At 41.9% G+C, this 144,179-nt stretch overlaps 1 protein-coding gene across 3 annotated transcripts; it reads left to right on the forward strand.

Moving 5' to 3' along the window:
- Positions 1-23,294: 23,294 nt before the first annotated feature.
- On the forward strand, positions 23,295-113,106 carry LOC141753091 (polypeptide N-acetylgalactosaminyltransferase 10-like). 3 transcript variants are annotated; one of them, XM_074611436.1, is made up of 13 exons: positions 23,295-23,637; positions 51,132-51,234; positions 52,186-52,324; positions 59,006-59,172; positions 81,606-81,791; positions 82,745-82,928; positions 92,070-92,187; positions 96,879-96,986; positions 102,504-102,725; positions 104,028-104,144; positions 106,212-106,361; positions 107,907-110,462; positions 110,735-113,106. In XM_074611436.1, the coding sequence occupies exons 1-12, from the start codon at positions 23,473-23,475 to the stop codon at positions 108,069-108,071; spliced, it is 1,824 nt and encodes a 607-aa protein (XP_074467537.1). In that variant the 5' UTR covers positions 23,295-23,472; the 3' UTR covers positions 108,072-110,462; positions 110,735-113,106. The 3 variants fall into 3 exon arrangements, with proteins under 3 accessions (XP_074467537.1, XP_074467536.1, XP_074467538.1); XM_074611435.1 differs by having other exon boundaries at positions 107,907-110,452; positions 110,722-113,106; XM_074611437.1 differs by having other exon boundaries at positions 107,907-110,452.
- The last annotated feature ends 31,073 nt before the right edge of the window (positions 113,107-144,179 follow it).

The raw sequence follows: 144,179 nt of genomic DNA on the forward strand, positions 1-144,179 counted from the left end.
TTACTGCTGGGCTCGCTGTTGATGTGCATTTTACTGTTTTTACTTTTCCTCTTGTGGACTTGTGTTTCTTAGATTAGTGTTGTTCTTCCTACTGTATGACGTTCTTTACTGGTCGTACTTTGTTTCTTCCCGGCATGAAGCACAATGTAAATAATTTCAAAACGAGTTGTGAATCCATTTTTACAATACTTTTGGTCCAACTCTTGTTTATATACAATCTCATATATTTGTTTCCTGATTTATAATCACTCATCATTGAATTTGTTGTCCAATACTGTTTTCACATTTTGCAAATCTTCCGACTTCAAAAGCCCCATTTCACCAAATAAAGTCTGTAAAATGGTGTTCAATTATGTTGTCTGAAAGTGCTCCTCACAGAGCCATGAAAACAATTCTGCTGGCAAAATTTATCTTTTTATTTCCATTTTGCTAAAATAAAATGAAAAAAGATTGGAATCATTTATATTTTGAGATGTTTAGTGCAAATCAAATCAAATCAGAGTTTTCCAAAACACCATGTGGAACTCAAATGTCCTCTCAAATGTGTGATTAAAAACGACCAAGGACATGTCTCTGTGTTCTCAGCTAGTCTTCTGAGCAGTGAAAACATTTTACAGCTTTTTATAAATCTTGTCAATGAGGACAAGATACCACATTTTAAATAAGTAGCAGTAAATATCTATCTATTTGGCACTTTGTCCTGGTTACAAACATTTGTTGTCCAGAGCTGTCGTCACTTCACGATATGAAATAAACCTCTAAGAAGGGCTTTTTAAAGATTCAAGACATCTAAACAACAATTTAAACCCTACCTTTTAATCTCTGTTTGTGGTTTCTCTCTGCAATGCAGCGATTATTAATGTATGATTTCTTTTCCGCGGCTCCCCCTTTTGCTCAATCCCAACCCCGGCATTAATATGCTAAGTGTTGATATGTTTGTGCTCTCTCGCTGACTTGGTCTCGAAAATCGCGCGGCATGAGAAAGAATTATTAATCAGACAGCAGTTTCTCTGACTGCTTCCTACTGTTATACATTAACTGTTGCATCACAAGCTGTTTGTGCAGCTTATTAGAGGAGGATGCCGTCTCCTCGGTGTATTGCTCCTACAAAACATCTTGCAGGAGGAGGAGACGGGAAGAAAAACACGCCATATATACCCCAAAATGAATAACCTTTACTCCTCTTTTGAGTATTTTGCAAACTACACAGAAGTTAGATTTATTTCGCCCATGAATAAGTAATGACAATAATAACCCCAAGTCCATTTTTAGGTTGGTGTTTATTTTACTCGAGTGAAATAAGTGTAGTTTGAATCGAAAAGAAGGAGCTTCTATCCAAGAATGAGCATTTTGCATCAATATAAAAACAAAGTAGATCTTTCACATAGATACAACACAGTGCAAAAAGCAAAACAAAAGTAGACAGGCATATAACATATGAACAATTTAAATAGAAGGAATATTAAAAATTGGAACAATATATACAGTATTGACAATAAACAGGCCATTAACACAATTGCACAGGTGGAAATAGGATATTGCACAGTGAGAATGAAATTGCACCTTAAAGTATTGCACAGTATGATTGAAGTTGCACCTGAGTAGTATTGACAGTCGGTGTACAGTATAGTGCAGTTATTGTCAGTGTTTGGTGTGTAAGTGGTCTACTGGGAGCAGCGCTGGTTGTGGAGTCTGACAGCTGCAGGAAGGAAGGACCTGCGATAGCGCTCACACACTTCACACACTTCACACACTTTGGGTGGAGCAGGCTGTCGCTGAAGCAGCTCTCCAGTGCTGAGATGGTGTCCTGCATGGGGTGGGAGTCATTCCCCATCATGGATGACAGCTTAGCCATCATCCTCTTCTCTCCCACCAGCTCCACTGTGTCCAGTTTGCATCCCAGGACAGAGCTCCTGATCACTCTATCTTGTCTCTTCCTGTCCGCAGCCGAGATGCTGCTGCCCCAGCAGACCACTCCGTAAAAAATGTCTGATGCCACCACAGTGTCATAAAAAGGTCTTCAGGAGTACCGCCTGCACTCTCCTGAGCAGAGTGCATTTGAATTGACAGTCCAAAAGTGGAAAGTGAAAGTGAAAAGGTAACACACGAGACACGGACAGCGGTCTCCTGGATAAAAGCCTTGTGTTTGTTGGACCCATCCACCCCCCCTACCACCCTCCAGGTGTGTGTCTTTTCACTCTTTAACCTACTTTCTTGGAGCATTTATTATAGTCCCGGATGGGTTTACATTGTAGTTAACGGAACGCCCAGTGCGTTTGGTGCCAAAGGGTGCCTTGGTGGTGCCGAACGCTGACAGCCATGACAAAGCCTCAGTATTTGACACCCTGGGAATGAGAACGGGCTGGTGTTAGAGGAGCATTTTAAGAAAAGAGAAACTTCCTTTTCATTTCTTAGTTTCATTTAATTTTGTCTCATCACACATAAATGACTGTTGTAGACGAGCACTTTTCCTTCAGATTATTATCATCAACCAGCTTCGATTACGTGGATCACGTTCAGATCTGTCCAGCCATGAGGATGAAAATGAAAAATATCTCATCGTCATCATCATCTGCGATCGCTCGAAGTCGAGTCGCTGTGGGTCCTTATTGTGGGTCTTCAAAGAGGCCAATTGTGGAACCACAAACTTCCCTGCAGTGTGGGCATTGATGTGAGGTGCTGAAAGGGGAATGTGGGAGAGCCCTTTTTGGTGGGGACTCTCTCCTTTCCGTGCTGCCGCTTGACTCTGGCAGCCTGTTGGAGATCGTCTTCGTGGAGTGTGACTGTTTCTCCATGCGGTTCTGTTTTGATCATGATGGTTTTAACTTGCCCGAGGCTTATCTGAATCCTAAATTCACCAGTTAGTGATGGGAGACGAAGCCAGTTGTTGAAGATCTGAGGCTTTCGGCCACAACCTCTGTAAATTATCATTTAAAAATGATGAGCTAAATCTTAAATAAAGTCCTTGTAAGGACATGTTGATTATTGATATCCAGTCAGTGTCAGTTTTTTTTTTTTTCTGCCTCAGCAGCTTTGTGGCGTCTGACAAAGCCCGGGTTTAAAATCTTGAGTCAAGCATTGCTTCCATCGACATAAAACTCATCGATTCCACGTCGGACGGCCTCGCTGGTGTTGATCTGCTCAACTCACCCCCGGGTGGGTCGCCAAGTTTCAAAGTTTGTATAGCTTTCTCCTTCATGGAGGATGGCTGCTGCGGTCAACTCAGATTCAGGTCCTGTTTCATACTGATAAATCAATGCTCATAGGAAGTTCTGGCAGCATAATCCACTTTTCCAGGTTGTCTACACGGACATATTGGATATAGATCTATATGGATCTATGTTCTAAACATGTCCGAGCACCCTTCACCACAAACACACACACAGTGCTCTTCCACTGCCACCTTGTATTGTGGTCCTTCCCCCCTCGGTACGACCAGCGGGATGATGAATGCTGTTGTCATTTCTCCACAGTGCTGCAGTTCTGGCAGGAGGGGAATCAATGTGAAGCCCCCCAGAGACCCGTCCTGCTCTTTATGTCCCTGCTACAGCACACACACACACACACACACACACAATGACCACAGCACGAGAATCCCAACGACACCTCATTCATCATTCAGTCTCTCTCTCTCTCTCTCTCTGTAAAGACTTTGAAAGAGGCAATGTACTTTTTTCACCTTGATTTACGTGGAGGGAGTGAGTCAGGGACATGTCGTGTCTTCTGTCCTGTGAGTTTGAAATAGCCGTGTAGCATTGCCTGTTCTGTGGAAGAAAGAAAGTCTTGTTTTTCAGAAACTAGGAAGATCATTTTTTGCCTGCTGAACTGAATTCCCCTCTGACGCCACATTACATGATATCTGCATAGGTTGAAATACTATCATACTATACAGTTACTATCTTTTCTTAATGGTATAGCGCCTCCCCAACTTTGCGGAGGACAGATTATTAAAGGGGACCTTGCTGTCCCAGTGAAGCTGTTTGGGCAGGCAGCTTCCCAGAGCTAAATGCTCACTAGTATAGGACACAGCAACTTAAGTTATTGTTTTTCTTTATTTTTTTTAATCAAATCTTCAAAACTTAAAACAACCGTCATTAGTCCAAGTCTCTGCATGTTTGTCTTGTCATTTGCTTTGCTTGTCTTGATGGTAGCAGTACTCACTAGCCACGACCACACCATCAAAAACTTGCATTTAACGATTTATTACAGAAAAGCGTGATTAATATGCGAGGCTTGAACTGCTTGTAACTCGTCCGCGCTTTGCCGAAAGCGCCGTGGGGAAGTTTCGATATGGAATCCGCCGTATGAAGAACCCCCTCAGGACCCTACGTAAGAGGAGAGGAAGCGAGAGAGAGAGAGAGAGGGGAAGAAAGAGAAGAGCTGGTGGGAGGGAGGGGCGCTGAATACGAGAGATTTATGGAAATGCGGGAAGTGGCACAGTTGAGGCGTTGACCTGCTCCTAGAAAATCTGCTAGTTAGCTTCAATTGACCTTCTCATTTAGTTAAGTCTCTGCAAGTGTATTTCCCAAAATGTCAAACTATTCCTTTAAAGTCCCTACAAAACCATACATACATAGTTATTCTGCTTATTTAGACGTCTCTTCCAGTTAAAGGTGGACAGAGCTGTGACCTATTACATGAGGTCTCTCCATGAACTAATAAGAACATTAAAGGTGTTAGTCATCCTGTCTAAACAGGTGCAACAAGACAAACAGGAGGGGGCAGAAGATGTCAGTGGATCACTGTCTGTACACGCCCACACTCTCCTGAGCAGCGGTTTAATCAGGGATTATGAGTGGAAACATCTGTTTGGGTGGACTGTGGGTGCATAAGGGCTTTCAACATCTGCAGACCCCAGCCAGAGTTACCGAAAGAAGATTATTCAAGTGTGCTATTAGTATATATATATATACAAAAGTATACATACGTATACTTGGCTCATACTGACAAGTATACAGAAAAGTCTAAATATACTTGGATTACACTGACAAGTATACAGAAAAGTCTAAGTATACTTGGATTACACTGACAAGTATACAGAAAAGTCTAAGTCTACTTGGTTTATAGGCCTACTTGTACTTAATCTTTTGATTGAGATATACTTAAGAAAAGTATAATCAGGTATTCTTGCCTTACAGACCTACAGAAAGGTATACTTGGCTTGTAGTTGTGCTTACTTCTTGATAGCTTAGCCTATTAAAGTGTGGCCTGGAAGTCACAAGTATGTGACTAAATGTGTGATTTAACTTCTTTTTTCATTCAAAAGTTTTCTGTCTTTCAGCGAAGGATCTCTTCTTTCCTTCTCTGGCTTCCGTTCAGACTTCCTGCCGTTTAATAAAAGAACAAAACCCCTGACGGGGCGCAGACTGCTGACTCCTGTGATGAATAAAAGAAAAACAACTTTCCTCGGCACACAGTACCCCGAGCTTATTGTGGCTGACAGAAACCAGCGTGACATCAGGGAACACTACAGGTGATTTCTCTTTTATCTTAACAGTTATATACTACAATATATAAAACCTGTAGTTTACTTCTCACCTCTGCTCTCATTAAAAGATGATTCTCCTCTGATGATGTTTTTATTTTTTGCACATCGAGATCGAGGTGTGGTCTGGACTTTGTTTATATGACATCTGGCCACGTAGCCTGTTCGGGCTTCGTAGTGAGGCCTAGTGGGCAGTCTATTCTGTCTCTGACGGAGTTTGTATCGTCCCTCACTGACCGAAGACTAAGATAACAAGACTCCGGAGTCAGATGAGTCACCTGGCGGCCGGCCCGCACACTCACACGCACACATATTCCCAGAAACTGGAGAAAACAGCAGAACTACTCAGCACACTCCAGCTGGAGACTCCTCTTTAAAGTTGTGTCAGATGTTGGCAGTTCCAACTGCACTGGGACATTTTTGCTAGAAAATCTTGAACTATAATTCCCAGAAATCCTGCAGTGTCTCATCAGTAAACTGCACACAGCATGCTCGGGTTTACGAACCCGGCTGCTCTGCGCTACTCTATACCGAAGAGATGAGGAAGGGAAAAGATCTGACGTCGTCAATGCAGCTTTCTCTTAGCAGGGCGCTCACTATGATTTTGAGACGGGTTAGATTCTGCTGCTTTCAAATGTAACACGCATGTTTTGTCGAGGGGATGTCAGCATGGTATTTAAGTTATTAAATAGCCTGCTATATTGTAATCAGAGGCCAGTTTTACCTGATTGAATAATTTGTTTATTGTGACTGAAATAAATCAACAGAAAATTCCAAAACAATTTTGATAATCAACTTTTATCTGGGAAAGAAAGGTAAATATTCTCTGGTTCCAGCTTCTCAAGTGTGAGGATTCTCTCAGTTTTATATATTTTTTATATTATCTTTTGGGTTTTGGACTGCGGGTCGGACAAAAGAAGCTTTTTAAAGACCACCTTGGGCTCTGGAAAGTTCTGACTGGCTTTTTTTCCCAGCATTTTCTGACATTTTATAGACTAATTGACTAATTAAAAAAAAGTAATAGTGAAGAGATTAATTAATGTAATCATTAGTTGCAGCCTCCACTCATTGTGCTTCCAGACAAAAAATGTCTCATTGCGCTCTGTGAACCTTTTTCTAATGCCTCCAAGACTAAAAAAGCTCAGCTAGCGGCTCCATGTTGCTGCAGAGTTAATTACATTACACCCTGAAATAGAAAAGTTATTTAAAAAAGGTAATATTAATACAGTTTTGAACACAATAGTGATGGCTTGGAATATCTTAGGGCCACCCCTTCCTTAGAGTTTTGACAATGTGGACCCATAAAAGAGTCAGTCAGCTAATGCTAGACAGCTTCCTTTCTACAGAGTGAACACGGCACTGCACACAAAGCATTGCACAGCTTGTGTGGCTGCTAAACCTGTGCAAATAACACAAATAGATAGATACATGATAATATAAAAAGATAATAGATAAATGTCTCGGTGCTCCTGCGTGCTATTTACACGCATTTAAAATGGGTAATATGCAGACGTCTGGACCACAGTTGGCCTCTTTCTATGCCAGGGGTCAGCAACCTTCACTATCAAAAGAGCCTTTTTAAGGCAAAAAAAATCTGTCTGGAGCCGCAAAACATTTGAGCATTATGATGAAGGTAACACAGTTTATACTCTAAGTATATAGTATATAAGTCTAATGCAGTGAGGGCCAAAATGCAAAGGTACTACGGAGTATTAGGGTCACATTGAGGGGAAAAAAATCTGAGTTATCCAGAATAAAGTCGTAATATTACGAGAATAAAGTCATAACTTTACGAGAAAAAAAAGTCGTAATATTACGAGAATAAAGTCATAACTTTAAGAGAAAAAAAGGAAATAACACGCAAAATTACTCCTTTATAATATTACTTTATTCTCATAATACTACGACTTTTTTTCTCTTAAATTTTTTAATTTATTCCCATAATATTATGACTTTTTTTTCTCGTAAACTTATGATTTTATTTTCATAATACTACGTCTTTTATCTCGTAAACCTATGACTTTATTCTCGAAATCTCAGATAATTTTTTTTTCCTCAATGTGGTGTTAATACTCCGTCGTACCGTCGTACCATACACCTACAACAATGATAAATAAAAATGAAAATGTAACCAAAAAACAGTTATTCATTTCCTTTTTTAAAAATCCACAAGGAGCCACTGGAGAGGGGCTGAAGAGTGGCCTCATATTTGCAAAAACAGTCCAATTCACAGAGACCAGTGCTAAGAGCCGCGTGCAGTTACAGTGAAATTATTTGCATCTTCAGAAAGTTGTTGGTAACTGAAGCACATTTATATGGTTTCTCTCTGTCACGTTTAAATTCCTTGCCTGACGTTTTGAAGAATGCCTCTCTCTGCACCCCGTCGGCCAGGATCTGTAGCTCGCTGTCTGAAATTTACATTCGTTCTGCCTACTGTGTTCTTGGTGCAAAGGCAACATTTAAAACTTGCTGTGTTCTTGGCACAAACATTTATAAGTTGTCACATGGAACATTGCAATCAGATTAAAAAAAAAGGAGCAAATTGCACTCAGCTGCAAAACGTTATGGGCGTGTTTGCACTGTAACATCATTAGCGGAATATCTTTTGTGAATTGGACCTTGAGACGAGGCCGATAGCGGTTGCAAGTGATGTGCAATTCATGGTGCTATCAGCGGCCCCACTCCATTCTTTGTGAATTAGCAGGAGCTTGCCAATGGCACTCAGCAGGTATTACAATAACATGCATGAAAAGGAACATCTTTGCTGCTGCACAAGGTGTGAAAAAGGCATGTACTCACCACCAGCAGCATGCAGCTGGCAGCATATGTTGGATTATCAGACTGGGTGCAATTACTCTTTAACAATGTTTCTCTGGAGACCATGAATGTCCACAGCAAAGTTCATGGAGAGCCATCCATTAGTTTACGGTAATTTGCCGTCAACTAAAGTGACGTGTCTGGGGGAATTCTGACCTGTTGTTGTGGGCGCTAGAGAAAAGGTCAGGGGTTCACCTAAATGACTCAACCGCTGGTGACTATTATCCATTCCATGTCATACTGACTCGTAGTTGTCTTGATATCTTGTGGAATAAAGTTTTGGACTGAAGGAGCAACATTGCCACCATCAGCACAAAGTTCTTATCAGGCTGTATGGACGTTATATTTCACTTGCAAATTAGATCTTCTAACAGCGGAGGAGATAAATTAGTCTTTGGTTATCTTACTGTCGAGCTTGAAAGGGAAAAAAAAGCGAAATCCCTTTTGCACTTCAGAGTTTATATATCCTCTAGGACACGTCCAGGCTCCGGAATCGTCTTGAATATAATGCGGTCCCTTAATATACCCACGGTCCTTCTCTCCCGCTCTCGGAGCTGGTGTGACAAGTTGAGCATTATATGACATCCCACGGGACTCAGGGAAATGGGCCACGCCGCGAAAGCAATATCGCACCAGCTATGAACACATCACTGATAGCTGCGGACTATCAGAGCTCGTAGGATGCCGAGGGAAATGATTATGGGATCAACATTTAGAGGAAGTGTGTTTTAGCGGCGTCAGTGAGGGAGACGATTAAAGTAATATAAAAACCTACAACAAGGAAAGTGACAAGGGAAGGAAATTAGAAAGCTGTGGGCAGCAAACATTCCCAGAGAACTTATTTAAAGACGACAAACGTGTCTGGAATGACGGAAGGGAACGGGCCTGTGACACAGAGGCAACATATTAAACTATTATTTTAAAGGAAATGAGATGGAACATCAGCTTGACAGATTATGCTAATCCCATTCAGAGTCATGCACTTTATAACACAAGCGACATTTATATTACAGATGTTTGCATTGTGATCTGTTGATCTCATGGGGCATGCATTTATTTGTATTCAAACACCACGTATCAAAATAAAAAAATTGTCATTATATTTACATAAATCACCAATCTTTTATTATTTATTCTTTTATTATTATTTTGAGAAACAAAGGCTCTTCACATACTGTAAGTCTAATGCTGCTATTTAATGGAAAAGCCAAGCTTTCATTCTAAAGACCTCGGGGCTGTTTCAACAAATTTGCAACATTAAAGCAACAATTTAATTATTACATAATTTCCTGCCGCATTAGTTTTGACACGCAGTAATCAAAACAAATTGCACATGTGTGACCCGTTCATGATCATGCGAGTACTCATCCGGTAGTACTCACAAACATTTGTTATATTAAAGAATACTAATGCATTAATCTGAAGGGATTTTTGAGTTTATGTGTGATGAATGAATAACCTCAAATAAAATATTGAACTAAAAATAAACTTAATGAAAAATGTATGTAGCCCTCAATTATGCTAATAATAAAATCTAACCTCCTCGTGAACAGACGTCATTCATCAAGTCAAGACGAGCGGTTTACGATACGTTTGTAAGAGAGTTTGGTGAATCTGACTTGGAACAATCAGATGAGCAAACTACAAAGAAAAGAAGTGAGAGGTTTCGGATAAGAACACAACAATGTTCTTGCATATGTCTCAATGTGTCAATCTATGTGAAAAACTTGTATGTATCCTTAACCAAACTTAATTAGCTTAGCTGCTAGGCTAAATCACTGGTCAACCCGGTCTCACAGGAAGGCGTATAAATACCACGACATTACACGAACATTCAACATGTCATGAGTACGCATTTTAGCCTTTCCGTGTGTCATTTGTAAGCCACGCAAACGTCCCCGGTTAGGTTCAGGCAAGAAAACCACTTAGTTAGGTTAAGGAAAAACGTCATGGTTGGGCATAAGATAAGTACGTAAACTGAGTAAAATACGTATGGAAACAACACAACACATCTACAGAAAACACGTCACAAACGTCACTAACGTAACTTACAAAACAAAGTACTGGTCAACAACGGTCTACAACACGGGTCTCCGGGTTAAAAATCCAGTGTTTGTTGTCCCCATCCACCCATCATAAGTGGTCTTTCTCATTTTTATACGTCACTAACTCTTAGCGTACCATTTGTATGCGGATGCGTTTATATTGCACTCAGTACAGGATACAAGGCGTACAAATGACACACGGAAATCAAGAAAGGCGTACTTATCGCACGCTAAACGCCTCGCGCATTATCGTGGCATTCATACGCCTTTTCATGCGAACGGGCTGCTCTGGTAGGTTCCTCTCTGATCTGACTGTCACTCATCACCTTTTAACCATTATTAAATAATAATTTTTCTAATTGCTCTCTCACTCTCTTGAGCTGTCAGACAGGAGCGAGATAAAAATACATCACCTGTGAATTCTGCAGTTTGATCTTTAGTGAAAGAGAGAGAGAGCAGCGCTAATTGGCTCTCGGAGGTCGCGACCCTGGCAGGATTGTATCGATCAACATGACAACTTCGCTGACGGGAAGATAAGGGTCCGCCACTCCGGCATCTCAGCCCCACCTGTCCACTTTCTGGCAGCAAGCACTGCGTCCTTGACATGTTTGTTTCTGCCATCTGACTGTACTCAAAGAAAACACATACACAATATACACCTGCACTAATAATCAACCATATACACATGGATCAACGTTGGGTAATTAGCTTTTTTCTGGAAGAAGAACACAAAGAATGAAGCGAGAAAAACAGCTCAAATACTCGAATACATGTTGTGTCTTTGGTTTCACGCTGGAGGGTGCGGCCTTGACATAAGTGACGAAGTTGATGAGGGCTGTTAGTTGGCCAAAACGCCGAACTCGGGGCTTCAAAACGGCAGTCCACAAACCAATGGGTGACGTCACGATGACTGCGTCCTCTTCTTATATACTCCCCATAAACCCCAATGTTAAAATGCCCATCTTTACAGCAGAAATAAACACGTTTACAGCCTGGTACAAAAACGGTTTTGGTCTCTATGGCTACTTACTCCGTTCATGACATACAACTCACCCATTTAAATGATATCAATGCTTACATTTATGCATAATGAGTGTGTTGCTGCTTTGAGTGACAGTTGGGTGTCGTACCAGGTCACCAGCTGCTAGCTGTCTCCTCTGCTGCGTCGCCCAGCTCCACCGACGACCCGCCTCTTTGCCCACTATGAGCTCCACAACGGCTCTTCAGAAACCTGCATATGACATCACGGAGGATGTGTCCATATTTTATACAGTCTATGGTCTAAATGCGCGGGCCTGCAGCTCGAGTTGTAGTGATTCAACAGGAAGCAATCATGCTTTCACCGCCGGCTCCACAGGGTTTTATCACTCAAGGAGAAACATTGGCTCTATATTGATTTATATATAAAATACAAAACAGCAAAGCATCGATATTAAGTCTGGAAACTGCCCGAGCGCCGCCGAGCATTCACAGCTCGAAATGCGGTGCATTAAAAATCACCAGGGAGCCAAAGTGCACCGAGGACGCCGGCTGTTAAATCAAACAGATCAGCCACTGACAGGAAACAGCAAATGACTGTGTTTGCATTTCATTTAAGATCAATTTGTATTCCAGTATTTGTTTTTAAGTGCTGGCTCATCCTATTTACATACAGTCACTGATATAATAATATTTCTCAGTCTGTCTCAAGGACAATAATGTTTTCTGTTTTGAAGCATTACTCTGGTTTCTCTTTGCATTAGGAGGGCAGCTCAGGAGGCGGAAAACCAATACTGTTGATAATGTGTGCTCATAATGATGAACAGTGTAGCAAAACATGTTTTCTTCCTCTCCATTTAATCCATTTAGATTCTGCTTTTTTCACGGAAACTGTTTATTTAAATCTCTGCTAATCAAACATGTTTTATATCAATGAACCAAACGACTGTGTAACGTGTGAGAGGGGTAACTCACGTCTAGTAATGAACCGACAGAATTATCATCCTTATCCTCTTTTAGCTCATTTGTTTTACGGCACAATTCTGTCTGATATAATGACAATAAAACATCCAGGTTATCATTAATCGCTCCATCACAAGAGAGTTCTTTTCAGGTATTTAAGTGAGACATAACATATTAGATCAAAATGATACAACTGATAATGCTAGAAGTCAACGGTAGAGCATTTTACAAATTATATTTAACACATTTTATTTATCGTTGATCAATTGTTTGTTTTTTAAGATCAGGAACACAATAAATGGAGAAAATTCAAATGTCCAAGTTCATAGAGAGAAAACACAAGATTAAATAAATAAATGAATACAAAGTAAGGTAAACAAATGTACGTAGCCCTGCAACTTGTTCTCATAAAGTGTTCATCCAATCCATCCCGCCATCAATTTTCCACTTGTTATCCAGGTCTGGGTGGCGATGGCGGTGGCAGCAGGCTTAGTGGAGTCCCTCAGATGTCCTTCTCAACAGCCACGTCAGCCAGCTCCTCCTGGAGGATCCTGAGCTGTGTATACTGTGAGTATGCGGTTGCATAATTCAAAACACATTAAGTATACAGTTAAAGGTAGGGTCGACTATGTTGGAAAGCTAGCATAATGTGAAAGTAGCAGCGCCTCAGGAGCTCCGTCTCGGGACTCCTTCCAAGGTAACGCCCCCCCCACACACACATGTACGAGCACCGCCGCATCGTAACTACTTCACAGACACAGAGCGGAGAGAGGACCTCAACTCAACAACGCTACCTCATGACAAGTAACCGCAGTGCTACTGCAGAGCTGAGTTTTCTCTTCCATTCTCCAGGAAATGTGTGGCGGCGACGCGCTTTGAGTTCAAGCTGGTGCACGCCATGGGTAGAGTACGAGCAGGGAGGCATCTGATTGGTTCTTTCCAAGCAGACCGCGAGGCAGTGATTGGTAGACGTTTTTACAGGATTACAGCAGCTAAAGATGACGGCTCTTTTCCGGTCCTTTTTCAGAGTTCATAAGTAATGGATCGCTGTCGGGGTGTAAAGACCATTTCAACCAATATAACAAATAGTGGATACTGGAGAACATCTCAACCCTGCCTTTAATGTTTTGCTGAAAAACATTTGTTTAAAGGTGCTCAATGTGAATTCCAGGGCATATCTATTGCCTCCACATGGCTTTCAACATGACGACGCAGCTAATGGTGCTAAAAGCGCTAAAGGTGAAAACAACGGCAACAGTGCTGACAGAGCTCACAGTGTTAACCTGGCAGGGATCGGAGAGTGGACACTATACTTCGGCAACAACGCTGTCGGGTGGGACGGCGTTCTCAGCTGTAACCACCATATGAGCACGGTGCAGAGCGGCAGCCGTGAGCTGGCCAGTGGGGCACGTGCAATTGGCCCAATGGGGAGAGTGACTTCACTCTCTGCTCAGGTAGACATTACTCTATATCTTTACATAGACAGTAGTTGTTTGATGCTACATCAGTGCTCTGGATATCATATAGAGAAGCTTTAAAATTAAAATTTTTAACAGCACACAACATCTTGGCAGGTGAAACCAGGTTGTCAGGTTTCTGTAAACACACAATCTGATAACCCTCACACCTTCATTTCTAACTGCCCTGTTTAAAAGAACACCTTTTTTAACAAAAGATATACATACAGAGGAGAAGTACATTTAGTTCAGTGATAGCCGACATGTTTAACCAACAACTCTTAAACCGTGTCTGTACTTTGACATGCAGACTTTGATATCAATCTTCCCATCCGATTCTGGGAAAGGTGAACCAGTCCCAAAATGTCGTGCAGTTTTTTAAATGTCAGAATTTAGGTTTGAGTAAACTGCTGCCTCTTGTCAATAAATCAATTCAACATAATATGATGAAAAATTGGATGGATTTATTTCTGTCGCTGCGTCGATAAATTCACCGTAATCACTGCAGAGTTCTCCAGCTCATAAACCCCTGACACAGATTACACTGAATCAAGCCAGCAAAATAACAGGTAGCCCAGATGTCACCAGTAAATCTGAACTGCCACCTTCACTGGCGACTGCTGTGTTACATTGTGACTACGACGGCTCGGGACAGTGTACACGCTAAACCGGCCATATGGAGCAGATGTTCCAATCTAATCAGGCACTTCTACTGTGGTCTTTTTATTGCATCAATATCTAGCAGATTATATGGGCTTAATGGACAGGTGGCCACATAGCAGCACATGTGGGAGGTTTAAAATGCCCTGACTGAAGTTCCTGAACGGAGAACTATCTTTGAACATGCAGTCAAAGTCTGCTATGACTTCATATTTTCACTATTCTTCAACTGACGCCTCTTTAGAGGACGCTCCAACATCTGTGACTTTGACCTTTGAAAGCAAGAAATGACTAAATGACCCATGATCCTATGTACGATATTCATATTTGCTTAGTGTTTATCTTAAAGGTTTTATTTCACTCGCTCTTCACTCCACTCTCACGTGCATGCGCTCACACCTCACACTGCAGAAGAGTTAGTTTAGATCTGAGAATATCTAGTGAATGTACAGTGGACATTTGTGCAGAAATAACTGCTGCAGCTCCTCCAGACCAACAGAGGTTTCCTGTGTCTTATGAAGTGATGGGGAAACAGCGAGAAACGTTATCGTCTCCGACCACAGCTCCGGTGTCTCCCCTGTTCCCTCCGACCGCGGTCGGGAGGCTGAGGCAGGAAAAGCCAACACTAGGATCAGCATTGATTCATGGAGAGACCTTCGTCTGGTCAGCTAACATTACTGCCAAGCAGCTGTGGTTTTAGCTGACGTGTGTCGCCTCACTGTTTTGAGCGATGCTCCTTCATGTCTATGTAGAGCGAGCACAAGCGCGAGCAACAGGACGCTGACTTTCGTTGACTTAACGGCCACAGGTGTCACTGTTAACAAGCAATTTCTGATTCCTACAAACCGTCCCTTTAATTTTAGAAAGGATAACGATATAGTTTTGTTGTACAATTCAATATGTCCAGGGCTCATTATTTTTGTTTGCATCCCTTCACATTGTGAGCAGTCCATGCCACCTGAGGCTGAGCTGCAGGGAACGCTGCTCTTTTGCAGTAGGAATACAACATAGTATACACAACAGATGAATGTTGCTTTAAGCCAAACAGGTATTTTTCACCTTGATTCTTTTCTATTACATAAAATAATTTGTCCGACGATAGAACCACCAGACATACAGCAAGTGAACTAAGAGCAACCATCTCCAAGACAACAGAAGAGCCCCAAAGCAGATAATTAGTCAACGAAGAAAACAACCAAAACCCAAACAGCTCGAAGCCTGCATGCATGGCAGCACTGAGCTGCATGGAGACAACTATAAATCAACTTTGTATGAATACTCACTGCTCATACAGAATGTGCAGGACCCTGGTATTTTGAGCTTCATAGATTTTGGATGTTTTGTTTCAGGAGGAAATGAATGTCATTATTTAAGTAACCCTGCTCCTTAAACCAGCCGAGAGATCTCCAACTGTTGAATTCGTCATCTCATTAAATTCTAATGGACTCCTTCCCCTAATCTTGGTTTCATAAACAAGCCCGTTGTAGCTCTTGGCTGACATTAATACTCGCATTTGACGTGCAGACATGTGTACTGGGTCATTGAGGGCAAAGATTAGCCACATTACCAGAGAGGACGTGAACTCGGGATGTGTTGGAATTGCTCTGTGTACTAATCCTGCTCTCTCTATTCCTGCTCAGGACTCACAAAGAAAGAGAACAGCTCATTCCTCTCTCGTTCTCCTCGTCTCTAGCAGCCTGAGTTGTGACAATTCAATCTGTTCGCCGTCTTCTCGCATGAATTATGGATGAACCCTTGCAACCTCTGAATGTGGTGGGGATTTACGTTGATCGAGCATGCCTTCGCTTTATAACTCCTCCTGCTCGTGTCGCAGGCTCAGCGTGGATTTGAAAGAGGTCGGGGGAAAAAAGTCGAGGTAATTTGCAGAGCATCAAAGCAAAGCATCCTGTTAGCATGCCTTTATTCCCTTGTTGGCACACTAATGATTGACTGTTGTGTGCTGAAACCCATTAGCTGTGTTCATTCTGGCATCGAGTCGCTGCTGATAACAATTAGTAAGCGTCAGTCCACTTCAGCAGCCGATGTTCTGACAGAGCAGCCCGGGGTCAGGTAAATAAAAGCCTTTCATTTGTGGAAAGATGTTTTTATTTATAATCTAGCTGAGTGCAAGTGCAAAACATTTTGATAACAGGGTTATGATGCCACTGAAGAATGTGAAAACAAAAAGAATTGTGAGGTTGTATCTTTTTAACCCCTGCTGTTTCCCATTACCAGACAATCATTTACCTGTTTTTATTTTATTTTTAACCACCGACGGAAATGTTGATCTGTTGGGTGGTCGGTATCTCAACAACTATTGGATGGATTGAGATTCAATTTTGTACAGACATTCGTGAGGATGAAACCTACAGACTTTGGTGTGCCCTGACTTTTCCTGTCAAAGCCGAGGTCAGGTCAAATCCTGTAAAATAACTATAGATCTACTGGATGGATTGGCACAAAATTTGGTACAGACATTCATGGTTCCCAGATGATGTATTCCAATGACTTTGGTGATTCGCTGACTTTTCCTCTGGGCTCACGAGGATGGATTCTCGGTTCACATTTGTGGGTTCAAAGGAACAGTGTGTAACAATTTGGGTAGCAGAAATGGAATATAATATTCAAAACTCTGTTTTCATTAGTGTATAACCACCTGAAACTAAGAATTGTTGTGTATTTGTCTTCATATCTACATAGGGAGCGGGTCCTCTTCACGGAGTCCGCCATGTTGCTCTGCCATGTTTCTGCAGTAGCCAAGAATGGACTAAACAAACACTGACTCTAGAGAGAGTTTTTCGCGTTTTTACGTTACCTGAAGGCCACCGTACTTCTCCAACACGCTTGTGAAACTGCGGTAACGTGAGACGCGGTGTGCACTCGGCAGCTCACGTTACCTCAGTCTTGGAAAGGGAGGAGTGAGCGGAGGGGTACTCAGTTGGTTGCAATCTGCAACCACACCATTAGATGCCACCAAATCCTTCACACTGTCCCTTTAAGTAGAATATCTTGATCGGATTATCGGATGAATTGCCATGAAATTTCGCGGCGATATTCACATCGCTTTGGGTGAAGCGTGGTAACTTTTCATCCAGCGCCATTATCAAAATTAGATTTTGTCCTATCATTGTTCAGACCAAATAACAGCCAACGACTAACTTGTGTAAAGGCAGCAGCTACTGTTCATCACAGTAGCCACAAATCACATTGTGGAAGGGCACAGAGAAAAATGAGATGGGCCTACCTCCGAGACTGTTAAGTTCCGTTACATGTTTTGTAAAAGCTAGGCAACTATTACCATACATAAATACTTAAATATAATACTTAAATTACTGGTGTTTAATTTAGTACAATTGCAGGTAAACAGCCTAAAAAAGAAAAAGAAAATCACACCTCATTGAGGCTAGGTGGCAACATGACCTGGCACTCCCCACTAACTGCACACAGACACAGACACAGACAGACGGCTGACACAACATCCACTCCATTAATAGTTTATTCGGCACACCCATGTGCCGAATAAAACTATAATAAGCAACACAGTAGGGACAGAGATTCCAACAGCACACCTCTAATGATTACACCTCAGAGGCTGGAATGAATTCCTCTATTGTCCAAAGATCCAGTCAGTCCTGTTTCAAGGAAAGTGTGGAAAGAGTTCAGCCTGTGTGTCATCGCCGATGGTCTGTTTTATCTGATCGCCAGTCGAGAAGAGTGATGTCACTGAGCAGTTTGTCATGGAGGATGACCCGGGCCTGTAGGACACCATTCATCTTGAGAAATGTGTCACTGGATTTTGACTCTATGTACTTCAAGTGATGGAAACTCCACTGCCGGTGAAAAGTGGGAGCTGACAGGTTATTTAAGCTTCACATTTTTTTTTAAGTCGATCTTAAAACAACACATGCCCATACAGAATATGTATTACAACAGTTTTGTTTCTGTTGCTGGGATTGTTCCTCCTGTCCATTCCCTTTGGCCGCAAAGGGATCCCTTCCTAATGCACTTCCAGTGTACGAGATTGCGGCTAAAATATGCAGTCCTTGTTCTGTGCAAAAATACATTATACATTCCAGCTGAAGCTTATATAAGGCTTCAGCAGTATGGCAAGTCAAGAGGGTACCTTCCAAAGTAGCAATATCCTTTTTCCTGAAACATGTTGTTTCTTTGCTGAGCTGCAGTGGAGGGGAGCAGGTATCTCTGGCTACGTTCACATACATTGCAAGGTTCCGTATTGCATGGCGAGCTTAATTGTGAGGTGTGGTACCATCAGCAATGTCCTGACTGACGACGTCGTCGTTGTGGCATGTTGACAGTGACGCAAAAGACACTCTGAAATCCGAACAGCCAGAGCTTCCTCCACCTCCCAATGTGGTTCAAATTTGATTTGCAAAAATCACATGTCATGTAGTTTTTTTGCTGTCCAGACTTTCTAGAATCAGTCTGGATATGCCAAAAAACGAATTTGGGCTGGCAGTCTGAACAAGGCCTTTGAGAATAACGGCTGAAATTGAACTTCTATTCCTCACAGCATCGTAGTGCGCTTTGTTTCGCTGTTCCATAAACTTGAGGCTCACTAAAACCAGCAAGCTAGATAGACTCAGAGTAAAGGTTGCATTAGTTGTATGTGTTTCTGATTCTGTGCTCAGATTTCTCTGCCAGCATGGTCTCTGGTTGAGTGATTTTCCCAAAAGAAAAAATGCTCTCAGAACAGGTTTTCACGTTTTCATTTCTGCTTCTGCTTCTTTTGTGTCAGACACACTCCTCTGTCTCGACTCGCATTGATTTTTGCCAAGCACTTTTTAAATCCATAACACTGCGGGTTGCGTGCAGAGATATACAAGCAGCGGTGGTGTGGTGCTGGCTGGCAGGCAGCAGGTAGAATACTGACGCAACAAACACTGAAGAAAAGAAAGATCACAATAAAAAAATGAATTTGATTTTCCTAGTTTTCTCATTCTGTACTGGTTTTCCTAAATAAACCAACATTAAAACTCTCGTCTGTTTCCAGGTTGTCCACAGAAAGTGCAAATATTAAGAGGATTGCGGTAAAGCATATTCAAAAAGGTCACTGGTCACCTCTTTCCTGCTTCATTACCAGTGAATGTTTCTTCCTGTTTTACTTTCCTTTCGCTTCGACGGAATAACCACACCGTTGTCTTTCCGCAAGAGCCCCCGGCTTTCCGTCAGCTGTCGGGCTCATCTCCTCCACACTGATCCGATCCAGGACTGGACCTGACCAGACATGGATTGACGATGCTCATGGTAGTAACCTGGAAGTTTCTGAATGCGTTTGTGTAATTGAAGTCACGGCTTTGCTATTTGAAAAACTTTCTAATCCTGATTTTGATAGAAAAACTGATCATTATTCAGCCGTTGAATTCAAAATATTTCCCCACCTACAAGAAATATGTATGGAAATGCATGCTTACAGCCAATTCACAACAGACATACGGTATAGGCTTAGTTCTGTGTTTTCAAAATAGATGTGGTGGCTGCTTGGATTCCCATCAGAGACACAATTAAGCTCCATTTCCTCCACCGCTGGCTCTGGATCAGCTGCTTGGAAGGGGGCAGCCGGAGAAACCTGATGGAACAGATGGTTGTTGTTTTGGACCTCACTGGATCAGTAAATACCTTCCTCAGTGTGCTGTACAACAGCTTTCTTTTGATGACATTTCCAACACGTCTCGATTGCACTGAGATTTTTATTTTGGATGCGTTGGAGGGAAATGTTTCAGTATAGTGCTCTGTCATTACGGAATATCGGCTCATGTCCACTGAAATGTCATGTGTGTTTAAGCAAGTAAACCAGGTTAATGTTTAAAGGTCACCTATTATGCAAAATGCACTTTTCCATGTCTTTTAAACATCAATATCTGTCCCCAGTGTGTCTACAGGCCACCATAGTATCATAAAAGACCATCCTCTCTCTTTTTCTCCTCCTCCGTTTGTCCGGAAATGGGTGCAGAAAAAAAATTCGCTTTTTTCCTTCTCTTCTGACGTCATTAGAGAAATGCAAGCCATGTAAGGGTTTCCTGGTCGAACCAGAGAGAACCTTCAGTAGCTGACCCCGCCCCACAGCGCGTCACTGTCTCTCCTCCTCAACCGAACTTGAGCAAAGTAGCTCCTACAGTTAGTCTGCAAGAACCAGCAGAACAGGCTTCATGTACTCCCATCATCTAAATATAACATGTTCTTTCACAAAGCCTTTATGTAATTACACTGTTTAAACAGATGATATTTATATATTATATATATTTGATGTCATGCATGTAGCAGAGTACTACAGTTAGTAAATAGTGACTTGTAAGCAACACAACACATTTCTGTTTCACAGTCAAACTTTATTTGAGTAGACAGATGACAATATTAATTATTCACAGCATTTGTAATCATCTCACCTGTTAGTTAGTTATGTTAACATGGTACAGGAGAAAGTCTTTCAGCTCTGGTAAACTATGGTAAGCTAAGCTCCGGTGGTCTGTAGTCATGGTAACACAGAGATAGCTACTACTGTAAATAATATACCATTACTCTGATCTTCCATACATTTATCTTTTAGCAGAAATAATGAACTGACTACTGTTTCACATCTTCTATTTTCCACCCTGATGGTCGCTGTGTTTACACACTGTGTCATAGCGGTAGCATGTAGCTAACCCGTTAGCATGTAGCTACATGCTAACGGGTTAGCTACATGCTACCGGGTTAGCTTTGTATCTCCATGTAAACAGAGCCATCTGCTCTCAGCTGTCTGCTCTCAGCTGTCTGCTCTCCTCTGGGATGATTCTGTCGGTCATTTCTCACAGATGGATCTGTAAAGACAGACGTAAAACAGAGTGTATGTTTACGGTTTACAGAGTTGATGCATGAGGTAAACACTGAGCTAACTAACAGAGCTATAAACAGCATTATTTACCTGAGAGAAACCGTCAGGAAAACCTGGAATCTGGACCGCAGATGTTCATCATGTGTCGCCGATTTCTGATCAGATTCCTCCGGTAACGTGCGCTGGGTGAAGTTTCTGGTTTATAAACTTTAAAGTGGTTTATAAGCTCTATTCTAGCTGCTATCTCTCCCTGCTCTCAGGCCGCGAGGGGGGCGGGGAGGGTGACGCTGTGTTGAGGACGTTTGATTGACAGAAAACGCTGACCAATCAGAGCAGAGTGGGAGGAGACAGAGGCTACAGACACAGAAATCAGCACTTTTGGAAATGGGCTGAAACAGAGGTTATAGAGACATGCTGGAATGCATGATCTGATTGTTTTTTTGAAAAAAAAACTTCAGAGACATGGTTTGGAGGTGTCTGAGACCTATAATAACTAAATGGAGTATAATATGTGACCTTTAAGGTTCTGAGTTTTTTTCAGTTTATTGAAACATTCAGGTGGTGTAGAGTGGTTTTCTCTGCAGCAGGTTTTGTACAGCACAAAAGCTTTACATGCTTCACAAATCAACCAGGTGTGGTGACAAATGTTTAACAGATTTTGTGCAGTGCAGCTGTATATGGAGCGTTTTTACGGGGACGTGACTAAATGCAGAAGTCACCACGGTGACTCCCCGCTGAGTGGCAAACACAACACAGTCAGCATCTGCCTTTGTGCATTTCACTAACGCTGCTGAAATGTTAAAGAGCCGTCGTCTGCACAAACAGATTGAGAAAGAACTCAGGCAGAAGATTTTTAAAGACAGCAGAAGGTTAAAGAGAAGACACGCACCATGAAGCAACACTTTTCAAGCAGGTGAGTTAACTGATCAAGAACAATATGCTTTTCTGAATGAAATATAGATTTTACAAATCTGTTCACAGACCACATAGGAGCAGTATACACAGTATTGACAATAAACAGACTATTAACAAAATTGCACAAGTGGAAAATGATATTGCACAGTGAGAATGAAATGAAATTCCACCTGACAATATTGCACAGTATGAATTACACCTGAGTTATAATAATGATGTGACTCCCCACTCTTCCCACATCCAAGAAAGGCTCAGAATATCAAACTTCACAGACAACAGTTTATTAAAAGTTTCAAAGCTGAGCCATTCCCGAAACAACAAGCAAAAGTTGACTAATCGAATCCCTAAACTTCCCGAACAAAAAAACAAAAGTTAAATAAAATGTCATGTTCAATGTCCATTATTTATAGTGTTTATGTAGCTGAATATATATTTACAAACTGACAGAACCACAAAGTTCCTAACTTCAAATCTCCATACTACACAAACTACATAAGTTTGGCCATTCAGTGTTGGTGAGGACGGGGTGTATGACATGAGGAAGTGACATTAATGCACATGTACTCATTGAATACAGTGCTATTACATGTTTGTAAAAAAAATGGGATGTGCCCTATCTATCCTAAATGGAAATTAAGATTGTCAAACTTGTGAACATATTTGGTTTACACTGACAGGAAAAGTCCATCCAATAAGATCTGACAGCTGGAGTTGAAGGTTTTTAACCTTATGTGTTTATGATAATCTCAGTTCCCTGAAGGAAGTGCCAATATATATTCATAAGACAATGTCTACAAGTGATTTAATGTTATGCTATATCACGCTTAACTGCAATGGTTTGCCATTTTTCCAGGGCGGATGTACTAGGTATACAGGTGGTCTTATTTCCGAGGTGCATTTGAAGGCAGCACAACTAGTCAGCTGGTCATAGAACTTTTTTTATGATGATTCACTTGTTTTCCATTTTATTGTGCAATCGACTGGCTGTGATTACACATAGGAAACTCAATACATATAAAGAGACATATTCCTTTAAAAAAAGAAAAAAAAAGAATAAATAAATCTTCAGTTCCCCCCCCCCTCATCCTCCTCTTCTTCCTCCTCCTCTCTGTCTGGAGTGCAGCAGTGATTCGCTCCACCTAGCGGCGGAGCTCGCAGCAGCCGAGGTGGAGCGTCACAGCGCCGGCGTCCCTCCGTCCTACGGTCCGTCCTCCAGTCAGTCAGTCAGAGTGAAAGTTGTCTCCTCTGGGTAAAGCAGGGGGTTCGTTCAGGGAGTTTCACCGCCTGCTGCTGCTGCTGCTTCACTTCACAGGGCTTGAGATGAGGCGGAAGGAGAAGAGGCTGCTGCAGTTCGCCGGGCTGCTCATAGCGGCTCTCCTCTTCCTCCCTAACGTCGGGCTGTGGTCTCTGTACCGGGACCGAGTCTTCGACAACTCGCCCGACGCTGTGGACGCTGGACCTCCGGGCGGCATCCCTCTCGTACAGGTAGGAGAGCTCGGCCGTGGTGGGTGGCTCAGTGGGGCTCAGTGGGGCTCAGTGGGGCTGTAATAACGGAGGAGATATCTGTCAACAATGTTGCTCTCTGCAGAGGAAGCAGAGACTAAAACGCTGCGTACTTCCTTTCTGCTTCTGTTCTGTGTGCTTCCACCAACATTTACATTCCCATACTGTGTGTGTGTGTGTGTGTGTGTGTGTGTGTGTGTGATGTGATTTACAAAATGGACCTTCTTCTTGTTTAGCTGTGTGCAGCAGGTCAGTAGTTACACACAGTGGTGAATGGACAGAGAGAGAGAGCCACGTAGCTACCAGGAGCTGCTGGGCGTCACAGTAAAGTTACAATGTAACACACAACATTCCATCGACTTCAGGAAGTTGTTACAATGTAACACACAACACTCCAAATAACACAACATGGACTTCAGGAAGTTGTTACAATGTTGCAGCCTTGAAGGGGTGCTGCGTTCACAGGTTGACAGGAGTCAGCAGCACTCTGACAAAAGTGCTATAAAAGAGGTTGAGGTCGAGAAAAAAAGTCGTAATATTACGAGAATAAAGTCATAACTTTACGAGAAAAAAAGTTGTAATATTACAAGAATAAAATTATAACTTTACGAGAAAAAAGTCGTAATATTACGAGAATAAAGTCATAACTTTACGAGAAAAAAATTTGAATATTACGAGAATAAAGTCATAACTTTACGAGAAAAAAAGTCATAATATTACGAGAATAAAGTCATAACTTTACGAGAAAAAAGTCATAATATTACCTGAATAAAGTCATAACTTTACAAGAAAAAAGTCGTAATATTACGAGAATGAAGTCATAACTTTACGAGAAAAAAAGTCGTAATATTACGAGAATAAAGTCATAATTTTTTGAGAAAAAAAGTCGTAATATTACGAGAATAAAGTCATAACTTTACGAGAAAAAAGTCATAATATAACGAGAATAAAGTCATAACTTTACAAGAAAAAAAGTCGTAATATTAAAAGAATAAAGTCATAACTGCACAGGTTGACAGGAGTCAGTAGCACACTGAGAAAGGTGCTACAAAAGGTCATGGTCATTGGCTCAGATTGAATAGCAGGGTGTTTTTTTGTCAGAGCTACATTGTATCTCCTTTTTTGAGTTTACAACATATCAGCTAACAGGAAACCGCCCACCTGTGTGCTATCTCCACTGTTTACAACTAGCCCACATGGAAGTCAATTTGTTTTGAAGACATTATCAACAATCCTTAAAAGACTACAGAACAAAAACTGCTGCACCACAAACAGTATAATACAACATAAAATAGTGTCACAAGTTGTAACTTTAATTCCTTCAACTAAACTGAATTGGCAGCCAAAGCATTGTATTTTTTTGCTCATCTTGTAGGATACATCTGATACTACAAGTTTTAGTTTCAGGTTCATTTATCTATATCAGGGACCCCCCTTACAGGAGAGAAAACTTTCCCAAAGACCCCGTCATGATCGTAACACCGATGAAGCATAATGCTTACTACCATTTGTACTAGGGATGTTCATAATTAACCATCTAACCGTTAACCGGCATTTTAACCGATTAACGCTATCGGTTAAAATGGTTAAAAGAAATGTTAATAATTAATTTAAAAGCTGAGCGGCTCGGAGGAGCGGCGTTTGATTGGAGTTCGCGAGTGATTGACAGCTGCTCAGAGACGGCAAGGCTCCAGCTCGGCTCTGATTGGTTGTTTTCCTCCGGTTGGTGAACTCTTGTAGATGTCATTAGGAGCACCGGAGGACACAGAGGCACATGATTTTTTTCAGATTACCTTTCTCATGCACTACTGTCACGATATAGTGACATAAAAATAACTTATTTTTTTATCATATTTGCTCCATTTCCATCCTCTGCAGCTTTAATACCACTTTGCTTTGTGCTGATATTTCGGGTGCTTTGTAATCAGATGGCGCTTTAACTTGGCCGGCTTCATGGCTTTGTTCGCCAGCACCTGAAGACACGGGACGCCTTTTGGACTCCCGTTGCTGTTCTCAATATAAATGTCATCAGATTTTCTTAATTTAGCTAGTTTGGGCTTAGCGTCACTCAGATAGTTCTCCATGCTCCCCAGCTAGCTGGCTGGCTAAAAAGTCGAGCTAAGCAGCAGCAGGAACATTTTGTTACGCCCTGAGTGAAGTGCCTGATTCAGGACAGATTGATGTGATGTGTCACAATCCTATCAGACTTTCGACTGGCCCATAGCTAACGTGGGAGGGAATAATCAACACAATATTTTGTTTTATTGGCGGAAATGGTCCCCATCTGTAGATATGTACTTTTTAATGATATAGCACAATTTTATAACTTATAGCAAATTATTTTTCGGACCGCTGACGGAATGCCAAGGACCCCTTTGAGAATCACTGATTTACATAATGTTATTTTCTCTTATTTTATATATTCATATCTAATAATGTAGGCTCAATTCATATTTTTCCTTGTGTCATACACAACAAGAAAGGAGATATGCAATTTCCTGTTGCCATCTTTCTTTGGTTGAAGTGGTTAAGTTGCACTTTGTAAAAGAGGTTTAAAATCAATTTGTCTGAACAGGAGACCAGCAGGATTTCTGTATCAGCAGGATAGAGGAGTCTTAAAGGATTTAGGAATAACTTCATATGATCGGGGTAGTTTTCAAGGTGTCATTATTTTTTTAGGGAAACAGGAGCTGTGGCTTGAATTGAATCATCAATGTGAAAGTCTTAAAAGTAAAAGATGAATAAATGGGAGAGGCACAAGCTGGAGCCGGGTGGGTGGTTTTGTTGGTCCACATAAAATTCGAAAAACCCTCACCAGAACAGACCCTATTTGGCAGACAATAGTAGCTCCTCTAATTCAAATGAGGCAAATCTGCTGAATGGAAGGCTTTCACTGATGGCATGTGTGTGTGTTAGTGTGGAGGGTGGGGGTGTTTGTCCAAATCCAGCAAACCTGCGTGACTGGAAGGACCAAGTGAAGGCAGAGTTCAGTGTTGTCTTAAAATGCCTGTTACGTGCATCTCTTCAAGCAGAATAATGTATCACATAGAGCTCTGTAAACAGTAATTGTCATTATCAATTCATCGTTTAGTCTGTAAATGTTGACAAATCCCCGCCAAAAGTCCACAGTGATGTTTTACCAAGTCTCTTGTTGTTATCAGCAGCTGAAGCCAATTTGCAGGCTGAATTGTTGGAACGATAAAACCAGCTTATTCGGCACAGATCGTCCCCGAGGATTACTTTTTTTCTCAGCTCAAGTTTGGATTTGATATCTTAAGTGACAAGAGATGTTATGAATGAGGATTAAAGGACATCTACAAGGCCGGGGAAAAGCCTGTTACATATTAGCTGCGTGATAACAGCTGTCAACCTCCAGAGCGGTTTGATAAGAGACAAACGGGCGGATGTTTTTGAAAGAAATGGGGCCAACTTTCTTTAATAATGGAGGAGCCTTTAAAAGGGAACATACAATACAGGAACATTTAAAACTGGTTTAACAGGTGTGTCTCAATTCTGGACAATGGCAACAGGAATGCACCGGTACCGATACCGGATTGGGTATCAGGCCACTCAAACAGCTGGATCGGATCGGTGACAATGGGGCAGATCTATTGAATTACATTCTATGTTGCAATATTTGGGTGCCGAGTCGATATGAATTGTGATTTTTAAGTATTGCGATTCAGTCATCATCAGGCATTATTTATTACACTTTTTCCAGCAACCCAAAAATCAAAGAATAAAGACATTTCCCTCACAAATTAGTGGTCTTTTTAGAGACATGTCATGTTTTATACCTCTGGTTATTACAGTATAATCCAGTCAATCTTATTTCCAGTTCCTTTTTTAACATTTTGAAAACCAGATGTAGCCACATGTGTATACTTCCGCTCCGTTCTCTTTATACATCCATTTGAATGTTCGAATGTATTTAACATAAATGTCAGTATCTGGGTGCTCTACAGTTGTAGCGTCGGCCCATATGACCACGGAGATGAGAGTGACGGCTGGCTCGACCGCACGTTACCGCGATACGATAACGTTTCCTGTACATGACAGAGTTAGCGTGCATCTTTAGCCGTGATGTCTAGCTCTTCTTTTCCTGTAAATGTGTGAAATACAAAGTGTTTCCATTCTTTACTGGATATGTAGTGATTACCACTTTGGATTTTAAATGTGAGGGTGCAGGTCGTATCCACGGAGACCCTCCGACGTTGTCTGCTTTGTCGTTTCGGTTCGCTGCGGCCGGCTGCTGTTTGTTTTGGTTGAAGGATACGGAACGGATATGACGTTACTCTTACTACAACAATAAAAGCTGTAACTTCCTTCCGCTATCGGGACTGAACAAGTCGGATCGGCGCATCCCTAATTGGCAATAACTACTCACCTGTCCAACACCCATTATTATTTCTGTGTAATAATTGGCCTTCGCTGTGTGATATACGGCTTCTGCACTTTCCCCCTGAAGATTAACATTATATTTCTTCTGACAGTCTTTATTTCATGCAAGGAGGCCATGGGGAACCTTGCACATTAGAGCTTTCTAACATCATATGCGCCTGCTTTCTGACAACCGCTGTCTGCTCCTTGTGTATTTTCATGACTCGTCACTACAGCTTTAGTTTCCACAACTCTCTGATTGAACAAAAGGCCCTCCTCCGATGTAGACATGCAGTTAGAATCCTGACCAAAGCACAACATCAGAGTGTCTCACTCTGAGGGGGTTGACCTGTGCTAACAAGTGTATCTAATACAGTGATGTGGTAGTAGCAGAGTAAGCTGTAATCATGTGCCCGTGCATACGGTGCCTGAACGAGTATTTCATACTGCTCCAGCAAACACGCGCCGCCTCTTGAGCTTCCCCACCGTGACAGTGACAGAAAGGTAATTTGCACATTTGCCGTCTCCTATTATTAAGGACGCCTGTTGAAGCAGAGGTGGCTCGGCTTCCTCTTGTCTGCTCCAGCGGCTCAGGTTAAGTGGAGGTTAGAGAAGATGAGAGCAGCGGGGAGAATTAAAAAAGAGGCCACATAGTTCGACCAGCTGCCTGCTGACTGGACACAGTGACTGCATTGGCTGAGATCAATGCATGTCCTGCTGACTAAAGACTGGCAGACTGCAAAATGCATTCATGCTAACTTCCTAAAGCATACATTTTCCTCATTCAGTGTTATTTAAACAGGCGGGGGTGTCTGAAATATTTTTTTAAATGCTCCACCGTGATGGGTGTGCCTAGTGTTGTGATTTGGCAGAAGTCAGCAGGCTATGTTGCTGTCCAAATTTTGCAGATAGATATTGAACTACTACAGTAGTTGGCTTACATTTTACTTCCTCTGGTTGTCTTAGACTATGTCACACTGAGATGTGACTTTCTTTTACTGTAACTTTGGGAACCACTGCTCTACAACCAAACAGGGCAGGATTTAATGAAATTCAGTTAAAACCTGATTTTTGATACGGCCGAAAAAACTTGCACACGGACAGTCTAGAGCCGACAGTGCAGGACACACCGCACAAACTAGGCCGACAGACGCTCACTGACGGCCCTGAACTGTCCGACCGCCGGCTTGGTGTGTCAGGGCCTTAACTCACTTCTTCCTAAAGCCTTCCAGTCAAGGTAACCAATTCTGTCTTTTGCTTTGAAGCAGCTGCGGACGCAACTTGCATAAAGTATTGATTGATCAATCGACTGAGAAAATGAATCAATAATTAATCTTTTGATGTAAGGCATCTCAGATGTGAGGATGTGCTGCTGTTCTCTCTGACAGGCACTTACAGATTGCAAATGTATTCATGTTACGGTCACATGAAACAGACATAACTTTGTGCTTTAATAACATGATAGGTGTCTGTCATTATTTTTGACAGACAGATGTGTCAACTATATGACAAATAATCAGTAGGTTAATTGCTAAGGAGCCGCAGGGTAAGATACATAGTAGAGCCCAACCCAGACTGAGCTGTTCAAGGTGAGTTGGGCCCAAAATTGGCTTAAATTCAGATACATACAATGTATTGTATTTCTGCATATATATGGGTCAGCTTCCGTTTTTGGGGCAACTTGTCGGTGGATTTTCCTCTCGCTAACTGGATGCAATCAGCTCTGATAAAAGTCCAGAAGATAAAGTGTGCTCTTGAAAGGAAAGTTGGCTGAGATTCACGGCCCCTGTCACTGAGAAATGAGAATCCTACAGGCGTCCGTACACTGGAGGCTACATTTATGAGCCACACACTGTAGGCCCGGATTACTGTTCATTCATCACGGCAGGACCTTGTGCTTTTCCCCTCTGACACATGTACTGTACACTCCCTGACTCACACGCACACTTCCATATACTGCTTTTAGAGCCGGTAGAAGGTCGGCCAGCGACTAGTCTGGTCTTATTAATGAGCAGAGCTCAAAGTAAACAAGGACATCTATGTAGAACATGTGAGGACAAGGTGAAATCCCCGCTGAAAAATATTGGAAGAACATCTTTTTAATTTCTCATTTCTGCCTCAGAAGTCACAGACTGTTGAACCGCAGCTTTCCTAACAAATTATCACTCTGGAACAAACTGGTTTTCTGAATAAATACCCCCAGTGCTGCGGTCTGATTTTGAATTCCCAGGCTGTCCGCTTGTGATGTATTCCTACCCCACAGTCACGATGCAAATCAGATATTTGTTTGACCCCTCTGTCCTCTCGGGCTCCCACGGGCCTGAAAAAAAACATTGGAAGTCTGACATTTGTCCTTTTGAGGAAAAATAAGCAGACCCTTGATGCTTTATTCATTGATTTTTTATCTATTCAAACCCTTTTTGAGGAGCACATGTTGGCTAAAAGTAGGCTGCTGAGACATAAGAAAATCTAGTATTTTTATAGCAACATATTGGAAGGAAAAGCCTGTAACTCTTCCTCTTGATATAATGTGTTTATTATGCAGCCACTTGATAAATAATGTACCGTAACTCAGTGAATTAATAGTTTCTCCTGAAACAGTTTACTCTGCCATTAAATCTTTGGAAGAAAGAGTTGAAATGTTTCTCATCACAAACACTAAATCCCAGGAAGTGGGCCAAACCAGACCTCTAAAGTCATCTAAATGTCCCAGATTCTGACGCCCCGGCAGTGTCGACCTGTTCGACCTCCAGCTGCCTGTCTGTTTCCTCTCTGTTGCTATTCTGATGAACATTAAAGATGAATAAGAGTTTAGCCTGTGGTTCCGTGGAAAAAAAATCTCTCCTCTCTGCTCTATTGACATCATGTGGGAGAGAGGGGAACGATGTTTCATGCCAATAGCAGGCAGTGATTTGAGAACGCTCGGGAACCTCCAGGCTGCACCTACAGGAAGCGCGAGTCCAAAGTGCACAGAGACAAAATTGAGTGGATTTAGGCTGCCTTTCGCTAAAAAATCGCTCTTGCGGATTGCACCACACGAGGATTTGAAGAAAAACTGAGCTTCCTAAAGGCACATTTTTGGAATCGGGAATAGTTTATGTATGTCTGCAGTGAATTTTCCACAAGTGAGTGAGTGGGGGGGGGCTCAGTCTGCAATTAAGAAAACGGCATCAACTCAATGAATCCTGTGTGGTTAAGAGTAATTAGAGAGGCTTTGAGAGCAGGATTAAGACAATTTAACATGGTTTATGATAACAGTTGTGAGAGTTCATTAGAGTTTGTTATGCAGCACACAGTGCTGTTGCGTTTTGGTAAAAAATAGTCTCATCACTGCAAGGATGATGTCTCAATATATGTGAGTCAGAGTGTTAGAGAAGATATGAGGCCAGACAGGGCATGGTGAATATCATGCTCATGTTCAGGTTCATACTTGAATTTGGGGTTTCTACTAGAACATGTTTACATGCTTTACTGTTCACAAAACACCTTATTTGTCTCCTACTGTCTGTCTGGATATACCTGTATTCACCCTCTGTCTGAAACACTCCGTTTTAAGCTGTGGGCGATATATTCTAATGAGCCTGCATGTGACATATAAGTGGAGCCAAATCTGAATGGCTTGTTGAATCACATGTTTTCTGATCTAAAGCAGTTGTGGGTTGCTAGTAGAGGTACGCCAATTTTACAAACTATTGTTATCGGTGGAATTGGCTCTGATAGCGGCCGATGGCTGCACAGACGGCAACAGTCACGCAGGGACTTACGTCACCGTTTTGCATGGAGGATCCATTCACAAAGTCAAGGTAGAGGGGCAGAAAAAACAAGTTATCTCGAATATATAACACAACACTATCAGCTCTTAAGTCTGCGATACAAGACAGGCAGGAAAATAAATCATTCCCTGTTACTTTAACTTGCTTACTGTACCAATTAATCCAGCCACGTAACCGTCCATTCATGAAATGAAAGTGCACACTTTAGGGATCCTCCTAACTCCAGGAATATGCACCAACATTAATGGTTTGCAAGAGTGGTATTTAACAATGTAGGAGACACGCAACAGAAGTAAATCTGGCCAGTCATACCGTAAAGCACAGAACAGCGCATCGCCCATTGCAAATAAATAGAAACTTTTACAATGATGTAATCCACCAAATCACACTTCAGGATATTCTCTTATGAATTATTAGATTTGGAGTGACAAAAAAATGGAGTATGCAAAAGTAGCCGAGGCTGCTGCAGAAGTAAAGAAGATATTGGCCGATTAATCGGCTATCGGATCCAAACTATCGTTATTATATCGGCTTTTAAAAATCCACTATCAGTCGACCTCTAGCTGGTAGGCACTACCTGTATGTGCACTATAACTGAAAACATGAGTTATTAAATGATATGTCCCCTTCATGGTTTTGACACTACAAGCTTGCTTTCTTGACACCCCCAATAATCCAGTAATCAGACTTAAAGGCCCCATATTGTAAAAAGTGTGATTTTCATGTCTGTTATATTATAAAACAGGTTTAAGTGCTATATAAATACTGTTAAACTATCAAAACGCTCAATATACGGAGAAATACACACAGTCCGTATTCAGAAAATTGCGCGTTTGAAACAAGCCCCTAGGATTTCTGTCCATTTGTGATGTCACAAATATACAATATTTAGACCATTACACGGTTTTAAACATAAACATTCTAAATGTGTCCCAGTTCATTTCCTGTTGCAGTGTATGTAAATAACATCAGCTGACAGGAAGTAAACATGGACCCAAACTGTTGCATAGCAACGCAATTCCGTTGCAATTCCATTGAAATGTACTAAAACGGAGCGTTTCAGACAGAGGGTGAATACAGGTATATTCAAGCAGACATTATGAGGAAAATAAAGTGTTTTTTTTAACATTACAGCATGTAAACATGTTCTAGTAGAAACACAAAATACAAGTATGAACCTGAAAATAAGAACGATATGGGACCTTTAAACATTTATTCTGTGATCGTGACACAACAAGCTGTCAAAATATTTGCTTGTAATCCTGAAGTCATGTTTTTTTTTTTTACAGGATAATTCTGGTTTATTACAGCTTGTATGTTGTTGCTTGGTTTGGCTGTAGTAGTTTGTTTTGTTTTGGTAATGATAACAATGTAGACCCCCAAGTTAGCCAAACTTATTTGGAAGAAAAATGAAGGCAGTATTTTGATAATGATTAGAATTATAAGTAGCTCTATATATTACATTAGAACATTTTCTCTTAGAAATATGATCAGGCAGGAAGAAATGAATGTAATGCTAAATATTATGGCATGTTTCTAATATAGTAATATGTTACGGTGTCTACACACCTACTCAAACACATAGTAATGTGATGCTTATGAGTCCATCCCATTCCAATGAATAACAGGGTTTATTGCTTAACTATATAATGATATAAATGCTCTGGTATGTACGAGTAGTGCAAAATGAGATGAGATCATTTGGAGAGAGACGGCTCCGGGGTTTTGTGATCAGGGGACAAGCTGCTACGTCAGTACCTGATGCAGTCTCACTGAGCCGTGGGCTAGCTCTGCTGCTAGACTGGGAAATGAGATTTTATCTTTAACGTGTTAAGCCTCTGGAAACGAGGGACACTGAGGGATGAAAGTCATTTGCAAAGACAAGTGGAGTTACTCGCTGCAGACTTAAGTCGTTGCACTTTATCACTCCGAGCCGAGAGAGAGAAAAGGGAGGAGGGGAGGAAGGGATGAAACACCTCAGGAGAAAAAAAAGGCAGAGTGAGCGGGTAAAAAGAGGTGTTTGTTCACAGGCTGACTTTGTTGGAGAGCGTTTCCTCCCCAGGTTCCTCACACAAGGCGGACGTTGACTCGCTGCTGGCTGCGGCACAGACTGAGCGCGTGCAGGAGCTGCTCTGTATGCCTGTCAGGGATCTGCTGCCCCAGATCAACGCGAGGAGCCAAATGAGGGACAGGTGCAGCAGACAGCCTGTGGATACGGAGCGAGGAGTCAGGCTTTTAATTACAGCCACGTGGGTTATGGAGACGCTTCTTTTTTTATGCTCGGATGATTAAACTAATCCCAGGATGCCAATTTAAGGCCAGCTCTGTGCTTCACAGGGATGAGCCTCATAGAGAATAAGATGCATCCCTGAGTAGGCCTGTTTTCAGCATATATATCTGCTTCACAGTCACACTAAGCTCGGGTCACATACGAACATTTCTGCGCTCCAGATTAAATCTGTGTTTGCATAAAATCTGAAACATGCAGTCTTTGCACTAGCTTTATAAAGTCCTGCAAACGCAGAACTAAAAGTTAAGATATCTCGACCTTTGCTGCGAAGATTTTGACCATTCTTTTAAAAAAATCTGTCTTTTTGGAGTCCCCCAACGTAATTATTCAAAATCACTGAGCTAGAGTGAAGATACTGGCATCATATGAGACTGAAAAAAACGAAGGAATCCATTGGTACCAACCATGTCACACTAAATGCGAAGAAGGCTAAATAACGCTCCAAAGTTAGGTTCAATTTTGGTGAGGAAAACCTGACATGGCAATTTTTTTAAAGGCTGACCTCAAGATATGTGAATGAAAATGGGTTCTATGGGTACCTACGAGTCTCCCCTTTACAGACATGCCCACTTTATGATAATCACATGCAGTTTGGGGCAAAAACCATGTCGTAATGTATTGTAATATATTGAATCGTTACCCCTGTATCATGATACGTATCATAGCACCAGATTATTGCTGATACACAGCCCTAGTATGGCACGATTCATGTCTGTCATACCAGCTAGATCATCACTGAAAATGTCCTGGAAGAGCCCTGGAAAATGATCTCTAGAACAAAGTAGGTACAGGGTAAATGAGTTGAATTGAGCTCCAATGTTTCACGCAGATTCCTCCTCTGTATCTTGTGCTCACTAAACAACTCCTCACGTTGTAGATTTGAACACTGACCCTTGTACTCCTTATTATCGGCCGCTGGTTATCTTGATGAAGTAGGTATTAAAGGTCACCTATACTGTTAACTGCTTTTATTGTACTATAAAATGTTCCTGATGAAGTGTTATTATTGAGAACATGTCATCGACTGTTGGCTGTTGTGTTCAGTTATGTTATTGTTGGCTCGGAGAATGTGTTTCCTTGTTCCTCGCTGTGTGTACTTGACCACAGTACCTGATCTATTGATGGATTTATCTTTCTGGAGGGAGAAGCACCAGTGTAGTTTTTCTAGAGAGATAATTCTGTTTTTCTGCTTCCAGCGGTATGCTTTGATGCGTGAAGTGTGTGTCTTTCTGTAGCTCGTACTCTTGGAGTCCGCGGCATTTAAAGGCAGTCTGCTGTGAGCTTTGTGCATATGAGATAAAAGCTCTGTGTGTGTGTGTGTGTATGTGTGTGTGTGTATGTATGTGTGTATGTGTGTGTGTGTGTGTGTGTGTGTGTGTGTGCAGAAGACAAAGCAGTATCTTTTCCACATCGCCTGCCTGGCTGCACGGCAGCAGCGATCCGGTGATAAGGCAAACCGCAGTCATGATAGTGAAATCAGCAAAGCTTCATGGGTGAAAGGAGGAACAGTTTGGAGTGTCCATAGCAGATGAAGCATTCAAACGGAGGCAGGTTGCTGCTAGTCTCACTCAGCTGTGTCTATTAACAACCTCTAAACACTGTGGTGTGTTCACATGCTCTACGGTAACGTGGTTATTCTCTGCTTCGAATCAGAAATGTCAGCGTAAACAAGAGATCCTTTATCAGATGCAAGGATTACAGTACATTCTGGATAACCGTTACACGACTAGTTTGAACCATTTTGTAATTTATTAAATCCTTTTTTATTAAATCTGCATTAAAAGGTGCATGAAAGTCTTCCTATCATTCTACAATGCTGCAAATGACAACTTTTACTGGGAAAGTGGCTGCATTTCCGTGACACTACACGCAGCATCGTAGCTGCTAAGTTAACGCTCCCAGACGGGTGAACTGGTGACTCAGTTGTCAGTTGTGCTCATACACTGCAGCTGGTGCAAGGCACAAATCATCGGTTAAGAGTTAATAATCGGTTAACGAGGGTCAGTTATCGGTTAAGAATTTTTTTCAAAATGAGCATCCCTATTTCAGACCATGCCAAAGTAATAACTAATGCTTTTATAGTGTTTATCCTTGCACATGCGACCACAGTTGATCGTAGAACATACAGAATTAAAGCATGTGGTCAAAGTGTTTTGAGCCCCGCTACAATGTCCCAACCACGTTAATCAATGAAGGAAAGTAGTTGATGATACACCGTTAGGCCCAACACAGGAGCACTAAGTCGGTTAGACCACTTAATGCATTTAGTAAAGGATGAATTTTAGGTTTAACAGCGCTAGATTGGTAGCAATAAAACAATTAATGAAGCAGTATCATCAACATTGGAGGAAAAAAAAGAGAAACCGCTCAAGCTGCAGCAGGTGCTTCAGTGTTGATTACCCACAACAACCGTCATTCCTTCTTCTTTGTGTATGCATATGATTCTAAAGGTGGTGATGGAGGGTTCAAGCTCTCTGTCCAGCAGTACCTCAGCAGCTGTTACTGCCGTAGTGTAAGCTTCCTTTAACTTCCCTCACCCACATTCCCACAGTTGGGATTTTCAAACTACCAAGTTTCCAGAATTAAACCTTTTTTTTTTCCCTTCTCGCCATTAGGCTACTGCCGCCTCGCTTCCCTGTGAAGTGTGACAACTTGGTTTCATTTTGACCGATCATGGCGCTATAGATGTTTCCTATAGTTCAGAGAGCTTCTGAGGAAGGGTTTGAACCGAGGCAGTCGGTCTCGTTTTCTACTCTTAAAGCACTTTTTGGCAATCAGACTGCAAACACGCCATTACTTCCGAACAGCTGTTTGAAGATTGACGTGCTGTCGCCGGAAGAAATTGCTGAATTTTTTGCTCCGCTAGACCGTGGCCTTCCTTACTGAGCTCCTCGCGGCAACAGCAGGTGATGTCACTGTTAGCATTTATAGGGCTTTGATCATTTCATACACACGCATGTCCTCATCTTGGATCATAATCAGGGGAAATTTTTCTCCCCACCGTCCTGTAAAATGTTTTTATTGGCATTGATTAGGGATGTAAAACCATGCGTGAAAAGGCAAGCTGTGTGGGTGAGGAGAAGGTAAATGAAACAAGCTATAAATGCTCAGAGAAGGACGTGGTAGCTGACGCAACGTAGGAACCGTCTAGTTTAATGTCAACATCGCCGTCACTCAGCTGCTGGTTTGCTGACACATTGGATGGTCTTTTTTTACAATTTCTTTTCTTTTCTATAGTCCTATAACCTTTTGTGTTACCGAAATGATTCAACATCTAGTGTTGTATGAGCAACTTTTACAATTTGCAACTTTTGTTCCATATTTATTTCCTCTTCAGTTGAATTAAACTCAAACTGAACTGGTAGATGCCTGCTGCTGCCAGCTCCAGATATTCAACCTCAGATGCTATCAATGCTACGATGCATAGTACTTCAGCTGTTCTCTGTGATGTTGTCAGATTAAATTGTTTCAAATGAGTGAACTCATACAGAGCAATGTGGACTCAGACACACCTTATATAAACAGAGCCATTTATTGGCTTCTGTGTTCTACTGTATTCTGTCGGCACAACTGTATTTTATTAAAACATATCTTATCCATAGACTACATATCTACAGACTATCAGACTAGGCACGAGAAGTGCATTATTATCATACTGACATTCATGTAATATTACGTGACAACGTCTGCTGTATTAGCCGTGTGTTTACTACGTGTTTATTTGCATATAACCCGGCTGGATAAACCTGTCTTTTTCTAGCTCTGCAGCATGGCATATTAGTATTTTATCTTTAATGTTTGTATTTTTCTTTTTTTATTGGATGTGTTTGTAGTGCCCCTCAGTAGGCTATTATATTAATTGTATGCTGTGTTGTCCTTTTCTTGTCATTATGATGACACTGACATTTTAATTGCCATAAATATTTACTTTTGAAAGATAAACTAAGGGTTTCGAGCACGTTACAGGCTTTCTGCAGATAATCCATTGTGTGCTGCTGTTTGTACAAATTGTTCTGAGAAATGCACTTAACTGTTCTGTAAATATTGTTCGAGAAATGAACCAGAGCGACTCAGAACAACTGTAATACTGATGTGAAGTACAGATGGTGGGCAAAATAACAAGCTACTTGCAGTAAATTCTTAAGTGACACTCGTTTGAGTCTGATTCAACTCAATGTCCGTTTCTGAATCAAATATATCATCACCTTTAAAACATTTACTTTTCCCAAATTACAATCATTCACAGTGTTTGTGTATGATACTGTGGTGACGGTAGAGACTTTATAGGCATCTTGTGGAAATGTGATTTGCAGTAGTTGCTTTCAACGACCGATGTGTGACCGACATGTAAATTAAGCTCCTGATGAACACGTCATGCCGAGAGAAAAATAACTCCCATCCTTATAGCTGCTGTAAAAATTCTACCATGCTGCCACTGAAGAGACTCAATATGTCGCCAATGTCAACAAGTTTGTAATTGTACTAGCAAGCAGTTCAAACTTCTAAAATAGTCAGCGAAAAAAAATAAATGAAAAGATTAGATTTCAATAGAGTGAAAGGAGCCCATTCATTTCAAGTCTTTTTCCCTTCGGGGAAGAGGGTCAAAGAGGGTCATTGAGTGTTTTCAGACCTTTGCACTGAATGTGGGTGTGGTGAATGTTTGAGAAGGCGAAGAAGAGCTCTCAGTGAATGTTGAGGTTGTGCACACAGTTTTATCATTTGCTTCTTTTTTTGAGCTGCTGTTTGACACTATTACTGAGAAGCTGAGCACACTGTCTCTCTGCTTGGTGTCATGCCCTTCTTGGGAAATCCAAATGTTTTGGAGTTGATGATGATGATGATGTACAACCTTTGGAAAATGTTAATTGTTCTTGCAGGCTCTGGAGTACAGCGACTGCCCTGTAGTTGTAATAATCTCCGTGTTTCTTAAAGTGCCAGTTCTCCCAGATCACCAGAAAAACCCAAACATTTTCTTTTAATTTACTGCTAATGGTCGAGCCATGCAGATAGTGTCAGATTTATGTGCACAAGCCTTATCAGTCTCTGGAACGTCTGTACCACCCCAATATAATGGAGGTCAATGGGATTTGTGCAGCTCAAAAAACATAAAAGAATTACATTAAAAAGAGGAGCATGACTTTCCAAAAACTATGAGCTGGTGTTAAGTTTTCATAGAGATTAGAGCTACTTTATATAGAAGAGAGTTGTTCCAATAAAAACCACAGCGATGTCTTTGGGTTATCCAGCATAAACAGTAGGGATGCACCAATACCACTTTTTTTCAGACCGAGTACAAGTACAAGTACTTACATTTGGGTACTTGCCGATACCGAGTACCGATACGAGTACTTCTCTGTGCCAAAAGACCCTCGTTAACAGCCAGCTGGAGGGTGTGAGCGACACACGGCAGGCTGGGGAGTCCCGCATACGAGCCGGTGCGCCGCGACCGGCTCGAGGTCGGCTTGGAAAGGCTCGGGGCGAAGGTGCTTCCCGTGGCCAACGCGTCACCGGGGCAGACTGTCCTTAGTGTGTCCTAACCGCGTCGCGTCCCCAGGGCGGGGCTCGACCCACGTAAAAGGCGCCAGGGGTCTGCAGAGATGTCTGCAACCCACCCGACCCGTCTTGAAACACGGACCAAGGAATCTAACGCATATCTGAGAATACATACAAATGCAGATTGCTAGGAATGAGAGGCCCAGGGTGTTAAATACTGAGGCTTTGTCACGGCTGTCGGCATTCGGTACCGCCGCACACGGCACCCTTTAGCGCTGGTGTGAAACACACCATTAACTGTTATGTAAACCCATCCGCGGCAACAGTAAATGCTCCGAGAAAGTGCGCCAGGATTGTGGTGACGTAGTTTAAAGAGCGAAAAAGAGATAAAAGTCTGTTATAGATTCAATGATAAGGGATTCATTTGAAATGTTTAACCTTGTCAGTAGACTAAACACGTCATTACTATTTAGTTTTTTTAAATGTAATCTTTCAATCTTTTTAGCGGCAAAAACAAACCACCACCAGCAAATCAGGGTATTAGCAGAAATGTAACAGACTGAAAGCAAAACCTGGACAAATGAAAACAATGTGCATAGTTTGATACCACTAGAGGAAAGTGTGAGCACATGAATGGACCTTTTAAGGGATGCAACTCCTTTTGATATATAAATCTTGAATCTGATGAGTCATTTCTGCTCCCATTGTCGGGTCTCTTTGCCGCTCAGGTGAACTCGTGCTTGTCATTAGTCTCTGTAGCCGGCGTTGATGTGAGGCAGCGGGCTGAAACGAGTTGGTAGATTTACAGCGTGTTATTCTATTATGAAGCAGCCACTGAATGGGGGTCTTTCTGACGCTTCTCAAAGCTTCGCCTCTCCCCGCTTTGTTTCGCATAATGCTCTCACATTGGACTGTCGTCAGTTGAACCCCGAGCTATCATCCCGTGGCCTGATTGTCTCCTTCGCTGAAATGTTGATAATTGCCTTCCAGTGGAGCTGTAAAAGCTCTCCCTGCTGAGCTCATTGATTCACTCCTCCTAACCAGTGGTGGGAAGGAGCAGCGGGCCCTCTGGCCTCTCTGGCTCGCCACGGCACAGTAAAGCCTGGCGCAGCAGGACGAGTCCGCCGTGGGGAGATGTATGGAGGGATGCTAGTAGGATTAGGGCCACTGAGATAACTGATTTTTTGCTGATCATTATGTAAGCCACATCTGTCCTCCGTCCCCTCGGTGGCACCCGGCCTCCCACGCTGAGCGCAGCCAAACCCAGCAGCAGCAACGCGATGAGATGAGGCTCTGAGTTCTGCTTCCACAGAGGAAGCCGGGGGGGAAGCGGAGAGGAGGGGTGAACGCACTCCTGGCTGCTTGTCGCAGAAACACAGAGCAGATGAGGGGAAATATCTGGGAAAATGGAGTTCATATAACGACAGAATGGGTGGCCAAGCGCTTTTCAATTCCCGTACAAAAGCCTACAGACACAGTAAACCAAGACAATGATTTTCTGCATTGTGTAGCTTGTAAATTGTCATAAATTAGTAAAAAAAAATCAGTTGCATGTCTACCCATCCGGGAAGACGGATCCCTCTTTGTGGCTCCAGTTTTGAGGTTTCCCCCTTCTTTCCTTTTACTTGACTTGACATTGATATTGAAAATACACACGAACAGGTGGATGGAAACCATTATCTCTCAATGGGGACATGTTCCCCTCGCTTCTCTTGACCTCTCTATAAGGGCGGCGATACAAGAACGGCATCCCTGGAGGAATTACTCATCGTGCTCAAGGATGCTACAGGAGGTCACATTGCTTCTTTAATCCTTGACCCGACACTGACCTGAAGGACAGTTCCCCATGTTCTGCATTAGATACAAGGACGATAGAGGAGGTTTTGGCGTCCAGCTTGGACGAGATGGAGGCTGCTTTTTTGAGCTGGCAGCACCACAACTCGGCACTTAGTGTGCCACCGTACAGTATTTCCCTTTTTCCCTCTCCCTCAGACACGATAAGAAGGAGCTTATTTGAACAGCACTTTGCTCAGATGGGTTTGGACGGAAGCCAGTGGAAGCTGTGATCACGGCAGCGGTAGCACAGCTGTAAATTACCACTGAAGCCCCTTACACATCCATCACACAGTGTCTCCTGTTAAATTTCAATTTTTAACTTACATGGCATGATGTACTGCTGTACATGTGCATAATGTTGACTGAGATGTCTACTGTATATCTCTTGTATGGCATGTAGGGTGTAGGGTATTATTGATTAACTGCTTCAAAATGCGTGGTGAGGAGTTAGACCAATATAAATGTTGTGCTGCTAAACAAACACTAAAGTAAATCTTGGAAAACATCTAATACTTTTCTTTTGCAGCAGACTGGTGTAGGTACGGCAAGGGCTCGTTGTTTGCATCGATGGCAGTTGAGATAAACACCGACTCGGATGTTTTTCTGCAGAATAAACATCCTGCGAGGGGCGAAACTGTTCACACACAACATGAAAGTCTCCAAATTGCCAGCAATTTTGTGTCTGTGTCAAGCATCTAAGAATTAAGCACAGTTCTGCGCCTGCAGAAGGCAGAGAAGCAGCCATCTGTCGTGGCCTTTGTCCAGTCCTCTGCTGGTATCTCTGGTCGCAGCAGAGCTGCGGATAATGACTCCTGTCGGGAGATGAGACGCTGCGTGGCAGCCCCGCTGGGCTCCTCTTCCAGGGAGGTCTCGGTGCCTCCATCTCCGCCTGGAGATCCTCAACTTCTGCAGGAGGAGCAGACGACTTTTATTTCTTTTTGACTAACATTCTAATGCTAATTTAGTTTTCCTCTGTGCTTCCACTAGTTCTCCCCCCTCTGAATGATCACACTTTCAGGATGGTATTCACCTGAAAACAATTCATTTCCTATGCCTGCTTTTAGTTGGACTTCTTTGCCGTAGAGATGGGAAAGTATCAGGGGAAAGTCCACATTTTGGGGAATGATGACCGCTGCGTAGCATTTTCGAATTTACAATAACTTATAGAACCAAAGATGACCATTTGCCAGCAAACCACTTTGCATGAGATGCTATGATTCATCTTAGGTTCACAGTTGGATCAACAGCTTGTTGGATGTGTAACTGGCGTGGTGGTGGAGGTGTAGGCTGGTGGTGGGTACCGTGGAACAGTCAGTGTATGCTACAGTATTTTTAGAAAGCGAGGATTGGTAGCTTATGTTTCTGTGTGATGATGAGCCAGGACGATGGAGGGTGAGGAGGAGCAGAGGGTGAGGTGGAATAGGACAGACAGGTAATTGTGTCTCCGGGGGTCGAGGTGGATCGGCCTGTGATCTGACAGAGCAGGAAAGAAAGAAAGAGAACAGCTTTCCCTTTATCACTCCGAGCTTCTGTCGACTCTCAGCAGGAGGAGAGGAAACAGAAAAGGCAAGTGTTGACCGAAGGTGGTCTGATTCGTCCTCCTCGGAGAATGAATTGGCAGCTCTGTTCTTATCAGACACCCTGCACTGCTGGTAATACCAGCCCTTCCACTACGCCAAAGGCTCTTAATGGAAAATATGAACAGGAGGAATGAGTACAACAAGCAAAGAAACTGTTTCAATGGGTGTGTGTAGTTCTAAGACAAATATGAACCTATTTTAAGTTCTCACCATAAAACGTTTAAAGATTTTGAAGATTGGTAATCCATTTCCAAAATTTCGAGGCCATACTTGTCTCCTTGCCTTTTCCTTTTTCCCGCCTGTATAGCATGGATGATATGGAAATGGGCTGTTGTGAACTATTGGCCTTTTAGCCAGTGCTCCATCTATAACCTAAAATCAAATTCAGCAGAATTTGTCTGCAACCTGAGAGGATGTTCTGCTTCTCATAGGCCCAAATTTAGGACGTTAAAACGTCTTCTGCGAATCAGCAGCCCGCCGGAGTTCTAGGGTTGGTGGAACAAGCAGGCGTTCACAAAAGACTGATTAGAAAATAAAGAAATATATATGTTTTGTGGTTGCACAGCAGAACAATGTATATAAAATAGCCACAGGAGGAAAACCAGCATCATCACCTGTGTGATGCAGGTGTCCACTTCACACCCTCAGGGCTTCATTCAAGCCTAAATACTGAGAGAGTGTCAGGCAGCAGGCAAGAAAATGAAATTGTAAAGTAAAAAAAAGAAAAGAAAAATCTCTTGTATTACTGTGCAGAGCTCTTACTTTTCTCCTTCCTTTCACCAGCAACTTTAAGGTGATCATTCATGGGTGACAGCAATATTACCTGGGCACTGTACCTCTAAAAAATGAAATGCCATTCTGACAACATTCAGGCAGCCAGCTAGTATTTGCACATGCTTTTTTTGCCTCAGGTAGCATTGCGACCTCAGTACAGTGGGCCTGAATGCAACTAAAGCAAAGCCATGGACGGTGTTTTGTTCATCTTTTTTGGCCAGAAGACATCTATTAGTAAGGATTTTAGAAAACCAATCTCAACTTTAATGAGTAGGCTTTCATGAATCAAGACATCAGCAGCTCGACAGACAGGCTCTGCGGCCGATGATGGATAATGAAAGAATTTCAAACAGAGGAGATGGAGTGGACAGAAACCGTAAAGTAGACTACATATTCTATAGCTCCGACTCAAAGAAAGCAATTGGAGGAAGCAACTTCGTCCACGTCTCTCTGGCATGTTGGAGCTGTATTACCGCGCAATGTCCCTCCAACAGCTGCTGAGAGCCTAAAACCCACAGCAGCAGCACCAATCCCACCCTATCCGACCGAACAGCAAACATAATCTGCTGTTGGGCAGATTAACAGAAGACCACAGCAGCATGGAAATGAGGTTAGGCAGCCAGCGTTTCAGAGAGGCTCTTCATAATCTGCAAATCCCTCCATCGAGGTCAGCAGGGGAAAAACTGACGGACCAATGACTGACTGCGATTTCAGTGCCCCCCACAATGTCCTCATTCAAGTCTTGTCCACATTTCAAGACAGAATATGCCGGAACGACTCCGCAATGCTGCCCCATTAGGTCCTCCACGCAGTTACTGAGAAACGTTGCCCAAATTTGACTAAACCATAATCCCCTTTTGTTGCATTCAAACAGTTCAAATTCACTCTTAAAGGTGTTGCCGTTTAGATCGTCATTGGTCACTGCTACATTGAATTATGTCATACCATGGCCAAAGAAAATCCTTGTTTGTGACACACACTGCTGCGTTCACAGCTATAAACGCCACTGCTAACTTCATACCCAATTGACTGCACACTCGCTAACGTTAAACACACATTGCATGAAATCAAACCGGTTTAAGCTCGTACTCCGGACCGGACCAGCAAAACCAGAAATCGACCCAATTCTACAGGAGGGACGGATTTGTTTGTTTGTTTCGAAGAGAAAAAGTCACAATTACAAATCCGTCTGCTGCTTCAGCATCACGGACAGCGCCATGGATTAATCGATACGCAGCACAGTGAGAGACGCTTCTTAAACTGCGGCCGGGAGGCGTGTTCATGTGTTTCAGGCGGGAATTCGTTCTTTGTAACGTCGGTCAACATGTCACAGGAGTCGCAGGACTCTGTCCACTGATTGGCTGCAATTCGCCGCTAAAAGTTAACTTTGGTATGCCGCAGAATCAAAAGTAAAAGCTTTCCATTGACATTTTTGTGGTAGCTCGCTACAATCCGCACTTCGCTGCTGTTCTAGGTTGTTTTCGGTGCACCGTTATCCCCGTAGTTAAACAATGTCACGGCTCTGCTCTCTATGAAAGCCAGCTTTTCAATCTGTCTTCAAGTTTTGCTGTTTGGAACAACTATAAACACATTTTATTTCCGACGTGGTCGAACAACCCGTCGTACAAAGTAGTTCTTAGCGAGTATATAAGAGTGGAAACTTGCAGTGAAGCTGTGCTCTGATTCGGGGAGGAAATTATAGTTCACCTTAACAGGAGACTGCTCCTGAATTTGGACACTGCTCATATCTCATTTTAGGTGGATTAAGCAACGTACACATGTCTGTCTTCATGTCTTATGCAAATACACTCACACATTTGTTAACTGACGCTCTCAGTGTGTCTTTTGTGAATCCGTGTGCAAACACTGAGTGACATGTGGCCTTTTGTCATCGGTTAAACAGACCACTAAAAGGCTACATTAAATTTAATGAGGCTTTACGCTGCCAGGTGATACGAGTTACATCCCTGTCCTCTCAGCGCTCCTTACATCTTTCCCTTCTATACTTTTAGCAGCTTATTTGTTATGCAAAGATACATTTCTGTTTTGCTGTGTCACTTATAAGACGTTTTTGGGGCCTGCCAGTTAATGAGAGCATGTTGGATGGAGAAGGCAAAAGCCCGTGTGTGGTTCGTGGTGTCGTTCCTCCGATGTCCTATCAGTGTGTTTGTGCTGTGTCTTGAATATTAATAGAGCGGAAAAGTGCCCAGAGTGAAATGAGTTTGTGGCTGCATGGAGCCTCAGCTTTCTGATGATGGTGATTAGCCGAGTAGAGGAAGGCAATACTCTGCTGCTGTGTGGTACAGCAGAGAAAACAGACGACTGTGTTTGGTGCTGCCTTATTTTCAGCTCCGTGTCGATGCCTTATCTGCGCTGGCACGTGTGAGTTGGCTATGAGTTTGCATTCTTATGAGCTGGCTGAGAAAGATGTGGGTGAATAATGCTTGCATTACATTTACTACATCGCACTCATTTAACACATTTAAAGCTACCCTGTGGAGGTTTTATTGTAAACAAATGATTGGCTTTAACACCGCAGTGTGGGCCGCTAAAGGGAATGAGAACGTGTTGGACTTACAGCAAGAGAAAGAGACAGGAAGAAATGTTATTTCACCTACCCCAGGTGGGTCCTGCATACATTATTAACCCTTTAATTTTGTATGTCGTAAAATGGCATTACTGTTCTTTTCCTGCTTTTAAAGGCTGCATTACAGTGACTGATATCATTTTCTGAACTTTACCAACATATCTTTACCAACTTAGTCATTATATCCACATTATTGGTGATTATCTTGTGTAAATATTTTGTAAAAGCATCAATGGTCAACCCTACAATATCGTTGCAATATCGATATCAAGGTATTTGGTCAAACATATTGTCATATTTGATTTTCTCCATATCGCCCAGCCCTACCTTTATGTCCCACGATTAATCGACTACTCGATTACTTTTTGGGAGTAGTTGATGACCACTAAAATGCAGCAGTCGTGAATGCCCCTACTCTAAACTATTACACTTATTTAATAAAGAAACATCTGGCAAATCCATCCCATTGTTGTTTATCACAATGTGTAATGTGATACTCATCAGGATCTAGATGCATCGTATTTCCTACTATGATGGAGCAGTGCTGACGGATGTTTGCACTCCCTAGGAATCCCCCGTCTCTTTCCGATCACCTTCTTTTTCACCTTGAAACTTCAGATTTGCTCAGCTCTCAGCTGCTCTAAATATATTCTGCTGTCTCCCTTGTGTCCATATTGATGTGGATATTTTACTGAGCAACAAAAGAAATTCGAAGACTGAAGTTTCTAGATAGTTGTAGCTCTCATTGGTACTTTTTTTGCCTCCTCACATGCATTTTCTGGGCTCTAATGTGCTGTCTGCCCTGCAGGCTGCATAATATAGGAGACCTTCTGGTTATTGCATGTTCTCTATTAGCCATGCTTGGGGTATGACATTGGATGGCAATGTCTGTCGGCCGTTAGGTCGGTCCGTCACTTGTGTACAGACTCAGTGATATAATGAAATGTCTATTGGAGGGATTGCTGTTTGCAGATTCATGTCCTCCACCCGGATGAACTGTAATCCCCTGACTTTTAATCTAATGCCATCATGAGGCCAGAATTGACTGAATACTTGCAGAACTAATGACATTCCCATCAGCCTCAGCTTGTGCTTTGTGTTTAGTACTAATTAGCAAATGTCAGCATGCTAAATCGCTAAACAAAGATGGCGAACGTGGAAAACATTATACCTGCTTAACATCAGCATGTTAGCATTGTCATGAACAGCATGTGAGCAGTGCCGGCATTAGCATTAAGCCCAAGGCATCATTGTGCCAAATAAAGCCTCAAAGAGCTGCCAGCATGGCTGCATACGGTCTGCGGGTTGGTCCGTCCTTCACTTTGGTCCTGAGTGAATAGACAATTATTGGATGGATGGCTAGTTGGCACTGATTATTTGGTGTTTTGACCAAATACCTGCAAAATTAATGACAGTCCCATCACTAAACAGTGCCACTCGCTGGTTGGTTAGAGTTTATTTTGAGCTCTTAGAAACAGTCTTTCAGCCAGACTACATCCACAATTTGTGCAAGTTAAGTCAAGTGGCTGTTAAGGGAGAGCGTGTTGTCATTTTACTCGTCTTACCCCACTTTTAATACACCAAAGCGATCGCATCCCCCATCTGTTCGTCAAGATTATTCTGTCTTTTTCACACTCATCCCTCTTTGACTGTCACTCTCAATTACTTTCTTTAGGTTCTGCACCAGCCCCCGTTCTGCTTCCACAAAACTAAACATGTGCACACATTAGCTGGAAAAGTTTTCCTCTCTCCTTGTCTTGTTTTCAAGGTCTTGTTGAGCAGCAAGAAAAAGCCCCAGAGGAATATCATGGCGACGTGCGCTGGAATTGTAATCAGGAGGAAATGGGGCGGCACAATCTCGCTTCTTTTTAGTATAAATTTGCACAGATGGACTCTTGCTGCTTGTCAGGTCCTTGTATGACACACTGAGGGCATCTGCCTGTGACAGAAAGAGGAGAAGAAGAGTTGGTGGGGGGAGAGAGAGGTGAGGAGAAGGGAGGAAAGAAGAGAGGAATGAGGAGAGCTGAATTAATTTTTATATTCGACTCCTACACGGCAGCTCTGTGTCTAAGCAGAGGCCAGCCATGGAGATGGAATAATAGGTTAATACATTCAGGCTGAAAACACAGTGTTCAAGGTCCTGTGTCAGGTTTCATCCAGACAGTCAGATACTGGGTGGAGGAATGGTGTAGAGTTGCATATAAAAGCTTTAATTCAAAGAGAATGAGTCCCCACAATGTTCCTCTGTGTACAGATATTTCACCCCACAACATGATGCTACCTACTGAACCTAAACCTAAACACAAGCCAAAATGTCCTCACTGTAGACCTGCTTTGAATATTATCAGTCGATTGAATGGGCATTATCAGTGGCCATTTACCTCATAGATATGGGTCAAATGGGGCCTGCTACACCTATTGGTAGATTCAGAAGGCAGTTATCATCTATTCACATGGTCGATCAACGATACGATTACAAGAAAACAACGCCAACCTCTAGTGGCCATATGACGGGAGCTGAGGAAGTCAGGTGACGTAGTGCAAAAAGCGCGAAAGTCCACATATGGAGGTCGGGAGGCTGTTGTTCGTGTCCCCCGTGAAACCCATGAAACTCGTGAAAATCAACGTTGACTTATTTTTACATATTGTATATGTATGTATATAATAAACGTACTTATTTTAACCCAAGCCGTGATCTATTCCTAAACCTAACCAAGTAGATTTGTTGCCTAAACCTAAAGTCATAAGTTTCACTTTATCTTTCACGAAGTGGTGGGTGCAGTTTGGCTCGTCTGAAGCATAGGAATGGTAGTGATAAGTAAGGGATAATGTACAGCGAGCCGGTCATTGTTGTGAAATAAACCCTGACAGGGCGATGCCGCACCGACGTGGACCTCAACGATGGACTTCACAACAATGACCCGCTAGCTGTATCCTGTTTATTACACAGCTACTTACTGAAGAAATCAATCATTTGACGCAAAAATGGTCCTCCAGAGTCCGAGATCAGAACTGCGCCCATAGCAACGGTCTGTTATACATAGCAACGGTCTGTTATACATAGCAACAGTCTGTTATACATAGCAACGGTCTGTTATACATAGCAGCGTTCTGCTATAAAGAAATAACTGACTAGAACGCTGTGATTGACCAATCGGAGTCAAGTATTCAACAAAACCACGTAATAACCACTGATAACGCCCAATCAATCGGCTGATAACATTCAAAATGGGTACACTGTCAGGGTCTAAAACTTGGTTGAAGTACAAGATAATCACAAACATACATTGAGTCCTCAAACCAAATATCTGTGTGTATATTCTGTGCAGTTTGTTATTCAGTGTCACATTCCTCTAAGCCAGCAGTCTGATTAATAATTCACAATATTTCATGCAGCCAGCGATGCCATTTGTATTTAAGTGTTTCACTAATTGCCTCCTCCCATCAAGCTAATTATTTCTCCATTGTGCTGTGATCCTGTAATTCACGATGCCGAGTCACTGAAAGTCACCCAGTGTGTAGAATGACTAAGTGGAAGAAGAAACAGCCCCCTGCCTCTGTATGCTGAGCTGCAGTGCATCCGTCTGCATGCATGTGTGTGTGGTTGTGTATATAAGGCCTCCGTGGAGTCGTGCGTCAGAGCATTGATATTCTCCTCACAGGATCGTCAAGCATGAAATAGAAGAGCACACTTTCTGTGGATAAACTCTCAGCACAACGCTGCTGGATAGTGAGAGTCTGATGCTCTGGAGAAATCTCTTTCGCTGACACTGATACTGACAGAGTACCGGCAAAAGAACCTTATTGTGGGTGTGTTGTATAACTGTGAAACAGTTCTTAAAGGTGCACACCGGTGTGGCTTTGCAATTCACCGCTGACCATTTCTCAGTGCAAGTTGAGCATGTATTTGATTGAGGTGGCCAAACCTTTTTTGCAGTTGTGGGCTGGTGTGGAAATCAGACACATCTGGTACTTGAGATTCAGCTGCAAACACAGCGTTGCATTCGGAAGCTAATTTCTAACTAAGTGAATTTCTAAAATAGATGCTTTTAGATTTAATTATGAAAATGAACTCGCAGAGACTTGAAAGCTTGCCGCCGATAATAAATCACAAACTCCACTCAATCATATTTTATCAGTTCATTTATTGCACCGTGTCCTTCTTTGTTGTGCTTTTATAGACACTTGTGACATTTAAGAGTTTTGAGATGTGGCCAAAGTTAGGTGATCCTTTCCATAATGTCTAGGTCTGCTGCTTATCAAAAAAATTCTCACGAAACAGCTCATGAATCAAGTTTTTTTTTCGCAGTCGACTTTTCACATCTCAGATGCCCGAGGGTCCATAAAAGCACCAGCAGATCCGCTTTTCAAAAACGACCCCTGATTGCATCGTTATACCTTACGAACCATAATGATTATCTTATACTGCAAAATACGATAAATCCAACATGTTGGTGAATGTGATGGATTGTCTGCTGGATCTCGAAGTTTCAAGTATCTGCAAGTTTACTTTCATAGTGCACTCAAATGATCCAAAACTAAACTGCTCCGTGGAAATCAGTCTAAAAATCTGTGGTGCTTTTGGACATTAATGAGCAGAAATGTAGTTTACTGTATATATGCAATTTGTTGTCGAGTGGCTGCAACAAACCTGTGGTATGGTCCTTTAAACCAGCAGTCAATGCAGGCTAAATTGCAGGAGTGTGTCTGTGTGTACGACAGCATTCATGACCGTCTTTCTATGTGTTTTTATGTGTCTACAGGTGGTTAACCGGGTGGGGAAGGACGCGCAGTTGGGACGTGATGGCGTGCAGAGGAAAGACTGGCACAACTATGAAGCAATCAAAAGAGATGCCTCTCGATCCGGTAGGTCCAAACCTCCTCATAGATATTCTGTCAACCATAGATGAGAACTGCATAACATTCATCACGTACACAAGCTTCACAGTTATGCTAAAATCCCACATACCGAAGAAAGATTCTCACATTTTTATAGACTGGTATCCAGATTTAACTGCTCTTCTCACACACACACACCATACCTATTCCTTCTCTGAGTCTTATTGCTCTGCAGCAGCGGTGTAAACCTCTGCTTTATATGCAGTTCTGCTGTCATAAATACAGTTTATATCTTCTACAATCATCACCAACTCAGCTTTATTTTCTGTTCAGGGAAATCAGCCTCTATACAAACAGTGTGAATTAGTGTAAATGGGTTTATCCCTGAAATGAGCCGTTAAAGGCTAAAAGTTATGTCCCACACTTGTTACTTTTAGGAGGGAAAGTGGATCATTTCTGCTTAATGAAACACGCATGTCTGTGAATAATAATAATATTGTTTTTGTTCTCTGGGTATACACAGCATCGGCCCCTGATTGTCCTTTTAATAAATCTGCACAGGATGCAGTAACAATATGAAACTTTCTTAAGCAGTTGAGCCATTAGAGTTCATATTTATTGCATCATGTTTCATCAGTGGGTTTTTCTAAAGCTTTGATTTGTACAGATCAGGGTTTTAAACATTCAGTTTTCTTTAGTTATTTTTAATTTCACAGACATGCCACGTTTTGCTCTTATTTTCTTTGTTTTTTAGTGATGAAATTGACCAAATATTTCATTTATATTGGCATTAAAAGGTCTTTAAAAAAAGTCTTTCACCTTTTTGCCTCTAAGCAATTAAAGTTGGATAATGTTTCGAAGGGTGTGTAGACTTTTGATAACTGCTGTACGATGTGTGTGTCCGCAGAGGAGATACAGTGTGGTGGAGTTGATACACTGAGGTCTTATCTTATACTTATCTATGTGTGTTGGATGCAGGTAACGGTGAACAGGGGAAAGCGTTCCCCCTGACAGACGCTGACCGAGTCGACCAGGCCTACAGGGAGAACGGCTTCAACATTTACGTCAGTGACCGGATCTCCCTCAACCGCTCCGTCCCAGACATCCGCCATCCAAAGTGAGTCGAGTGTGTTTGTGTTGGTGTGTGTGTGTTATTCTAGGGAGGGAGAGCGAGGGATGAAGGGCTAAGATAAACATTTAGGCGTGGCAACCTTTAACTTCAGGAACTATCAGGAACCAAAGAACACAGCTTTTGACACTTCAAACACGTTCATATGTTAACAGAGTTGTAAATGTTACTTAGAAACCCCTAACATCCTCCATCCTGTTCCTCCTCAAAGTGCATCTGTCACCAGAGTCATAACTGAACTTACAACTATTACTACACTGGCTGGCCTGCTTGTTAATGTGAAGGTAAACTAGAATGGTCATTTCCAGATTTGCAAGATGTTTGGAGAATTGTTGACTAACTTATTGCTAGGGATGCTCATTTTGAAAAATGTTCTTATCCGATAACCGACCCTCGTTAACCGATTATTAACCGTTAACCACACATACAGTCTGTCAGCGCGACGTAACTTTAACGAGTATCTGTGTGTGTGTTGGCGGTGAGTGTGAGGTTGTTGGTGGCGTTCTAGCTGTGAACGTAGGTGTAGCAGTGTGTGTACAGTTTATTTGTCGCTGAATAAATGCTACGAAACTACAACTCTTTCGCTCCGCTCAAGCGAGCCAGAGACCGGAGCCGACTTCCTGTATCCTGCAACTCCGGCTCCGCCTCTTAAGTTGGGCTGTTAAGGTGGACCAGCTTTTCTCCTTAAAGTGACGAGCCGCTCCTCTGAGCCGCTCAGAGTTAATTATTAACATTTCTTTAAACCGTTTTAACCGATAGCTTTAATGTCGGTTAAACGGTTAATGATGGACATCCCTACTTATTGCTTTATACTGACAACATAAGTGTATTATAGTTGACAGTATTGTACAAATGTCATGATGCAACAACAGCGATCGATGATTAACTATAAATAATGATAAACTGCCTACAATATATCTACAAAAACACGTCCCTATCAGTTGTTTTGCCTCATTTTCAACCATGACTCTATTGCTAGATTTGATTTTAGATAATTAGATTCCATGACTCAATAAAAACCAGAAGATTTTTTTCTCTCTCTCGCTCTGTGCAGTTTCAACTGAAACATGCTGGTAATTCTCATCCCATGTCAATCTGCCACATCGGTCATTTTTATGGACTGCGCAATGGTGACCATACAGGAAGCACTTCCTTTTTAGCATTTCCAGTAAAGTGCCCAGTAACCTCGAGCGAAAACTGCCGTTTTTCTGCAAAGAAATAAATCTTGTGTGTTTGTATGAGCAGTTTCATCTGAATAGGGGGGAGGCAGGGAGACGACGGGCCACAGAGGGCCAAGAGTCTGCAGGTTTTCATTCCAGCCAAAGACTGCAGCAGGTTATTTCACAGATTGGCACTCCATCAACCGGAAAGCAAAAAATGAATCACCTGGTGCAGCCTTTGGTTGGATTGAAAAGCCGCAGACTCCCAGCCCCTTTGTGACAGATGGTTGTTGTTCCCCCCCAAAAATAAGATGGACTATTGGATGAGAGGCCAGCCAGCTCGAGTGCAGGACTGACCTGGGAAATCTGTGTTTAGGGAACGGAGATAGAAAGTTAAATAGCTGATTCAACTCAGAGTTTTCTGATGAGATCTGTTGATTTCTGAATTTGGATTTTATGATGTTTAAATCTAAGGCTAAAGGGCTTCTTTTGGTCCATTTCAAATTGCCAAAACAAGTACTATAGAAGTGTCTTTAAGGCAGTAAATGTGGACACCAAATGGACCTGATGGCTGTGAGACTTCAGAGCAAATAAAGTCTCACCAATTTTGACGATCTGCTGAAATCCCAGAACAATAGAAAATAAATAAGAAAGTGATAAAGAGGCCTGATAGCCTCACAGTGTGGATGTTTAATTAGTTTAATTAAGCCTTCATGAATTGAAACAACTTGCAAAAAATACTATTAACATAGCTTTGAAAACAAAATGTTCATTTTAATCTGTCAGGGTTTTAATACCCAAAAGACTTAAAAACAACTATGCCTTTATGTTTCTGCCCTCCAGGCATTAATACCATTGAACCACCCCATCCCTCCTCTTGCCCCAGTGGTGACGGGATGACGGTGGCCAATCGGACATTTCTGCCCCGACACCAACCCCTTACTCATGGCGTTGTTTACACCTTTAATTTTCCATGCTGGGTCTGTCCCAACTCATTACAACAAGCACTGTTTGGAACAATTGTTCCAATTAACAACCTGCCCAGTCTATTCACAGGAGACATGTCGCTTTACACCGACAGAAGCTGATTACACACCACACAACACCTATGTGCTTATAAACCGTGTTCTTGACAGCAATTATCAGTGTCATTGATGTCCCCCCTCTGTGCGCAAGGTGTGAAGACCTGATAGATGTGTGTGCCGTGAGCAGCTTTTATTCTGACTGCAGGGGGATGTTTTCAAGGAGGGAAGAAGAAGAAGAGAATAGAGGAAGCAGAAAGTCTAGTTTTTACCACAACGGGTCACAGTGACCCGCGGTTGCACTCCAGTTCATTGTGCGAGTAAATTTCGTGTCAAACTGCCCATTAATTTTGGATGTTTCTTGACATTTTGACATCTTGATTTGATGGCGGCACTAGAGGGAAGGTGAGGAGGTGACCAAAAACATTAGCAATCACCCTCCAGGCAGCACAGTCAGTTAGAGCAAATTTCATAGAAATCTAATCAGCATTTGTTGCTTTGACCAAAGTGGATTAAAGGATGTTGCTGATCCACTGACTTTTCATGCAACGTCACTGACGGATTAAACTTTCCACTTGTCTCGCACTTTAGTTGGATGTGGCAGTAGCATACCCCCAAAAACCAATGACTGAATTCCTGTCAAGCATCCCTGCATTGCCACCAGATCCGGCAATGAAGGGCGTCTCAACGCTTTCTATTCATTTCCTATTGACAGCAGGCAAAGCAGCCACCCAGTGCATGGTAGGAGTTAGGGAGGCACCGATACCGATACCAGTATTGGGTCCGATACTGTGCTCATGTACTCGTACTCGTCTTTCAGGTCCTTGAGAAGCCCTCCGTCACCGGATCTGGTGGAAATACGCTGTTAGCCTCATGTTTAGATTAATTGTATTGGTGTTTCAGTGGTAATGCACGTGTTGTATTGGACTGCATTTTGCCCTCAGCCTCAGCTCTCTATATACAAGTTTAATCTTACTTCTAAGCCTCACCTGTGGTCACGAGCTTTGGTTAGAAATGGGGAGAATTAGATAATGGATACAAGTCTCTGGGCTCAACCTCAGAGACTGCTCCTTCTTGTTTAGAGGAGTCAGTTGAGGTGGTTCAGGTCTCTGATTAGGGTGTCCCCTAGATGTCTCCGTGTGGGGAGGGAACGTCCAAATGGGAGGAGACGCCAGGGTCACATGTTAGGATCCCCCAGGAAAAGCTGGAGGATGTGACTGTCAACACCTACATGTAAGTGTGCTAATATGCTAAACGTTAGTGGGTTAACATGCAGACAAAACACAACTGAGACTAAGGCTATGTTGTAAAACATGAGCCTGACAAGCTCAGATTTTATAAATTGCCCACAATATAGATTAATCTACAAAACACAAAGTCACTCCTGCCCTTTTAATCATAGACCTGAGGTATTCATTAAGCTCATCATTAAACCTCCTGTTTGAGCAGAATACAGTGTTAAAGAACAGGCTGATGAGCCATATGGACCTGTGGCTACAGTACAGACTGCTGGCTTTCTTCCAGCTCTCCTCTGACTCATTAAATAAAAAAACATACACACCAGCAACACTATAAATATCGTCCGCTAAACAGCTTCAGACCCGCTGACCCGATTCGTCACAGATCAGCCTTCAGCGCTTTCCCTCTACCTTCTTTTGACCCTGCCGTCACTTTCATGTGGAAAGCAGTTTTTAAATGTTTTCTCTCTCAAGGTCTCTCCGGGACAACACTTCATGTTCTCTCACACTCTTCCCCTTCGTATTTTTAAATCTCCTGCATCCTGCGACCTTACGAAGCGTTAGCCATCCAACACGTTTTCCATCCTACAGTCATCCCACCATGCTCTTCTCGCAACACGTACTGCAGCACATTCTTGAAAAATTAATACACGGCAAAAAAATCATTTGTACATTCTCGTAGCAGTCGAGGGAACAGAGTTACATTTTGTGAGCTCTGAGGTGGAGCAGCTGCGGAGTCAATGTGCAATAAAATGTGAGACTTTATGATTTCCATGCCTTCTGGACAGAGTTTTCTCCTTATCTCTTTAAGATTCTGAGATTGAATGAAAGTTATTTGTACATTTTATCATCCCTTTTCCTCTCAGCACAGCACTAATGTTAACAGAGAATCCAGAAGAGCACAGACGAGAGACATATCCAGGCATAAAGCTTGACATTAGCATTTTACAGGTTGAGCTACTGTATGTAGCACTTTGCAAAGAAATATGGATTAATTAACGCGTGGTTTTTGTATCCCTTGCACCACTATTTGGTGGTGGGTTGTTCGTTGTTGCAACCATAGATATAAAACAGTTTTATATCCGTGGTTACAAATACAAGGTATTTTAATATGCTGAAAGTGAAAAGTGATTTAACATTACCAAATAATTTAAAAAGGAAAACTGGAAACAGCTGCCATTGCATCAATTATAAGCAGTGAATAGATACAATTACAATCTTTTCTTTACAATTTTGTTGTGTAATTACGGCCGGGCCAGCTGCCTTGCTGAACTGCTGCATCTCTTTTTTGAGTTTGTCTTTCATAATGGTCATTTCATTTCATTATAACTGTCATTTATATTTATTTTAGACAGAAAAAAGGTTAAGAAAAGTGTGCTCATTTGTAAATAATAGTAATAATCCACAATTAATAGCCGGTACTCTTTTATGGAGCCGTGCAAGTCACTGCATTTTCTACAACACTGTCCTGTAAATATTTCAGAATAAAAGACTTGTGTTAACAAATGAAGGAATCCTGTCCACAGAAAACATGCTAGATGACTTTTATTTTGAAATGGAAACGGAAGTGTTGAGTTAAAGTAAATATGAAATTTTGTTTTTTCATGTATGTGACAAATTCTACAGATATGGATATTAAAGCTATATTAATGTTGCTGGTATAATGTCAATACACAGTCAAAAGATCATTTTCACTGTCTATCTTTGCTGTGAACCGAGCACGGCACCTGGGAAAAATAGGCGAGACCTTGAATATCTAGAAGAGATGCAGCTGACACACAGCCGAGTGGCTGCAACAGATTCTGCGACGCACACACGTGCTGCTCACTTTCCCAGTGCGTCCCGGCCATAAAACTGTCGGAAGTGTCTTATGCAACCATTGCTATTTCCTTTAATGATAGTTCTTAACAAGCAGACTCTTGGGTTTATGGGAAACAAACATTTGCATCTTATTTTTTGAGCACTGGTGCGATGGGTGTCACTTGAAAACCAGTTCCTGGCTCAATCATGCACGTATACCAACTAACGCCGGTCCAAGTCCTGATGTGACAGGCGAAGGACTGTCGTGTCCAGCACTGAAATCCTCTCGACGGGGACCACAGAGATTACTTGTCAGGGCCGCTCTGGACCTCCGAGGCCCTTCGCTCTTCACACGGGACAGACAGGCGTATTGGGTGGTGCACTGGGTGGTGGAGGAGGAGCAGGTGTGTCTCTTTGATTGGTCCAATGACAGCAGAGTGACGGATGTCTGACAACCAGGTGCCACATCAGACCTCAGTGGGCCCCAGACCTCTCAGCAGCATTCATTCATTCATTTCACTCTCACTCACTGACTGAATGACAAGATAGAGAGACAGACAGACAGAGAGAGAGAGAGAGAGAGGGAGAGAGAGAGAGAGTGAGAGTGTGTTTCAGGCAGCCAGACAGGCCTGAGAGACTCCCGAGATAATTACTGTCTCTACAGATTCCCCCTCCACTTCTCGGAGTGAAAAGAGAAAGGGATGGAAGGGCAAGCCAGCAGGTGGTATGCTTCATTACATCTTATTAAAAGAGCAGCGCATTGTTCAGGTTGGGCTGGCTGAGAGCACCGCGGCGCTCTGAAGAAAAGGGCAGCCTCCAGGGTTCCACAAGATTTCCTTCCCCGCCATCAATTAACATTTGGAAATTCAAATGAAACGCAGCAGATAATTATGGGTATGTTATGGTCAAAACTTAAAGTAATGTAGTGTTAATAAGAAATAATAAAATTCAAACTTTTTTACAGGATTACAGCAGCTACAGATTCTTTTTCAGAGCTCATAAGTAATGGATCGCTGTCAGGTGTAAAGACCATTTCAACCAATATAACAAATAGTGTCTACTGGAGAACATCGTCAACCCTGCCTTTGAATTTTTAAAAATGGTTATATGAAGGCTGTTGTATAGACTGCAGATCTGAAATGTCATGAATAGAGAGGATCCAGTAACTGGAATAAACTTACTCTTATAAAATGTGTACTTTGAGAAAAATAAAATGCAAATAATAAAGTTAAACTACCTTTTACCTTCTTAGCTGAACCATGTTAACATGCTGACTGAGGCTTGATGATAGGAACAAATCAATCTGGACCAGAATGTTCCTCCCTATAGAGCCACTTCACTAGTATGGCTTAAAGTATGGTTATTATTTGGCAGAGATGATGCCCTCTAGGTCCATGTCACCCTCTCATATCTTTATTTGGTTCCATGTGTGTGTGTGTGTGTGTGTAGCTGCAAACAGAAGCTGTATGGAGAGAAGCTGCCCAACACCAGCGTCATCATCCCGTTCCATAATGAGGGCTGGTCGTCGCTGCTGAGGACGGTTCACAGCGTGCTCAACCGCTCTCCTCCACAGCTCCTCGCAGAGGTCATCCTGGTCGACGACTTCAGCGACAAAGGTACAGTGGAGAGGACACACACCTGCACACACACACACATTTGCACGGATACACGAGCACAGCTGCAGGCAGTGCAGGCTCGCTAGTAATAACTGAGACTTTTAGTGGACTGTGGCATTTTTCTTCCTCTGTCTCCCTCCATCTTTCACGCCCACATACACACACAAACACACACACATGCGTGCACACAAAACACTGAGTTATTTGTTTGCAAGTGTTGGGGACTGTTACACAAATAATGAGCTGTTCAGACACAAAAAGCATTAGCCAGCTTCTGCAGAGGCCCAGATGTGATCACAAGACGTTGGTGCTTTTGTACATCATAAGCAGACAGAGAGGAGAAACAGACACAAACACACACACGGAGTCCGTGTTGCAGGAATGAGCCTAGTCTGTTATTTATTAATAAGACCAGAGAGCAGCTAGCATCGCTGAGCTCTCTGCTCTACTCTTGATTGTGTGCATGTGTCTGTGAGCTTTGGTTCTACCGGTGTATCAGGGAGAACTTTGCTGTTGTTGCTAATGACTGGATGTTGGCTAGTTACTGCTGCTGTCTTCTGATCTGATGGCGAATCGTTATTGACTACTGATGCATAAAAATGGTCAATAAAGGTCCGCTAAATGTCAGCATTCGTTTTGTCTACAGACTGTATATAAGAAGTGTACGTAGCCACCGTGACATCACCCATCGGATTGTGGACTACGGTTTTGAAGCCTCACGTTTGGCATTTCGGGCATCGCCATCATGTTTTTTTTTTTAACCAAAAGTGACACGAGAGGGTGGAGCTGAGTTCACCCGACACATCTATGCGACCAAATTGTTACAATTTACTTTCAAGAACTGAAAACACGGACAACTCCCAGACCGGACAACGCCGTGGTAGCGACCTGTCAATCACAAGGTAGCCCCGCCCTAAAGCATCCCCTGCTTTATGGTCTATTTGACTCTAAGTGGGACCATAATTTACTAAATGAACATCATTCTGTATTGAAGAAGACTTGAAACTAGCGATTGAGACCATAAACTCATGTTTACAATGTTTACTGAGGTAATAAATCAAGTGAGAAGTAGGCTCATTTTCTCATAGACTTCTATACAACCAGACTTCTTTTAGCAACCAGAGGAGTCGCCCCCTGCTGGCTGTTAGAGAGAATGCAAGTTTAAGACACTTCAGCATTGGCTTCACTTTTCAGACCCGGAGGTTGCCTCCTGGTTTTGTCGGTGGTTTGAAACTGGTCTGACCCACTCTGGGGTGCTTCCTTATAGAGTTTACAGAGTCTCACATACTTTGAACGCTGTAGGTTGTAGTAGTGGTGGAGTTGTTGTCTTTAGTCTTTGCACAGGAGCAGTACTGTAATAAACCTGTATTTGGTCGCAGATATAGCAGATATAAGTAGGCTAGTAGTGTACAGTGGTTGTCCATAAGCACTTTCACAGTCTCAGTCTCTGGCATGTAATAAGCATCACATCCTCATACGGCTGCCAGAAGTTATTATATTATAATACAATTTATGTTAATCTTTTTTTTTTTTTTTAAGATATTTTTGTCCTGCAGACTGTAGATTAGTTTTCAATGCGAAGCCTCAAGCTTCCTCCCGGGCTACATGAGTGATCGTGTTTGGAGCTAAAGACTGCAGTGACCTCTGAACAGATGGCGATGATGAGGGGGCATCCTGTGACCCTGCCAGTGTTAGCGGGAGAAAAATCCACTTCCTGGTGTGGATGGGTGTTCTCACGCAGGCGGTTTAATCAGTTCAAACTCTGGAGTTAATGTGCGGCTTTGAACCCCCTTGCATAATAAATCGGGGCGACAAGTGCAATATTATCGCCGGGGTCTGAGCGGAGGAGGGGAACTAGATATTCATCATTAAGACCTGGTTCATATAACCACTTGTGTGACGCATAATTTCCTGCTCACTTTTCCATTTCCATAGATATTAAATATTGCACTAAAGATATATGAAGAGAGAGATAGAGAGAGAAAAGAAAGGATGTGGAGGAATATTTTATTGGACATTCAGAGATGAATTTCTGCTGAACTGTGTGTATATGTCTGTCAGTTGTTGCGTGTTTTTTGTGACTGTTTAGTCCAATAATACAGAGGGACACATGGAGACACAAGTCCAAACCCCTGTTGATTTCATCCATCAGGGGTCAGGTCAGGAAGACGCCAACTGGCCGCCACAGAAATAGCTCACATTTTATTAAACCCACTCTTTCACACTTTTCTAGATGTTGATTTCGACAACAACAATCTCCGTGGCAGCGTGCTAGCCCCGCAGTAATTCTGACGCCCTGTTGCATATATTGATGCTGTTTTGTTTTGGTACGCTCACAGCCGACACCAAGAAGATAAACAATTGATGAGATGCTTTTTTTCAGAGTGCAGTTATATCTTCTGAGGTGCTAATTAGCACCCAGTTTCAACGTCGTGTAATTATAGCCTCGCTGCAGAGCGGAGTTGCAGGAACAGCCTCTTCTCTCCTTTTTAAAAATCATAATTAATACAACCATTCCTATTGAACTCAAAGGATACCTGATGATTTTCTATTCGTCTCGGTTACGCTCTGCTGTATAGTCGTAGAAAACTTTCCTCTTTTGACTTCTGGAAAGTCTCCGGTGGACTATGGATTTCTTTTTCAAACTGTTTCACCTTCTCACGGTATCATCGTAAAGTGCGAACCCCGCATGCTAAAGCTGGACTGTGCTTTTTAGGTAAACACTATAAGAAACTCAAAGAACAGAAGAGCAGAGTGTGAGCAGCGAGGAGCTCTGATAGTGTCAATTGGGGATGGTTGTGTAGCGAGGATCATCAGATTCAAGGCGGGGGTCAGATGGCTTTCATTGGGAGTCTCTCTATATTTGTTTACTCCTCTCTGTTCTCGTCTTCTCTAAGTCTTTTCACTCTACAGACTACACTACGTACCGTTTTAAAAGTTCTGCTTGTTCGCTGTGCTTGTTGCTGCTTTTTTTTCAGCCTTAAAATGAATAAAGTCTCTTCTTTTAATATTATACGTTCTATTAAACTAGTTTAAATGTAGAAATGGAATGAAGAATTTGCCTGATGTGCCTCAATGAGTCTTAAATGTTATTACAGAATATATAAAATCTATAAATAAGCTTGTGTCCTTTGATTCTGAGCGACGGACCATAAAACATTTCCGGTTTACTTTTAATGTTTTAAATGGTCACCTTGTGCGCACGCAGCCGGGCAGCAAATTAAAACTCCTAAAGTTGTAATTTTGTACAGCACAATATTTGCTTTTGCCAAATAATACAATCTGTTAGAAGGAAGCAGCTCCACACACTTTTCTGCACAAGCTGTTCTTTTGCATAATAATAAAAAAACACATCTCACCTGTGAGTGATGATTATGATTTCCCGTTCCACCCACGAATGTGCGAAAATGAAAAAATAACCTGAAATGACATCTAGCAATATTTACATCCGCATGCATCTGTTTTTTCAGTAAGTATCACCTTGTTAATGTAAAATGATCTCAATCCCTCCTCGCTCTCCGTGTTCAGGCCCTTCCTCGCTCTGCCTCTCTCCCTCTCTCTCTCGCCCACGCTCACCTCCGTATTGTCGGAGCGGTTCATTCAGGCGGAACACTGACTCACAGATAACATGCAAACACTGAAACCTGCTGCTTTTATCTCCTCTCTTTCCTTAATGTCTCTACTATTTCCTCCTCTCCTCCTGCTGCTCTTCTCTCCTCTTTATTTTGCTTTCATGTCTCTAATCTCCTCTTTTGTCTCTTCTCGTTTCCTTTGTGCCTTTTTCTTGACGTCTCTTCATCTTCTGTCTATTTCTTGACGTCTACACTGTTCCATCTCTTGATGTCTCTTCTTGTTTGTGTATCTGTCCACTGTGGTGTGGTGAGATTTGTTTCTACAGTTTTCTGTGCAGACTTCTCTTCTCATGTATCTTCTCTTCACCTACTACCTATCTACTTTTCCCTGATTTTCTGTTTTGATTGGTCTATTCCTCTCTGTTCTGTCGCTGCACTTGCCTCATCTTGACATCTCTCCCACGCAAAACTCTCCATCTTGTTTCATTTATCACGGTTTAATGTCTTTTATCGGTGTCTTCTGTTTTTCCCTTTTCTTGCAATCAGCTCCACAAAGATCTGTGAGCATGACATTTGAGAAGAATAAACATACCTGTAGTGGCTATCTTTAGTCTTCATACTTCTATCTTCGTATTAACTTACTTTATTTCGTTAACCACACTTCAAGAACGACATCACAATGTTTTACGCGTTGAGTCGGCCCGGTAGCAACGCCAACGCCAACGGCAACGGCAACGCCAACGGCAACGGTAAAACAACCGTGTTGCTCCGCCGGTAACTCATTTATTCACAACTGAACCGTTTCACAATAAAAGTCATTTCACAATAAAAGTTCACTTCCTGTCCCTAAGTTACATGTGTACGGAAGCCTCACAGGACTAAACTCAAAGTCACAGTGGTAAACATACAGGAAGGAATCACCATATATAGTCATAATATTCTCTTACATTTAACTGAAATATATTTCTGACTGAACTTCAGCAAATAATATTATCAACACAATAAACATAAGCTTGGCACTAGTAAATGGCGCTTACAATACCGTTGCTCTCCAGTGGGCAAACTATGTAATAGAGACTATACACCGATCTGACTTTCTTCCCACAAAGTACTTTAACTGTGTGGCTCCATCTTTTTTTTCCTTCACAAACCAAAACTAAACTGCTAAACTACAAAGCTCTTCTGTAAAAGCCCCAAACTCTCCAGTAATAAGATGTAACATCAGACGGCAAGAGATCAGCAGCTCATTGTGGGTCACCCCAAGCCCCTTTTACTGTTACCTGTTGGTCATCATACCACTCAGAATGAAACACGATGATTTAACGCGATGAATTATGGTGAAATTGATTCCATGTATCAACGACAGCTTGTTAACTTCCCCCCCTTGACTCCGATTTCTCTATAACCAATATGTTTAAAATATGTCTAATTGAGAGACAGAGACAGTACCTAAAACCTAACCCCTTGGGCATACATGTTATATGTGGGTGTGAGATCCATCTCTTCCAGGGATCAGATCAACAAAGCTCCTAGATCCGTCAGCTTCAGCGCTAATCTCTGCTGATATTGACTCTGAAAACTTTACCCAGCGGAAGATTGTTGACAACAGTAAATGTCAGGTTTCTGTGTCAGTCCCTCAATCAAAGAGCAAAGTGTTGTTTCTGGGTTTTTTTTCTATTCCCACTGACATTCAACAATCATAAAGACAGAAATCCATCATAGAAAAGGCTCAGGGAACAATCTTTTTCCTCCCACAGTATAGCCTCAATAGAAAAAAATAATACAATGGGCAGCCACATCACCTGCTGGGTTTGGAGTAAGGGCGAGGTCCCTGCTGTGACTATGATTTTTTTATTGTTCAGATATGTTGCTTCTGGTCCAAAAATGAAACTTTTCTTCTCTGGATGAAAGAGAAATATCATCAGACGAGCTGGCACGGCCTGAGGTTGATAGCTAAGTGGAGTACCGTGCACGCCTGGTCGATGATAGCGTGAACCATTGAGAACAATGCATTGTTAATAGATTAAAAATAAACTGCTAAGTATGCTAAAATAATAAATAGACCATGGAATAGCTTCTTTACTTCATTAAAGCTGCACTTTCAATATGCTACAGCATACATATCTGCTCTGTAAATCACCTGGTATGTCTTCTCCTTTTGAGAAAAAAAAATGCAAACCAATGGAGAAATTTATATTTTAGATTGTTTGGTATCATGATGTCGCACTTATTTCAATACAGCCAATCAAATCTCGCATAAACTGGCAACGTCTTATCTGCGCTAACATCAGCGTTTCTATCATAGCCAGAAGACAGACGGTCACGCTGAGCATTCACTGAGGAAAAGTGTACCGCTAACGTCAGTTTGCAGGCTAGATAGGTAATTAACTCCTCAGCTGCAGCACATTAAACAGCATTAATCGTAGCTACAAAATGTCACTTGGGTCCGATTAGATGCTGGTGTGGTCCTTACTACTTCTTCCCTACGGTGCAGCCTGCCAGCTGCTGTCAGTCAAACACAGACGTGCCCCTCCAGCCGGCTGAGTCGGATAGGAGGATGTCTGATATTTCCTTACCTTTTTTCTTCCTTTTAATAATTACAATAATTTATTAATTAAACTATTAACTAATTAAAGATACATTTCAAAGACATGTTGACATTATTTTTTCTACAAAACAATTACTAAAGGTGAGTTTCAGTTGGACTTAAGCATTGGTACTTATCATGTTGCAAGACAAGGTAAAAGTTTGTGACTGGAAACATAGAGTTATGTTGTTTTTGGGGGGTAGAAAGCCTTCACCAAACATACCAAGATGAATAAAACTGGCTCAGTTGGTCACTCTCATGTCAGTATCTTTACTTTTTTGGTTTCCAATATAGCTGTACTTGTTGTCCTTGTTGGTAGGCCGATATTCTGTTAATTTGAAAAGCCCCCAGCTGTATGTTCTACAATCTCAGTTATATTTTCTAACACAGCATCTTTAAGAACCACCATTGGTGTGTTTTTGTCCATCTTACGGGTTCCGTAAATTTAAAACTAATCCGAGTGGTAGGTCTTCCTATCATGAACTATCTTTGCAGGTTTCCAAGCTGCTAGGGTTGGCCCGCCTCCCTCCCTCTCTTCGTGTGACGTCACTACTGTGTCCACCACTCCGCGGCGTAGTAGAGTTTTATTTCTTGTTTATATTTAGTTGTTTGCGAGCTCAGCTGTGATCTTAATTTCTAGTTTGCAGCCGTTTTTGTTTTATTGAGTTATTGATTTCGGTGCCATCAGGAGCCCGTTCCTAGTTTGCATTTTATGCCAACACACGTGTTCGCTTTTGTTTGCTGCAACTTTGTTGGTTGATTGCCTGCAGTCTAGTTTTCTCTCATTTTGATTGTGCATTTAACAATAAACGGCTACTTAACGCCTGATTCCATCGGGTCATGTTGCTTCCCTTATCCCTAGACCTTACTGGGACCTAACATTATTGGGGGCTCATCCGGGATACTTGTAATAAATGGGGGCTCATCCGGGATACTTGTAATCAATTCCTGTGGTTAATAGTAGTTGTTAAATTGTTTGTGGACAATCACCGTAAATTGGTCACTCTGTAGGGGACTGTAGGTGTTTGACATTTTGAGTTATGCAGTGAGGATGAAGTTACTGCATTTATGTGACATTTCTGTGTGTTTCTGGACTGCCATGTCTGCTTATCATTGTCGTATCAATGCAGGGCAAAATATGGCTATTAGAAATGAATATGTTCATGTTTTTGCTGTGTTACTAAAGATTCCTAAAATACCGAGGAACCACTTGGTTAAAAGAATATTTTGTCAACCAAAGGACAGCTTCATACTTTCCTTTCATATGTCATTCATGGCATGTTATTGGGCTTCGACGTCTTCATAGCAGAGTTTCATTAAAGCGGGGCCAGTGTGAGCTCAGATGTATCCATCATGGTTAACTGCTGTCTGTGACAGAGACGATCCCTCTCAGCAGGACCACTAAGCCTCACTGCAGGAGCTCCTCCTGCCGTGGAAACCTGTCACTGACTCCAGATTGATTGTCCAATTATTCAGTCACTGTCCAGTGCTGATGGGATCAAATAGACAGCTGTGTAGTAGAAATGTGAATATTTCATTTGGGAACCCCGAATGTTAATATTAGTGTGGGAGAAATTAAGTGTTAAACTGATTCTATTCCCCAAATGGTTGTGTGAGTGGATTACATTTGTTTGTCTGCTTGTTCAACAAGTGATTAGTTCTATGTACTTAGCTGCCAATTTGTGGCAATTTGAGACGATATGACATGGCTTTTAATGGCGGTTATCGGCAAAAATGAAAGCACTGTTCAGTGTGTAGGCAGGTGATAAATGGGCACGGGCAATAAATGCAGTCGTAGAGTGAGAAATGGAGCAATCAAGAGGCATGAAACAACATTCAGAGAGAGGGGACGAGGGGGGAGAGATAAGGGGAAAGACGGAGAGATGAGGTGGATGCTTTAAAGGGTAATAAAGTAATTTATGACTTATCAATATGTGTCAGTGAATAAGTTCGACATCGACAGATCAGACGTCTGACGGTGACCTGAATTAAACTCAAATATAAAAGTCACTTTCACAATGGAATGAATAAAACACTTAGAGCGAGTGTAATGAAGAGGTGATTTATCACCGCACATAGCATTAGTGGCTTTCTTATGTGTGTGTGTTGAAATCTCAGTTCTTAGGACTAAACTCTAAAAGGGAACCATGTCAGCTCCTGTCAAATGGATACCACCTTAACCAGATTATCTTACTTGTGTTGCAGTGTGAGTAAGCATAAGAGCTGTTGGCAGCAGGGCAGGTGAAACATTAAAATGTGGCCAAATGGCTGTCATGATGATGAAAACAAACACCTTCATTTTGATGTTATTGTCCTCCTTTTATATTCCGTTTCTCCCCGTCATCAGGGAAATCATCATGCCAATCATGTAAATGCTTAAATCACTGCCTTAGTGAATTTGCTAATCAGTGCTGGTAAAACTCTATGAATACATGAAGATATTTCTGTGTGAGGGGGGCGGTTAAAGGAAATCTCCTCTGAGGGGGCGTAGTTCAACTTTGTTAAACTTTGTGAAATTGTGCCTTTGACCAATAGCAAGCTATGTGGACAGTGTTGACCTTTTCCAAAACAGAGGAAGCTGTTGTAGCTTGTAGCTGTGAAGCACCATCAGCTTTTATTTAACCCTCCTCTGTTGAAATATACTCTAATAATAATGCTTATATTGGTATTAACGTCCAGCCCGACTCAGATCATATACAGTAACATGCACCTTTATAAAACAGACAGGTTGCAGGGTTCAGTGAAAAGCAACACAGAGAGATGAAGGAGAAAGCTGAGGCTGAACAGAAAGAGAACACTAGGAGAGGAAAGCAGTATAATAATGACAAGAGTAGAGACAGATGCCCTGTGGACAGAGACGCCACACGTCTCAATGAAACCAGTTGCGGCTGCTAACCTTCCCAGCTACAGTCCATGATGAGCTTCAGCTGGATGAGAGGAGGGAGGGATGGAGGCTGAGAGGGAGGAGGAGGAGGAGGAGGAGGAGGAGGAGGAGGAGGAGGAGGAGTGTAGATGGTGAGGGGAGGTCAGCTCACTCTTCATTAGGCTGTAATTGAATTTCCGCAGCCCGTGCAGGGAGGATGTTCAGCCCTCGCTCTCCCTGCAGGGGAGTGTTGGCTCACTCCGGCTTCCCAACCTCCCCGATACTTTCAAGGTTAGCTCAGCTAATGGGGCTACTTTCTCAACGGATGTCTCTGCTCGCCATCTGTCATCTACATGTCTGAACATGTAGGTGCGCGAGTACATGAACCCGCCACGTGACGCTGCCGGAAAGAGTGGAAGAAAAAATACGAGAGACGGTACCGCATTAGCTGACACATGTTGTGGCAGTGACTCAACAAGGGACCCGCAGTGTGCCAGCGTTAAAGCTGACCACACAGACTCGGAAGGACATCCATCCTTATCTCCCAAAAACATCACCATCAACAGGTGTCACGGCAACGGACCTGCTCAGCAAAATCAGTTGCTGCCTCACTTTGAATTGTAAATGTTAGATTAAAAAAAAGGAGGTTAAGTAAGGTTTCATAATGTGATAGATATTTTCCTATTGGTTGTTTGATTTCTGATAGATGTAACAGATTTCATGCGTTTCATTTTGGCTTTTGTTTCATACATCTGCCCTAAAGTTGATGTCTGGGTGCGCCTTTCTATGAAGGATGCATTTAAGTTCATCCCAGCGGATCAATATCATGCAATTTTTGTGGCCAGGTCACTAAACGCCTCATTGAATGACTCATTTATTATTATATCCGCCAGGAGATTATGCATTCGGTTGTGTATGAGCATGCATGAGTGGGTTTGTGTGTGCATCTCTGTGTCTGTCTGTCAGTGAACAGTGAAGTTAGCTGAGTCGGTGCAGACCGCAGACCGCATCTGATATGCTTGTGGTCTAGACGGGGGGGCAATTGTGGTTTGTAATCGTTCAATGAAACATTACAGCAGTGATTGTAGAAACACCTGGCGGAGATCTGCACTTTCTAGTTCCCTTTATGTGACGCATTTCCTGTTGAACGCACCATTTTATAGACATAATCGTTTGATTCGATTGAAAGAGTGGAGGGAGGTAAACTTAAAATCTACAATGACTCTATTGATTGGATTTTACCGTCATGCCGGCTTTTGCAAAATGAGGTTACCTTTACAGGTTCACTGTAAAGTTGGAGGTCCTATTTCATGGGGACTTTTCTTGAACTGTAATTCCAGCACTCTGACAAAAGCATTATCTTGTGCATGATGGCTGTTAATGGTTAAACCTGCTCTGCTACGATGTTAGCTTAATGCTCCGGCATCACGTTACTGATCTACAGGTAACAAAGACCGCAGTTGGATCTGTGTTCCAAAAATTGGTTGTTGCATCCTGCTACCCATGTGCTGTTGTGATGGGAACTGTCCTCCTGTGGTCTATTGATTTCATTACATCATCTACCTCATACATCTACTAAAATCCACCTCTCGCATACAATAGCACATGTTATGAAAAGTGCTCAGGCAACTGGTTCTTCCATTTGTTTTCTTTTCTCTTTGACTGTTTTTGTCTTTGTGCTGAAATGAATATTCGATCGAGGAAAATTGCAAGATATTGCCTGATCCAGCTTCTCAAATGTGAGTCAGTCAGTCAGTCAGTTTTATATCATAATGTAATGGAATATCTTTGGATTTCTAAAGGAAACAAAAGGATGAATTGAATGACCAAAGATTAATCAATAGATGAGGTGCCATGCAGTCCTTTCATTGAAATTGTGTCCTTCATAATGGTTTTGCTGAAACGCTCCTTCTTTGTACAAAGTACAACGATGCCTTTTTCAGATTAATTTGTTCAGATGAAGTGATACAATTGAGTCTTTGTGCTCCTGTTATATTTCTTTATAGACACATATGGTATGTGTTCAAAGTATGGGACAGTATTGTAAAGGGTTGTATAGGGTCACGGCTTCTATTTGTCTTCTTACCTCGTGTGTTCAAAGCAGCAGAGAGACGCATTTCAACTGGAAAATTTTTTCCCTTTTACTCCTCTCTGCTTCGCTCTCCAGCCACGTTTGAGTAAAACGTTGTTTCCTTTTAATAAAGCTGTGTGTTCAGGGCCAGGGGGGTAAAAAGGCGGTGATTTCACACGAGAAGGCAGCGCCAAGCAGTGGAGCACGTTATCATGTTTTAGCAAGTGTTTATTTTTTTTTCTCCTTCCTTTTTAATTGGAGTGTACTTTGGAGATGAGAGCTGTTCTCGGGGGAGGCTGACTTCATTAGCACCTGTAAGTGTCCGGGCATGTTAGCGGAAAGGGAGAGATTGAAGGAGAAAGGCATATTGGGAGTGTTATATTTAATAAAATGCTTGTCAGAAAATATTTAGGTGCGATATCACAAACTAAGTCGAAAGTTATCTAATTTCCCACCACCTCTTCCCAACGCAAAACTGGTGTGCCTCAATTAATGTAGTGTTCTAATGTCACTATGTTTACATGCACTAAATATTAATTTTGCGATTTCAATGGTTCCGATACGATTCAAGGACGCTAATTGGCTCATATAGAGCAATACCATAAGATCTGCTCTCCAGCTGGAAACGTGAGGCTGATGCTGCGTGCACATCATGACGGGGAAAAGGAAAGTCATTTTCTCTGAATGAAAAAACGACAGCGCACGGGGAAAGCATCTGTAGATGAAGCCGTTCTCGTCAAGCGGATTGATAGCGTCTGAAATATGCAGCCAACTCATGCAGATCGCTGCCCGTTTTAACATTTCTTTACTAATAAAAGTGCTAAAAAACACTTTCATACAACGTTCGTCGTCCTTAAATACAAGGTCCAAATCCTTTTGCGTTTCAGATCGATTTCATATCGATATACGTCTCCCGTGAAGGACAACTTGCCGAGTACCTATCGATGTAGTTGTATCGTAGGAATATAAATCGATACATTGATGTAGTAGATAAATCCTTACACCCTTATAGTCCACTAATATTCCTGTTTACGTGCAGCCATGCATACTCCGATTCACAAACCAATGGCCGAGCAAACACAGCCTCCGTGCGATATTTGCGTAGATCCAAAAACCTGTTGATATCCAAGACTTTCATAATGTTTAAAAGTAGGTGTGTTTCTCCTTTCCACCAGAAATGTGGACTTTTCTTTTGGGCATGCGTCTCTGCAAACTGTCGGCCAGTTGGTTTGTGTACAACGCACAGAGCTGGCCGTAAACGGGCGAGAGGCCGTGTGTCGGAAACCGCCTTAAATACACCCAATTGAGACACATATTCTGAATGTGCTGCATACATGTCCAAAGAATGCTCCTAAAACTTGAATAATATCGGCATATCCCACAAGTCTTAATTGGAAAATGCTCCATTTGGATTAAGGCCTAACTCAGAATATCCAAAAGAAATATGATGTTTACATGACGCGTATCAAATTCACAATATTGTCATATATGGAATAATAGTGGAATATTAGTGTGCATGTAAACGTAGTCATTGTCTCCCATGTAGGGCGAACATGACTTCACAGTGAGACATCTTGTTTCCATAAAGTGGTTATTGTTATTATTTCTATTTAATTGAAGTTTAAATTGAGAATGGGAGCTGCTCCCCAAGGAGCGCCATTAGCATCCGCAATAGTGGAAGTAACTGGCATCCTGCCAGCTTAATGGGGGCAATCTTAGTACCAAAACAATCATAAACGCAAGTTAACCATTAAGCACAAGGCAAAAGAAAGGGGGAGGAAATGAGCTATGATGGGAGAAATGGCCAATAAGAGACTCGGGTGGTGTTTGAGCTAAAGACGTGTTATTATGTTTTAATAGTCTCCCCTGGAGAGCAGAGATGCCGTTTCTGGCTGTTCAGCAAGTTGCAAAAAAGCAGCTCATGACGGATGGATAGCGGTTCAGGAAACATTGGAGCGGTCCTTTATGATAGCTGAATGTACTGATTTCAAGTAGAAGGAGACCGGTGTTTTATTAATCAGGCTACAGTGTGACATGATAAATGATGGCTATGAAGATGGACTTTAATGAACACCGTCCTTCCACTATGTGCCCCGTAAATCCTTCTGTTTCTTCTCCTCTGTGCTTTTATTCTTCTTACCCTTGTTCACCTCTTCTGTTTTGTTGATTTTCCTTATAATTTATTTTGGTTTGGCTCATGCATCTTTTATAATACCATTTAAAGAATGAAATACATTGGGGATTTGATTGTGTGAGCAGGTTTTGAGTGCAGAATAGATATTTGAAATCTGAAATAAGTTTCCTTACATCGTGGTTTCTCTTGATTACAAATAGCGAAAGAGACGCTGGAGCGAGGCTTAAGTCCACAGGCAGTGTCCCTCCAAAGTGCATGTGCATTAACACAAGATTGTCTAAACGTACTTACTACTATCCCTAAGCAGTTAAATGCAATCACTAATGTAAAGTCTTTACAAGAAGTGCATTTATGGGTCTAAAAGTTCTTAAACACAACAGTGATTCAAACAAAATCCAATTCAAGAAAGACTTGTAGATCTAAACGCCCAGCTTCACACCACAGAAGTGATGCTGTTTTCGGTTTCGGAATAAACAGAAGAAAAAGAAGTGGGTAGTTTGATTCCTGTCAGAAGCCATCAGAACAAAACACCTCTTACAGACACTAAATGTTGATGTATAGTTGAAGCAAAGTTTGAAACCCCCACATCAATGATGGCTTAGGAAAGGATTAAAATATATAAAGAACAATTCACATCTGCATGAGCATTTGAGTTCATCAAAATTGGGGTCAGAACCATGTGACTTATTATTCAGACGTGGTTATGGAAGATTTCCACTACTGATACTTATTTCTTGTAAAAGGCTGGAAATATGTCATCATTTCTATATGATCCATTGACAGCTCTTCTTTGCATGAGGTCACATGGATTTTGAAACCTAAAAAATTAGATTACGGTTCTTCTTTTCCCCCCGTCGTCTCCTAACTGAAGCTAGACGCCAGCGTGTGTGTGAGGGAAGTTGAACTCGCAGGTCTGAGCTGGCAGGCTGCTGCTCAGACTCTGACAATGACTCTCTCAAGTGCTAACAATCCCCACAGGGATATTTTTACAGCAGTCGACAGCAGCAGTACGAGAGCCGCTCGACAGGATGAGGTTTGGAGATTTAGAGTGAACACAACATCAGTGCTGCCGTGTTAACAGTGACTAACAGTGACTCCATCTCTGGTTCTGTTACTCTTCTGTCTTTATGAAGCCAGCTTTGCCTCTGCGTCCCACTGTCGTATCACCGCTTCATTTTATTCTCCTCTTTTATTATCTGCAGGCAAATTCTTCCTAGCACTTTACACATAACATGAAACATTATGATCGTATAACCATATAGTAACGTTCTAAAGCAAACATCCTTCTCGTACATAGTGATTGATTACCTTCACGGATCAAACTACAGCGAGAACGGAGAGAGGACTGAACACTGATTAACTTATACAACCTTTATCATCTTTTAGATGTTAGTCTGTTTGCACAACCAACAAGTTCATCAGTGTTCCGGTCTTCATTCTCAGTTAATGGTTTTCCTGAGATGAGCCAGATGCTGAGGTTCCTTGTTGGATGAAAAAAGATATAAACTTCAGCACAGCTCTACTATTCTAAATCAGCAGTCTGAAAAGTCAGTTTAAATCAGAAACAGTCCAAAATAGACCCAAAATAATTAGACCGGATCCAAAATATATGGTTGACCCGAATAGACCTGAATAGAGAGAGAACACTAACGCTGGCAGCAGCATGATGATCCATCAATTAATAAACAGCTGTGGTCAAAAACAGTACCAGTAGTAATGCAGGTCATTTTTACTAGGGCTTCATAGTGGATTAGTCGACTAATGGGTCATTTTGGTTTTAGTCAACTAACATTTCCTGAGGCGATAAGGCGTTTTTCATGCTTTTTTGAATGACCTATTTCCAAGGAACGCATGAGCACATCTCTAGTAAACACAAGATAGTAGATAGTCTTTGTTTGTGATCATTACCACATGTTTCTCTTGTGATTATGACGCAGCACGTGATCAGATCTGATAGAGTCTGCTTGGGTCCATTCAGGTATTTGACATATTGACACACCGACCTGAGACCAGAGGCCACACAATGGGACCTTACCCGACCTGATTGTAGATATGATCTGGACCCGGGCAGATTTTGGCCTCAGTTACTTGAACCCAAGTGACTCTTTAGGCAACGTATCCTCATACAACAGTTCGTATGATATGTTACAAAAAAAGTTATTCCTACACATTGTCCAGCAACACGTGTCAATTTCTGCACGTAACATGCATACAGTCTTTTCAAAATAAACTACTGTCTTCACAGGAAACTAATTGGTTAGGTTTAGGCAACAAAACTACTTAATTAGGTTTAGGAAAATATCGTGATTTGGCTTAAAATAACTACAGAAGTGGTGTTACTTAAATACGGAAGTTACGTGACAAATCATGTGGTTTAAATATGAAATGGGATATATATGAATTACAGTGCATTACTTTTTTGGAGGTATAGCAGCTTGCTTTAAGACCTTTAGTCAGACCCTAACCTTATTTTTTCTGTTGAATTTGAATGGTTGATATTAAGCAGATAATGTATCTCAAAACTGATTGAAAAATTCATATTTATAAAAAAAGAAAAAAAGTTGGACCTTCAAATTAAAATATGCAGCAGAAACACAGCGGATAGAGATGTCAGGGTTGTGGTTGAACTGTGAAGCAGCTGCATGTGTGCCTGTGCTGTAAATGTGCGACTTTGCTCGAAGGCAGAGACGTGAAATTGTCCGTCTCTCCTTTTGCTTATCAAAATGCTGCTTTCATCATTTTTACGACGTGACGGCAAAGTGCACATCTGTAATACATCTCTTATCGTTGCCTCAGTAGCTGTTTAAGCTGTGTGTATTTTTTATGTGATGGGGGGAGTAGAAAGGAGGAGGGGGGGGGATGCCTTTAAAATCCAACCCCAGACCGGCTTATATCATCACAGACTCTCCCTCAGCATCCTTTTCTTTTTTTTAATGACGGTTGCAAAAAAAAAGCAGCTTCAAATATTCCCAGCCTGGCACTCTGCAAAAAAGGGAGGATGTGTGATGGAGTTCACAGGAGCAGCCGAATATTTTGGAGGAATAAATTAGCAGCTTGTCTCTTTGGTGCTTTGCCAAGACTTCTGGGAAGAAATCCAGCACCTTGGAAAGACAAGATTTGGATGCCATATTGGATCCACTGTAATTTGAGGTTAATTGAATTGAAAATCCCCTCTGCCTCACCCACAAATAAATAAATAAATCAAAATCTCCAGTAGGGAATGAGGAACTGTACGTGTGAAAGTAAATCTGGCATGTATTTGATGTTTCTGCACCTGGTTTCTGAACCAAAATAAACAGTCTGATGAATTGTCATCAACGCATGTATTTCCCTCGTTGAATATGTGCAGCTGGCCACACTGTGATGTGTCTTCTTCTTTGCTTAGTTTGTGGTGTTTTGCGACTGAATTCTAATTAATGGCTCAGAGGAAGATGCAATGCGTTCCCGCAGCAGAAACAGATGGGAGGGCGGCGAATGTTCGACTGTTTGGTAAATGGGGTCTGCGGAGGTGACCCGGGCGTCGATGATGTCTGAGCCCTCATCATGTCCCGGACTTCACATTCTAATAATGACTAATGTGTTTGCGGACGTCAGCCGGCTCTCATTACGGTGATTTATAGCCTCGCCAATTTCCAGTAAACCAGAGGAGCCGCATTTCCAATTTATCCGGGTCAAATTAACCATTCATAATTAGACGCGGTAACCTTTCCCCGCTCCCCTCTCCTTCGCCGAATGAGCCGTACATACGATACAAAATGTTCATTGTTTAATCTCACTGGCTGTCATTAGGAAGGTTACGTAAGAATCATCCCATGTAGGGCAAAAAGTGTAGCCTGAATCAATCTCCTACTGGGTTAATAGCTGCTGGGCTGATTTATCGTCGTATTATGAAGGTGAAGGCTCGCCCTTTCCTCTAAAGGTGGCACCGACCCTATGGAGCCCCTCAACCTCTAAACCCTGCAGCACATATTCACTGATGAGTTTAATATAGAAGAATTACATATTAGTTTTACAGCTGAATTAATATGTTACATCACTTTATTTAAAAACGTACACCATAAAGCAATCATATTTGAGCGCATATGATCATTACTTCAATAAATTATAATAAAAAGGATGACAGAATATAATAGTTAAAAGCAAATAAAAGAGTCACATTAAACCACCTAGTAAAATGCAATCACTCAGAAAGTATAAATAATGTACAGTATGTCCTAATATTTTTGTATTACCTCGTTTGTGTGCTGCAGAACACTGGATTTGAAATGAAACCGTGTCACTGACTAAAAGCTTTAAGGGTCCAGCCATCCATTTTCTGCTGCTCATCTGGGACTGGGTCCCAATGGCAGCAGGCTAAGCGTGATAGTCCAGACGTCCCTCTTCCCAGCAACATCTCCCAGCTCCTCATGGGGGATCCCGAGGCGTTCCCAAGCCAGATGAGATATATAATGTCTCCAGCGTGTTTTGGGTCTACTCCGTCGTCTCCTAGTGGGACGTGCCCGGAAAACCTCCAAAAGAAGGCACCCAAAAATGTCCTTATAGTGGCATACAATTATGTTCTAGTGTCTTATAAACCAGTTTAAATAGTGCTTATAATATAACTAATGATTCACTTGCCCCTAAAATTTGGGGGACTATTAAAGGTAGGGCTCGGTATCAGTACTTGGTACTTGATATCCACCGGAATAACCCAGCATACCAAGTAGTATCGAAACTTCTCAAGTCAAACAATACCTGCAAACAATCCTTTTTTTGTGCCAAGATCTAGAAAAAAATTACTATTTGTATGGTTTTGCTCGCAGCCAATGACCACAAGCGTTCTTTGGTTTAATGTGACGTATGATTGGCTCACTACCGCAGCAGATACAACACATACAGTCGGAACTGCCTGCCTGCACACGGCTCTGAACACGGACATGTCTGAGCCAGCGACTAGCAAATATGATTTAAAAAAGTTATTTTTATATTAACGGTCGCTATATCGTGACAGTAATACAAGAAACAGGTAACCTGAAAAAAATCATGTGCCTCTGTGTCCTCCGGTGCTCCTAACTGCATCTGTAAGATTTCACAGACCGCAGGAAAACAAGCAGTAAGAGCTGATCTGAGGTCTGCTGTCCATCTGCGGTCTATGACAGCCGGCTGTCAATCACTCGCGAACTCCGACCAAACGGTCAAACTAGGCAGCACTTATCAAATATGAATCAATATGCTGTTACGTTAATGCCTATTTCTCTCCTCAGATGTTTCCAGAATCATCTTGTAGTGCACGGTTTAGCTGTAAAATGAGAGTTTGTGACGCCGCCGCCATTCTGAAATCTGTTGAAGGAACGCCAAGTACTGGTCACATGACCGGAGCACAGCCAATAGGAACGCTCTCTCTCTGAAATGACCTGTGATTGGTCAAAGTCTAGATTTTCTAAAGCCTGAAAACAGAGCCATGAGGAGGAACAGAAGTCTAGTTATCTCTCAGAACACTTGAATTACAATATGCTGAAAAGTTATTATGGAATTTTTGCCCAATGATGCCAAAACTATACTGACTACTGACACTTTAAAGGCCCACAGTTCCCACAATATCCATCTGATGTAGAACTCTCAGATCAAAGCTGGAAGTCAACACTCCCTCATTGGGCATTGTTCTATTTCAAACGTGTCGCTCATCTTTTTAACTGCACTGTATGTTGATGTCACGAGAAGATCTGGCTTCTTGATCACTTGGCTTTTAAAGCAAAGCTGTTGGCAGTAACTTAAACACATGTAACCGGTTCATTTGAGCCAGACCGCTTCGGGCAGGGTTAGGACCCAAATGGGGCTTTCAGGATTAACCAGCAGAAGCCTGCGTGACAGTTTGACAGACAGCACTCCTCACTCTGGTCTTGATTATTGCCCCCGTTCTAATTTGATTTGCTCTTCTTTAATAATGTCCAGTCAGATCTGGTCTTGCCCGCACGCTCTGTTTTGGACTGTCTTGTCCGGTGGAGTAATGGTGGGATTTGATGCTGTTTGACTCGAGGAGGTAGGCCTGTCATTTACTCGGGTTCATTAAAAAATAAATCAGAGGAGAGGGAAAGGAAATAAGGATGGAGGGAGAGAGTGGGAGCGACAGATCTGAGGACCTGCTGGCGTCAGGTTTGTTGGTTTTGGCTGGTCCTGCTGTCTCCGGTGTCTCAGCTGTCCGTTGGAATCAGGAGTGCCTCTCCGAGAGGCAGCTGCTGCCAACCGGCATCAAAGCAGAAGGACGAGCCGAGTGACGGAGGGAAGATAAAGAGAAGGAACAAAGGAGGGACAAAAAGGGAAAGCCAGAATGAAGCAGGAAGGAAACAACAGAGTGCAGAGATAAAGACGTTCTGTCTGTCATTTTAACAGCTGCAGTTTATCCTGTGAAAGTTTGAAAGGACTCGCTGCCTTTCCTCCATCCTCTCCTCTGATATTCAGAATCCAATTAGCGGTGGTGTTGGAGGGGGGTTCCTCGGTGACAGTGGCACATTTGTAAGACCTGCTATGAACGAGGAACACCGACAGAGGTGATATTTTATTCATGCCTGCTTGTATTCTGCAAATAATGGCCCTTTTTTGTGAGTTGAAGTTTAGAGACAGACGCAGGAAAGCATAAATACACAAAAGTACAAATCTGTTTGCATCAGAATTGAGCTACAGGATGAAGGCTTCCTTTGCGTTCCACAATATGGTTGCTGCTGGTGAAAATGTGTCTGATGATCTGTTATTTTGGTTAAGAAGATGCATGATGTAGTTGGACTGAGATTAATGCATGACGTCATCTCCAGACTGTCACATCAGCATCTAAAAGCATCACACAGGATTGGAAAACGCTACCACTTCCACACTGTCTGACATGACTTTGAAGAGCAGTTATTAGGTTTGTAATCTTATTCTTTAAGAGAAGAGACTAAAACCATCACTGCATTTATCTCGCTAACAATTGTAGGGCTGGGTATCGCTTTAAACCTTTAAATATAGTGGTGATATAATATCTGAGCTTTGAAACTTACCAAAACCAAAATCTTTTTGATTTCCTACTTTGAGGAATATAAACGTATTTCTCAAAACTCCTGTTTTTCATTTAACAAAAGAAACCAACCCTCTCCGATGTTGACTAGTGCAGGCTGTTCTCATACACCGTTCACAGCTATACCTAGTAGCTAGTAGTAAATGCCCTGTAATTCATATATATCCCACAAAATCAGTCCGTATGTAATCCACATAATTGTGAACAAGGCAGTATAAAGTGCGACAAACGCCACATAACCACCAAAACTGTCTCAGTTAATCTTTCCTCTGGTCAATTGGTAACAACACTTGCAGTGCTGTTGGTGAGCTGAAGGGAATAGAATACACTAGCAGTGTTGATAACAATGAAGAAAAGAGTCACTCACTGCAACTTCATGACTCTTTCACGTCCTTGTTTTACTACTTTTGGAGCAACACTGGTTGTTTTCTCTTTAGTGCCACTGTTGATGATACAAATATGAAATATCACCGGCCTTACCATTTAATTTGCGGGGTAATGATGTAGAAAATGGATATTGTAACAACAAATATTGGCACACTGACGGTGACATTTGGATTCATTTTTGTGAGTCAGTTTGCATGTGCGACGGAGCGTGAGCCTCTAAAGAGCCTCTGTAGACAACAGCTTTTGGATAAAAATTAAACAGTTTGTGTTCCAGGAGATTAAAAAAAAACAGTGCTGAGTCATGTCTCTTTGGTGGAGACGAGCATTTAAGCGTCACACTTTGGGCGCCTTATTTTTCACATATAATTTGTGTGTGTACTCAAGGTGGACAGCATGATATCTGGAACCATTTCCTGGCCAGTTGGTTTGCACCATACGGTGTTTTATGGCATTAAATGCAAATGAAGTTCAGCAACATGTTGAGGACTGAAACAGAGACTGAAAAACAGGGAGATGATGGACGGTATTAGACAGATAGCTTTACACAGAGAGATATACATTGATAAATTGGAGTTTTTTTCTGACCTTTTTCTAAACCATAATGTTTAATATTGGCTCTTAAAATCACAGCCTTTATCACAGTGATGATTCACTACGAAAACAATGTAAAGTGCTGATACCACTTTAGTCATCAGTGACATAAAACCAGCTGGATGATCTGTTTCATGGTGTTTCTCAGCGATGGTTGATGGCGCCTCAGCTTCGGAAACACAGTCGACAGACAGCGAATGAAACATGGCCTCGAGTCCGACTCCAATTTTTTTTTATTGACCTGTCAGAACTGACTTGACGTTTGAGCCGAAAGATTTACAGGCTCCATTTAGAGCAGGATTGATTTCTGTCGAGGGCAGCTCTGAGAGAAAGATTGGAGAAAAAATGTGAAGTATGTATCGCCCTCTCTTTGATTGATTGATGCGTTCTTTCAAGTTTTGAGTTTGACTTTTCTTTCTGTATCTCTATATTTCGTTTTAACCTTCCAGTAGATTTGCTGTTTTAGCAGAAGCAGCTGGGCATTGTGCTGACATTTTGAGATTTATCGCGTTGCCGCAGCTCGAGAGAGACTTGAAATCAGTTTCGATCTGAGCTGACCCCCAACAACTCTGACTTTCTGCAGGAGTTTTGAAATAAAGTATTAAAAACTCGTCTGATTTACTGACTGACAATAAAGTGAACAGAATATTGGGGGCCTCTTTCTGTAATTCCCTCATAGGGCACTATGAATTTTGTCTGGTGAAATGTTCATGAGCATCACTGCTGTGTTTTGCCAAAAGGCTTTATGACCGCCACACGCTGGGAGGGGCTGATTTAATGTCATTCCTCACAGTTGGATTCTTTCTCTTTAGGGTAATATCCGGTCTAATGACTACAGTAAAGATACATAAAACAAAAAAAGTCTGTGAGTGCAGAAAAGTAAGTGAATTATTCCCCCAGTCTGGGTGGGAGTGTGATGTAGGCCCACAGGGAAACATTTCAGTCTGGAGCATGTGGCATAGGCAGATGTCTTGTTTGATAGCAACTGCTAATGGTTTTCTTTTGATCTCTTTCGTTACAGAGCATGCTAGGGAGGTTTTTGCCATTTGTGGACAACTTTTCTGAAGCTCTTTCATGTCACTACATCCTAATTTACCCCATGTGTGCACACAATGACAACCTGTTGTGTTCTTTTGGTGACATTTTATATTATTCGGATGCATTCTGATCAGTGCTGTCTCCGTCTCCGTCTCTGCAGAGCACCTAAAGGTGGCACTGGAGGAGTACATGGTGCGGCTGCCGAAGGTTCGCATCCTGAGGACCAAGAAGAGGGAGGGGCTGATCAGGACTCGCCTGCTGGGAGCCGGCGCCGCTAAAGGGGAAGTCATCACCTTCCTGGACTCCCACTGTGAATCCAACGTCAACTGGCTGCCTCCACTGCTGGGTGAGGAACACAAACGCACACTGGTCATCGCCATTACATGCCCACACTAAATTTTTCCCCCTTACCTCAACCCTGTACCAAAATCATAACCTCAGGGAAACTCTCAAGCATGTGAAGAGCAGCCAAATGTATGTCTTTCTGCTAAAAAGTCCTGATAAAAGTCTAAAACTCATAATGAATAGTCTTTATACGTTGCTGGGTGGAGGGTTCTGCTGATATATAGTGTGTTCAGATTGTAGAAAACATCTGTTACGTTGACTTTCTGAAGTTTACATGTGTTGCAGACAATGATATTTCTAAACATTGACAACATACAGCATACTCAACATACTCAGTTAGCAGTCATCCCTCATGCCAAGCAGCTCCCACTTCCAAACATACAGTATATTAAATGGGTATCTCCTCGATCATTCTCCATAAGTCAAATCAATCATCAATCAGTTAAATCACCGTCAGTTACTGGAGCCGATTAATCCAAATGTGGGTGATACAGTGAAGCCTGGGTGGAACCGAGTAGAAACAGGATATGCTACACCAAGCAAATAAAAGTAACCTAACCTGCGGGGTCAGGACCTCAAAATACATCTGAAGGGTCACCAAGTTGATTAAAAGGATATGATAAAAACATTTCTGCCACACAATAGTGTTTCCTTGGCCTGCGCTGCACCCTTCCACCAAGTTTCATGAAAGCTGAGGTGGTAGTTCTCCTGTAATCCTGCTGACAAACAAACAAACTGAACCCAAAACATGACCTCCTTGGCGGAGGTGATAAAACAGTCTGAGAAGGGAACATCACGCTTTGGTTGAACGGCTCCCAGACATCTGCAATATTTGAAGACGAGTTGCTTCGCTGTAGAAGTTTTAAACTCAAAAAAGCTTTGGAACAACTTCTCTACACGATCTATTGTCATTAACTGTCTACCAACCCGTCTGCCTGCCTCTGTGTCTCTCAGACCGAATCGCCCAGAACAGGAAGACCATCGTGTGTCCGATGATCGACGTGATCGACCACGACAACTTCGGCTACGAGACGCAGGCGGGGGACGCCATGCGAGGGGCGTTCGACTGGGAAATGTACTACAAACGGATACCCATCCCGTCGGAGCTGCAGAAGGGTGACCCCAGTGAACCCTTTGAGTGAGTGCAGTTATTCTTTGACATTTGCTTTTATCCCCATTATCTTATTGCGTCAGCGCTGCCCTGTTTCCACATTCATCCACACTTCATCTACTGTTTTACACCTGCGTGCTGCCCAGGACAGTCAATGACAGGGCTGCAGTTTGGGGCTTAATAGTCTCCATAGCATTAGACTACATGTATTCTGAGACAGTCTATCAGAAAATGCATAATTTCTCTCCCCTGTTTGGCCTTCTGTCCACTCTGAGCTGGCAGTTAAAAAAGTGAACTAAAAGCATTAAGTGTGGACGCAAGATGTTTTCAGATTTATCCACTTTAGTGTGGCTGTAATCCACAGTAAATGACAATAGGTCTTCATAGTATTATGATGCAAACATATTGTGCTATAGATTGTGTATAGTGATGTCAAGCAATTTTTAATTGAAAAACAAATACATTTGTTTATGAGGTTATTGGAAATGTATTAATATTAATTGAGTATGAAGGTTTGTTCTTGAGCTTGGAAACAGTAGTTTGGTTTAAAATGATCCATTGAGGAAGATCGAGAGAAGCAGTTGAAAGCTCCAGGAAAACATATTCTTATTTATATCATGATGAAGTATTTATATTGCTCAGCTAGCTGTCGTAGAAATTATTAATAGCATTTGGTGCAAATTCAGTTTGTTTCTATAGTGATAAAATAATTTGCAGTTTTACAGAAAATGATGAATGAGTCATTTGTTGAGCAAAATGACAAATATATTCTGGTTCCAGTCCCTCAGATGTGAGGATTTGCTGCTTTTCTCTGTTTTGTATCATTGTTAATTATTTGGACTGTTGGTCGGACAAATAAGTCTTGATTTTGTCACTTTTGGGGAATTATGATGTGAATTAATCAAAGTTTGTGATATTTTTATAGACTAAATAATGAATACATGAATGAAAAAAATAGTTGGGATTAATTGGTAATGAACATTTTAACTATTTGCACCCTCGTTGCTTGCTTGTTTTAATTACATGTGTAGTTAGTCCTTGTCAAGGTAACACTACTCCAGTGCAAACAGGACCTACAGCTTGCTCGACGAGCAGTGTTTTCATTGGCAGGTAACCTTTAAGTAATGGAAGCCAGAATAAATAAACTACCTAGAGACACATTTTGCTATTTGCAAGGCCAAATAACTGCATGTAATGCCAGACACTCCATTTGTGAGCCTTGAGGGATTAGTTGGACAACATTTCTCTATGTCTGGATGCCAAAGACTATTTGGGTGTCCTGGGAAATAGGTATCATCAGGGAGGACCGGCTGTGCGGTGCAGCAAGATAAGAGACTAAAGAAGAAGAAATGAGCTGCAGAACAATCTGAATCAATCCTCATTTTGTGAATTAGTCTGCTCTTCTTGCCCAATGAAATGACCTTCATCAGTGCAAATCCAATTTGAGTCGCAAAGATTTTCATTTTCATTCTGATTGACATTGCCGCTGCGGAGAACGAGGCACGGTGGGACGGCAAAATCCATCTTGGAGGTGTGTGTGTGGGAGTATGATTTTATCCCCGTTCTCATGCTTCTGTCACTGTCTCTTTAGTCAATGCCATCACCTCTCTCTCTCTCTCTGTCTTTCTTTTTCTTTCCTCCTTTCCTCTCTATCTCTCATCCTTCCTTCAGGCTTCAATGTTTCATTTAGCAATAAGCTCAGGCCTTGACGCTCTCTCCTGAAGGTCAGTAGACTGAAATGGAGAATATCAACTTGAGCATTTCTAATTAAATCTAAATTATGAGTTGAATATTCATGGTACATTGAGTTAAATCTTTTTTTTTTACCAAAGAACAGTGACTAATGAAGACCAGCAGGGATTGTGTCCAACTGAAGAAAGTAATACTTGCTCCTACAACAACTTCGTCAAAGTAAAATAGTCTAAAATTGGCAAAATTTTGAACTTTTAATCAAAGAATGAGTGGAGAAGAGTACAAATCTACCCAGACATTGCATCCCAGACAGATTTCAGTCAGTACAGAAATGGGGACTCAATTTCCAACTTGTTTTTTTTTATTTAACAGAGTGTATAGTGTATCAGTGTATAGCCTAAATCTAAGAAATAGTATATAATATTGCATTTTTCTAGTTGTTTTCGGAACAGTTGAAGTCCGTTCAGTCAAAGCCGGTCGATGTTAATTCAGTGGAGCTGCTCACTGGCTGAAAGTAGAAGTCTGCAGTTGCACTGTGCAAATCCAATTTGCCACCGTGTTTCCAAAGTGATTTCCTTCTTTGAAAAACTAACCTCAAAACGGTTGAGAAAGTAATTGCAGACATTCGGAGCTGCACTGTGTTCTCTCTCTCTCTCTCTCTCTGTACTTTTTCTTTGAAAGAGTACAAGAATAAATGTTTGGAAAAACTTAGCTGCACCTATTTGTTGCGGGTGCCACCACCGTTCAGGTCAACTCTGAGCTTTTACCTCACAGTGTGTGTGAACAGGTAATCAAAAGGAGCCTGTATGGGGTCCCGCTACTACCAGCTAGTCCAACATTGCACAATTTCTGTGTGTTTATTGTCAGATATAACCGTAATGGTATTTTAAAACTGAGGCACAGTGGTGCTTTGAACTAAATCCAATGGTAACATGCTGATGTTTAGCAGGTATAATGACCATGTTCATGTCTTGGTTTTGCATTGTTTGCATTTTATATTAGAACTAAACACAAAGTACAACTGAGGCTGATGGGAACATCATTAGTTTTGGAGGTATTTGGTCATAAACCATTGGGTACATTGAAGATTTGACCTGATAATGGCGTTAGATGAAAAGTTGGGGCAGTCAATCCAAATGTTAGTCAGTAAAACACAAAACTGAATCTCACACTGGTGCTAGAGGATAAGTCAGAGGATCATCACAGCTATTATGATTTATCACCCGAGGACCATTATTGTCCGTCTATCTAAGGCTTCTGACACTGACGATCATGCAATAATGTAAAATATAGACTTTAGAATAGACTCAGAATAGACTATCTGTTGGTTTGAAAATGATTTATCAAAGAGATCACAGTGTGTCCACGCTGAAAGCCTCACCTTTAGTTCTCTTAATGTAAACGGTGTGCCCCAGGGTTCAATCCTAGGACCACTGTTAATCACAATTTGTATAAACAGTATTGGTCAAAATGTTCCCGATGCAAAATTTCCACTTGTATGTGGCTAAAATGTTTTGACATGCCATTGATTTAAGCGGTAAACTACACATTGCCACTAGTGTTGCACGGTATACCGATACTAGAAAGGCATCGCAATACCCTGCCATACTTTATTGATCCCCGGGGATAAATTACAGTTATTCCATTTTAGAATAAAAATATAAACATAGAGAAGTTATTAGAAAAATAGAAATAAAAATATAGCTGAAATGTAATGTGTGCATTATCAAAATAAATGCAAATATAAAATTAACTTTTAATTAATTAATTAATTAATGAAAAACATATTTTAAGTTCCATGTTCTGTCATCTATTATTCCACTACTTTTTCTGATGTTGATGCTGAGGTATAGTAGAGTTATATAGTATATACACCATTTGTATAAGAATGAATCCAACTAAATGCCTTCCAGCAAAACAATCTTTTTCACCAAAAAGCAGTTCCTAAACATCAGCTAAACAAAGTAGTTGCTAAGCAACAGAGCAGCAGCAGCAGTATGAGTGGTGACTTTGGGTCAGTGCATTGCCATTTTAAATTAAGTGTTGTGCAGCTAGAGAGGTGTGCTCATCATGGTGTTGAACAGTGGCTCGCTGTTTTGACGAAGTACTGCATCACTATTCCTGTTGCAATCCAGAGTGTGAATGTTCACATGTGTGTTTGAGCATTAGTGGGGAAACTATTTTCCATTTGCGACCATTTGAGAGTTTCCACAATCACTGCAGAGTCTCAGAGCCACACATGATTTTCAGGTACATTTCCTGTAATTTCCTACTTGTAAAATGTTCTCCTGTTTGTGTACATATCCCTGTACCACACTCACTACAGCTGCCAAACTCATGCGTAGTTTACTCTAAGCAAATGATAAATATATCATCTAGAGCTGGCCAATATATCAATATAATGTTGATATCATGATATGAGTTTAGATATTGTCTTAGATTTTGTATATCGTAATATGGCATAAGTGTCTTTTCCCGGTTTCAAAGGCTGCAATACAGTAAATTGATGTACATTTATGAACTTCCCAGACTGTTCTAGCTGTTCTATTATTTGCCTTTACTTGCTAAGTTATTATATCCACATTACTGATGATTATTTATCAAAAATCCCCCAATAGTCAACCCTACAATATCATTGTAATATTGATATCAAGGTGTTTGGTCAAAAATGTTGCCCAGCCTTAATATCAACTGAACAACATGAATTAGGCTGAAGCTATTGATTATTTTCATAACTGAGTATTACATTATTCCAATGATACATTGAGTAATAGAATAATAATTGTCATTGTTAAAGAGCGCAAGTAATATGAAAGGAATTCATGAGATTGATGAGGTTTCTTTTGAAATAAACAATGACTGTCCTTTTACAAAAACAAACAAATGTTTATGAAATGTATTAATTATGAAATGTTTTTTTAGGTGTGGTAGCTAAGCTAGCAAGACTTGCCAGAGCTAATTACAGCCCTGTAATTGGAAAAACCCGCCCTGCTAATTACTGCTGTGACAAAACAGCAGCTTTCAGATTGAAATGCTACACTGGCATAAATTCTGCTGTTTTTTGTTTTTTACAACCTCTCTCTGTTTTCCACCCTTTTTCACTTTCCTTCATTTGAAAGCCAGCGTCAGCTCCCGGTGTGACAGTGATTAATGCCACGCAGTCGTCCGCTGAGTAAAAGCTCGGTAGATTATAAAAAGCCTTAAGGCAGAAAAAATTTATTAAAATTTCCTCAAGTAATTGTATTAGGCCTCAGATTTAATATTTGGTGACAAACGGTGGTGAGTTAACGCTAAAACTAAACAGTCTTTACTGGCAAAGACTGTAGCGGAACATGCCTCTGGCTGTTATTCTGGTAAGCTGGAACTGGATGTGTTTTAAATGATCCTCCTGTTCAGTAGCTTCATCTGAGCTGTGAGAGATATCAGTGTTGTCTGTCCTGAAGCCGCTGCGTTTTCATTCCACACAAGTCCAGGCAGGTGAAGTGTGTTTTTATGTTTTCGCCCTCCGTCAAACATGTGCCAACAATCTCCACCCAACAAATCAGTGCCCACACAGCCTCTGTGCTCTTCTTTTGCTAAGCTCACACACTCCAGTGGCCACACAACAGCATGCAATCACTACACTTTGTGCAGTCAAACACACCCACTCATACAACACACACCCGTCGCTCCGCTGTCCCCCTGCAGCCATGTTGTTTATCCTTTTGTCTACTGATGAGAGTCTGTCCACTGCTTTCTATTCAGCACTACTCCAGGGGAGGCAAAGTGTGAGTGTGTCGGCTTTGTGTTTTCTTCGCCCGGCACACAAGTTGCAAGTTTTGGACAATGAACTGCTCAGACTTCACAGTCAGGCAAGTCAAGTCAGCAGTGTGACAAACACAAGTTTTGTCAAGCCTGGATCTCAGTTTTCTACAGATTTAAGATCTACACTTTATTAGAAAGACAATAGACTGCAGTCATAAAGCTTTAGAACAGTCTGGAAGAAGGTCTCAGAGGGCCAAACAAAGGGAGGCGCGGAGAGAAGAGTGAGATATCGGTGACCTCATCTGTTGTTTTTGTGGATTCTACAAGGTTTAATGTGTCATTATTTGAGGGCTCACTCATGTTTACTTAACTAGACTAAATGAACTTGTAACCCCATCCCTGAAATGTTTGCTTTATTACACTTTATTTGCTTAGAGTTTCAAATCAACATGAACTGTTTGTGCAGTCCATGTTGATTTGCCACCAACAAACAACATACTGATAGCAGAGTGACTGTGAGTATCTGTTTTGTGGGTTAAGAAACCCACCTCCCAGCAGGAGCTGGATCAACCAATCATGTTGCTCAATCCTCACAAGGCATTGTTGAGGTGTGGGAGGTGTCAGCCTCCCGTGAGCCTCTGTGACCTACAGTTACACCACCTTTGTGAATAGATCCGCCGAGACGTGTATCTTTGAACCATAACTCCAGCCTGAGCTTCTGACTGATCTAAAGGCTTACCAGAAACTCCAGTTCTTTCTGGTATTCTCCTACACTTGCTTGCCTTTTCCCTCTTTTCTCGATATGAAGTGGAGTCACAGAGCACAATTTATTTGCCAAAGTCAAAACATTTTAAACTCACACAGACGCGTCATCACCTCAAGTCAAATTTGCTCTTTCCGGTTCGGCTTTCTCTACGATCGCACAGCCTCAAAATGTGCCTCTCCTTCAGTATGAAGACACCCATCACTGTTTTGGCTCTGACTGTATATAAGAAGTTGACGTAGTCACTGTGACGTCACCCACGGTTTTGAAGCATCGAGTTTGGCGTTATGGCTTTCGCCATCTTGGCTTTTTGCAACCAGAAGTGACACAAGAGGGTGGAGTTAAGTACAATCGCACTTTTAATAAGACATTTTTAGGCGACCAAAATGTTAATATTAACTTTAATGAACTGAAAACACACTGTGAAAGGGTTAAAGTTGTAAGACGAAAACACAACAACTCTGAGACCGGACAACGCCGTGGTAGCGACCTGTCAATCACAAGATAGCCCCGCCCTAAAGCATCCCCTGCTTTATGGTCTATTTGACTCTAAATTGAACATAATTTACTAAATGAACATCATGCTGTATTGAAGAAGACTTGAAACTAGCGATTGAGACCATAAACTCATGTTTACAATGTTTACTGAGGTAATAAATCAAGTGAGAAGTAGGCTCATTTTCTCATCACTTCTATACAATCAGACTTCTTTTTGCAACCAGAGGAGTCGCCCCCTGCTGGCTGTTAGGAAGAATGCAGGTTTAAATGACCTCATACAAAAACATGGACAAAAAGCATTTTCAATGCAAGACCTTTTTCTGTATGGCCAAGCACGATGGTCAGCCACCACGATCTATCTTGTATTATTTCATAGTTCAATACACAAGATGCTCTCTAAATGAAAAAGTGTCTTTCTCTTCCCTACTGCTCCTCATGTTTTCTACCACTGGTGTCCTGATGAGAAGCCGTTCAACACATTTCATTCAGTTCCACTCCCGAGAGTGAGCTCCCTCTGCACTCTAAGCTGAGGACAATTATGTTTGTGCACCGCAGAGCTTGTCATACCAGTCAGAAATCACAATGGTTTTGGATGGGTTAATTGGTTTTGCACTGTGCAGACTGTCACTGGGTTGCTAAACACATGCAGGCGCCTACAGCAGGCAAATGAATAAACTCTGACTCTCACTTGCCTACAGTAATAAAATATTAGACAGGACTGCATTTCTCTTGATTCATTCAATCCTCTGTGGTCAGAAATAGGTCCCTGTGATTTAGCAGCTTGTAGGATCAAATTGAGCTATGTAGTAGGAGAGCAAACAAGTTGAGTGAAGGCAGTGCACAGTAATCCTAGTTATGAAGCATACACCTTATTTTATATGCAAGCCAGGGCTCATTTACAGCATGAACAAGTGCTTTAACCAAGTTCCTTAATACCTGTGGATAAACACCCTGATCAGTAGATCTGTGCACCGGTAGAGCACAACATCAAGTGAAAAATATTTGACATTTTTAAAATAGTTTTAATATTAAAGGGACTGTTTGTAACTTCTTACACGTATAAATCATTGCGGATCGGTGTCCCATGCATGCTCGCGTGTGGCTACACTGTTCAGACTCAGACTCCAACACAAACTACACAGAAGCACCAAAACCGCAAAGTTCTATCTAGTGAAGCCCGTCTGTTAAACAGTGTTGGTCGCGGTCGGAGGACGTGGGGGAGACCGTAGCTTTGGTCTCCAGGACCGGAGTCTCTGCTGTACTCTGCTCCTCTGCCTGCCTTCACTCACACACCGCGCTCCTTCTCACTCTTTCGCTCCACTCTCACGTGCATGCTGCTCACTCCACACTGCAGAAGAGTTAGTAGCTCTGAGAATATCTAGTGAATGTACAGTGGACGGTTGTGCAGAAATAACTGCTGCAGCTCCTCCAGACCAACAGAGGTTTCCCATGTCTTGTGAAGTGACGGGGCTCCGCAGAGAGAAACGTTATCGTCTCCGACCAAAACTCCGGCGTCTCCCCTGTTCCCTCCGGCCGCGGTCGGGAGGCTGAGGCAGGAAAAGCCAACACTAGGATCAGCATTGATTCATGGAGAGACCTTCGGCTGGTCAGCTAACATTACTGCCAAGCAGCTGAAATATAGAGTGATATTGTGCTTTTAGCTGACGTGTGTCTCCTCACTGTTTTGAGCGATGCTCGTTCATGTCTATGTAGAGCGAGCACAAGCACGAACAACAGGACGCTGACTTCCGTTGACTTAACGGCCACAGGTGCCGCCGTTAACAAGCGATTTCTGATTCTTACAAACGGTCCCTTTAAATACTCAGTTTCCGTCTCCATCTGGCTGTCTGGAATCCCTCCTTATTCACTATATAGTGCACCTTATTTACTCTTCACCGTGTTCATTTGGCCTTCAAAAATCCCCACCAGTGTAAGAACAAAAGTAGTGTCGATGGCACGTTCACAACCCCACAATGCAACACGTCTTATTTTATAGATTTGAAACGCTGTCGTGCGACTGAACACCTGCCAGTGATGACGCAAAATGATGATTCATAAGTGTCTGAAATCTCAGTTCACTGCGTGCCATAAGGTTAACTGCTGAGTGTGTATTGTATAGGGAGACGTGACTGTAATGTCAGACACATCTTCTCTTTCTCTCTGTGGTGCTGGACACCCAGTGTCTGTCTCTCTCTATGGTCCCTTAGAACACTACAGACTACCAGGACCATAAGCACTGCCTCTGTTACTACCGCACACACATATTACACCCTGGCAACCGTGCAGCACTCCCTAGCAACAACCAGGAATCACCATGACAGTTATCATAAGCATGACAGCAACCAGAGAGTAGATCATCTTATGTTAGCTCTGGTGATATAAGGATGATGTCATATTGTAATTATATCATAAAAGGCACCACACTTTTATTACATTTTCTGATGACTGACTGTATGTTTTGTGTCCCGCAGGTCACCAGTGATGGCAGGTGGACTGTTTGCTGTGGACAGGAAGTGGTTCTGGGAGCTGGGAGGATACGACACGGGTCTGGAGATCTGGGGAGGAGAACAGTACGAGATCTCCTTCAAGGTAACAACTGAAACATGTCACCCACACATACACAGATAAATATATAAATAAATAAATAAATAAATAAAATTAAATAATACTAATAAAAAAATTAAAAAAAGACAGCCACCACAGGATAGTCAGGCTAGACAGACAAAGATAAAATCACATTTCCGCCTGTGTCATATCAGGGAAAGAACAGTAAAGAATAGCCAAACTGGATGTCACGCAGTAGGGACTTCAGCTAACAGTCGGGGGAGTCAAGGTGTCTAATAATTGGGCCCCAAATACACTCAGATTTCTCTTGAGAACCACGTGTTATGCTTCGAAGCCTCTCGAGGTGTAGCCCTGAAACTAGTTCCCTCAGCCATCTAGAAAAACAAGAAGCACTGATGGCCTTCCATTCTTTTAGAATTATTCTCTTAGCTACTACCATACCAGTCATCAGGGTCTGCTGTACGGTGCGTGGTAATGCAAGGGAAGCTTCGGAGCAACCAAACAAGGCAACTAGTACATCAGGTTCAATCTGCATCTCATACGTTTTACAATACCAATTAATGATTTCCTGCCAAAAAGAGACAATCTTAGACCAAATCCAAAAAGTATGACCAAGAGTACCTTTTGAGGAATTACATCTGTCACAGATATCCGATACATTAGGATATATTTTGTTCATCTTTACTTTGGAATAATGTAGTCTATGCATGAAGGCCTCAATGATGTTATTCAAGTTCTGCTCGTACTGTGCAGTTTTATTCACAGTATATCACAGAATGGGACTGGCAGGGATTCAACTGTTGTTGTGCACATGATGTATGTCCCAGTTTCTTCCAGAGCTCCTTCTAGTTAACGGGCAATTACTCATTTAGATGCATCGGAAATCATCTGTATTTTGACACGGAATTGCTTTTAAAGGAGGAAAGATTGTTTTCCGTATGTTTCTCCTAATATTGGATTTGTGTATCCACAGCTCTTTAACTAAATAGCTGACTTGTTGAGCCTGTGAGGCCTTCCTCATTATGGTTTCCAGTCTTGTTTCAGTCATTTGAGCTGAACATACTCCGTAGCATGGACGACTCTCCACATTAATCATACTCAGAATACCATATTAGGTTATGCTTTTGTCTGGTGCTTCAGCATGAATTATTCTATCGGGTAGCCATAACCGCATGCGACTTGGCCAGCATGTTATAAGAACTCGTCTCCCCCATCCTCTGCTGCCTCCGTCAGCGGGCTTCGGACGGACACAGCGGCCCGTCACAATAATCAAATTCCAGTTTGAATGAGTAAGGACTTTTGTCGTCTCACTCAATTAAGCACAAAGGCCGCTGTTGGGTAGTTTGATCTGATTGGACATTTGTGTTATATTCACCTTCTGCTGCTTCTTCATATTAATGTATACTCTGGTTGTTATTCTATTTTGCCTGATTACGTCTGCCAAGGAGGTTTCGGTTCGGTTTGTTTGTCTGTTTGTCAGAATTACGGAAAAACTTCTGGCCCGATTTTCATGAAACTTGGTGGAAGGGTGTAGCATGGACCGAGGAACCCACACAGCAAATAGTTGTTTGCTGCTATCTGAATGTTCTGAATGTCGTATAGAGAACCTTTAACATTGCGAGATAGGGCATTTGGCCTTATAGCAGAGGTCTCCGCTCTCCGAGTTCCCTTCAAGTTGATACTGAAATGATAGTGATTCAATATATATAACATGCACGAAAGCTTTTCCATTTGCTGTTTTGAACAGGTCCAACAAGGGGGAGTGTGAAATAGCAGCTAGTGAGCAGAGAAAACAGACATTTAAGTCAAGCAAGACAAACAAACATATTAAATGCATTTCCTTGTAAAACATATGCAAAGCCAAATTTTGGAATAATTTGAACCCTCCGTTGTTTACATTCATGTTTGCTTGCTTGCAGTCTGCTTCTTCCCTGCTTTCAGTGGTCCATTACTTTGTTTCTGAGGCATGTTACAGTCATAGATATAAAGCAGTTTGTGCATTATATACTTTTGATCAAGCGTGAAACTCCACAGGGTAGCTTTTTAAGTATGCATGGACAACAAATGTGTCTATTTGTCTATTAACCTCCATAGTCCTCATTTGCATGACTTTTCAAAAAGTGAGGTGACTGCCAACAGTCACAACTAGTCAGATTAATCACGTGTATGTAAATGCAGTTGATGTTGTTTGGGGCAATGGGTCGATATGGCCATCTGCATTGTAGAATACTGGCTGGCACCAATTTCATTGTATTTTGTAACTTGTTTTTGAAAAGCACTATATAAATAAAGTTATAATTATTTTTTAAAAGAGACGGTAAAGCCATCCCGTGCCATAGTGGTGTGATGTGTCTTCATAGTCTGAGGTGAACAGATTGTAGAGGTTGTGTGTTCGAGGTGAGTGATAAGACTTTCAATTTAATCCGACCGACGCTGAACTGAAACCCTTGATCCCTCCTGCCGCGAGGCGCCCCTGTTATTAAGCTCAAGTGTTTCAGTCTGGGATGAAGACGATGGAAGGGATTGGCGCGGCAGGTCAGACCTTCCCTACAGCGAGATGTGGAGAGGGAGGATTCAATCTGTTATTTCCCTCCCCCGATTCTGTTTGTCCAAGCTGGAGTGGTGCAACAAACTTGACAGGCAGTAATTGAATTGAAATAGAAGCCAGCTGATGTCCACTCTGGAGGATCGGGGTGGGGGAGCGATGCAGAATAACAACAAACTGACTGGAAATTATCAAGTCCAAAAGGAAAGTCCATCAGTCAGGGAAGGAGTCCATCATCAGACATGCATCCTTGGGAAAGACACCAAACTCCAGCCTGTTGAGACATTGCAAGTCATTCTCAATAAAAGCATAGTATGGAGAAGAAAAGAGAGAAATGTTGGTTATATGTTGAAGTAGTTCTCCAGACTAGCACTGAGAGATTCCAGGCACGACTGGAGTAGGAGTAAGATTTGAGAGTTTGTGGAGGACGGTGTGCTGTAAGGTGGCAAAGAGCGGTCAAGGAAAGTATGAATAACCCAGAATGGTCGTGATTGTAGAGAGCCACAAGAAGCGTCCCGCATCACAATTTAAAAAGTTTAATAACGGATATGATTGATTTGAATAACAGAGAATACACCGACTGCACAAAGGGGGTCAAACAGGTGATTTCCATTTCTAATTGTGAGATCAATTAGCTAATTTTGGAATGATTAGTCAAATATGTGTGCAATACAAACAGTTCAGCAGTGTACTGGCAAGTGTTTCTTTCGAAAAAATCTTTTACTGTCTGACCTTCTGACCTCAAACTGTTCTGATTAACCTCTTCCACTCCTTGAGGACACCAGAGCACTCGGGTGACTTTACTTTTTTTCAGAGGTTGCAGCAGGCTCAGTTTTAGAGCTAGAGTGAATGTACTGGTGTCATATGAAACTAGAAAATCAAAGTAATCCACTGGTACCAACCATGTCGAGAAGAACGCTAAATAGTGCTGCGAAGTTGCGCTAAATCTTGGCGAGGAAAAACTGGCATGGTGATTTTCAAAGGGGTCCCTTGACCTCTGACCTTAATATATGTGAATGAAAATGGGTTCTATGGGTACCCACGAGTCTCCCCTTTACAGACATGCCCACTTTATGATTATCAGATGCAGTTTGGGGCAAAAAACTGTTTTTGCATGCAGTACAAATTTGTTATTTTTAGCCTATTCTGAAATGGTGTGTTTGAATAGTTCAGTAATTATTATTATTCATATGATAGATTTATGACTAGAACAATTTGACACACAGTGCTGAGCTGCATCTCAAATTCATCTTCAGGTTCCCAGCTTTCAGATGATGTACACCACTTCTATGTGACATCTACTGTTGCCCTGCTATCTCCCCCTAAAGACCCCTGTTGGTTTAAAGTAATACATCCCCCAAAATCTATCTTTGAAATTTCTAAATCCTCCGACCCTGTGGAGTTGAAAAGTGTCTCTGCCAAAGGAAGCATAACAAATCCAATTTGAGTCTTTGTCATTTAGCTAAGCATGATTGACTCGTCTTGTTCTCTTTGATGTCGTCTACTCTCTCTCTCTCTCTCTCTCTCTCTCTCTCTCTTTCTCTCTCTCTCTCTCTCTCTCTCTCTCTCTCTCTCTCTCTCTCTGGTCTCTGTGTAATCTACAAACACATGAACTTTGGAGTCATTTGGTGGAGTTGTTTTGAATGGTGTTCTCACTCCTGCACTCTCCATAAAAGAAGATTAGTATCTGTAATTATTCAAGCTTTTATATAACCTAACATAATATTAGTCTATCTGGTCTTAAACATGAGTGTGACTCTGAGATCCCTTTCCCATTCCCCAGGCATTTCCTCTCCCTCTTTTTATCCTTCTCTCCTAGGATGGATGACCCAGTCAACCTGCCCCTCCAACCCCGTACATACAGTATACTATCACTCCGTGTCCCGCTGTCATCCTCCCACTTCTTCCATTCTCCCCTTTCTTCACATCCTAACCTTGTTTGCTCCCTGTTGCGATTTCTTCTTCACGTCTTCCCACGCTTTGTCTTTTTTTCACACTTTTCTTTCATCTCTCTGATTTGTTGACCTTGTCAGCTCATCTGATATTCACACCGTTCAGTTACACAAACACCAGCGCAGCAGCTTTGACCAGACCGTGACCTCATACTGTCTTTATCACTGCTGAATCTCTCTCTCTCTCTCTCTCTCTCTCTCTCTCTTTCTCCCTGTAGGTGTGGATGTGCGGTGGTCGGATGGAGGACATCCCTTGCTCCAGGGTGGGACACATCTACAGGAAGTACGTCCCCTACAAAGTTCCCGGCGGGGTCAGCCTGGCCAGGGTGAGTCTCAGATCGTTTTATAGCATGTTAATGTGGACACATGGACACATGGACACACGGGGGTGTCTGCTTTGTTGCCTTTGTTTATGTTCATGTGCAAACATCTCATGGTCAAATGTTTTATATTGAATGTGTGGACGTAAACAGAATGGCAATGAACAGATGTTTATTTTCTACCTTCAACTGTGAATAGCGAGGTCTGTGGATAACCCTGAGCAGAAGGGACATTGTTTTTTAGTCTTTTAAATAATCACTAATCACCTTCAATGTATTGGGGTGGTGGCAGAATCCTCAACATCAGATACCGCCAGACTTTGCCAAATAAAACAACGACTGCATATTAAACCTCAATGTTTTTTTTTAATTTTGGTATTGACTAAAATGTATGTATAGCACATAATATCAAAAACTGTAGATCAGGCAAAGCTCTTGTGCGCTTGCATGTGATTAGACAACATGAAAGATTTAAGCTTCTTTTGTTAAAGGGGAACTCCATTGACTTTACACAGCAAATGATTTACAGCTGTTAGGGAGTACAAGTGGGTGAAGAAAAGTTCTATAAAGCCTTTTATGGCTCCAAAAGGAGCTGTATGAAGCGCCGCGATTTTCAGAAGAAGCGCTGCCTGCGTCCTTTCGGCGCTCCGCTCCTGGCTCGCGATCCTGCGCTGTCTGATCTATTTTTTCCGTATGCCGCGAGCGAATCTTGCAAGAAAAACACACTGATAATGTATTATAAACGATATAAATGATATATTATATGTGATATAAATGATCTCATTCTGATAAGATGATAAAATATGCATCCCACCGACGCTTTCGACTTCCCTCTCCCCTCTCTCACTGCTGTTCTCCTGGAGGTTTGATTCCTCCGATTCCCTCATTGTCCCTCCCTCCAATCACATTTCAAAATCCATCCACTATATTAGAAATATCAGAAATAGCCGAGTGTCACTGCTGTTTATGATCGTGGGTTTTAAATTACGTACTTATTCCACATATTGTCCGTTCCCTATGTGAACCCACCATGTTACTAGTATAACAGCCAAATCTCCCACCGAGCTGCAGGTGGACTGTGAGTTGCATTATGGGTACGAATAAAACCCCTGTATCCTCAATATGCAACTTACAGTTTTCCAATAATGACCTCAAGCTTATTTATTCAATGTGAGCTTCAACACTTCGACACAGCATGAGAGAAATGTTTAAAAAGTGTTCATGTGGCCTGTAGCTGAACATTATTCATTATGCATGAGTCAGCCTCGGTCTGACACCTGGCTCTGTTTGGCTTGGCTGAATATGTAATTAAACCTCTCGGTCTCTGTTTTTGCCTCGTCGGACTGACCATTAGCCCCTCGCTGAGGCTGTGCTGAATGCTGATATCAGACAGGCGACAGGTTTAACAATGCAGAACTACTTACTGTACCCGAGGCTGTGATGAATTTGGTTATGTGTCCCCGGTGTCCTTCTCTGAACTGTAGTATAAAAAGCGGGCCTGATTGTTTCGGTTGAGTGGTGTGTTCGTTTGGTATTCCTCAGGTATGAGTGAAACTGTAGTCGATATAATTATACCGTGTAAATCTTGATTAAAAATACAAACCGTTCTGATTGGGTTTTTATTACGGGCATTAATGCAGTTACAGACATTGAATAAAGGGCTGAAGTCGCTGACTTCATGCAGGCAGCTGTTTTCAGAGGAAAAGCTCTAGAAACCCACTCTACACTACCTGCTTTTAAATGTGGCCAATATCAGATTCTGATCACGGTCCTGACCCGACCAACATGCGCAATAGAACACTAACAAAGACGTGAATGGAGTGACTCGCACCAACGCAGAATTGTGATAAACGACGCTCTACAGTAGAGCGACAAGTCACATGAATTCCAATATGACTTGAATGTTCAGACTGAGGTTGCATTGCTGTTCACACTGTTATGAAAAAGACAGATCTTAGTCATATATGCACCAAAAAAATCATATTTTGGACACGTTTGCCTGGCCGCTGTTGGCAAAAGAGACAGTCTCCCAAGTATATACACATGCTAAACTAACTTGCTGTAGTAGTCATTGAAGGGGAGTCAACAAACAGTTTGGATAGAGTCAGGTTTTGGTCATGGTTCACCAAGAGAACCATCAGTTTTGGTCTAAACATTCTTCACCTGGGGTGAGAATTAGACCCATTTTATTCGCTTTCCTTCATGATGTTTTAATATCAAAACATTATTGATGTTGTAGGCATTTCTCATCCATTTAATCATTTCATGGTGAGAAAAAAAAACATTTTTCTTTCACTTAATGTGCATTTAGAGGACATCATTGGCACTTAAAGATACCGTAGTTATTTTACAAAACACCATTAGAGCAGGCGAGTCCCTCCAGCAGGTATAGATACAGAGAACAAAGGCCTTCCAGACACATTCACAGACAATCCAGTGTGTGTATGTGTGCATAAGTGATTCCTCATCCAAGAGTAGAGGAAGGAGGAGGAGGAGGAGGAGGAGGAGGAGTCCCCCACCCCGCCTCGTCCAGTCAACATGGCGAGAGATAGAATCACTGAACCTCACTTCGCCTGGAGAGCCCAGTAGTTTGGCTGCAGGCGATGAGCTGCGCTACAGAGACTCTGTGTGAGTGTGTATGCGTGGCTGGAGGGTTTTCTTCTGGACGATTTGTATTTATACTTTCCTGGGAGGCGCGCTGAACCAGTACAGTATTCTCATTCATTTCACCATCCACACCATCCAAAAGCTGCGACCATCTGTATTCCCAGACATGCGTCCGTGGCACAGAGTTTTCTTTTGTTTTTTTACTCCTTCACACCTCGAAGGCTTCAGATGGATGCGTTTCCCATCGCTCCGGCGTAAATCTTTCATGTTTGCAATTGTCTGAGCTTAAAGAGTCTGTTGGTGAAGCTGTCTGCCCTGCAGTCATCGGTGCTTACAGTTTCAGTCACCTGCTCATCTTTTTTTTATTCCACTCAGTTTCATTCTGAAATTAGATGCTCTCATAATGAGTCTTTCATTATGCCTGCTTGTCATTTCAGAGATTTTGCAGTTAATTCCAATTTGCTTTCGTTGTGGTCTGGTGAAAACACTTGTGACACCATATAATTGCAGTCATAAAAAGTAATTTAATGATTAAAGAAGAGCCAGTTGAGATACAAAAACCTGAAGGTACTTCTCACCTAAAAACAGCAAACACTCAAAATCTGCTCCCATGCCAGCGAATGTTTTGGGACAACTGTGATGTAAGACGAGCGCTCTTCATTTGCTTCTATTATGTATGTAGGCCACACTTATAGACACATTATACAAGAAGGCCACTTACAGGATATTCCTGTCTGACACTTTTCTGTTACCTATTTCTTGAAGTTAAAATGATCTGCCTTTTTACTCGCGTGTTTCTCACAGTTCAGTTTGGCACATCATTTTCCCCAGGCAGGAGGGTGGTGTTGTCAAAGGTTTAAAGCCACGTCTGCAGGTGGCTCAGTGTTAAAATGGAGTGAAACTACGAGACAACCTGCTTCGGATTCTTCCTTTTTTTGCTCCAGGCTTCATGCTCCGGGCTTCTATCATCATTACCGTCAAAACTGCTGCGGCGTGATAGTGCTGCTATATAGAATTAAAAACAAAGTGTCACACTGTATTGACATAACACACATACAAATCCTGTACCTGCTTCCTCCAACACTTTATCGGAACTATATGATGCTTACACTGAGTAAAATATGGAAACAGAGGCTCTGTTCAGACCTGACTTCAACATACGTCCTGAGTGATCGGATCACAAGTGGACGGCTTTAAGTACGTCTGTTCACACCTGGCATTAGATTGCGTCTCCAGATGTGTCTCCAGCTTGTGATCGGATCTCTATATGCAAATAAACACGTAGTAAACACACGGCTAATACAACAGACGTTTTGACGTAATGTTATATGAATGTCAGTAGTAATATCCTACATATTCGTGCATCTGTCGTATATGCAAGCATCGGAACAAAAACACCGACACTTCTCCGACAGTATGATACTAATGCACTTTGCGTGCCTCGTCTGATAGTCTGTAGATATGTAGGCTATAGATAAGATATATTTTAATAAAATACAGTTGTACCGACAGGATACAGTAGAGCACATATTTTGGTAACACTAACTCAGATAAAACTAACAAAGTGATTTCATTAACTCTAACATCACCTTTTGTCATATACCGCTTTTCTCATCCATGTGAGGAGGGATTCTTCTACATAGGCCGCACAAAAAGACGCCTGAGAGATCCTGAGGCTCCCATGTTTGCTTTGCAGTCTCTGTTGTAAAGTAGTAGTTTCATTAATGAAGGACATGAATTACTTGTTTCTGTGTTATCTCTTTGATATTTTGTTATATTTTGTAATATTATAATGATCATGTGATTGGTTGTTGATACCATAAAGGTGAGGCAACACATCCGCATTGTCTGTTTGTTTGTTAGTAAGCCCTGACGAAGACCTACAGTGGTCTAAAAATGTTGATTTTTTTGACGATTTAGCCACTACAATAAAGGCTTTTTAATATATTCTCTTCCTCGTTGCTACTTTTTTGATATTTTGGAGTGCCTGGATTGCCTTCCTGTTTATCCAGATTTTTTTCCCCCGATTTTCCAAGAGCACCCGACACGTTTTGCCTTACGATATAACACACCGAGCAACCAGTTATCTCTCTTTCCAGAGCACAGAAACCGTTCACGTCTGCCTGTTTATTCACACGAGGAGCACAGAGACACAAGGATAAATATGTTGTTGTTAAAATAAAGCTCTAGGTTTGAACAATGCTTTCCTGTTTTTGACTCTGGGGCTCACCAAACCAGTCTGCTGGTATTCATTCAGTTCAAAATGAAGCTATCTTCTCGGACTGGTCGGCGTTTCATGAGATGGTGTGATAGGCTGCATCTGTCAGAGAGGAAAAGGAAAAAAGAGACAGAAAGACTTCATCTTTTATGAAGCCACCCTGTAAATTAGCACATAATTGAGTTCATAATTGCTGTAACTGCTTTCATGACTAGAGACAAGTCGCTTCTCTCGCCTTCTGGGACGCGATGACAGGTCCCGTATGATGACTGGCCGCCTTTCTACTGAGCGGCTTTGATCATTTTGTCATGTCAGATGAAGGATGTACAGATGATGTCTTAGTCTGTGTTTCAATGAAGATGTGATGTCCAGAAACACACAGATCTGCGAACAAGCCGGTTGACTTGAAGACTTTAAAGTCAGAGTGTTTTTTTGTTTTACTGTTTGATACAGAGTGGGAAAGCATGTTAATTTAGCATCAAACCACCCAATGACAGCAAACAGTGTGATCAGGTGCAGGATGTGTTCACATTAATGTACTACAGTCATCTGCTTCTTATTCTTTACCGCAACAAAGATATTTTGGTCTACGTCCATTGATGATGCCCCTAACCTAACCTAAGCAAAGCAGACCCTCTAGCAGTCTTTAAGTATTCGAAAAACGTAAGCATTACCATTCTGTGTCTCTGTGATTTCAGAACCTGAAGCGCGTGGCCGAGGTGTGGATGGATGAGTACGCCGAATACATTTACCAGCGTCGGCCCGAGTACCGCCACCTGTCGGCGGGAGACATGGTGGCCCAGAAGGAGCTGAGGAACCGCCTCAACTGCAGGAACTTCAAGTGGTTCATGAGCGAGGTGGCCTGGGATCTGCCCAAACACTACCCGCCGGTGGAGCCTCCTGCTGCTGCCTGGGGAGAGGTACAGTCAGCCCTTTATACACTGAAAGAAGAGAGTGAGAGAAATGCGTCTCAATGTTTGAAACCATGACATCATGACGACATCATCACAAGGCTTTCTGAGAGTTTCTTTTCCTGGAATATGCTTTTATGTCTCCGCGCCGGCGAGCGTTAACTTAGCAGCCACGATGCTGCGTGTAGTGTCGCGGACATGTAGCCACTTTCCCAGTAAAAGTCTCCACCACACATTTAGTTTAGTTTAGCAGGTTGTCAGCTGTGTGTCTTCCCGGCGTAACGATACTCTGTCTGTCCGGATTAACGATAGCAATAGCCCAACAAACAGTCGTGTGTGTGTTTGTGCTACGTTAGCATCTGTATCTCTGCTGGTAGCTTGGTGCTCACCATTGTCACACACATACAGTCTGTCAGCGCGGCGCAACTTCAGCAAGTTTCCGACAGACCGTGTGTGCACTCAAGCGCACTATAGACGAGAGCCAACTTCCTGTATCTGTAACGCCGGCTCAGACTCTCTTAAGGTGGGCTCTTAAGGTCGACCAGCTTTTCTCCTTTAAGAAACGAGTTTTTCTCAGCTTTTTAATTAATTATTAATATTTCTTTTAACCGTTTTAACCGATAATCGGTTAAGATGCTTAATGTCGGTTAACGGTTAAACGGTTAAACGGTTAATTATTAACATCTCTACTCAGGAAGACCTGGAAGGAATTTCTTGGTCTGGTGGTCAAAGGTCACTGTGACGTCACATCCGTCCCATTCTCGTGAAATTTAGCACAAATGTCTAACAGGATAAAATGATGACATTTTGGATGTAAACTGCAACTTGACTGTTTGGCAGAGACATACAACCGCGAGGCGCTAATTCTAGTTGTTTGAGCCAGAGTTTTGGTCTAAAAACATTTTTGTTTTGATATTTCAATATAACCATCAGACCAAGAAATCTGCAGTAATCACTACTAACAGCTTCTTCTAAAATAACTGTAGAGGCTGTCAAGAAAATTTAGTCCAGTTGGCTCTAATAATCCTATCTGTCCGTCACACTGCGGCTGCACTCAGAGAGAAGAGAGCACACATTAATGTGAATCAGAGATTAATACACCTCCCGAAATAAACCAAACTAAGGGTCTAATTTAACTTCAATCTGCCTCAACAATTTAGTGCGTTATGTCCTGTTTGATTATAAGAAAACCCTCCAGTCACTGTTGAAGACTTAAAAAGCTCCTGTTTTATGATTGATGATCATGTCTGCTAACTAACAGCCGAACGTCCTTCGTGTCCTTGATCGTGACTTTGCTGTTATGTGTTGTAGATTCGTAACGCGGGCAGCAGCATGTGTATGGAGAGTAAACACTTTGTATCAGGGACTCCCATCCGCCTGGAGAGCTGTGTGAAGGGCCGGACCGAGGTGAGCTGGAGCCACGGACAGGTGAGCAGCAAAGACATTTACTTTAATCAATTGTTCAAAATCTTTTGGCTTGATTTTTGGGGAAGATTCGGAAGAAGGAATTGAGTATTAAGTAATGCAAAAACAACATAACGTTGATCCTGTTGCCATTACGGCAGAAGTTGAAAGAAATCTATGTTATTGTTTAATACAGTGAGAGAAAAATGTGAAACAAATCATGAAGAAATGAAACTGAAAGACACTAAAAATACATATAATGAATTAATAATAATGATTTCTATTAAATATTTAAAATAAGTAAGTGCAGTATTCATATGTTGATAAGAGCTTTAGAGAAGCTTTGGTTCAAGCAGATCTACAATGTGTCATTAAAGGGACTGTTTGTAACTTTTTAAGCGTATAAATGTAGCGGGTCGGGACACATGCGCGCTCGCATATGCGCGCTCGCGTGTAGCCGCTGCCTCTCCTCCTCTGCCTGCTTGCCTTCACTCAGACAGCGCGCGCGTTCTCGCTCAGCTCGCTCCACCTCTAGACGTGAACGCGCGCTCACTCCACACTGCAGAAGAGTTAGTTTAGCTCTGAGAATATCTAGTGAATGTTCAGTGGACGTTTGTGCAGAAATAACTGCTGCAGCTCCTCCAGACCAACAGAGGTTTCCCGTGTCTTGTGAAGTGACGGGGCTCTGCAACGAGTTACGTTGTTGTCTCGTTACCGACCGGGTGCCGATGTCTTCCTGCTCTTCGGCTGCGGGCGGAGAGAACAAGAAGACTCGCTGCAGAGCCCCGCTGCCTCAGCCTGCACTTAGGCAGGAAAAGCCAACACTAGGATCAGATCTAAATCATGTTCATGGAGAGACCTTCGTCTGGTCAGCTAACATTACTGCCAAGCAGCTGAAATATAGAGTGATATTGTGGTTTTAGCTGACGTGTGTCACCTCACTGTTTTGAGCGATGCTCGTTCAGGTATATTTAGAGCGAGCAAGCGCGAGCCAGACGCTGACTCTCGTTGATTTCACGGCCACAGGTGTCGCTGTTAACAAGCATTTCTGAAAGTTACAAATAGTCCCTTTAACATGACATTTTTGTTACAGTGTTGCTTTTCTTGGGAGTTAATTTCATGGGAGTATTAGAGATATTAGCATTAGGTGTAGAGGTATCCATGCATATATCCATATTGTCTCCTCCGAAAATGTATTTCTTCTGCTAAACACACATTCACGTCAAATGAACTTACCGAGACACATAAACAGCACACACGCGCTGCCCCGCTTCATTATCTTTGCATTGTTCTAAAAGGAGTCTGTTTGTTCTCACACGTCACACCGAGGGTCTTTAAGCTGAGCTCATAATACAACCTTGATGGATTGAATGTCTCCTTTTTGTTTCCACCGCCTGAAAACACCGCGCCTCCGAGCTCTGACTTGTAGTTTAATCTGTGTCACAGTTGCAATCTGTATTCAGCGCTAGCGAGAAATTGATTCACTGCAAATCGCAGGAGGCCCTCTGGCAGCTGTCCTTGCGAGGATTTTTGATTTTTTTACGAGACGAATGGAGGAATTATTCAGAAAGTCTGCGTGACGTCCAAGTGGCCGTCCGTCGCTCCTCCAGTTCACAAGATTACTTATTTTTTTTAAATATATTTATTGTTGGATAAACTGCAATAACAACCCTCACAGCTACACAGATGCTGAAATTATAATTTAAGCCGTGCCAGCTGTTTCCAGATTTTTCCAATCATTGGATGGAGTTTGCTCAGTTGCTTTGAGGATAGATCTGTCAACATGTGAGTTTAGATGATGTTTAGATTTCATCCGAAGCACGTTTAGGGCTTCTCTGCTGTGTTAGCTTAAAAGTGAATCACCAAAGTTAATTCTTGACTTTGGAAATAGAAGCTTGACTAAACAAACGACGGGTCCACTTAATAGCTTTTAACCCTTTACAGTGACTTCATCATCGAAGTTATTCATGTTATATAATGATATTAAAGGTTTGTGTACATCATAGTTTTTTGATTTTGATTATGATCAGTTCATCTTGTGTATTTGAATATACCTGCAATGTTCACAGTCAAAACAATTGTCACCTGCAGGTGTTCACATTCGGATGGAGAGAGGACATCCGGGTGGGCGACCCCATGCACACTAAGAAAGTCTGTTTCGACGCCGTCTCGCACAACAGCCCCGTCACCCTGTACGACTGTCACGGCATGAAGGGCAACCAGCTGTGGCGCTACAGAAAGGTACCGACTGGAAACACATTATCTCTGTATATCAGTCTCACAAAACAAAACAACAGTCTTACAAAACAACAAAGCTAAAAACCATAACTGCTTCAAAATAAATGACTTCAAGGCTACTTAATCATTTCTATAAAGTTTAGCACATTTAAACAGAGTCTACCTGGGAGCAGATGGAGATTCAAAGGACCTCATTATGCTGTTGTTATGCATTTAAGCTCAGTAAAAACATGCCGTCCAGGAGGCCACATTTGTATTTCTGGAACATTTCTAGGATTTAATGTGGTATCACGACACAAACAAGCTTGTTTGCAGCAATAAACACGTAGAAGCAAAAAGACGAGACCGTATATCTGCTAATAAGTATATTTTAATGTGTTATAAACACGTATTAATTGTTAATACTGTCTACAAAATGCTAAATGGGAAAGGTTAAAGTGTCATCGCCATACTGTGATGGATTAAAAAAACATAGTAAGTTATTTCATGCTTTGGAAAATAAAAAGAAATGTTCATTAGTAAGCTAAAATATGTAGTGATTGGGATAAACCATCCGGTAGGGTATGTTAAGCTTGGATAGACCAGACCGGCACATACGGATACTTTGCAAAACGCCAAGGCCGCTCCTGTTTTTTGGGGGATGGAAAATCGTAGATCATATTGACGTCAATGCAATTTGACGTGTGTATGGATAATAATTTTGACACGTTGACCCTGAGCGTTTGCGATATGAGGGCTGGACTATTTAGATATTAGTTCGTTGGGTAGGTATTCGGTATTGATGTTTTGGTATTCAGATATTAGTTTTCTTTTCTTCTTTAACCCCTCGGGATTACAAACATGCATGAAACACACCAAACCTTTTGGAAAATCTTTCTTCAATAATAATCAACAACACTGTAGTATAACAGAATCCTTTTAATTAATACAAAAGAGACGTATTGCAGCGCTTTGCCGTCCAACTCTGAAACATCTGGCTGAGTCCTTCCCGAGTAATGTCACGGGGACGAACCGAGCCAGAGCCACCGTTGCATGTGTCGGAGCGCAACCCATGGAGGGCTCATGCCGAAACAGCTGAGCGGAAGCCACCGTAGGCTGCGTTGCAGGGAACTCCGAAGAGGTGATGTGTAATGTGCGGAGACATCAGCCTCAAAACATTGCCGTTTAGGAGGAGAGAGCCCTGCAAGTAAGACTTTGAGGTACGTCTATACTAGCACACACAGAGGGATGAGGAGAGGAGGCGCTGACGGCGTGTGTGCGCCGTCCACACGAGGCAATAAAGCGCTCCTCCGGTCACGGCGCTCCATGCACACGCTGCAGGTCGATTCCTATGAAAGCCGTAAAGGTCAATAGTGCGGTTGTTTCTACTCCTTCATTCGTCATTTTCCTGCTTCTCTCCTTATGTGACGGCACAATTCCTTCAACCTAAAAAGGGGGTGTGGCCTTGGCGATATCCGCTTGATGATGAGGCGATGCCGGTCAGGTCTATGGGAAATTTTCAAATGAATAATTTTGTTCTTTTTACAATCCTTCCTGTTTTTTCTCCAGGATAAAAGTCTGTATCACTCCGTCAGTAACAGCTGTATCGACTGCAGCCCGAACGAGCGGAGGGTCTTCATGAACACGTGCAACCCCTCCTCCGCCACCCAGCAGTGGGTGTTTGAGAAAACCAACGGCACCGTGCTGGAGAACTTCAACCGGGGAGCCAACTGAGGACCCTGCAGCATCCATAAAAAAAAAAAAAACACAGACTCCTGACACACGCAGACGTGGATCTGCTGCTGCTGCTGCTGCTGATGCTGCTGCTGATGCTGTAAAATGGGGTTTTACATTTACTCTGGTTCCCCCGGTTACCTGGCGCCGAGGTTCTCTTTGGGGTGCTCAGACTGTGGCAGGATGGGAATACCGCGGGGGGAAGTTGGTTAAACACATCAGTTAGAGGACAGTCTGAGTTAAACTCTAAAACTAAAAGGTGATTTTGTGTGTTAGATGTGTTTGTTCTTTAACGGCGGGCCTGTCTCACTTCCTGATTTCGCCGTCGATTCGGTTATCTGACATTCCTCTCCTCTCTTTTCTCAATCCTTTTGTCTTTTTTCAAATTTTCTCTAGCTTTATCTATTTCCCTCGCACAGTTTTCTCTATTTCCCCTCTCTGTCTATCTACCTTTATCCTCTGTCTCCATCTCTTTCCCCCCTTCTGTCTCTGCTGGTCCGCCTCTGTCTGCACGTCCGTCTCTATCTGCCTGCATGACTGCACCTTTGCCCACCTTCTCTCAAATCCCCTTATGTCTCTCCAGCTCTGACAACCTCCCTGGGGGGGGGGGGGGCTCCTGCTGAGCCAAAGTCATCCTGACACCTGGGTGAAGCCAGGCAGAACCACTCTGAAAATCACCTGGTGAATTGATTTTCCTTTACAACCCTCATCCACCCCCTGTTCCCTCCTTCCCTTGTGTCTCCTACCTCCTCCCCCGCCTTGGCTTGTAGTCTCCCGGTCTGCTCTCCTCCTCTCTGTGGCCGATGTGGAGCAGAGCTGCTTTTGAATGTTGACAAAGAAAGTGTAATGGAAACCTTTTCTCGCTCCGTATTCCTCTGCTCTGTGCTTTCCTTGCTGTATTTGCCGATGAGTCGTCCGCGGGTTTGTCACTGTGCCACGTTCTGCTTTTATCCCCCAGAGGCGAGTGCTATCTAATGCCAGGGTTTGTGCGGGCCAACTCTTGCTGGCTAAGGGCTTGTGTGTTTGTTGTGGTGGTGGTGGTGGTGGGGGCGGGAACTGCTGTCACACCTCTTAGAGTCTCCCCCTTGCTTTCTGCGCGCCCTTTGCTGCTCCCCACCATCAGTCGCCGGAACGACCCCGTCACAGACTGCCGAGCGCGGGGTCACATCACTGCGCAAAGCAGCAGGCAGGACTGTAAACGGGACGCCTTTGCCTGGCCGGATGACTAGCTATGTGACTGGCAGGCCAGCTGATTCACAGCAGGGCCGCCCCGATTGGCCGGCTGCCGAGCTGACACATCACTTTAGCGTACAGTGTGAGCCGGGAGGAGAGACAAATGGGAGAATCACTCGGGATGGGCTCGCCGAGGTAGCTCTGGGATTGAGACGAATGTGGGTTTAAAACGCATAAAGCACTTGTGTAATGATAAACTTGAATGAAATCGTTGTGCCTTGTTGGAAGAGGACTAGATGTGTGTTTTCAGAGAGTGTGTGTGTGTGTGTGTGTGCGTGTGGTCCAAGATGTCCACATCAGAATAGGGGACAATTCCCTCAATTCAGGAAGTGACTTTTCTTGAGAATCTTTTCCTTGAATCTCCGTGTGACTTGTCCTCGACTCTGGTGCAGGACATCGAAGGCGCCACCGGCTTTGTGACTCTCGTATGGCTTTCTAAATGAACACACGTGTAACTGCTGGCTGTGAATAGAGCTAAAGATTTTCTTTCCACCATATTTTCCTCCTGCCTTGAAAAGTTAACTATAGCCCTAAGAAGACCTCTGTTCTATTTTAATCACGACATGATGCTGTTGTTGTTTTTTCCCCACCTGTTCAATCCAAAGTATTTTTATGGGAAAGGGAATTGTTGTTGTTTACCAATTTTTTTTTTTTTTTTTAAATCCTTTTTGCTTTTTCTTTCTGTTTTTTTAATTCAATGTTCTTTTATTGTTCGTTTTGATCCCGCGCTTCAGCTGATGATGATTTAGTTTCCTGCTCAACGTGATGTTCTGGTCTGTCGCCTGCACCCATTCTCTAATCCGATTGTGCGAAGCAGAACAATGTACAGTACGTGCCATTTCAATCATTGTGCTCAGTTAGATTTTAACAGTCAGGTGTAGACCAAAACAAAAAAATCATCCTCAACATACCTTAGTCAAGGTAAGTCACAAGTTACACTAGCTTGGACGCGTTAGTTTGCTAAATTAACTATTGCCTGTGCAGGTTAGATTGATCCAGATGATAAAAATGATGATTAGTAGGGTGCACAATCATGCAAAAGCAAGAAAGATAAATTGCCAAATAATTCTGGATTGAAGTTGCATATTTTATCATTATCAAATGTTCATCTTAGGACAGTTTTTTTCAGTTAATAAACTTTAATTTACGTGGCCTGCAGTGACAACTATTTTGAACTCTCTAATGTGGACCTTTGTCTTGTCTTCTTCTTGAGAGTTTACAATAGGACACGATGTCATGCTTCTGTATGCCGACCGGCCAGTGTACTAATATACTTCATTACTTTTGTAGTTCCTCATAGCGGTGCCATCTTCACCACGGGACATTACAAATGTCCTCATATGTGTCAGGCCATTTTAGTATGTGGTCCTCCCAGTCAGTGATTACTGATGGATGTGATAGGGGTACTGTAAAACAGTCTATGGCCGCAGTGTAGCTGCTGAATAGCACTGCTGGCGTTAAACTGGAAGAACAAATACAATTGCGTTCGAACCAGAAGTGGAAAAAATTGGCGGGGCAGCTTGAGGTGAATAGACTAATTATAAAGTTGGCAGCATCATGCATCTACGATTTGGCCAACAAGTGACTCGCATATTATTTGTTTTTGTTGCAAAAATCCATCAGTCACCGTTGTACTCAATATGGCCTCTTGTCTTGCTTGAAAAAAAAAAAAAAAAACCTGACTTTGCACTCCTGATAGAAGAGCATAGTTTTAAATTAAGTTCAGGGTTTCTGTGACCTTCTAGCTGCACGCCTGGACGACTTGTCAGATTGTTAAGAGGTGAGCGCGGGAATTGCTGCTTCAGACCACTGAGTCACTGCTGTAGCCAGGCTTCCACTACAGGACCAAATAGGACCAAACCATCTGACCTTTTTAACACCCTGATTCCACTTGTTTCCTACAGTTCTTGTTTTCTTTGCTCATTTTAAAACCGTGTTATTCGAAGTCCTGTTTGGATCAGTAGTGCAATCCAGGCTGTTCAATCATGCGACTCTATTGTGAAGGACTGTTGTGACTGTTTAATACGAACACTGTACTTGTGGACAATGATGTGTAGAGGGATGAAAACACAAGGCAACATTTTGGGCTGAAATGAGACACTGGTTCAAATATAAAGAGTTATTTTTGTATCACTGTAATACGTGTTGAGAGCATGGATGTATAAAGAGAACCGGACACAGCTTTGGATGTAAGGCCCCGTTCATTCCTATCAAAGTTGCTCAGTGGCGCATGAAGCAAAAATGTTTGTTTTCCGAGTATAAAATTCCCACATCTATCCTGCAGAACAGTTTGATAACATCTGGCTGGCCCTCACACTACAGTGTAGCTACACTAGTTCACTATAACCTGATTCCTGTCAGCTAATCCTTCGATATAAAAAGGATGGTGGATTCTCGCAAATACCATACTAAGACCATGACGATGATGTTGATGTACGTTAAACCTCTGCCGACATACTAGCTTTGCTAGTACTTTTTCTAAACTTTGGCAATTGCATTGGAAGCAGCTCAACGGAGCATTTTAGCCTCTATTGGCTCGCAGTTTTGGCACTCATCGGTCTCGTTTCCAGAAGCAGCAGGCTGCTGTTTTCACCAAATACAATCTGATGAACCGCCTGTATGCCAAACTGCCCGGTGCCAAAGAGCAGACGGGCAAAATCAGTGATTAGCTGGTGAAAACAGTGTAACATTTAGTAGCCAAAAAAAAGATATTTTCTGCCCCAAAGTGGCCAACAGATGTACGGCTTTAAGCAGTAGCTCAATAAGTAGTATTTGTACCGAATAGACTACCTGCCTTTACTGCCTTTTGACAAGCTCAAGTTCACAGCCAACACTCCTGACTTACAGGGTGCAGCCACCTCATAATTACTTACAAGTCTCAGCAAGAACCAACAGCGACACCGTCCTGTTCTGTGGGACAGATCCAGGGGGATTTGAAGCAAACTGGATTATGTCAGTGTTTATGAACGTCTGCGCCATCACCGTGTCCTACACCAAGTCCATCTTCTCAGCAACTATTTACAGGACCGCTCATTTGAGCTTTAGAAAAGAAAAAAAATCAATCGATTTTCACTGCAGAAATAGAACATGTGATCTCTCCGGGGAAATTGGAGGAAAAGTATTGCCCAAAATGTTGCTAACTGTATCTCTTAAAGTTTATTTGTGATTTGTTTTTGTATTATTATTATGTTTTGCTTATCAGAGTACATTGTACCTTTCCATTGCACATGTAAAGTATGTTTTTATTACATCAAATTGTAATTTGGGTTGAGTCTTAATGGTGACAGTTTACATTCGCTTTATTCCAGCTTTTATGTATTTTAAGTATCAAAACAACTTATTACTGTGTATCAGCTACATATAAATCTCTGTGGTAACCATTTCAAATACATTTCTTTTTGTATTTATATACTTTTCCACACTTTATGGAATAAGGCCAATGTAACTGTGTTGCCATTTTTTTTGTGATTTCAAAATACTTTCTATTTAAGTGGTGCATTTTCAGATTAAAATTCGGTGAGCAGTGTAAAGAAATCTTATTTTATAAGCGCAAAGGTTTTTAATGTCAGCGGCCAGCGTCGGGCCAGTCACACCATGTTGTGTACATGTGTGTGGATTTTGATTTGTAAGGACGTGTACATTTTGTATCTCATAAAAAAAAAAAATCCAATATTTTTTTCTACTGACATTGCAACTGTAAAAGTGTATTTAGATATTTAACAAACTGTACAATTAAACTGGAATTGTATGATATTTTTGCTGGAATTGTAAAATAAAAAAGGTTTCTATATTTGGATGAAAACATGTCCGTGGTGGTGAATTAAATACTAACTCGATGAATACAGTGATGAAAACACGCCACCAAGTTAGGAGTGTCAACTAAAAGAAGTATTTCAAACTAAAACTAAAAACCGATATACATTTCCTGCATTTCATCTAAAATTGGTGATACAATATGATTCTCATGTATTTGTCAGTCATGTCCTTTAAAGCACTTGTCACCACTGACTGAATATTGCCCAACAACCCTTTGTTGATTTCTATTTCCTCTTCAATCTTGAGGTTGAAAAATCTAAAACTGTTCAGGTGGGAGTAAACCTGTCTGAAAAAAAACTGTAGTTTCACAGGAGAAGCATATTCAGCAGTTTCATGTTCACCTCTTTAAAAAATTAAGAGCTTTGCCTTCCGGCTCTGCTCCCTCTTCACCAGAACAGTCTGGTACAACTCCTTCATCACTGCTGACTCTGCAACGTACCGCCTGTCCATCTCCCGCTCCATTTTACCCTCACTTGTGAACAAGACCCCGACATACTTGAACTCCCTCGCTTGGGGCAGTGACTCACTCCCAATCCGGAGGGTGGAATCCACTGTTTTCCGGCAGAGAACCATGGCCTCAGACTTGGAGGTACTGACTCTCATCCCGACCGGTTCACACTCGGCAGCAAACCACCCCAGTGCGTGCTGGAGTTCACAGTCTTATATAGCCAAGAGAATCACATCATCTGCATAGAGACATAATTCTGAGGTCCCCAAACTGGAGGCTTGAAACTTTCAACCAACGGGGTTGAACACTGTTAGCATTTAACTCAAAGCACTGCAATTCACAAATACAGCTACACAGAGTGTAGTGAAGCTTTAGACTCACACAAAAACAATGGCCTTATGGACACAAGTTACTCGATGGACCACAACTGATGAGAGATGAGAGACCCTCTGATGCGGCCATTTGGAACCGCAACAGTATACATCACGACAAATCTGTTCGGACAACACTCTGTGCCACCTACTTTGATTCAGACATACTGAACCTTTCAGTGTGCCTCAATGTAAAAGCCTTTGCACACGTATAGGGCAAAAAAAAAAAATTCGAAATGTAAAACGCCACTAGTTTTTTTAACACATTAACGCAATCCATCTTTCGGAGGTTGTAGCAGTCTCAGTTTTAAAGCTAGAGTGATGGTATCAAATGAAACTACAAAACCTAAGGAATCCATTGGTACCAACCATGTCATACTAGCTTGTTGTAAAGGAGGCTAAATAACGCTCCGAACTTGCGCTAAATTTTAGCGAGGAAAAACTGTCATTGCTATTTTCAAAGAGGTCCCTTGACCTCTGACCTCCAGATATGTGAATGAAAATGGGTTCTATGGGTACCCACGAGTCTCCCCTTTACAGACATGCCCACTTTATGATAATCACATGCAGTTTGGGCCAAGTCATAGTCAAGTCAGCACACTGACACACTGACAGCTGTTGTTGCCTGTTGGGCTGCAGTTTGCCATGTTATGATTTTGAGGATATTGTTTTATGCTAAATGCAGTACCTGTGAGGGTTTCTGGACAATATTTGTCATTGTTTTGTGTTGTTAATTGATTTCATTAATAAATATATGCATACATATGCATAAATGAAGTATATTTGCCCACTCCCGTGTCGATAAGAGTATTAGATACCTGACAAATCTCCCTTCAAGTTACATTTTGAAGAGATAAATAATGTGTGATTAATCATGGATAATCATGCAATTAAATATTTTAATCGATTGACAGCCCTAGTAAAAAATCTGATATCTCCACAGATCTCTTACAGGAGCTTTTTATAATGTGTGTGATGAAGCGGCCCATCCACAGCGGAGATGACAGAGCACCAGGTGGACAGAGAGGCGGCTCATTCCAGCCACAATCGTCTTTTCTAAATAACTTCAGCTTGGACGTCTGCTGCCCCGAGTTTTTCTAATTTCTTCCCCTTGTCACTTCTTGTTGTAGGTTTTGTATTACTTTAATCGCTTCTGTGACTGATGGTGCAAAAACACACTTTCCCCGAGCGTTAATCCCATAATCATTTCCCCTGGCAACCCGTTAACTCTGATAGCTTTCAGGTTTCAGTGATTTATTCGTGGCTGGAGCGATATTGCTTTTGCAAGTTGGCCCATTTCTCGTAGTCTCCCGGGAGGTCACATAATGCTCAACTTGTCACAGCGGCTCCGAAAAGAGGGAAACCATTTTGGTTTTGGTACACTGTGAGAACACTTTATAGCCTAGATGTTATTCGAGCTTACACATAATTACACAATCACATAATGGAGAACAGTTTAGTAGTAAGATGCTAATTAAATCGTATTTTTGGAGGTTTTTATTTATTGTACTATTATTGAAACGCTGGTTTTACATTTCTCAGTGTGTGTGAACTAAAGTGATATTATCAGCAGGTTATTTTTTTTGCATAATGGTTTCCCCATTCATATTTATTTCCAGTTAATTAGCAAATAATCAGCATTCCCTCAGACTCATGAGCTGTAAGTGGGACAGAGATCAGGCTATTACATTAGCACAGTGTTCCACTGAAGATATCCATTAAGTTTCTTTATTGGGCTCAGCACTATTATAAAAAGAAAAAGGCAATCCAATTGTCTCCCATAATTCACTAATACCCTCCCTTCCTCTCTCTCTCTCTCTCTCTCTCTCTCTCTCTCTCTCTCTCTCTCTCTCTCTCTCTCTCTCTCTCTCTCTCTCTCAGCCCACAGCTCCCTCCAATTACGCAGCAAAGTGGAAAGATGTTTCAATGACAGTGTGTCACATTTTCAGAGGGCAGGGCAGGTTTGACAGATTCAACTGCAGGGCTGTGTGGGGAAACTTACTTTGCTTTTTTTCCAGGACTATTTTTGGCTTCCCTGCCATCGTAGGAGAGAACTTAATGGAGAGAGACAGGAAAGTTTAGGGTGGCGTAGAGGAGGAGGTGCAGAGAAAGGTCCCACGCTGTTGGACTCAAACCAGGACAGTTAAAGGTAAAGTGAGGGTGTTTATCATTCCTATCAGATAGGATTTTACGCAACAACTTATTTATTTTTTTAGGTTAAAACATCAATTAAACTTAATTAATATAATCTGGATGCAGTACGGGAGGCGTGTTCATGTCACAGGAGTCACAGGACTCTGGGAGGGGGGTTCAAGTACTGAGTGTTGGCTTTTAGCTGGAGAGGTCCCAGTTCGCCTCCTGGGCACTGCCGAGATGCCCTTGAGCAAGGCACTGACCCCCTAAAACTGCTCCCCGAGCAGCAGTAGCTAAATTTCACTCTGCTGTGCTATATGTACAATGTGTGACAATTAAATTGGATTTACATTTACATTACATTTACTGATTGGCTGTGGGTACTCTCTGGCCGCACTCCATATACATTGCATGGCAGCTCGCCGCAGGCCGTCATCGCTGCTGCTCGGGTATTTTCGGTGTTACGTTGAAAGTTTAAGTTATGACCTGAAAGGTCGGCCTCAGCTGTACTTTATGTTTCGTCTTAATTAGCAATTAGCTCATTAGCATGCTAACATGTGAAGCTAACATGGTGAACTTATCAAGCTTTATACCTGAGAGAAAGCTGATGTTTTCCCTTTTATAATTAACATCAAAACATGTGCATACTTTTTCACAGAAACTGTAGGTATCAATCTAAATACAAAGCTGTGTGAATCCCCCAAAACATGACCTCATAATATCTAATGATAGTCAATGATTTGCATCTCAAACACAGATAGGTGGCAGTCTAATAGACATGAAGTGCTGATTCAAATGCTTTTTTTCGAATGCAAAAACAGAACTTCCATTCAGCTATGAATGAAACCGGTTACTATCATCATGTGTGGATAACCTCAATTACATTTAAAATCTCGTAGTGCAGCATAAAGCATGCATTTGCATATATGAGTCATACCCTCACAAATGGGAAATGTGACCTGCCTCTGATATAACCCTAAAACAACCACTTTCATGATCTAATCTGTTCTATTCATGCAAGAAATTAAAAAACAAAAAAGGAAAAAAAAGATTCACAACATAGTGTTGAAATAGAACCATGAAAAGAACAGTCAAAAGTCAGACAACACCACGCCAAAGGAAACTTTGTGGCCAACAATCATCATAACAGCTATTTGTAATCACTGCAGCAAAACATGATAAAAAGGCAGACAGCCTCAGTGTGAGATTTAATAATACAAAAGATGAGGGAACAAGAGATAATAAAAGATAATAAAAAGAAAGAAATGTATGGACTGAATTATGTTGTGTTTGTTTCTCACGGCCTCTCCCTGGTCTCTCTCAGCTATCGGCCCTCTGCTCTGCAGTCTTGTTATCTTGGTCTTGGGTCAGTGAAGGATAATACAACCCCAGTCTGAGAGATAATACATCACCGACCAAACCTCACTTCAAAACAAACTAACAAGCTCCACAGACAGACAGACAGTCGGGTCGGACCATGAAATTCAAAATGACACCGAGCTGGAGCCGAGGCGGCCGCGTCCTCATCGATTCATCGTTAGTGAGAGCAGTCGAGGAGAGAAAACAGAGGCACAACATCACTGTTCAGGAGGAAGAAGAGAAAGTTTCTTTTTAACTTCAGCCAACGATGGTGTTCTTGTCTGTGCTCTACTTCTCTGCAGCTAATACACCAATTAAAAACAGACGATGATGCTGAGTATGAACACTAGTCCACACCGAAGGCCTGGTTTGTCTTTGGTTTGCTTTATTGTACTCTGATTTCTACTGTGGCTGAGAAGGGCCGAATGAATGCAGAAGCCACAACGCAAATCCAAAAGCCACGATGCCAATCCAAAAGCCACAACGTGAATACAAACATGACAGCGCAAATGCAAAAGCCACAACAGGATTGCAGAAGCCACAACTCAAAACCTAAAGCCACAACGCGACTGCAAAAGCCACAACGTGAATGCAAAAGCCACAACATGAATGCAAAAGCCACAACATGAATGAAAAAGGCACAACATGAATCCAAAAGGCACAACATGAATGCAAAAGCCACAACGCAAATGCAAAAGCCAAAACATTAATTGCAAAAGCCACAACGCAAATGCTCAAGCCACAACGCAAATGCAAAAGCCACAACATGAATGCAAAAGCCACAACGCAAATGCAAAAGCCACAACGCAAATGCAAAAGCCACAACGCAAATGCAAAAGCTGCAACATGAATGCAAAAGCCACAACACAAATGCAAAAGCCACGACGCTAATGCAAAATCCACAACGCAAATCCAAAAGCCACAACGCAAATGCAAAAGCCACAACATGAATGCAAAATCCACAACACAAATGCAAAAGCCACAACGCTAATGCAAAAGCCACAACGCATATCCAAAAGCCACAACGCAAATGCAAGAGCCACAACGCAAATACAAAAGCCACAATGCAAATACAAAAGCCACAACGCAAATACAAAAAGCCACAATGCAAATACGAAAGCCACAACTAAACTGCATTCTCAAGTACATTTAGAGGGAAAACGATTGGATGGTTTTCATTTGATGAAGGCCGTTTGAATGTCATCTTTCCAACCTGACCTGTCAGAACAAAGTGAACAAACACTTCAAAGTATAATGTGAATGAACATCTACATTCATGACGTAAACATTCACCTCGGAGTGTCTGAAGTTTCCTCAAAGTTTCCTCAAATGATCTCTAACTGCAGAGTGGGTGTAGAGGACTGTGCGGCGCCAAGGTGACAATGACAAGACAAGTGAGTTTTATATCCTCGCATTGATTAAATAAAGGTCAGAACATTTGTTTTTAGAATCATTACACACGCTGATATACTGATGTGGAATAGATTTTTTTTTTTTTTCAGCAGGTTCTGATTGATGAATGGGGCCCATTGTGATTCTCATGCTGCGGTCATTGTGTCTGTGCTGTGGCGGGGACACAAAGAGCACGATGAGTCTCCTGTGACTTTGCATTGATTCTTCTCCGGCTAGAACTGCAGCTATGCAGATAAATGACATTCATCATCGTCCTGGTTGTTTAAAAAAAGCAGAGTTGAGATAAAGTTTTTGATGGCAACGCCAGAGCATTACTGTGTGTGAGTCTTATGTATATGCTGAGCAGAGTCTGGTGAAATGTTGTGGAGCGTGCATGACGTCTACATATGCTAATGACTTGAGAAGTGCGTAATCCTTTTCCCCAGCATGAAAGGATTACGAGGAGACACGACTAGAAAACAGGAGGTAGTTTGACATTTAAATAGTGCCTGGAAAGTAAGAGGATGCAGATTTACTCTTGGAGCAGCTTCAACTCCAACAACCCAGGTTAAGTCGCCTAATCACCGAGCTTCTATACATCAAGTTTAACTGAATCCTCGGCAACAAAATTTGACCTTCACTTTGACTTTCTCAACCTTCTCTGGCCCATTTATCCATCTTTAGGTCCACAAATTCTCTGAATATTATGTGCCAAACTCAAATGAACATGACAACTTCACACATCTGTAATCGCTGAAATCCTAGGAGTATGGAGGGAGCTTCAAAATGACTGTATAGAGAGTTAGATTTGAAACAATTAATGTCCAATAGGGTATGATATAATCTTAATAATTGCTAAAATAAACCCCGTCAGTGTGGCTCTTTGGATGGCAATGTCAGCCGATCGGTCAACCACTTTCCACATAGATCCCAGTCAGTGTAATGTCCTTCTTAGTGACTGTTCACATCTCTAGTGTAATATTGTTTATTGGATAATGACACACATTGACGTGTGAATAGTCAAGTCAATTTAATTTATACAGCCCTATATCACAAATCATAAATTTGCCACAGTGGGTTTTACAATCTGTACACCCAGCCCGGTTGCACTAAATGCCGCGTATAAATGGCACAACAATCGCGAGTCATTTCGCATGCAATAAGAACGCCGTTCTTGCTTTTTGCATCTCATTTGTATGACATGTATTCTGTACTGACTGCAATGTAAACACATCCGCGTAAATATGCTACGCTCAGAGCTAGTGACGTAGAAGTGGAGGTGGATGGGTCCAACAAACACAGGGCTTTAAACCAGGAGACCATTGTTTGTGTTCCAAAGTGTCGTTGAGTTGTTGTGATGTTTGTGGCGTGTTTTTCATACTTACGTTCATTGTTTCTGTACATATTTAACGTACTTTACATACTTATTTTAAACCCAACCATGATGTTTTTCCTAAACCTAACTAAGTGGTTTTGTTGCCTAAACCTAACTGCAGCCGTTACCGTAGTTCTGATGTGTGGTGTAAAAAGACATGCAAAAGAGACAGAATGTCTTTGTAATGTGCTATTTATACACCTTTCCATGAGATCTGTCTTTGGATCCTCACAGCAGATAATAAAAAACTTTAACAGGAAAAAAAAAATGGAAGAAACCTCCAGAAGAGTTGATGAATACCAATGTGCAACATCACCAAAGAAAAAATCTATTACGAGTTCAAAGGTTTCACTACACTTAAATACTTTATTTTAGGGCACAGCCACTCAGTGTTTAAAGATTGTTATCATGTGCCTGGACAGCATGAAGTTCCCTTCCACATTATACAGGTGATAATAATCGCACAGATTTATGGGAAGACAATGTCAGGTAGAAGCTATTAAAGCAAGTATAAATTGGAAAATAGATACCAGATTGAAGTGGAAAAAAACAAGAGTGAGGGATGAGCAGATGGGCAGATCGCTGAGCAGAGGTGATGAGAAGCGAGATAATAATGGACAGCGGAGAAAATTAGATGTGGGCAGAGGGAGAGAAGGGGAGAAGAGGGGGGGGAGATGAAAAGGTTCAGTGATGCACTATGACAATCATCACAATCCATCCACATAGATGTCCAGGTTTCAGCGATACCGAGCCTGTGCAGGGTTCACACTTCATTCGAGTTTTGAGTTCAGGACTCGCGTTAAAGCTTTCCTGCAGAATATGTGGCAAATAAATAATGATGCAATCAGAAGTCAGACAGGAGAAAGGAGAAAAATATAAAGAAACTTAACTTCAAAAGAAGATAACTGTGTGGGAAAATAAAAAAATATATATATATTTTTATACTAGGAAGGAACTTATGAGTCATGGTTGATCTTATCAACCCACAATTCTCATTACTTCTGATAAAACATATGGTTGGGATTCAGTAATCATGACTCGACTGTTCAGTTTTATTTAATTCATTTAGCTGGGGTTTTTTAACAACTTATATATTCATGACTCAATATTTAAAAGCAAGAGAGCAACATGCCAAAAAACAGGCAGGAGGGAGAAAGGTATGATGAGTATCTGCATTTTCCGTTAGACTTAGATTAGATGACTTCGACATAGATTATAGATGATAGGACTCTACTTGAAGAGGACAAACAACCAGGCAAAGACAGGGAGAGATGAGGTAGAAGACGGCGAGAACGTACGAAAAAAAAGAGGATGCAGAGGAGATATGAAAGGGAACAGACTGATAAAAGGAAAAGGAGACAAGTCGACAGACCAAAAGAAAGAAATAATGACAGAAAGATGGTGGCCACAGGTGTAGATCAGACAGAGAAATAGAGACACGGGAACATTTCAGGTGGGTACAGTATGAAATAGATAAAGGCAACCAGACAGTAGAAATGTTCCAAGAATAAAGAGACATGCGGCTTCATTCCCACTGCAGGCCTTCGTGCTCAATTCAGAGTTACCGCTCATATCTAATATTTGTAGATGACTCTTTGTATCTACATCAGGACGCAGCCTGTTTCCAGCCCCGATGTGAACTGACAGCGACACGTGTGGGCAGAGCAACAATAACAGAAGATGTCACATCCGTTTTTGTACCTTCGCGTACCCCCGACTTGTGCTCAAATGCATTTCAGTTCTGGTATCTCCCTCCAGTTTGTGACTGGATCGGGGGCGTCTCCTCGAATACCAATCAAGTCGGCTCCCTGCTTCTTTCCCAGTGTTGTCTCTCGCGTTCATGCTGGCTCAGCTAAGCTGAGAAATGTAGTGCATTTCACTAACAGGTAAGTGATGTAAAGTTTAGTCATGTACGTTTATGCTTGTTGGGTGACCAAACTTATTTAAATATAACAAAATAAAACTATAATGTTAAAAATCACATACTTGCTCTTTGCAGACGATGTGGTTCTTTTGGCTCCATCCGGCTGTGACCTTCAGCACGCACTGGGGAGGTTTGCAGCCGAGTGTGAAGCAGTCGGGATGAGAGTCAGTACCTCCAAGTCTTAGGCCATGCTTCTCTGCCGGGAGTTGGATTGCGCCCAACAGTGAAGTATGTCTGGGTCTTGTTCATGAGTGAGGGTAAAATGGAGATGGACAGGAGGTTCGGTGCGGCGTCAGCAGTTATGCAGCTTCTGTACCGGACAGTTGTGATGAAGAGGGAGCTGAGCCAGAAGGCAACGCTTTCAATTCACCGTTCCGTCTATGTTCCAACCCTCACCTATGGTCAGGAGCTTTGGGTAGTGACCGAAAGAATGAGATTGCGGATACAAGCGACCGAAATGATCAGGATGCCTCCCTAAAGGTTTTCCTAGCACGTGGAGTTGATACAGCTGCTGTTTTCCTCGCTCACGTCAATAGTCAGATTTATCTTGTAGCCACCATCTAGTGGCCATTAGAGAAACTGCAGCTGAAGACACTTCCGTGTTGACTTCAACATGCAGTCGCTCGATTCTTTCCTGATCACAGACGGAGAGGAAGAGATGTGGGGAGTCTTGAGGGAGAGCTGTGAAATCGCTCTGTGTCTGATTGCCACTGTGGAGGGATCCTGTCAGATGATTACAGGCACAGTGTGGGGCTGCTCGCTCTCTGATGGCTGCAGTGATGAACAAACTGTCAGATGGCCGTCAGCCTCGTAACCCTTTGTTTATTGGACTGTCGGGCTGAAAGCTGTGCTGGCTGGACGTTTATGTAAAAATACACACGTCTTATCCGCCTAAATCACAAGCCGGGGGCGGCAGTGAAGAGCATCGTCCCATCACCACTAATTGGGGCACATCGTAAAAATGAAATCCTCGTGCTGGCTCGGCACTGGCAGGAAAATGATGTGCCAAAAGGGAAACCACAGATCAAAATTGAGGAACAAAATACCGAATGGCAAGCAGCCACAAGCAGCTGCTGTGTTTAGAGAGAGACAGACTTTTCATTCCACATTTATTCTGTCTTGTCTCTCTTTTGTAGTGAAATGAGGAAGGTATCGAATAGATAACTCTTCATTTCAACTTCACCAATCAGCAGCTCCTGGTTCATTGAGGCGATTTCAAGGCGAGAGAAAGGAATAAATGGAAACAGCTGGGCTCAATAGGGCGTGCCACGTCACGCCGCTGTGGAGCACAAGCACCTGTAAGATAAACTTCTAATGGGTGAGTACTGGTTTATTTTGGGAATTATGGAGTGCGATCAGGGATTTAAATCTATAGCACTGTAATTGTTACGTCTCATATGTTGGGAAATATGCACCTACTGAAATCTGTGTCTGTGATAACGGCTGATTCCAGGTCAGGGTAGGCTGTTAAATTAACGTTTTGACACTTTGGCTGCTGTCCGTGGTGCTGATCTAAGGCTGGTTTGCAGTATGGGAGTTGCTTGGTGAGCCTCTCCATGGTGGTATAGCAATTGTCTGCTTTACAATTGTCTAGAGTGGTTGTGCGCAAAAGCGTTCGCTTGTGTTTGGGGCGAGGATCCAAGAAACAAATTTGCAGTGGGGCCAATCACAATTATGTTACGCTGCTGGTTCTTTCCTAAACCTAACTATAGTGGTTTTGAGGCTGAAAACAAAGCGTGCCGAGTGGTGTGGTGCCAAGGGGAAATGTGCCAAGGGGCGGTATGTGTTGGGATTAGAACAGGTTGCTGAGCCTGAGGTGACATCGTCAAGTTGCTTGTTCAGTCCCAAACCCAACGGTATTCAATTTACAATGATAGAATAATGATAAAATAAAGAAAAGTATAAAATCATCAAAAAACAGATAATGTTTGACATTGTTGCTTGACTTGCATGGATTATTGATGATCAAAACCGGTGTCATTTCAGCACCAAAGTAATGTGATAACTTTATCCATTGAGTAAGCAACTTGAGGACAGTAACTCGTGTGTCATGCGGAGGTTTATTCTTAGTTCTAGCTGTTGTTTGTGTTGACTGTCACTTCAGCTTCACTTGTTGTTGCTATGGCCACGGTGCGACTTTCTGATTCACAGCCTGATGATTTCATCAAGTAATGTGGAAAAGACTTAACTCCCCTGCAGAGACCTTTTTACCTTTTTCTGTTAAGGTAAACAAACCCTGGTGTTGTCATGGTGACATAGCAGCCATGAAATTGGCTTGATGGCATTTAGTTATCCCCCTCTTCAATATCTGTTTACGTCTTTTCAGATCTTAGAAATGAAATGAAAACACTTGCTGCTGGCTCAATTTTCACATCCCTGCTTTTATCAATATTGTATTATATTACAAAACAAATGTTTCTGGTGATGAAAATGGTATAGCTGATTATTTCAAACTACATCTTGATGTAACAGAGGTGAGATCATAATACTGTAGCTATGAAGCAGGAGAGATCTAATGTGATGTGTGGTGGGAAATAAAATCAGTGTCACCAGATCAGCTGATGGTTTCAGACACATGGAGGCCACGATGTTGTTGTCTGGGGCAAGAGGATGTTCGTCAGGATGTTTGCGATTCTACATTTAACTTGATTATCTGAGCGCGGGTATGAGGTAAATAAGAAAAAGCCTTGGATCCGGGATGTTGACAATAAAGACCCTTGTACTCTATTTGCGGCAAATTCAATCTTTCACGTCCTCTCTCAGCGTTGTTTGCTTCAAACCGAGCAGATCACAGCCGGCCTTCCTCCCACTTACTCACTTATTTCCTCCCCCACTGCTGCCTTAATATCCTCATCAGCCTCTGAACAAATAACAGCATTAATGGGTTCGGCAGATGCTGCGGCTGATGTCGGTGAGGATGTGAAGCTCAATTTCAGGTGAATTTCTGAGATAGAAGGTTCTATTGACCTGTTGTTTCCTGAGCTGAGTGAAAGATGCAGTGTTTCATGTGACGGCAACGTGCATCCTGATGCATGCCACAACACCACAGGAAGAAAAAAGCAACCTCCTCACCATGTTTCTTTCTAGAAAATATTTAATATTTTCACGTGGTCAAAAGAAATTACACAATTATCCTAAAAGCACACTAGAATTAAGAGATAAAACAGGTATTTTACTGTCTTAATCAAATATGACTAAAACTAAGTGTTTTTTTAAACTTGGCTAATGCTATAATAACACAGATGGATCCATTTTCATGTTACGTATCTTTAGAAGGATCCAGACACTAAACCAGTTTGGTGTCAAAGCCGTTTAAATAGTGTTTCTTTCAGTTTAGGTTATGTTCAGGCATAGCGGAGATAATTGCTTAGGGTTAGGTTAAGCATTTCAGAGGACAAATGGTTGTGGTTTGGAAGGAAGTTTGGTTCAGATTTAGGAAAGAGGAAAGACAGTAACAGTCTTTGACTACGGTAACATCCACAGTTAGGTTGAGGTAACAAAACCACTTAGGTAGGTGTAGGAAAAACATCATGATTGGGCTTAAAATAATAAGGAAAATATGTATGGGGCAGAACGTAACGTAAATACGAGAAACACGCCACAAAAGTCACTAATACAAACACAACATACAAAACAAAACGCCGGTCTCCTGGTTGAAAGTCCTATAATAATAAGCATTCTTTCTTTCTTTTTATTCTACAGTACGTCACTAGCTCTAAGTGTAGCATATTTATGTGGAAGTATTTACATTGCAGTCAGTGAAGACTTCAAATGACACGCCTAAAGCAAAAATGGCGCTCTTATCGCATGCTTTTGCCTTGCGCATTATCATCATTGTGTCATTCATATGCCTTTTTGTGACACTGGGCTGCAGACAGCATTGTTTCCTACACTATTCTGGACTAGTGATGTCTGGGCTATGATGTGTTGTATAGTGTGCGTGATCAGACAACCAACCATTGAGTAAGTGAAACATGGAAATATCTGTGACAACATCAACCAAATGATTTAATCGTTAATTGATATAAAGTCTATGTGATTTGTATTTAATGGGAGAATTCCTCACGCATCAAGTCACTCGAATACTTAAACATCAGTCTGAATACTGAGTCATGGAGAGAAGGAGGAACAAAAGGAGAAGAAAGAACATGAAGGGGATGAACAGAGAGGCGGTGAGAACGAGGAATGGAAAGAACAAAAAAAAGTGATCGCCTGAACTTATATTGATTGAATTGAATTTCTTTTTAGTTCCAAACAAAGACAGGCATGTGCTGTGGGAGGGCCGGGGCGATGAGGTGCCGAAGTGCAAACAGAAAGTGTTTTAAATTGAGCTGCTATCTATTATTCATCTCAGTCAAGTGATGCAGGCCCACATCTGACTCCTCTCATTGTGTGTGTGACCTTGTGAGTCAGAGCGAATGTGAAAGATTTTTGTGTTTTTGCACTTTCTGTGCTAACAGTTCAAAGTCATCTCTTTGTCTCTCACAGACAAAACCGACTACGCAGCCTCACTCGAGACGCTCGTCTCCATGAAACCATATTAGGCCGCGATATGAACTATCACACAGAGGGAAATCTGAATAAAATGAGCTTATGAATAACAAATATTTCATGCTTTTTTCTCCACTTCTGTTTCCCCCCTTGTGTTTTAAGCATGAAAGCTGAGGAAAGTGTGCATCGCTCCAGACGGAGAAAAAAAAGTATGAGAATGATAATCAGATAGCTGCCGCAACGACTGTCTGATTGGTTTGATATTCAGCTTTAATCACAGAGAATGCCGGATTCATTATTTATACATTTCATTCTTTCCTTTGTAGTTATGGCCTAAGAAATATTGAACTTTGAGAGCTGTGTAATTAACGGATTGCCATGCTGTGCTCTGGATTCTCATGATAGTGGGAGAAAGCGAGAGAGAGAGTATCAAAGATGAATACCAACAGATGTCTCAAAATTATATCATGATGGGTTTTGCCTCCAAATGTCACCGCCTCGTAAACAGAGAGAAGAAACTGAAATTAAAAAAGGGAAAGCCGTCAGATGTTTCAAAACATCACACCATCACTGTCAGCCCCTCAATACATTTTAGTTTTTAACGCCGCTTTGTCACGACGGCGTCTGATGCCGAGGCAGAGGTCCCATTTTAGCTCTGTCAGAGGGTTAGGGTTAACGCCGCTCCCTCTCTTCATTCACTCTATAGCTCACTCAACCATTACTGCTCTCTCTCTGCCTCCCTCGCTCGTTGAGCCGAGGAGGAGTGGCTAAACAAATGCAGACAGACTTAATTGGTCTTCACCACAAGCAGTGATGACATTTCAACATATTCTCACGTCACTTTAGGTTTAGGCAAAAAAAAACAATTTGTTAGGTGAAGAAACTACATGGTTGGACTTAAAACTACTACGTTTATAAAGTGAAAATGAAACTGAGAACACGGGACAACTTTCACATTTTCAACCAAATCTAAACGTTGTTGAGAGGTCTGGCAAAGTTGTCTTTTCAATGCATTTTTGCTGGGTTAGGTTGACACCAGAGAGCAGGGTTTTCATCCTGTGTCCCGTGTTTAGTTTAGGCAACAAAATCTCTTATCATTATTGAGAACAGGCACAAGTGACATGGTTATGGTTTTCTACAAACAAATACAAGATCTAAACTCAAGAACAGTTTCATACTACCCTTTAAATCATGGGTTAAAATGAAAGTGATGGTGTTCCTGCAGTATCATACAGTCAAAAAACATCTAAATTTAACTTGCTTGGCCTCAGAGGTGATGGAACAGCTAATCCTGGCAGCTGTGATGTCACCATCATTAAGCCTCACACAGTCAAAGCTGTTTGTGTTGCTCGGTTCAGTCTGGCGGCCACTTCCCAAATTGATGCGAAAGCTGCTGTCCAGAACAGGGGACAGTCATTATGGTTATTAAGGATTCTGTGTTTTCCACTGTGGTTTTTGGTCTTTGTCCCTCACAACTGCTGGTCAGGCCTGAGCTCAGCAGGCTGGATGACCCAGACTGACCATTATCCTCCATTCAACTCCTGTTATTAAACACCAACAGTGACTGTTGTCACTGATGTCCCTGTGTTTCCTTTCTCCTAAATTATCCATCTAACCATTGTTTTCTTTTTTTATTACATAGCGCTAAACACACAAACAGCTGTTTTGTAGTACCACAACAAATTACTCAGTAACAGATGTTTAAATAACTCGTCAAAATGTAATGTCGCCCAAAAAGTGTGTTGACAACATATTATCACATATTACATATACATGTAATAAAATGCCAGATAACAGATAATAGATAAATGGTATCCTCATATGCAAGATTGTGTCTGGAAGGTGCTGCTACACTCCCCAAACCAACAAGATAAATCTTGGTGGTAGAAGTGAAAGAGTGGTGCTTGCCCCTCCCTCTTTACGTCCACTGAGGTGCCCTTGAGCGAGGCACTTACTCCCCAACTGAGCTGCTCAGTGGCCCAAGGATCAGACTGTGGTTGTACTAGTGAGCTTCCAGGTGTGAATCTCTTTGGAAAAGAGAATGAAACTTCCATGAATGCAATTCTGCAACTATTTCTTGACGAGCAGCAGGCAACCGCATTGTTTTTCTAAAGTCTCCGCTGGTTGCCTATAACATCGTAGTGAAGACTAGATGGATGAAGGAAAAATTGACCTCTCCAAGCTTTTCAATGATAAAAAATATGTTTTTATAGTGGCATTCTTCAGCAATAACAATTGATTGTATTTAAATTCAGTGTTTACCTTTCTGCATCACCTATACATGTACAAGGAAGTATAGTGATAGTATAGTATGTCGAAGAATTTAATGAAAAAAAAGTCATAGTATATCGAAAAATGTTGTGAAAAAAAGTAGTATAATAGTAGGTCGAAAAATGTTATGAAAAAAGTCACTGTATAGTATGTCGATAAAGTTTATGAAAAAAAGTCATAGTATAGTATGTCGAAAAATGTAATGAAAAAAGTCAGAGTATAGTTTGTCAAAATATCTCATGAAAAAAAGTCATAGTATGGTTTGTTCAGAAAATTTAATGAAAGAAAATCATAGTAAAGAATGTCGAAAAAAATTCATGAAAGAAAGTCATAGTAAAGAATGTTGAAAATTTCATGAAAAAAAGTCATAGTATGTCGAAAAATTTTACGAAAAAAAGTCACAGTATAGTATGGCGAAAAATTTTACAAAAAAAAATCATAGTTCATCCACAGTATGTGGAAAAATGTCATGAAGGAAGTCATGGTATAGTATGTTGAAAAAAAGTCACAATATAGTATGTCGAAAAATGTTATGAAAAAAGTCATCGTACAGTATGTTGAAAAAAAGTCAGAGTATAGTATGTGGAAAAATGTCAAAAAATGTTAGGAAAAAAAAGGTTATGTCGAAAAATTTTACGAAAATAAGTCATGGTATGTCGAAAGATTTCATGAAAAAAAAAGTCATGTTGAAAATTTCATGAAATTTTTTTTTTAAGAAATATTATACTATAATTTTTTTTTAACATGCTATAACTTTTTTTAATAAAAATGTTCAACATACTATATTTTGACTTTTTTCCTAAAATTTTAATTTTATGACCTTTTTTGATGAAATTTTTAGACACACTTTACTTTGACTTTTTAACTACTTCGACTTGTTTTTGGCCACTACTTTTTGGATGCTATGACTCTTTTTCGACATACCTTACTTTGTCTTTTATGTACTCTTGTTGACATGCTACATAATGACTTGTGAAATAGCTCACGGTGGTAGATGTCTGGTTGGAATACTAGAGGTTGTGAGTTCGATCCTTATGTGAAACACTGAGTTTTGAGGGCTAACTTCAAATGGAGAAGTCAAGTAGAAAAGGAAACATTACATCAGTGTATCTGGTCAGATAGCTCAGTATGGTAGATAAATGGCTGGAATATCTGGTTGGAATACTGGAGGTTGTGGGATCGATCCTTATGTGACACAGACTGTTTTCAGGTCTAACTTCTAATGACAAAGTCAAATATACCAAGAGAACAGTCCCAAGTGCGTGTGGCATTGGTGGCTTGGTTGCGAAGTTCTCGGTTCTGGCTGCAGCAGAGCGGGGTTCGATCCCCACCCTCACATCAATGCCCGGTGCCCGACAGTGGAGTGAGACGAGCGTCTCCTCCCAGGGTTTCGGAGAGATACGACTGGGGGGTTATGCAACAGAACCAGAAATTGTAACAAATATTACTGAAAATAAACTCTAACTCTAACTCTAAGCCTGTGTTTGTTTTACTGACCCTGACCTGTATAATATAACACCCTAACCCTGACCCTGACCCTGACATGTATAATATATAACCCTGACCCTAACCCTAACCTGTACCATAACCCTAACCCTAACCCTGACTTGTATCATATATAATAATATATATGTGTAATACCCTAACCTTTATTTATTTTCCCTTCAACATCACAGCAGATGGACGTTACCACAGGCGCGACGACAAGGTGTTCAAGGCAGTTGTGGAAACAGCGATTCAGCGATTCAGTCAAGCAATGACCACCCCAGGAAGAAAACTATCCCGTTTCCCTGACCTCAGGGTTAGGGTTATATATTGTAACAATTAAGTATAATTTGCATAACCCCCCAGTCGTATCTCTCCAAGACCCTGGGAGGAGACTCTTGTCTCACTCCACTGTCGGGCACTGGGCATCGATGTGAGGGTGGGGATCGAACCCTGCTCTGCCGCAGCCAAAACCGAGAACTTCGCAACCAAGCCACCAATGCCACACGCACTTGGGACTGTTCTCTTGGTATATTTGATTTTGTCATTAGAAGTTAGACCTGAAAACAGTCTGTGTCACATAAGGATCAATCCCACAACCTCCAGTATTCCAACCAGATAGTCAATCCAGTTATCTATCACACTGAGCTATCTGACCAGATACACTCTGTGGCAGCTGCCAATTCTCTGGTGTTTGCTGTTGTTTCACTTTTCCCTGGTGTTTTTTTGGTTGAGTTGCTGAGTGATTAGAGGGTTATTCAGTTCACCTGTTGCGCAGGGTGTGGGGACTGGCTCTTAAATGATAGTTGAGAGCAGCTTGGTGCATTCCCCTCTTGGCCAATCAGGGTGTAACGACGCCCTTTCTGTAGGGCTTAAAAGAGGAGGGAAACTGCACACCCAGTGTCATTCTGATCTCTCCTTCACTCAATGCAACATGTGTTATCAGCTTTACCAGAAACTCTGGTCTGTTTTGGGCCCTTTTGGGATTCTGTGATCTTTGTGTTTTGTTTGTTGAGAGTGTTGACTCCTAGTTGGGGAAACAAGTTAAGTGCCAACCAATTGGGTTACCTGCACTGGGACGATTAGGTGCTATTTGTGCAACAGCTGGCTTGCCTTACGATAGCCTAACGCCTGCAGGCTGTATTTTTGTATTCTATTCATTTGTTGATTTTCAATGAAACCCTTTATACCCATTTCTTTTAGTGTATTTTATTTGGGAAAACTTTAAAGGAGGGTAAAAGGAAAAACACAAACCAATATTTCAGTTTCCTTAATTGTTTGTTAATATAGAGGCATTTGTTCATTATTGAAGAGGCATTTGTTCATTATTATTATTATTAAGAAGGCATGTTATTTTATATTATTTGGATAGGAACTGTTTTTCAGTCTTCTGACTGAACAACTAAAGTCTGGGGAACTCAGTACCGCCACAACTCATGTAGTGTTTGTTTTTGTATTTCACTTCTTCATATGAAGTTAGCCCTCAAAACTCAGTGTGTCACATAAGGATGACTACTATGACTTTTTTTCATGAAATTTTTCAACATGCTATGACTTTATTTCATAAAACTTTTCAACATACTGTACTATGACTTTATTTCATACATTCTTTCGACAATGTATGACATTTTTTTCATGAAATTTGTCGACATAATACTATGACTATGAGGGTTGGGTCATGACCGAAAGAACGAGGTCGCGGGTGCAAGCGGTCGAAATGGGTTTCCTCAGGAGGGTGGCTGGCGTCTCCCTTAGAGATAGGGTAAGAAGCTCAGTCATCCGTGAGGGACTCGGAGTAGAGTCCTTGCTCCTTTGCGTCGAAAGGAGCCAGTTGAGGTGGTTCGGGCATCTAGCACGGATGCCTCCTGGGCGCCTCCCTTGGGAGGTGTTCCAGGCACGACCAGCTGGGAGGAGACCACGGGGAAGACCCAGGACTAGGTGGAGAAGTTATATCTCCACACTGGCCCGGGAACGCCTCGGGATCCCCCAGTCAGAGCTGGTTAATGTGGCCCGGGAAAGGGAAGTTTGGGGTCCCCTGCTGGAGCTGTTGCCCCCGCGACCCGATCCCGGATAAGCGGTTGAAGATGGATGGATGGACTATACTATGAATTTATTTCATGAAACTTTTCGAAATACTATACTATGACTTTTCAAATATTTTTTCGACAAACTATACTATGAACTTTTTTTCAAATATTTTTCATGACATTTTTCGACATACTATACTATGACTGTGTCAGAAACACTACTACTAAAACTATGCTAGTTCACAGAGTATTAGACTAGTGTTGCCATGTGCTACTTTAATGTTTGAACTCACCTAGAACAGAACAGAGTAAAACGAGGCTCTCAGATGTTATCAAGGTCGCTTCACTAGTTGATGGCGCTCTTTACTGACTCTAATATAGTTTAACTTCTCTTTGTTCAGTAGTTTATCAGGTTAAAGTAAAAATAATATCACTAATCAGTAACTTTTAGATCTCTCATCACGCTCCGTTTCCTTCGTCACTTTGACCGGACTGAGGGGGCGGGACTTGGACCGTTTTCAACCAATAGAAACCAGTTATTTCACTTTCAACCAATCAGCTTCTTTGTTGTCAAGTTTTGACCAATAGAGCACTCCCTGATGCAAAATAAGACCTCAGAGCAAAAAAATTAAATAGAATAATTAATAATAATAAATTAGAATGTGGTTATTTATTAAATAAAAGGAATTCTCAGTGAGGGGAAATAGCCCTAAATGTTTTAGTAACACCTGGTTTTCCCAGAAGGTTACACCTGCTTAATAGGGGCCAGTTTATTTATAACCCGGAGGAATAAACTCAGCCAGGACTCATCAACACATTTGCAGCAAAGCATTAGAGTCCAGTTTACTTTGCTAAAAGACTTGATATAGTTGTTCTTGAGAGAGCGAATGTGCACCATTTTGTACAAAGAAATAATGTAGTGGACACTGATACCATAGGGAGTCACTTTATCAGACACTGAAATAAAAAACAAAACAAAAACATGATCCAATGAATTAAATCATAAGAGAATAACGAAAAAAATCCACAACATGATATTCAGAAAGTGAAGCCTTAGCCACTGCATTATTCTACATGCTTATATGTTCTACTTCCCTTTTACCCACTGAATCTGGTTATTACTTATGCTCCTGCGCTGACCAAACTTCCTCTCCCATCATCTGTATTATCATCATCAGCAGTGATGAAATGATTAGTTTAGGAATCTGTTAGTCAAAACAACACATTAAATCAGCGACAGTAATCACAAGTAATCTAATTACATTTTGTAAAATTTGTTTTTTTGAATAAAAAGCCAAAATGTTCCAGTTTACCGTGAATGGAGGATTTGCAGCTTTTATCATGAATAATCTGATTCTCTTTGGGTTTTTAAACTGTTTTTACATAATATAACGAGATTATAGATGGCATCCTGGGCAGTGCAAACCTGCAATTGGCATTTTTCACAAACTATAAAACGGTGCCCAAATCATCATTGTTTTATCAACCAGCCAGACAGCTTCATTTACGGTGTGTGTGTGTGTGTGTGTGTGTGTGTGTGTGTGTGTGTGTGTGTGTGTGTGGGCTACAGTTTGTTCACCTCCACCACCGAGCCAGCCATTCAGTCAAACTGACAGACTGTGGCTCAGTGTGCTGGCCACACAGTCGGCCAGACAGACACCCTGCCAGTCACACTGATGATGAACTGTGAGCCAGTTGAAAGCCAGTCAGCGAGTTACTCAGTTCGTCAGTCAGTCGATAAACTGGCCTACATCACTGCCGGCACCTGGAGGACAGACGGCACATCACTGGCTCCTGTAAACTCCCCTTGGTCCATTCCAGTACAGTGTTTTCATATTTGGTTTATTTATTTTAATACAGGAAGTTGAACTTTAATTGAAATTTCAAACAGATGGAGGTGCTTCAATCATACAGGCCTTTCTTCATCAGACTACTGAAGGAGTGCTCTGTCCTTGGAAATATGATTTAATTTAAAGGGACTGTTTTAACTTCTTACACGTATAAATCATTGCGGGTCGGTGTCCCAATGCGCGCTCGCGTGTGGCTACGCTGACTCCAATACAAATTACACGGAAGCACCAAAACCGCAAGGTTCTATCTAGTGAAGCCCGTCTTGCAAAACAGTGTTGGCCACGGTCCGAGGACGCGGGAGAGACCGTAGCTTTGGTCTCCAGGACCGGAGTTTCTGCTGTACTCTGCTCCTCTGCTCCTCTGCCTGCTTGACTTCACTCGCACACCGTGCTCGTTCTCGCTCTTTCGCTCCACTCTCACGTGCATGCTGCACACTCCACACTGCAGAAGAGTTAGTTTAGCTCTGAGAATATCTAGTGAATGTTCAGTGGACGTTTGTGCAGAAATAACTGCTGCAGCTCCTCCAGACCAACAGAGGTTTCCCGTGTCTTGTGAAGTGACGGGGCTCCGCAGAGAGAAACGTTATCGTCTCTGACCAAAACTCCGGTGTCTCCCCCGTTCCCTCCGGCCGCGGTCGGGAGGCTGAGGCAGGAAAAGCCAACACTAGGATCAGCATTGATTCATGGAGAGACCTTCGTCTGGTCAGCTAACATCACTGCCAAGCAGCTGAAATATAGAGTGATATTGTGCTTTTAGCTGACGTGTGTCTCCTCACTGTTTTGAGCGATGCTCGTTCATGTCTATGTAGAGCGAGCACAAGTGCGAGCAACAGGACGCTGACTATCGTTGACTTAACGCCCACAGGTGTCGCTGTTAACAAGACATTTCTGATTCTTACAAACAGATCCTTTAAATCCATGTGCAACTTTTTTTTACCACCCTAAACTTTCTGTACTTTAAAATGTTATGAATATTTGACCAACAAAACAACGTTTGCAGGGAAGACTGTAACTTGCCTGTTCTCATGAAACACTGTTGTACAAACTGCTCTTGGCAAAAAGGAAACTTAGCGGGTTTTGGACTGAAACTTTCAACCTTCTGAACTGTGTTTTTGTCTATTGTATGTGTTTGTGACCCGGGTGAAGAGCATGATGAGCTGTCCCCACACTTGAGTTAATAATTGTGTGTGTGTGTGTGTCTGTATGTGTGTGTGTGCATTTGAGGCTTTTGCATTTTGAGAATGACCTGAATCCTGACTGACAGCAGCACACTGGGAGGAGAAGGTGGTTTTTAGGTTTTTGTTTTGGTTCAGGACTCCAATCCTCAGTTGATGTAAAACCGTGTAATTGCACGATTTACCAGAATTGTATTCCTTTGTTTGTTTTTTAGCCATCCCACTGCTGGTTAAGAGTGTTTTTGTGGAAAGGGTTGTCCTATTTTCAAAGCAAAGCTATAGTCTTCCTGTGCCACAATAAAAAAACTATTTTTGATAACGAAATACTTCCCGCCTGCACCACCAGTCTCTGCATCAATAAGGGGAAATGAGATTGGAAGCAGAACAACAATCCGCAGGGCCTTTTCAATGAGCAGACATGTTTTCTTTGTGTGGCTAATCCCTTACACTGGAGAATGAAGGTGCTTTCACACCTGCTGTGTTTGGAGCGGTTGAATGGAAATCTGAAGCCATCTGGACAAAACACGAGGAAGTGCGGTTTGACTGCGCCGTCATAAAAAATCGACACAGACGTTTTAACTGCGTCAAGCGTCAGACATTAATACAACATGCTTCACATTATTATAATGCCAGATAATATACATTTGAGAGATAGAAATATGAGATCATGTGTACAAGAACTGTCAATTAAGACGTTGCATGCACACTATGACGGACTGAATTTTTCATGAAATGCAACAAATTTGACTCAAATGTTAGCAGCCAGCGACCTCTGCAGATTTATTCACATTTGGACATGGCCATGTGCTTTGCTGAACAGTAATTAGCAATGATAATAAAATCAGGTCAAAATTCACATTGTGAATTTGATGATTACCATTCTTTCAAACGACTTCCTCGGGTCATTTGGCAAAGAGAAATTCTTCAGTATTCATTCTGTGGATTTGCTGTTGGCTAAAGTCAGTGGGCTTTTCATTATCAGTGGGGATTTCATTAAAGGCTCAATGCAACACTATCAGCAGACATCAGTCAGTTCTGCAAAATCCTGGATTATGTTCAATTGTTTTGTATGCTAATGTTACAATTTCTGCACATGGCAATTATGGTATGATGTTGTCACAGTGTAATACAGTGGTTTCACTGGCAGTATATATACCAGCCCATTTCAACCCACACTTTGCCAGATTGTCTACTTTGCATCCGCCCCTAGCTTTTACAGTCTTTGTTCTGTCTGATCCACAGACTGATTATTCTCTGCCTACACCTTTCTGGTTAAATTTGTCAGCCAAGAAGCCGCCTGAAGCAGAACAGCGGAGAAAATATTATTTTTGAATAAAAACCTGTGAAAAAAACAACCTTTTTCCATATTTCATCCCTTTCACTTTGCCCCTTTGCACAATCAAGAAAAATGCATGAGCCCAAAGTGGGCATAGTGCCCATTGGCTACCACCAAAAGGTGAGGTAAATTAATTCATAAACATAAATGCCTTTATTTTATCGCAGCATATTGATAGAGTAATAATGTATACATTTACTGCATAATAAATGAACAAGAACATTAGTAGATTAAAAAGAACATGCAGCCTTTTTCTGGACTTTTATTGCAGACATATGGGATTGAAACTGTGAGGTGTGCCAGTGCTTCGGTCCCAATCTTTAATGGCACACACAGGAAGAAAGCCCCGTTCGCCCATCATTAATACTATCGTTAAATAGGACCTATTATGCTGATTTTCAGGTGCATACTTGTATTTTGGGTTTATATTAGAGCATTTACATTGCAGTCAGTACAGACTACATGACGTACAAATGGCACGCCTAAAGCAAGAACGGTGGTGTTATTACACGCTTTCGTTTGCGCATTATCGTGTCCTTCACAAGCCTTTTCATGCGACCAGGCTGGTCAACAAGCAGCTTTGTAATGATTGCAAGACTGCATGTCTTCTGTTGTATTTTAAATTACTGCTGCAACTCTAATTACCATTGGATGGACCACAAAGTGAAGTGAACATGAGTTATTATCGTGGTAACTTCTTCTAAACGTGTCTTGCTAGGTCTCCAGTTAAAACTGTGCATTTATGTGCGATCATGCAACAAGAGCTTTTTGTGTTTTCTTGATTTATGCTGCTGCAGCAATCCCAGCATAACACCATGAAACAGAACGGGATACATGATGAAACATATGTGTATGTCACAGACACAATGGAGAGAACATGTATACCTACTGTGGGTCAGCAGACCAGAGGATGGTGGAGAAGCAGTTTTCTGGCTGATTGACACATAAAAGCAAAGTGCGACTGACCTTCAGTTTCTCTGACAGCTCTACAACTCACTGCTGTTTACTTCCTGTCCATAACTCCCCGAGGAGCTGTTAGCTGCCTCGCTGTGCTGTTGTGTTTCATTGTGAGAGTGTGTGTTGGTGCATCAACTCAAGCGGTTTCATCTTCTCCCAGATTACATTTGTGTTGCTCATTTTGTTGAGCTTCCTGCTTACGAGTGCAGAGGCACGCAGCTTCACCAATATCAAACACAACTTTTCCAAAGGAGGTCTGTCTGTTCCTCTTTGTTGTTTCATCCATTTATTCAGTCCCTATATGTGTTGGAGTCTCAGAGGCAGCGAAGGTGTGAGCTCGCTGTCTATGTTGCGTGTCTCACTGGGAGTGTGTTCACAGCTGAGAGTCGGTGCATCAGATCAGATGGTGTGAGGTTTTTAAAAGCAAAGTTTCAGTCTTATACTTCCTACTTCTTCCCCTGCACCTGCTCTCATCTTGAACGGCTTTGTGCCCAAGTGATTTATTCACAACCTGATAACAAGTATGTCTCAGCACTAAACAAGATAGCGCTGCATGTTATACCATTCATTCATTAAAGTTTCAGTGCTTGCGTCGCCTTGAATAGCCTCAGAGTGTTGCAGGAGGTAAGGTTGTTATTTGTATCTCAGTGAAATGACAGGGCAACGTGAGATTATAAGCATCCAACATGTAACCAACCAGCATGACTGGTGTTGTGTGGTATTTGCCACAATTGCCGGTCTAAAAAAAACCGACGACCTTCAATCCTTTTTTTTTTTAAGTGGCAGGAAACAGGTAATTAATGTACAATTTCCATATTGCACACTCTGCTGGAAACCACACAGCTGTCTAGCAGGCAGTTTGTATACCACTGGAAGGTCAAATCTCATTGTATCGTCAATATTTGAACATCCACATAAATCATTTAGGTTGTGTATCGTCTTGTTCCAGCTCTTCACTGAAGCTACATGATGTTTACCCCGAGTGAAATATTTAAACTCAAGACTCCTATTCCATCAAATGGAAATATTCCATTGAGCATGGTGTTATGTTTCTCAAAAATTCAGCTGGACTATAGAATTTAGAGTAAAGTTCTGTAGGTTTAAACAAAGGTTGGTTGCACAGCATGAGTTTGTATTGACTTTATTTATTTGTTTGTTCCCCCTTGACAACCACAGAATGGCAAAACAAAAGAAGTGGAGGTGAATTTGACAGAAATCTGCAGTATATATATTGGGCCATTACACAACGATTTTTCTCAATGTGGGCTTACAGGACAAAGTGGTTATGCCAAAATAAATGGAATTAATAGAACAAAACTGAGCCTACCTAATCTCTGCCGCTAAAAACAAAACCAAAACAAACAATTTATCTCTTAAAGGTCCCATATTGTAATCTGCATCTTGTGTATTTCTCTGTATATTGAGCGTTTTGATAGTTTAACATTATTTGTAAAGCACTTAAACATTGCATGTTAACACTATTCTTTCATTTGTCCATAATTCATTTCACATTCAAAATTATTCATTCAACAAGCAAACTCTCCCGAGCACTGAGCCGCATCACACCCTCGACAATTGCAAACGGAGGAAGACTGTTTAGAGTGAATATAATGTGATGTGTGTGTTTCACTACATGTGACAAACACACTAAAGATAAAGTAAAGACATGTTTAGGCACTCTCTCTCTCCAGTCTTCCAGTCTCTCCGTCAAACCAGCCACGGTCTACCATGTCACAATCTAACTTTCCATTCACCTCAACCTCTTTCCTGTGTACTGTGGTACTTTGTGGCTCTATGACAATATCAAACAACTCCCACGTTTGCTCCTGATGTCGTTTTTAGGCATTTGCTTAATGTTGTCTCGCAACATCAGCAGGTGATTCAAACAGATGGCCACACATGAAGGCACTAACTGATTTGGTTTTACCATGTAACACTATATCGTAAGTGGTTAACAACATCAGCCATCAGGCAAATTCTGCAAACAAATTCCAGCATTGCTCCCCATCTCCATTTGCCCCAGAAATCTCCAAAACTTCCACAAGCCAAATAAACTGAAATGAGCCCAAACTATGATGGTGGGAATCTGCCTGAGACAGAGAGAGACTGTACTTGGCATTGGTCCTCGGCGGTTTCTGCTGGCATTTTTATCTCTTCGTCTTGTCTCTCACCCCACCACTCTGTGTAAAAAAAATGGCAAGATAACATATTGTGAGTGGGCGCGAGTGGGCAGCACTCCTGCCATTAGTGGCATTCACAGCAGCAACATCGCACTGTACGAAAACCCTTTGTAATTGAATGTGATTGGCTCTAAATTAGGGTTTGGCATTTGGTACTTTCCTCTGGTGATTTTGGCAATTTCACGTGGGCAGCAGCATCTCCTCTGAAGTTCCCTGCTCCGGCTGGTTTTTACTGTAGCTCTATGAGTAATGAGGCTGAAACATGAGCCATGGAAATCAATAAAGAGCTCCTGCTTAGGACGCTGACAAGTTGTTATTTTCTCTATTTAATTTAGTGAAAAGTCTGGCTGCTTCGGTCAGCACTTTCAAACGTCAACACAGCAAGAACAATCTCTCACTTATTCGTGAGATACACGCTGTGATGAATTACATGTAATAAGTTTTGTAACTGTTACTGTAACAGTCAACAATCACACTATAACTAAGTTACTGTCTGCAAACTAAAATAATTCCGCTGGAAGCAACATGAAATGCCATTTAGATATTGTCTTGCTTCTTCAGTACAAAGTGTAATGATCTAAAACTGAATTGTGTGGCAGGGCGAAATGTGGTCCTGAAAACACAGGAACTACCACAGAGGAGGTTCTGAGTACTTTGCCAGGTGTTTATATTTTTGTCCCGTCTGTCTCTTTACAGATTTTGTCCACACAAAAGCGTCGCAACCGTGCAAGTTGCAGTAACGAAACTTTACAGGTGTGTAGTTAAAGTGTCAGTAGGCAGTATATTTTTGGCATCATTGGGCAACAATTCCATAATAACCTTTCAGCATATTGTAATTCAAGTGTTCTGAGAGATAACTAGACTTCTGCTCCTCCTCATGGCTCTGTTTTCAGGCTTTAGAAAATCTAGTCCGTGACAGGAGACTTTGACCAATCACAGGTCATTTCAGAGAGAGAACGTTCCTATTGGCTGTGCTCCGTTCATGTGACCAGAACTTGGCGTTCCTTCACCAGATTTCACAACGTCACAAACTTTCTCATTTTACAGCTGAACAGTACACTACAAGATGATTCTGAGAACATCTGAGGAGAGAAATAGGCATTAACGTAACAGAATATTGATTCATATTTGATCAGTGCTGCCTAGTTTGACCGTTTGGTCGGAGTTCAGAGTGATTGACAGCCGGCTCTCGTAGACGGCAGCTGGACAGCAGACCTCAGATCAGCTCTGACTGCTTGTTTTCCTCCGGTCTGTGAAATCTTGCAGATGCCGTTAGGAGCACCGGAGGACACAGAGGACACATGATTTTTTGTCAGGTTACCTGTTTCATGTACTACTGTCACCATATAGCGACCGTTTTTTAATCATATTTAATCCAATCTCGCCTACTTCAGCTTTAAGATCAAAATGAAGGCAGGGTTTGAAGATAGGTGTGGTGGGGGGTAGGAAGTGAGGAAGGGGCCACTGCCGCCACAAACCCGACTTCATACTCCTGGCCCGATTTGGCATCGTCGATGGTGAAATCCCATTCCAAGACGGTCTCTCGTTCACATGTATTTTTTATTACCTTCATTACCAAAAATAATCTGGAAAACTGTGTATGTGTATCCAAAGCCTGATATATCTTATTCCTCTAGAGCTCCATTGTTGTCCAAAAAATATTAAAATTGCATCAATGAGCCACACTGTAACAGTGTGCAATTATGCAATTTTAATATTCTACGCTGTTCTACGCTGTTTGTTCTTCATTATACATTTTATATGTAAATGTGGAGAGAAGCTGGGTGTTCCTTCATTTCAATGAACACAGACACTTTATCATTCCCACACACACACACACACCGTCCTGCTGCTGTAAATACACCAAATGTGGATTAATCCAGCGCTAGAAATAGTCCCCAACAAATGCGCTCCTGTTTGAGTAATATGTTATAAACTACAGTGCCCATATGTGTTAAATAAAAATACTTCTGAGCCATGTTTACAGAAACTGAACTTTTAGGATCGCTTCTTATGCGCTATAATCACCGTACGGCACCTTATAATCATAGTAATTCAAACAGGATATAATGTGCTAGGACAATACACTCATAATAATTAGCATTAACATTAATATCAATGCTTGATATTGCATGCGTTTTTACCTGCCGTGTGGTTAAAATGCCATAAAGTGCACTTCAGGTATCAGTATCACACATTTTGCACCTGCATTCTGTTGGCCCTTCTACGCTGTTTGTTCTTCATTATACATTTTATATGTAAATGTGGAGAGGAGTGGAGAGCTTAATATATTTTTAATGTACTAAGCTCGTCACTCTTAAAAGAACCTGAGATGGAGAAGTGTTTATTGTTTTACTCAAGGACTCTTCAGCACTCCGCTTCCCTCAAAACACAACTAATGGAGCTCTGTACAAAAACTGGGTGGTTCAAAGGAAGGAATCCATTTTCAGATGAGCACTATTTAAACCCATGCATGCGGTTTTAAAACATCTCTTTCCAGCACTCGGTAGACTGGAAGGATAATAGTATACAGCAGTGTCGGGACTGTATTTCACTTGCATGGATTTTGAAAAAGGTATTGCTAATGAACTGGCACGAAATCTATTGCAACACTTCGTTTTAATTAGCTGCCGTAGAAACATTAATTTGCTTTTTCCCTCCTTTTTGTGAAACAGGTGCTGACTGACGTGGGACTTAAGTGTCTTAAAGAGCTCAGTCTGAATTAAACTTTATTAGAAAATGCCATATTGAATGTTCAGCCATTCAGTTTCAGCAAATTGCTTTTTGAAAGTTCCAAAACTTCAATAATGCTTCGATATTAGTTGGCATAGCCTCAATGCATATAACCCTCAATATGTTAGAGAGATAGGAGAGAAATATTAGGTTGAATTTGGGGAATTATTATAGACCATCATCATCTTGGAAGCAAAAATATTTCCTTTCTTTCGTATGTAGGCCTATATGAATCTGTCGTGGGATTAACAAAGAGGAATATTGAGCAGCATATAATCTGTTTCTCTGTTAACCCCTTCCTTTCAGTGCTGCTGAGCTCTATAATGGAATAATGACTCTCAAAATCACCACTATGGTGTTCATAATGAGAAGCAATATTCTTGTATTTTAGGAAAGAGGTCGGGTCTTTTGGACATTTCAACCAGTGGCTCTAAGAGGAAGTTAAGTCACTTCTTTTTCCAACTCCAAATACAAACATACTGCTGCAAAGAGTGTTTCATATTTAGACTCTAATCTGGATTTGAGCATGAACTACAATACTCCTCTGTTTTGGTTTTATATGGTTTGTTTTCCTGCATTTGGATGAATTCAGTCAGACCTTTGTCCCCGTAGAGTGCATCAATAGCGGACTTATTCACCGAAGGAGCTCTATATCAGTCTTTAGCTCGGTGACCTAGTTGCATAAAGCACCAGGAGGGTAAATGCTTCCCTAACCACATCCAAACTTGTCTCAGCAGTCTGCTCGTTAAGTTCTGGCGGCTGGCAGTGCCAGCGGGAAAGACAAGTCGGCTGGGACACGCTGCTTCCTCTGACTCAGGAGTACACTTTGTGTGCCGTTTAAGAGAAGACGTGTTGGACGAATCAGCGCGTCGTCCAACAGCCAACAACAGCCATGGGTGAAAAAGAAGGACAACGTGAATGCCTGAGGGGTCAGCTGGTTTATTCAGCTATAGTTTAGCCTGAGTGAATTCATGGTTTGTCTCTGAGAGCCAGATCTGATTTTGACATTTTGAGAAGCGGCAGTCAGTGGATGTCAACAAAATGTAACTAAGCTTGCTCACGTTGGTCACAAATGACAAATGCAAACAGCTGATGTTGCTAGCAACAATTGAAAATTGTGTATTCAGCCATATTTCAGCAAATTTTAGCAGTTGATCCTGCCAACCACAGTAGAAAATGATGATGAGGAGGTTGATGAAGGCTACAACCCCCTCCGTGCAGCGCTGAGCTGATCTGCTTGCTGTGTGTCTGACTGAAGGAGAGCCATGTCTTCATGCTGGGGACCCAGAAGCTTCTCATGTACAAAGAAAGGGGGACTAAAAGAGAGAGATTTAGCTTATAGGTTATATTCAAAGTATAGATTATAGGCTTGGTTCAGAGAGGGCTGTTTTACTAGGTCAGGGCCTCTAAGGGTTATGAGAGATTGCTCGAACAGTATCTCTCCTGTTGTTCTGCTGTCTCCCTCTTTATCATCATCCAATAAAAAGGACAGACAAGGAGAAGGACAAGAGGGCTTTCAATGAGAGATAGAAGCTCACTGGAGTCCATTCTT

Source organism: Sebastes fasciatus, chromosome 16 (genome assembly GCF_043250625.1).
Source record: "Sebastes fasciatus isolate fSebFas1 chromosome 16, fSebFas1.pri, whole genome shotgun sequence".
NCBI lineage: Eukaryota > Metazoa > Chordata > Actinopteri > Perciformes > Sebastidae > Sebastes > Sebastes fasciatus.

Coding starts and splice junctions, on each gene's coding strand:
- LOC141753091 (XM_074611436.1), top strand. CDS start 23,473: ATGAGGCGGAAGGAGAAGAGGCTGCTGCAGTTCGCCGGGCTGCTCATA. Junction 23,638..51,131: donor GCGGCATCCCTCTCGTACAG/GTAGGAGAGCTC, acceptor ATGTGTCTACAG/GTGGTTAACCGGGTGGGGAA. Junction 82,929..92,069: donor GACCCCAGTGAACCCTTTGA/GTGAGTGCAGTT, acceptor TGTGTCCCGCAG/GTCACCAGTGATGGCAGGTG.